We start from the raw sequence: 144179 nt of genomic DNA on the forward strand, positions 1-144179 counted from the left end.
CTTTAGCTGTCTGCACAGCAGTTCTGCTATCTTCTTGCAATTTACCCTCTGCACATCTCCAAGCCAAGAAAAGTTCATTTTAAGCAATAAAACTGTGGTGTAGTTATGCAGGTTTGATGTTTTTAAGTAGCTGGCACAAATGAACTAGCTCTAGAATGGAACTGCTCAATACTAAAATGCCAAAGTCTCTAAGGCCTTCAGGAATTTTTTTCTTTCTTTCTTTCTTTTTTTTTCTTTTAGCACATCTCAAGTTTGGCCTGAATTTCCCAGCTATGTTGATGCCAATCTAGTTTCCGAGCCATAGATCTGTTTGATTCTATTTTCTCTTGCCCTATCTATTTAGTATGTAGTTTGACTGGGATTGCAAAATGTATTTTTGTTTCAGTTGAAATGCTTAGCTTACTTGTCCATGGTGCATACCATGATGTATAACCTCAATTTCCTTTAGGCTGGTATTCATTTAACTTGGTAATGATTCTATCCTTGTCTTCATGTTAACCTCCAGCACACAGGTATGAGATGAAAACGAAGCAATTCTAAATCAGCTACTAACTAGTGAATAAAAGAACCAGTACTGAGGGCTGGAGTTGTGACTCAGTGGTAAAGCATTTGCCTAGCACGTGTGAGGCATTGAGTTCGATCCTCAGCACCACATAAAAATAAACTAATAAAGGTATTGTGTCCATCTGCAACTAAAAATAAAGAAAGAACCAGTACTGAATTCTAACCCAGATTTCCTTAGTGAGTGCAACTGGAACATTATTCGCCAAACCTAACATGACAACCTGTTCCCTATTCTCATATCATAAAGATCTTGTTGGAATTTTCTGGTAAATAAAACTCCAGTCCCATTGTTGCAGTATATTGCAGAGTCAGAACTGAGGAAACCAAGAGGGTTAGATCCTTGCCTTCAAATAAGTAGGATCCAGAGATCAAAGCCAACCATGAAGCCAACCATGAATTTGAAGTTTGGAGAAGGGAAAGGTTAGGAATCAGGAAGTCCCTGGAGGGTAAGACAAGGAAATGAAGCAGGTAGAAGCAGCTAGATTTTGTTGAAACAGGGAGTTATCATAAGTTCTTGTTGGTGTCTCAAAGTTACTGAATCACTTTGGCTTTGACTTTCTACAGCAAGTTACATTCCAAACCCCTCTAAGTAGTTTACCTGCCAATTAATCAGCTACAAAGAACAAACATGCTACTGTTCAAGGGTACAAAAACTTTTTTTTTTTTTTGCCATTACAGAGAGCTTTTAAGAAGTGACTAATTAATCTTCAGAATATCTGTCAGTTAAGTAATAGATTGAAAGAAAGTACATCCCCCAACTGGAATAAAGCCCCATTTGGAACGGAAGCTTTTTTGAGCTATAACTAGATAGCAGCTAAAGACAGAGTGCTGAGGACAACATATGGGACAAAAATCCAAATGGATGGAAGTATGAAAATAGGACAGGAAGCTAAAATAGATGTGGACTCAATTTCTTTAGTATAAATAGCATTGTCTGTAATCTCAGGTAGATGATTCAGCAGTCGCTAACGGAAATCATTTCCAGTATAGCAAATGGGCAAGGAACAGCGCCTTAGATTCCTAAACAAACAAAACAAAAACAAAAACAAATGGGTCACTGAAAAACTTGAAACGCTTAAAAGATCAGGTGGATTTCATTTTCCCATTTAGTATGATTGGCATCCAAATACCCTAAACCAATAGGAATGGCTGATAACCCACCTATATGCAGGTTTAGATTACTGAAGGAAGCCTATCTCATTAAAGACGGGTGCAAAAAAAAATATCACTGAACCATATTGATTGGCTGCAGCAAATTCATGACCACCACATGCACCAGGGCTCTTACATTCTCTCTGCCATTCATCCATTTTCTCCTCTCAGATGAATCCCTATTCCATTTACAATCAATCTCCTTTTCTCTCTTCCTCAGCTCTCAACTCCATTGTGAAGCCCTCATTCTTAATATAGCACCTGACTTTCTAACTTGAATTGGTCCAGTTTCTCATCCTCCCTCGTCCTTTTTGCCATGGAAAACACAACATCCTCACTTATTTCCAAGACCAATTCTTCTGCCTGATTCAATCTCCCCTCTCCCCTTATCTTTGGGGTCACTTTATTCCATTCATCAAACGTCCCTGACAAATATTTTAAAGACATTACCTGTTTCTGCTGCATAATGATCACTCAAAAGTGTGAGCATTCATTTGCTTACAGTTTGCAGTTTTGGCAGGGAAAGTTTCTCTCTCTCTCTCCCTCTCTCTCTCTCTCTCTCTCTCTCTCTCTCTCTCTCTCTCTCTCTCTCTCTCCCCTTCCCTTCCTCCCTCCATACAGGTAGTTTCATGTGAATAACATGGATTTCCCCCACAGCAGAAAGATGTCAGATAGTCATTCTTATATGGAAGCTAACTTTCTTCCAAAGTTCAAAAGCAGAAACTGCTAAATCTTCCTAATACCTTGCCTTGGAAACCTAAGAGCAGCACATTCTAATAGTCATAGAGCCATCTCAGATTCAAGGGAAGGGGACTTCACTATGGCATTAATACTGACACATAAAACTCATTGTGAGCTACCCACTATGACAGACTAATACTCACCTTGGCATTGTCTCCTTTCCATTAAACTAATTAAAATTTCCATTAAACTAATTAAATTTTCTTTCCAACCTATTCTTCCCAAAGAGTTATAACTGTCATTTATACTTATAACAAATTCTCAAAAACAAACCTCTACTTTTGTTTCCTCCAGGGTAACACTTCTTTTTCTCTTTGATCCACTGCAGTCTAGCCTTTAGTATTAATAGATTATTAAAACTGACTTTCTAATTGCAAAATCTACTTGTTTTTGTCCCCATTTTACTATATTTCTCTGAATCATTTGTTTCCATTGACCTTCTTGAAATCCTCTCTTCATTTGACTTCTCAGATATTGTGTGGTCTCTCTACAAACTTACTCCTTTTTAAATATCTTTCTCTAATTCTCCTTTCTCTTCCTGTGCATAAGTGTAGAGGGTGTCTGCATCTCCCCTATTTCCATGCTACCTCGTCCACCACCAGGTTATCCCAGTCCTATCCAGGTAAAATCTAGAAACCACTTCCTCTTTCTACTCCCATTGCTCTTACATTCATCCAGAGTTTCAAATGATCCCATTTGCAAGAGTCTTGCATTTGATCTCTTGCATTTGATCTCTACATTATAGTTTTCTGCCTCTTCCAATTCTGCAAACTGGTACAAGAGTTACCTTCATTGCAGAGAATATCATGCTCAAGAGTTTTTATCCCAGTTACCTATTGTCCATTACAAAAGTCCAATCTTCTCTTCTTAGTTGGCCAGGCCCTATAATGTTGGTCCCTAGCCATCTTTCCAGATCCCACATCTCATTCCTATACTCTAGCCCCACAGGACATTTCATAGTTCTTTGAAGAAGTCTTATATTTTCCTCTCTTACTGTCTCTGCTCTTCTTTCAGAAGTGTACCCTCCATCATCATTATCCTTGTGGAGAAAAAGGTGGACTCATACATTGCTGGTGGGACTTCAAATTGGTGCAGCCAATATGGAAAGCAGTATGGAGATTCCTTGGAAATCTGAGAATGGAACCACCATTTGATCCAGCTATCCCTCTCCTGGGTCTATACCCAAAGGACTTAAAAACAGCACACTACAGGGACACAGCAACTTCAATGTTTATAGCAGCACAATTCACAATAGCTAAACTGTAGAGCCAACCTAGATGCCCTTCAGTGGATGAATGGATAAAAAAAATGTGGCATATATACAATGGAATTTTACTCAGCAACAAAAGAGAATAAAATCATGGCATTTGCAGGTAAATGGATGGTGTTGGAGAAGATAATGCTAAGTGAATTTTGTCAATCCCCAAAAAACAAATGCCGAATATTTTCTCTGATATAAGGAGGCTAACTCATAGTGGGGTAGGGAGGGGGAGCATGGGAGGAATAGATGAATTCTAGATAGGGAAGAGGGGTGGGAGGGAAAAGGAGGGGGCAGAGGATTAGCAAGGACGGTGGAATGTGATAGACATCATTATCCAAAGTACATGTATGAAGACATGAATTGGGACCCAAAATACTTTATATATGTGTAATAAAAATTGTACTGCATTTCTATGTCATTTATTTTTTAAATCAATTTAAAAAAAAAGAAAAAGAAAACTTCTTCATCCTTAAGGCCAAGCTTAAAATTGATATTTTACAACACTTTGCAATTAGAATAAATCGGTCCACTTGCATTCTACCCTCAGAATTTTTTTAGACATTGCTTTTAGAGCATATCAATCATAACTTAGATTATGTTATTATTTTGGTGTAGCTCACTAGATTACAAACCCCATGAGACTAGAGCCTGAATACATCTCCACACCTACCTAGTACACTTGATAGGAGCCGAATATTGTAGAGTGTAACTGGATAAGCATTATGAAATATTACCTACTCTCAAAATTTAGCCAAATAGTTGTGTGAAATGAGAGGTTTCCTTCAATACATGTGATTTAGTTTCCAGCTGAGATCACAAAGCTTTCTTTAGAGAGAGCTGCTAAAATTCTGCCCTTTGCAAATCACTCAGAGGTACAATTAAATTTCAGAGGAAGTTTTTAAAACTCTAGAAACATCAAACAACAAAACATTGCATTTTCTCAAAGTTCCTGGATAATTGCTTTATTTTGCCATCTCGTTTTAAGTTATTACTCAAGAATTTATCACCAAATGATACTCATTAAATTTTAATCACTGGATATACATGACAGAGTGACACTATACTTCCTTTTACAAGTAGCATGCACATATAAATATTTCAATTAAGTATAAAATAGGATGCAGATAAATCTGCAGGGAGAGGTAAGGAAATGGTATTTCATGTTTTAAGAAGAAAATGCTTGATTACTCTCTGTTAACAACTACAACAAAATGACTGTATGTCTGGTAAGCAGCAATTAAGGCTCTACTTTCACAAACTGATTTATTTCTAAGACACGTAGATCAATAAATCAATTCTATTTTCATATCTCCTATAATTTATTTAACAATCATTTCTCATCCATCTTTGTCGAACAATTTTCTACCATTAGGCTGTTTAATCTACCCTTAGATTCTCTATCAAGTGGTTAATGGTCTAGAAAGAAACACTAAAGAAGTTCCTGTTTTAAAGGAATCCTAGGGTGTGTACTTCTGCACACTGAGTGATTAGGTACTAATTTGTAATTTGAAAACTAAACCTTTCATAAACAGCTCATGTATTTATTTACAATTTATGATTATATTGCATTTCAAAGATGGAGTTTGAAAATTGATTGCTGAAAAACTGGAATGAAATTTTTCCATCAAAGTCATCCTAGCCCAGTTCCCCAAAATGATCCATTTTAATTTGAAAGCTCGAGACCTGTAGCACTATAGTGCCATTATTAAGTAGATCAGGGTCAGGATCCTGGGACTGAGAAGCCTTGAAAGTCATAGGAAGAAAGAAGAAAATGGAGAAAATCCTTGTCTTCTAGTCCTTGCTGGGTAGTCTTAAGAAATATTTCAAAGCTGTAAAATTTATTGTCAACATTCTTGTACTCCCTATATTTCTCTTTCTGTCCTATCCAGTTCCATCCTGAGTCTTCCTTAAGAGTCTCTGTGGGTCCCCTGCTTGAATGGCATTCAAGGTGACTGAATCTCTGGGAGGTTGGACTGAGTGGGAAATCTCTGGAACACTGGGGACATACTCTCTGAAGGTAATTCTTGGGGGACTGCTTGTTAGTTCTCCCGAAAAGATGGTTATAAAAGCCTCTGTTTGGCCTGAGGCAGTTCTCTCTGCCCCTAGCTTAAAATGTGAGCATTACTCTTATGTGCATTCCCACCATTAGCCACTAGGTCCTCACTAGATCTGAGTCAATGGGGTCACCATGCTCTGAACCTTCAAAACTGTGCTAAATAAACCTTTTCTCTTTATAAAGTTAATTGCTGCCAGTATTTTATTCTGGTAACACAGAGTTGATGATTACAGGTGATTTGTTCATCCAGGACTTTTGTTGATTGAGAACTCTGTGGCTTAACTTGACATCATCCTATGGTCGTGATCCAAGTCAGTAAAAGCTAATAAATCACAATATCAGTATTTTTCATTTTTTCAGTTATATCAGGAACAAATGAATTCTGTACTCAGTTTACAAGTTAAAGAAAAATATTTAGAAATGAAAAAAATTTAATCTTAAAAACATAAGTATTTTTCTTTTGTGTTTTAAATAATTCTTGACAAACCATGAACAATCTTTAAACCTTAAATGTTGCTTGTGATTTCTTGATTGTGGAGTTCTTTTATACAAAAACAAAAGAGAATTTATAAGTGGGAAACATGGTAATTTAACCCAGAATCATATAAGCAAAGTTTTATTGCCTAGTTATCCATATGGCTCCTATATTTTTACAGCATTTTGCTTTGCCCAATACACTGTAAAAATAATGAATTGTCTCTGTTTCAATCTAAGGCCAACATTTCCACTTACCCCATACTCTCTCCCCTACTGAAGGAATTTTCTCCTACAGTTGTCATCCTCAACTGCATTCTTCCTGCCAATATACAATGTTTTACTCTCTCATTTAAAGTTTCCTCTTGGAGAAATGAACGATTCCAGGTTTAAGTTAGGAATTATGCAAGATGATCCAAGAACACCTTATTATACCAGATAGCAAAGAAGCTAAAAAAAAACCTACCAGCACATGTCAAAAGTATCCAAGGCCAAATTGAAGATGCTCTCACTGAGTGTAAATTGGAGCAATTTGAAGACAGTGTTATCGAAGATAGTAACTTCAAGAAATTGAAACATATTAAATATATTTAAACCCATGAACTGATTACTTGAAAAATTGTTCTTTGTTGGAGGATATAAAGAACCTATTATTTTGCAAACCGTTAAAGAGAAACAATACAACATTGTTCTCTGCCTTTCCTAAGCACACTGTAAGAGTGAGAATAAGTGAGGGGGGAAGTATTCCACCTAGTAAATAAAAAAGAAATGGTATCATCCGTAGGTCATCTTTTGTAAACTCAAGTGTATTAATGTATCTGGGCATTGAACATGAATGTCTGCTAATATCCCATAAAGAAAGGCGAGGAAATATTACAGTCTTCTTGATGTATAAACATATAACCTAAGAAATAATCTTGCAAAAAAAAAATTAAACTTAAATCTGATCAAAACTTTGGATCTGTTAGTGTTGGAGAAATAAAAAAGAAAAGCAATATGTTAAACAAAACCACAGAAGTTTAATCGGGAGCACCTCTGTTGAGTGTATCTGAATGTATCCCTCAAAATTCACGTGATAGAAACTTCATACCCAACACAACTGTGTTAGGAGGTGGGGTCTGGTAGGAAGTGTCCAGGTCATGAGGGCTCCACCTCATGAAAGGATCAATGCTGCTATAAAAAGGACTTTGGGAAAACCCTTTCTTCTGCTTTGTGAGGACAGAGATTTCCCTCTCTGGAAGGATACAAGGCTTCATGTTGGACCCAGAGACCTAGACTGCTGGTGCCTTGATCTTGGCCCTTCCGGCTTCCAGAGATGTAAAAATAAAATTTTTATAATTTACCCAGTCTCAGGTATTCTATTCCAGCAGCCCCAAACAGACAGAAGAATACCCAGACAATAGGAAACTGCAGAAAAACAACCTACATTTCGGGGGTGGGGGGGGAGATGGAGAGAAAATCTAAAGACTAGATGAAATGTAGAAGACAGCAACTTCAAGCAAAAGGGAATTGTAATGTGTGGCTATTGGTTGGAAATTCAGTCAAACAAATACAAATCTATGACATTTAAGAGATAATTAGAACTTTGAACATTCTATATATTTGACATTAAGCAATTATTATCCGTTGTTTTAAGTTGTCATGGAGTATTATGTTTCTTTGCAAAGAGTCCTTATCTTTTAGAGACACACTCTAAATATGTATAGATGGGATTTGCCCCAAAATAACACAAGAATAAATAAATACATAGCAGTACAGATTAACAAGATTGCTAATTCTTGAAGCCGCTTATAAGTATATCAGGTCTATTATAAAAGTAGTCCTTTTTAATTAGTAGTCCTAATTTTTTAAAAATTCTCTTCCCCCTGCATTCCTTCTATCTACAGCTTTCTTTGATCCCCTTTGGAGCAAAATGCCACATAAAACTGGTCTCCACCTTCCAACACTTTGTCTTTTCAATCAGATTTTTTGCTTCTTATTTCACTGAATCTGGGGTGTCACTCTGATGTCCTGTGATTGCCGTCTGTCAAACCTAACCTTCAGTCTCTTCCCTCAGCTCACTCAGTCTTTTGGCAGTATTTAGTAGCAGGTGAACTGTTGTTGGGCTTTGATGTTCTCCCTCCCTCACTCATGAGCTTCTTCTAATTTTACTGCCTCTATGGCTTTGATCTCTCAGAATACTAAGATTGATAGGAGCCTCCAGGATCCCTATCAGTGCTTCTTGCCAGGTAATCTCATGCCACGCCACAGCTTTAAACCCAAACAAATGCTGGTGACTCCCAATTTGGCATCCTCATCCCTGAGCCCCAACTTGTATGTCTAATGCCACAACAACGTCTGGCAGGCTGATAGTTTACAATTAATGAATGAACAATGAAATTCCTGTCCCACGTCTTCTCCTTAACATATTCCCGGCACCCTACCCTGGTTTTCCTGTTTCAATTTCCCCAATTACTTAGGCAAAAACATTCAAGGTCATCTTGACACTTTTTTCCCCCTCTACTGTGCATATTCAATCTGTCAGGGAGTTCTGTAAAGTCTAACTTAAATATATACTAAAACGGATGGTTCGCTAAGTATGGGTTGCCCTAATAAAACACCACAGAGTCAGTGGCTTAAATAAAAATTTATTTCTCGCTGTTCTGGAGACTAAGAAGCTCAAGCAAGGTGCATCACCTCTAGCATAAATAGTATTAGAGGCTATTGATTCAGTCTGATGAAGTGTCTCTATCTCTATTAGATGGTCACTTTCTTTCTCTGTCTTACAGGACAGAGCAAGGGAGGGAAGGAGGAAGGAAGAGAGGAGACAGAAAATGTTCTATTGTTACTTCCTATAAGGACACTAACCCTATCATATCAGAGCCCCATCCTATGTCCTCATTTAACCTTAATTACCTCCTTGTAGGTCCTATTTTTAAAATGCAGTTATATTGAGGGATAGGGTTTTAACATACAAATTTTAGAGGGACACAATTCAATTCATAGTACCTGACCATAATTTCAGGGAGTTTACATTTTTTTCCTACTGCCTAGAATTCTTTCTCCAGTCTCAAGCCTAGTTCCTTTTCAACATTCAGATCTCAGGGACAAATATCCCTTCCCCAAAGTCATTCCTTCAACACCTTGTCAAAATACCTTCATAAATCTATCTATTCCCCATTTCTCCTATCATTGCCCCCTGCTTTATTTTATTCATAACTCCTATCTATATCTGAAATATCAAATGCTTATTTGCTCATCAACTTTACTGTGTCTGTCCTCACCAGCATTCGAGGAGCAGGGGTCTTACCTGGGCACCACAGCAGCGGGCCCAGACCTGGAGCGGGGGTTCGAAGCAGTAAGACATGAATGAGTATATCATCAGGAGTCCCCCAAAGAACTCCAGATCCTTGGCAGCTAGACCCTGACTGTTTGGTCATCCCTGTGCTCGAGTCCTAGAACATTACTAGACTCAGTAGAGACTAAATAAAACTTGCTGACTAAATGAATGAATGAGGGAATGAATCCTTAAATTGCTGTTTATTAGTCTGTCTGTCCTAGCTCTAATCTCCAGCATTCTTTGGGATCTTTGCAGCTTTTCTAAAGATGCCCATTTTCCTCCTCCCTTTCTTAATTACATTATAACTTCCAGATTCTTGCATTTGCTTAATGCTTCTAAAGATGATTTAAAGAATAAATGACTAGATATTTATTTTGAAAGCATATAATAATATGTGATCTTCTAGTCATTATTGTGCCAAATTTAGCCCTGTGCTTTGAATTATTTGTTTCACTATCTCTGAGGTTGAAAGGAGTTGTAGTAGCTCAATCTTCTACAATTTTGTATTAGCTATAATAATTCATATACATATATTTTTCTTTCATATTACATTTTAAAAATACCAATAAGAAAAAAAGTAAAAATAGAGAAAGCCATTATACAAAATAAAATGATATACAGTAAATTTGAATTCCACTGTACACACAAAGTAAATTCTATTAGCACTTTGATGCTTACCTTTCTATACTCTTCTTTTTATATCTACTTACACACACACACACACACACACACACACACACACATACACACACACACACACACACACACACACCTACACATAGATGAATACACATTTTTTTTTAACACATCAGTCCCACTATTATTTTTTCTCTTAACAACATACTTTGGTCATCTTCCCAGGGCAGGTAGATCTAACTTGTCTTTTTTAAAAAGTTGTATCATATTCTGTTGTTTGAAACACAGCTTCTTTATTCATGCCTACACTGATGGGTACTGAAATTATTAATTGCTTCACTTATTTATTATTATTTCAAATTATTTGTTATTCAAAGTCCTTTGCTTACATGGACTTATAGACCCAAGCTGTTATTTTTGAAGGCTATATTCTCCACATTGAGGTGGTTCTAATAAGTGTAATGAGCATTTTCCTACTCAAATTCATGTGCCTATTTCAATTCTCACACAAAATTTATGACATCGCCCTCATCAGCTCAAAACACTTAAAATGTTATCAGACTTTCATGCCAAACCAACAGACAAAATTATCTTGCAGTTTTAATTTGCATTAATTTAATTTTTAATGAGGTAGAGAATCTTTACATGTATCCATTGGCCATTTGTACACTGATGACTTTTATATTCATGTCTTCTTCATGCATAGATAATTAAAATATCCTACTGAGATTTTTAAGAGCTTATAAGAGAATACATATTGAAACTATTTAAAATGGATAAAATGAAATGTTGAGGGGGCAGGATTAGTCTTCTGTGATGTATATAAAGCACAGACACATTTCATATGTGCATGTCTATAAACATTTATGAGGTACTTACTATGAAGAAGGTATTCCCCTAAGCCCTTGGAGGCAAAGATTAATATGACCCTGTCCCTGAACTTGGAGCTTTTCTTCCTAATTAAGCATCCTATGATGGGAAATTAAAATAGAAAGAGGTCCAGCTTAGAAGCTTCATGTAAAAAAGTATAAACTTACAAAAGCATTAGAATACAGACCTCTAAATTAGATCATCAATAGCTAAACTAAAGCAAAAGTTCTAATGAGAAAAAAAAAGTGCAGGACTGGGTTTTCACCATAATGGGTAAATTGATTACAGGTTAGGATTAAATACATAATAGATTTATATAATAAAATTGTGTTGAGATTTCAGTAGGTAAAAACAAATTTAATTTCCTTAGCAGTCAAGGACATATGCATGAAGAGTTGATGAATTTGCTTTTCTCATTTCTTAAAACCTCTGCTTGTAGATTTTTCTGACGGTTTTAAGAATAGATGGTTGTACCGGGAGACTGTCTTTGGTCTCAGATGTATTCACCTATAAAGGAGCCATAGTTTGTAATAAAATCATTCCAAATATTAAAAGAAAATAAGAGTGAGAAGCATGTGCACATTTATCTGCAAAACTGAGAAACAAAATGCTCTCATTTTAGACACCTTATCCAGCCCTGCTAAAGCAAAAATAATTCAGCTTAGGATTTATAACCCAAAACCCAGATGCTGCACAGTTGGAAAAGTGGGGCTGTCCTGGTTCTGGCACACAGTGGAAGCACTTATGAGACAATATGCCACATCCTTCCCTCAGAACTGCCCATATTATAAAAGGTCTGGACAGATCAGCCATTGAGATGGCCTTTTCTGCCCTTCCCACAGACAGTCGGGGAGGTGAAGAGAGAAAGCTGGGTGAGGATGCTCCCGGGGGGTTCCCTTCTCACTTCAGGCAGCCATGACCTTTCCATAGGGTCTCTCTCTCTCTCTCTCTCTCTCTCTCTCTCTCTCTCTCTCTCTCTCTCCAAGAAGGCCTGAACTCATAAGGACCATGTGGACTCCAGGGCCTAAATGGGATAAGTTAAGGAGACAGAAAGAAAGGACATCAGGCAACATGGAGCTGTGGAAGGATTACATGCTGTCAGCAGAGTTCCTAGTACTGAGTGGAGCTCTTTGCTCCAGACACTTCCATCCAACCACAGCTTCCCTGCCCTGTCCTCTGGCATATCCTCTCAGGTGGGAGAGAAAGCAGAGAATAAACTCTAGCCTTGGAATTTCTTTGGCATCTGGAATTAGGGTCTCAGCACTATCTCAGGGCTCTACAGCAGTTTCAAACTATTTTAGGGACTGGACTTTGTTCCAGAGTCCATTACAGATGAACATGAAGCTGTCTTATTAGCCTGAGGTAGAGATTTATGGATTCACTTTGGCTGCCTTCCCTGCTCCCAGCTTTTTGAAATACACTTTGTATATGAAAAACTATATACATGGTTAATGTATGCAATTTAGTGATTATTAATAGATACGTATATACAGGTGTGTGTGTATATGTATATATATATATATGTGTGTGTGTGTGTGTGTGTGTATAATATATGTACATATATTCATACTATCATCACAAGACTAATAAAACTATCCACCACCTATCATCCCCAAAAGTTTCCTTATGTTCCCAGTTTTGTGATTAAAACACTTCCCACGAGACACATGCTCTTAACAAATTCTTAAGTGCATAATATCTCACTGTTAACTATATGAACTATGTTTTTTTTTTTTTTACCAGATCTCTGGGATTTATTCATCTTGTATAATGTAACTTTATACCCATTAAGCAACACAATATTCCTTTCACCTCATCCTCTGGTAACCCCCATTCTATTGTATACTTCTATACATCTGACTATTTTAGATACCTTATATTGGAGGAATTGTGCAGCACAGGATCTCTGTGAACGAGTTATGTCACTTAGCACAATGTCTTCCAGCTCCAGCTATGTTGTAGTAAATGGCAGGATTTCTTTCTGCTTCAAGACTGAATAATTTTCCATGAGATGCACACACCACATTTTCTTTACCCATTCATCTCTTGATAGGCAGGTGGGGTGTTTCTGTATCTTGGCTATAGGGAATAATCCTGCAGAGAACATGGGCATGTGGATCACTTTGCGTTTTCTATTCCAGTACAAGTCCAATTCTAGCCTTAATCTAAACAGATTGAACTTTGGTATATGCTGAGCTCTTGACTCACAAAGGAACTGATTGTAATTTGGAAGACTAATAGAAAACTCCTTGTAGTGGTTGAATTGTCGCTCCCAAAAAGATATGTCAAGTTTTAGCCCCCAATATCTGTGAATGTGACCTTATTTGGAAAAAGAATCATTGCAGCTCTAATAAAAAGAAAGGCTCTAGAGATGACATCATCCTGGATTGAGGGTAGTCCCTAAACTGAAGGACCAGTGTCTTTATAAAACAGAAAGAGAGAAGACCCAAAGGCGCAGAGGGAAAGCCATGTGAAGATGGAGACAGAGTGGAGTGCTGTGTCTATAAGCCGAGGGACACCAGGGATTGCCAGCAACTGCTGGAAACTAAGAGAGAGGCATGGAAGGGTTTCTCTCAGTCTCCAGAAGGAACCAACCCTGGAATTGACTCAGCTTTAGATTTCCCTCCTCCAGAACTTCCAGAGATTAAATTTCCATTGTTTTAAGCCAATCAGTTTGTCATGCTCTGTTATGGTCGTCCTGGAAAATGAATATACCCCACAGTCCATCCCCAAAGAGTTGTGTGCTCTGTGTTGGCCGTATACATGAGAAACCTATAAAATCACCCTTTATGGCACAGTGGGATACGGAGTACACAGCGGGTTTGGACTACACTGACCTTGTTAGTTACTGCTGTCTGCACCGTTCTAAGTCCCTCTCTAGGCTTCTGTTTGTTCTGTGGAGACCAGGAAACCAGCCCGGAAATGTGAAACAGAAGGTAGGTAGAAAAAGTCAAGAACACATACATGTGGCTGCACATTAATGTCAACTGGGGAAGTTTTAAAACATTTTATTGACAAGGCCTCACCTCTGAGCAATTAAGTCAGAGTCTCTGGGGGTTGAGCCCTGATAATCTTTAAACTCCCTGAAAATCACTTCACATCCACCAAGATGACTATTTTAAAAACAAAATAAACATAAACAGAAAATAACACGTGTTGACAACGTTGAAAAATTGGAATGTTTGTGTTTTGCTGATGGGAATATAAAATGGTGCAACTCCTGGGGTAGTACTTTGAAATGTGTAGTACAGTAGTTCTTCAAAAAAAAAAAAAACAACTAAATATAGAATTAGCGTATGATCCAACAAGTTTACTTCAAGTTATATACTCCAAACAATTGAAAACAGAGAATCATGTCTTATATCAATGTTAATAGCAGCATTATTCATAACACCCAAAAGGTAGAAGCAGATCATGTCCCTCAGTGGGTGAATGGATAAATGAAACATGGTAGATCTGTGCAATGGAATATTGTCCAGCAATAATAGGAAGTGAAGTTCTGGCATATGCTACCTCATGGGTGAACCTTAAGAGTATTTTGTTAAGTCAAATAACACTAGATGCGAAAGGACAACTATTGGATGATTCCACTTATATGAAGTACCTAGAGCAGACAAGTTCATAGAGACAGAAAGTAGAAAGGTTGCCCGAGAATAAGGAAAGGAGAAGAGGGAGGTCATTGCTGAATGAATACAGAATTTCAACTGGAAAAGCTTAAAAAGTTCTGGAGTTGGGTAGTGATAGTTGCATGACAATGTGAATGTACTTAATGGCACCTAATTATACACCTGAAAATCGTCAAAATGGTAAATTTTATGTCAGGTATTATTTACCATAATAACAAAATGAACAAAATAAATATCTTTCCTAGACAATGTGTATATGCAACCAGAGTTCAAAAACAAGGATAAGCCAGAGTTCAGAAGGCTAAGCCAGGTCAGGCAAGTCATGGGAGAGATCCCCTTGTCAAATGCCAGTCAAGAAACTCAAGAAGATGCAGGACAGGGACTTATGCCTGGGACTCAGATGCTGGGAGTCAGAGGCAATTAAAGTAGTCTCTGCAAGCCTGGGTCCCAAAGTCAGAGAGGGACCAGTGGTGGCACTAATGTGGTGTGGAATCAGCGTTCCTTCCCAACGCTCTACATAGGGCAAAATTGGTTCCTACCATGGGACAAAGCTGCACTCATGAGGTCAGGCGAGATCACCGGACAGGTACTCAGGAAATGGAGAATTCAAAGGCAGTAATCACCCCAAATCTGCTTTGTTTTGTTCCCGTATCAACTCCAGATATTTTCTTTGTGTACTAAGAAACCTGTAAAGGTTCAACTCTTAACCTCTTGGGTAAACTCCCACTCTGAACATCAGTCTAAAAGAGTTGAGAGCCTGTGAGCCTTGCATAAGTCTGACAAGCAGTCTATCGATCTATTTCCAGCATAGAGTGGGTTGCAGGGAAAAGTTGAACAAGGTGCGTGGGTGAGGGGTGAGGGCGTGCATGAACAGAGGCTGATCCTGCTTCATTTCCATTTCAGAGGGAATCGGTGCTGACCTTGTTCTCAGATTTGGACATGTCCTCTCCTTGGAATCAGATACCCCTGGCACTGCTTTTGGACTCTCTTTCTCTAAATAGTGATGATAATGTTAAAACCAAATTCCAACCCTTTAATTTGAAAAGATAACAGCAATCTCATTAGCAATGAAGGATAAAACAGAGTCAGTTTTACCTATGTATATACTTAGTCTCACCTGAGCCTGTTTTTCCCCATGTAAGGGCTGTGTTCTGCCGCTCCCCTACCCTTGCCTCTACTCTGTTCCACTCTTCCTGGGAGAGGAGGTGGCTCCTTAGCACACCTCTTAAAGACAGCATATTAGTGGGGAAGCAGCATTTTACCTTACAATGCTATCTGGGCCAGCTTCCCAGCAGTGGGACCTGCATAAAAGGAAAATATTTCACCTCTCCTGTTGTAATGGAGTTATTAAGAACAACTGTAACACTTCCTTCAAACGAATAAAAGGGAAGAAAAAAGGAATGCTACATAACTCCAAGAGTTCTGTTATGGAAACAGAGGGACAGTGTGCATTTATTGTACCTTTCCTGTACCATCTGCATCACCTAGACCTTCAAAGCGACATTTGTGCATAAAAATAGGATATAATTATTCAGTCCTATGCTTAGGGGTGGAACAAGGGCAGGTCACAAAGTCTTGTCCCAGTTTGAGAACTCAGCAAATGCTGACTGAGACCCCAGTAAGGCTGCTTTCTTGTGGATTTGGCATGGAACCAGGACACAGCCTATGCAAGATGAAGGGTACGCAAGGGTGAGAGTGATCGGGGGCTCTTCTGTTCTTTGGGAAGCACTCCCCAAATTCGGAGTCCTGGCAGTTGTACAGATTGAGGAGTCCACCAGTTCAGAAGAGCACATAGATGTGTTCACTGTCCTGTATGCTTTTTAGAAAAGGAGAAGTGGGACAAAGATGCAGGGGCTCAGCAGCCTGAAGCGATCAGATGATCATCCAGATTCGCCCAATAGAAATCTGAAAAGACTGCCGAAGCCAGCTATATTATATATTAAGTCATTTTCATTTGGGATGGTATTCTAGACAGTCTCCAAGATGACCTCCAATGATCCTCACCTCCAGGTCTTTATCCTCTTGTAATACCCTCTCCCACATTAATTCAGTGCTAGCCTGTGGGACCAATAAAATGCAGCAGAAGTGACTCCTGAGGCAATAAAAAGCATCAGAGCTTACACAGTGGTCTCTTGAATGGCTCTTCAGCCAAACTTATATGACGAGGGCACTAAAGTGACCCATAGAAAGACCACTTACAGAATTGAAGACCCTGGACATAGCTACCTTTACCTTAGCAGTCATAGCAGTTGGAAGCAAATCCTCCAGCCCTAGTCAAACCCTCAGAGGAATGCAGCCCTGGCTGACAAGTGCCTACACCATCATGAGAAATTTCAATCCAGAACTACCCAGCCAAACCACCTCAAAGTCCTCACTTATAGATACCCACAAGAGAGAGCAAGTGAATTTTTAGAATTCTGAGCAAATGCGTTTTGGTGAAATTTGTTACCTAGCATTAGATAATTAATACAGATAGGCTGTGTTCTTTTTTTTTTTTCTCCCCGCTAATATGAGCTCTTCTTCTAACTGGAAATCCCTCTGCACATATTCTCTCATTGCATCTTTCTCACCTTGTAAAGCACAACACAAATATCATCTATTCAAATAATAGTTTTCTTAACACACCACTCTGACCTCTGTATCCTCTTAGCACACCACAGGTATTATAATTATTTGTCTATTAGTCACAACTGTTTCTAGATTATGTGCCTTGTATGGGCAGGCTAGGTTAGATTCTAAGTTTACAATATCATAGCACTAGCCTAAGTTCTGACACATTTAATGTATAATAATAAATATTTGTTAAATGAATGATACGAGTGATAAATGGTAACCTTGAATATACACAAGAATTACTATGTTAACTTTAATATTTGTATGTTTCATTTCAAGGTCTCTTTTCTCTTTTGCATTTATTTTTCTGTATCAAAATTGCTCTGGGGCATAAACCTCCTCTGTTATGTCTTTTGGCCTGCCTACAGCATCTAATATACTGCTGGATACTCAATGTGTGTTCAGTAAAGGTTGACTGACTAAGCACTTAATACCTTAAAACAGAAATTCAATAAATGTAGTCCCAGTGACCTGAAAGAGTAATGTTTCTCCTTGTGTGTCTAATGGATTACCAAGAAGTATCTTGGAGCCAGGATTTAAGAAACAACTGTCAATGCCAAACTCAAGGACACAACTATCGTCTGAAAGGTCCTTCCCCAGAGAAAGAAAATTCTCCAAAGATAATAAAGGACTGATAAAAAGAAACCCAGACTGCTTAAATGTAAAGGATTCCTTATGACCCCTACACTTACCCCCAAATCAGAGATATCTTTGAAGAGAGTGAATACCTGAATATCCCATCCCAGGTCAGAGACCAGTCAGAGCCTAAAAGTCAATATCAGCAATTGAGTTAAGACATAAATGAGCTATCACAGATGAAAGGGTAGATTTCTACAGATAATTCTTGTCAAGGAAGCATCACTGCGGATCCGTTGCCCAGTGCTGGCTCTACTGACCCCATGCATCTGGCTCATGTTGCTGCCTCCAGCATTCTGACCTGATCTCTTTACCTCTCACCCTTTGTTATACAAAGTCCTTAGCTCCAGTCTTGTCTGTGATTGGTTTTATTTCTCTTTTTCCTCTTTATCCATGCTGAGTCCTAACCTTAACCCATCAGCTTACAACTCCTGTTACAACTCCTGTTACAACTCCTGTCATCTGCTCAAGTATCTCTTATGAAGGTGACAATAATCCCTTCTTAGTTTTACTAACTGGGGAGTAAATGATAATGTAATCCATTTCCCCCCCCCTTTTTTTTTTGTACTGGAGATTGAACTCAGGCCTTGGGCATGCTCGGTAAGCAGTCTACCACTGAGCTATATCCCCAGTCCTTTGCAAAATTTATTTTCAGACAGGGTTTTGCTAAATTGCCTAGGCTGTCTTTAATTTGCAATCCTCCTGGTTTAGCCTCCCAAGCAGCTGGGATTACGGCATGCACCATGACGCCTGTTTCATCTAGGCTTTTATAGGAGGAATGAACTGACTTTTAAAAAGAAAGCATCCTGAGTTTTGATAATAAAATTGTGCTTTAAAGATACTTCTTTATATATCTAGTTTTTCAAAGGATCTGGAAATAATAATATTTTTCAAGTGAAAGAAAAATAAAAAGTAGAAGAAATATAATGAATATTCATGTTTTATAATATACTAACATTTACCATTTGGATTTTCAATAATTTAAAGGAGAGCGCAAACAGGTTTTTATTATTCAATGTATTTGCTACTGGATTATCCATCAGAGATGTAAATGCTCCTAATTCAATCATGTGTATCTTGTGGGTATATTAATAACTTCACCGTTGATGGCTTTTGTATTTTATGTTCAACTGTATGTTTGTTATTATGAGAACAATAAATATAATTTTATAAAGGAAAGAGACAAAATTAAATAAAGTAGAATGATATCTAAGAAGAATGGAATAAAGTAAAAATTATTAATAGAAACAGAGCTTTGGAAAATAAATTGATTTTAAAATAAACATTGTGATATAGACGGTTTCTTAAAAAAATTGTAAACCCTAAAAAGAATTAAAATGAGTCATGAATGTCTTTTGGCTCTGAAGCTCTCTTAAATTCAATAATTAAAATAGCCTGAAAAAAATCCTTGGTATTTTATTAAAAAGTTCAATAAAGAAGAGCAAATAAAGGATAATCATCACAAATTCCAAGTGGTATTTATTGAGCTTCTGTCAATTTTTTAAAAAAACATATCAAGTACATAAATAACAACAACAAGGTGTATTAAAACTCAACCCCTATGTTACTTCTACCTTCACATCCTCCTGATATTCATTTACAGTGTTTCCCACCCCACAGGACAATGTTTCTGAAGCATTCTCATGGGTCAAGAGCCATGCTGAGCACTCTAAAGCATAATCTCACTTAACATTCCAAAGAACCCTATAGCTAGGTACACAGCATGTTGCTGATGGAGAAACTGAGGCATGATGGGGAGTTGAAACAATTTGCCTTAGAACACATAGTTGGAGGTGAACTAGAATTTAAACTGAATTTATTCTCAACTCCAGAGCTTGACTTACTTATTCTACCATGTTTTTGAGAGATTGAAGTTCCAGCTTCTTCAAAAGACTTGCCAACTTCTCAGTTCTACATAGATCTTACTCTCTTTTCTGAATCAAAGCTATCGTTATTTTTATCACATTTTGATTGTATACTACCTTACATTGTGACACACATTTATATGTATAAAACTTGTTTCTCAACTGGATCCCAAACTTCATGAAGGTAAACTCATGTTTAATATGTGCCATATACTCTTAGTTTACCAAAATAATATATTAGACATATGTATGTACTCAATAAATACAAGAAGAAATAATTGAGTGTAATCTTTAAAATAGGTGCTGTTAATGAGGAATATAGCACAGATATCCTAGTGTTGTTTGTACTTTACATATGTTTTACATATGTTGCCTTATTTAATTATGGAATAACCTCTGAAATAGGCTTTATCATGTTCATTTACCATTGAAGAAATGGGATAAATGTTAAGGGTCACAGAGGTAGCTAGTGATAGTCAGAGATTTAGATCCAAATTGTCTAAAAAATCTTTGTTCTTATCATCTACTATACTGACGGATTAGGAATTTGTTAGTACAAATGATATTAGCAAAATTATTTTTGCTGTACGGCAAACAGTTGGCAAGAACTGACCAAATACAAAATATTGCTTATGTGTCATTGGTATACACTCTGTGTCTGAGTACATGCATGGAATATGAGGAAGCTGTCCGACTGACAATTGGAAACCTGCTAGGGAGTGGAGGAGAAGGACATGCGTAAAAGAGCCTCCTTCTATCTACACTACTCACTTGGGAGAAAGAAAATTGAACTGAACAAGAAAGTTATCTGTAATCCTTCTACAATTACAGTATGACATATAAGTAGTTTCTGATTTCTTATAATATTGTCAACTATTTCTATTGGAGAAGTGAAGTAGCTTTTATTTTATTTCTAGGATTTAACTTCTTGAAATGATGTAGTTCTGATATAAGGGACATTCCATAGTCCATTGTTAATGCACTACTAAAAAATAACAATTTTGAGTGTTTTCCTTTTGATCACAAATCTCTTGGGAAACATAACCAACTCTTCCTACTTCAAGTTCATAGTATATTTTAAAATATTTTGCTCTTTCCCAAGGGTGAACCTACAGTCATTCTTTGGATTCTTGTTTCTTTGTCCTTTCCTGACAGATGATTTAGTCACAAGGGTCCATCAAAACATATCACAGGCAGCAGGAGAGATGTTGTTGGGGATAAAGAAAATACCCCCATTGCAGTTTCTCATAAACTGATAACACTTCTGTCGCAAACACTGGCTTCAAAGAGGGAAGGTGCTCTGCTATCTCTATATCTTTGCCAGAGATGGCCATAATAAACTAGCTGTATCTCTATTTGCTGGGAAGCAATATTTGTGAGAGTTTACAAGAAAGCCATATCAATAGTTAATAGAGTCATCAATATCCAGGAGCAAAATTGATTTTTAGTGAATATGGAACTGGAAAAAATATTTTTCTTTGGCCTTTAAAAGTTACTTTTAACAATGTGTCCTATCGAAGCACCATTTCTTAAATGGTTAATATATTTGGCTGACAAAGCAAAGGTAGTCCTATAAATAGGATTATTAATGATGAAGAATTGGAGATACAGTAGGAGAAAAGTAAGTTGCTACAGAATGAGATATAGCTGAGCAAGGCAGAAATACGAAAGGAAGAAAGTGTTCTAACACCATAGAGGACAATTTCTCCATTCCAAGGCCGGGGGAAAACATTCAAGGCCCTGGGGAACTGACCAGAAGCATGTCTTTTATGTTCATTTTGGTGTTATTTGTAATGGCAAGGACTTGGAAACAATATAAATGATCAGCCATGAGTTCACTCTTGTGAGAGAGAACACAATGCAGCTATAAAAAATGAGTTGTTGAGGAACCTCTAATAATGTGAGAAAAATTTATGAAATATTATAAAGATATAAAACCAGCTTATAAAATTGTAGATATAGCATGATGCAAATTAGATAAAAACACACAGAGATCTTTGCATGCAAACATATAATCTAAAGATGGAGAAGATAAGCACCAAAATGTTGCCTGTACTTAGCTCCAGGTTATGAGCTTGTGGAGGGTTTTAATATGTTTCTATGTATTTTTGGATATTTCTCAAGTTTTCTATAAATTAACGTGTATTATTATTATTATTATTATTATTATTGGTGGTGGTGGTGCTGGGGATTGAACCCAGGGCCTTGTGAATGTGAGGCAAGCACTCTACCAACTGACCTACATCCCAGCCCTTAACATATATTATTTTTACTATTACAAAATAACAATAATAATTATTATTTTCTAAGAGAAGATGATGATGTAAAAAAGAACTTCTATTTTTGGCAATAAGATTGATGAAATTTTACCTTAAGGACTAAAACAAAAGCAAAACCAAGAAAACTCCTGCCTTGAAAACACACTTCCAAGTAAGTAGAGATGAACAGAGGGCTAAACAAAGTCAGAATAGAGATCCGGGTAGGTGAGCAACTGCTCCAGTGTCCTGTGGCCAAGGCGTGATGGAGCCACCTACCACCAGCCCTGACAGCTGACGGTACACATCTTTTCCCAATTTCATATTCACTGACATCACACGGATAGCTTGAAATCAACTTGGATGTATTTACAACATACAGATTGGCAAATTCTATACATCAGGATTTATTTTTCAGAAAGCCACTCCTACATTATTAAAGTTGAAGCTTAAGGAACAAATCCTAGGATCCTATAGAACAAAACATCTAATTAAAGGCACCACATAAATTTGAGCTCTAAAGAGCTATCTACTCATTATAATTCAGGAGGAGGAATGAACCCATTCCACAGATGGAATCATCAAGGAAACAAACTTAATGCTGGGTGAAAAGCAAAACATCCTTCTTGAAAATTTAACCACAAGCTGATCCTCATGTAGGTTTTAGGACCTGACATTCCAGCTACCTATGGTAACCTACCAAACTCTTTAAGCCACAATTTGAAAGTGGTCCAAGTTGACAGTGTCCCCAGGCTCCTGTCTGGTTCCAACACAAATTCTTTCTATGGAAATAAATCTACAATTCAGCCTGAAGTATTAGCACAAATATTAGTTCATACATAAAAGTACAGTCAAGAAAATAGCAGCCTGAGTAAGAAACAATAGAAAGGAAAACCAGAACTGTAAAAGTTTTCAATACTTAATCTAGGCAGAAGATAGATAAGTTAAATATATTTAAAGGAATAAAAGAGCATTGTAAATGTGAGAATGGAGTGAAAGTCTATTAAAGAATGAAGAAATAAACAGACTTGAGGGGAACATATGGAAATTCTGGTTATAAAAAATATAAAGTAATGGGAACTAAAAACTCAACAGACAAATTAAACAGAATATTAGATACAACTGAAAAGAGAATTAGAAAAATGAGAAGGCAGATGTAAGGAAAGTATTCAGAGGCAGAAAAAGGAAAGAGGTGGCAAATATGTAAGAGAAATGAAGATCCAGGAGATTTATACGTGCATCTAATGTGTGGCAAATCCAAGATCCAATATATATATATATATATATATATATATATATATATATATATATATATATATGTGTGTGTGTGTGTGTATCTAATGTGTGGCAAATCCATAAGTAAAATAAAAGCATGAGATTGTAAACATTACAAGGTGGTTACCTAGGGGATGGAATGTGACATTAGACCACATGGGACATACAGGCTTCAGAGATTGTTCATTCAGAGTTGTTCCATTTTTTTTATGCCATAAAATATATTATAATTATTCTTTGGTATATTGTTCATGTTTAATAAAAGCATTTTAAAAGTAGCTGGAAAGGAAACACTTCACAGTGTTATCTGTGACTGCATTTGAGTCATAAAATTCTGGCTATTTTTCTTTTCCCATCTTTTCTGATATCCTCAAATATCCCGTCAAGAGACTATTACATTTACAATAATAATATAATGATAAAACACTTTTTTAAAAAAGAAGGAAGCATATCTGTCTATATCATAATAAATGTCTTTGCATAAAGGGCAAACTCAAATGATCCTGTTAGCTAGGCTCTTCTCTTTTATTTACAGATAGACAAAATGTTCAAATGCTATAGGCATCAAAGTGGGAAGGCGCCTTTGGACTCTGCTTTTTCTCTAATTCCTAATCAATTAAGGAAGCCTTTTAATTACTTCTTGGGATTTATGGAGGTTCTTAAACTGAATTACCTCAGTTTCTTAATTGTATTTAATGACAAATTAATTAGAGATGTGGGACTGACAAAATTACAATCACACTGCTGAGATTTAAATCTGTTTCAGATAAAGTCAGTGGCAAAGATAACACTGATTAAATATTTTTTACTTAATGTGGATATGGGAAGAGCGGGTTAGTAGAAGGCCAGTGGGTAAGATAGCACTGACATGAATAGGTTTGCATAGAGAGAATTTGCTTGGGCTTCAAAGCATTTGGTGTGTGTGTGTGGGGGGGGGTTACTAGGGATTGAACTCAGGGGCACTCAACCAGTGACCCACATCCCCAGGCCCTATTTTGTATTTAATTTAGAGACAGGTCTCTGAGTTGATTACCGTTGCTGAGGCTGGCTTTGAACTTGCGATTCTCCTTTCTCAACCTCCTGAGCCAATGGGATTACAGGTGTGTACCACAGTGCCAGCTCAAAGCATTTTAAATAACTAATCAGTAATTAAATCATAAAGAGATGACTTTTTAAAAGTCCTAAATTTCACTTGGTATAAAATTACAATTTTCAAATTATTTAAGGGAAACAGATAAAATTAAGCAAAATTTAAATAAAATAATGGGAACTAAAAAATCAACAGATTAAACAGATTAAAAAAAAATTTAATTTTTTTATTTTACAGAACATGGTTTATTGTTGGTTCAGGAGTATGGTACATTTCACTATGTTCAAGGAAAATAGCACAAACCAGAGTGGAGGAATAAAAACCAAGTCTGACTCAAGCAATCAACTCCATTGGATAAATTATAGCTTCCATGGTGTAGGATTCCATCAGTTTTTTCCTGAACTTTTTTTTTTTTTAGAAATTTATTGGTTGCTCAAAACATTACATTGATCTTGACACATCATATATCATACATTTGTTTCAAATGGGGTATGAATTCTTATTATTCCCCCGTGTACAGATTGCAGAATGACGTTGATTATACAGCCACGTTTAAAAAATTAAAAAAAAAATTTTTTTAAATCTCATTGGATGTTGCTTCAGCTTTTCTAACAAAAAACATAAGCTATCTTGTAATGTACTTAAGATGTTTCCTATTTGAAACAGTTTAGGAAATTTTGTTTTAAGTCCAAAAATAAATTATCATTTATTTTGTTGGTTTCTAGTCATATTTATTGAGGTTTAATTTGTATACAATGAAGGGTATAAATGTTAATCATAAGTTTGATCTATTTGGACAAATGCATTCATCTGCATAAGCCAAAAACCTACCGAGATTATTTCTATCACCTCAGGTATTGTCCTTGTGCCACTGCAATGACAGCTCTCAAGTCCATAGGACAAGTGTCCTGATTTCTGATATCATTGATTTGATTAGATCTTTCTCATTTTTGGGGGGGAGGGGGTGGGTACCAGGGGTTGAACTCAGGGGCACTTGACTACTGAGCCACATTCCCACCCCTATTTTTTTGTATATATTTTTATTTTTTATTTTTTTGTTTTTTAGTTGTAGATGGACACAATATCTTTATTTTACTTATTTTTATGTGCTGCTGAGGATCAAACCCAGTGCTTCACCTGGGCTAGGCAAGTACTCTACCATTGAGCCATAACCCCAACCCTATTTTTTTTGTATTTTATTTAGAGGCAGGGTCTCAATGATTTGCTTAGTGCCTCAATTTTTGCTGAGGCTGGCTTGAACTGGCAATCCTCCTGCCTCAGCCTCCTGAGCCACTGGGATTACAGGCATGCACCTCTGTGCCCAGCTACATTAGATTTTTCTAGAATCATAATATTCACTGCTGTGTCTAGCTTTTTTCAGTAAGCATGATGTTTTAAATATATTCTATTGTGTACCACAGTTTTATTAATTTTCTTCTTGTTGATGGCCACCTGGGCTGAGTACAGATTTTCGCTATTACAAATAAAGCTGTTATGAATATTCTTGCATAGGGCTTTGATGAGCAATACGTTTTAATTTCTTTTGGATTAACTACCTAGTTATGAAATTGCTAAATCATGGAATAAATACATGTTTAGCTGCCTTTAAAACTTAGTGGGACTTCACCAAAGTAGTTGTGCTATTTTCTACTCTTGCCAAGACTGTATATTAGCTGTGGCTGACCCACTCTCAGACACCACTGTGTGGTTCATTTCTCATTTTAGCCATTCTGGGAGGTGATTTTCTCTTTTTGAACATTCTTGTGGCATCTGCCCATAAGAGTAATCTGAAACAAGTTGGAAGACATTTCTTCTTATATTTCATGGAACTGCCAGAACTTTTACATTCTGTTTAAAATGAAAGTTTCAATTTCTTTAAAAATATGAAGCTATTGCACCTTTCCATATTTTTTCTTGTTAGTTTTTATAGTTTGTGAATATTTGGAATTTGTATATTTGTTTAGCTATTGGCATAAAAATGTTTATAATATCCCTTTTTGTTTTTTAATACCTATAGAATTTGTGGTGATAGCCTATCATTCCTAATATTGGAAATATGGACTTTATCTTCTTTCTCAATCAGTTCTCAGTGAAATATTTTTCAATTTTATGAATCTTTTCAAAGAATCAGTCTTTAAAATTATTTATTTTTGGAATTAGGCAAAGTAGCAGGGTATAAAATTAGCACCCACAAATCAACTGTGTTCCTGTACATCAGTGATGAATCCACTGAAAGAGAAATAAGGAAAACTGTCCCATTCACAATAGCCTCAAAAAAAAAAATGGGGAATCAATCAAACAAAAGAGGTGAAAGACCTCCACAATGAAAACCACAGAACTCTAAAGAAAGAGACTGAAGAAGACCTTAGAAGATAGAAAGATCTCCCATGTTCTTGGAGAGGCAGAATTAATATTATCAAAATGGCTATACTACCAAAAGTGCTATACAGATTCAATGCAATTCCTATTAAGGGTCCAATGATATTTTCATAGAAATGGAAAAAGTTGTCATGAAATTCATTTGGAAAATAAGAGGTCCAGAACAGCCAAAGCAACCCACAGCAAGAAAAGTGAAGCAGGAGGCATCACAATACCAGAACTTAAATTTTACTACGGAGCTATAGTAACAAAAATGGCATGGAATTGGCACCAAAACAGACATGTAGACCAATGGTACAGAATAGAAGACACAGAGACAAACCCACATAAATACAGTTATAGCATACTAGACAAAGGTGCCAAAAACATATATTGAAGAAAAGATAGCCTCATCAACAGATGGTGCTGGGAAAACTGGAAATCCATATATTACAAAATAAAATTAGACCCCTATCTCTCACCCTGCACAAAACTTAACTTGAAGTGGATCAAGCACCTAGGCATTAGACCAGAGACCCTGTGCCTACTAGAAGAAAAAGTAGGCCCAAGTCTCCCTCATTTCAGCTTAGGAACCAAATTCTTCAACAAGACTCCTAAAGTGCAAAAAGTAAAATTAAGAACCAATAAATGGGATGGTATCAAACTAAAAAGCTTCTTTACAGAAAACAATCAAGAACATGAAGAGATCCTACAGAACAGGAGAAAATCTCTGCCACCTACACCTCAGAGCATGAATTTCCAGGATATGCTAAGAACTCAAAAAAACGTAATACCAAAAAACAAACAAACAAAAACTAGTCAATAAATGGCAAAGGAACTGAACAGGTACTTCACAGAAAAAGAAATACGATCAGTCAACAAATACATGAAAAAATGTTCAACAACTCTAGCAATTAGAGGAATGCAAATTAAAAAACTGGGATTTCATCTTACTCCAGTCAGAATAGCAATTATCAAGAATACAAACAAACTATAAATGTTGGTGAGTATGTGGGGAAAAAGGTACATTGTTAGTGGGACTGCAAATTGTTACTACCACTCTGGAAAGCAGTACAGAGATTCCTCAGAAAACTTGGAATAGAACCACCATTTAACCCAGTTATCCCACTCCTCAGCATATACTTAAAATCAGCATACTACAGTGATGCAGCCACATCAATGTTTATACAAGCTCAATTCATAATAGCTAAGCTATGGAACCAACCTAGGTGGCCTTCAGCTGATGAATGGATATAGAAAATGTGGTATATATTCATGACGGAATATTACTCAGTCATAAAGATGAATGAAATTATGGCATTTGCTAGTAAATGGATGGATTTGGAGACTATCATGCTAAGTGAAATAAGCCATTCCCCAACAGATATTCTCTCTGATGTATGGATGCTGACTCACAATAGTCTGGGGGGCGGGGGTGGGGGTGGAGGAAGGGTATTCACCAAATTGGATGGGAAGGATTTAGAGGAAGGGAGGAGATGGGAATGGCAAAGACAGTAGAATAAATCGGATATAAATTTGCTATGTTCATATATGGATATAAGACCAGTATAACTCTACTTCATGCACAACCACAAAAGTGGGAAGGTATACTTCATGTATGTATGTCAAAATATATTCTATCGTCATGTCAAACTAAAAAGAATTTAAAAAGAAAAACATTTTATTTTTGTCAGGTGTTTTTACTTGACAGAATTCTATATTACTTATTTTACATAGGTTGGGTTAATTAGCTCTGATTATTTCTCCTTATCTTCTTCTCCTTGTCCTTCTTGGTCCTGAGGATTAAATCCAGGCCTCCTACATGCTAAACTAGCTCTCAACCACTGAGCCACACCCCTACTCCTATTCTAGCTGCTTAAGTTAGAATCATAGGTCTTTTAATGTACATCTTTCCAAAGCTTTTCTGTAGTCCTCTTTCCCCATGCATTTATTAGTTCCTTTAACATCTTTACAGGGGTGTTTTAAATTCCATGCGTCCTTTACCTAACATTTCCACCATGTTTGGTTTGGTTCTTGTTCAAGTGACCATTTCTTCCTTGATGATGAGTCCCCCAGGTTTGCTTCTTTGCATTTATCACAAGTTTTATTAAATCTACCATTGTATACAAAAGAACAGAGTCACAGAATACATCTTTTTTTTTTTTTTTTTCCAGAAAAGAGTACTCTTTCTTCAGTCAGGCTGTGAAGGAGAGGGCTGAGCCAGCCTATCTGCACTGGGGTCAATGCAGCCTGGTTGGTGCTTTGTTTAGATCTGGTTCACCACAGACTTCAAAGGTTTGAGGATGGGATCAGGGCGTCCCAGGAGCACAGCTGGGGGTCACTGTCAGCATGTGTGAGGCACCTGTCCTGCAGGGGATCATCTGTGGCTCTATAAACCCTCCCACTGCTGTAAATGGGGCTGCTGCCTTGGGCCTGGGAGGTCTCAAGTGCCTGGCAGTCCCCCCCCCCTCCCCTGCTGTCCTGATTTCCCTCCATCCTTCAGCAGGCCCAGCACACCTCTGGCCACAGGGAGATCTCTGAGCTGCTCTACCCCTCCTCGAGCCATAGCAAGCTCCTCCTTCTCAGGCCCAAGGAGCTTAAGGAACCCTCCTTATGCTCCTGTCTGCCTTTGTACTTCAGCTGTGCTTTTGGGAGGGTGAATCTCTCCCTTTTCCTACCCTTTCCCCAATCTTTCCAGGGAAGACCTGTGGATAAGACTTGAAAAAAAGCAGTCTTGCCTTTGTGTTCGGGGCTTGTAGGGTTTCTGTATTAACATGCCAGGCTTGACTCAGCCTTTAAAAATGTGTTAAAAGCTGAGCCATTTTATTCTTACTTGCTTTTGTGGCAACTTCCTCCTCCTCCAGCTGTTCTACTAAGATACAGCAGCTGTGGAGCTCTTCTCTCACTTTCTGAATTTTGTTAGGTTTGTGTGTGTGTGTGTGTGTGTGTGTGTGTGTGTGTGTGTGTCCTTAGTGCCCTTCTGTTGAACCAAAACCATGAATTTGTAAGTGGTTCAGTTGTTCTTGGGAGGGTGGGAGCACTGTTTCCACGTGACTTGGTGCATCCTACCCTTTAAGTGGATGCAGAAGGACCAGTGTACATGTTTCCACAAGACAGACCCTTAAAGTCTCCTATAAGTTCTTCGGATAAGTTTATGTGACTTTCCTGTCTCTAGACAGCATTGTGATTATATTAACTTGGATTTGATCCCAGGAGTCCTCATGACTACCATAGAGATGATGTCCAGTGTAAGTGAACGTCATCTAAGCAAGGCCCTCAGCTGTGACTCCTCTGTCTCCCAGTGCCTCCCCACCACAGACTCTGCTTCTTAGGCCTCTCTAATGTTGCCTGTTCTTCAATCCATCCTGCACTGGCTGAGAAATAACTCCTAAAACACAGACCTGCTCCTGTAACTCCATGACTTTAAAGCCCTTCAATGAATTCCACAGTTCACGGTGATCTTCATGATCTTCATTATTTCTGCAACCCCTGCATTCCAGATGACAAGATGTGCAATTTTGTTTATATCCAACAACACTCTACTTTGAACTATTGAGTAGCAGAAAAGTCAATTTAGTCCATTTTGAGTGAACCATAATGAAGTCACAGTTTTAAGTCAGCTTTTTTCATTGCTGTGATTCAAAGGAGCCAATCAGAACAACTGTAGAAGAGGAAAAGTTTATTTAGGGGCTCATGGTTTCAGAGGTCTCAATCTATAGACAGCAGGCTCCATTCCTCGGGAACTGAGGTGAAGCAGGACATCATGGTGGAAGAGTGGGGCAGAGGGAAACAGCTCACATGATGATCAGAAAGCAGAGATACTCCACTCTCCATATACAAAATATAAATTCCATAGCCAAGCCCCTAATGAGCTACTTCCTTCACACACCCCACCTGCTTCTAGCTACCACTCAGATAATCCCATCAGGGATTAATTCACTGATTATGTTAGGGCTATACTCCAATTATTTCACCTCTAAACCTTCTTTCATTGTCTCACACATGAGCTTTTGGGAAACACCACATTTAAACCATAATAGTCACAGTTTTCTGGCTTCCCATTTTCTCCCCTAGATTGTCTCATTCTTGATTGTTGTGGGTCCATCTTGGAATATTCCAGTTATTACCACTCTTCTTCATGGAAAAATCATGATATCTGAGTCCCCATCTTGCCTTTGGTTGTTTCATACTGTATTTGCTGCTGTGATTTCTTCGCCCTCTCATGTGGTCCAGTACAACAAATCTGCAAGTTCTCAGGGTCATAGCCACAGGAAAAAATCTTTCGGTTCCTTTTGTCTCCTGGTTGTGTCTTGCAAGGAATCCATAAGGCTTCCTAAGATTCTATTCACTGTAGTATTCAGAAATTTCGAATGTACTTTCTATGCTACAGGGATATTAATAATTCTGAAGGACTTGTCACTTTCCCAGGAAACCCATGAAGGCAACAGGAGATAGGACTCCCGAATTCTGATAATTTCAAACATATATGGGGGTTCTACTTTGAAGTTGAGAGAAAGCTGGAGGTGATAATACTGATTCTGCCTCATTGCACCTCCTTTCAAGTATCTCTGTCTTGCTCTTGAACTGTAACTTTTGAAACTGAAAAACCAAGACTTGACGTCTTTATTCTCTTGTTCTACTGGGCCAACTCCCATTGAGGACAATGGGGTTTTCTGTCTAATGACTTCAAAGCAGACTTGGTACTCTGTGTCATGGAAAATATTGGGAGGAGGTGAAAGAGAAACATTGGTTCATATTTCAAAACATTCACCACATTAATTTATTTTTACTCTTTTCAAGTTAAAGAGCTTGCAACAGTAGGAAAAAAAAGCAAGAACAGAGATAGCATTTTATGCAATGTTGTTAGCAATTTTTTAAAGATGATGCTATTGAGACTCCATCTGTAGAGCATGTTTTCAGGTTGGTTTCCCAATTGTGGCCACATAGTTGTATTAATCATTCACCAGTCTCTCCACTGCATTTCTGATAAGTAATACACATTTGAGGAATAGTGGCCAAGAGATAGAGGTATGGTCTGTAACAGTACAGCCAACAGAGCTTATTGATTATATAGGATTCTCCTAAAAACTCAGATTATAAAACACAAGTGTCTTAGAGTTAAGACCATTATAAAAATTGATGGCAGCCCCACTATATTGTGAAAAGATGCATGCCAATTTTTCCTGGGCTTTCTTCTTTATGCTGCTGCATTTGTGGCATAAGGTAAAAATCACAACATCAGTAGGACTTGAGAGATCAAAGAGAAGATGCCCTGTTTGTCCAATTAGGAGAGTGGTCGTTAAGGCTTAATGGAGATATCACAGCCCTCCATCGTAAATTTATTCAATGTTTCTCTGGAAAGAAATGCATTGCTTTAAAACAAATCATGCAGCTGCTGAAGAACAACTTAGGCTGTTATTTTCTAAACAAAAAGAGCAACCACCATGGTTTGTGGGGGAAACTTCTTTTAATATATCTGAAGATCCTTTCTGGGGTTTTCTAAGAGGTTGGTATATAAAATAGACAAACTAACAAAAATCTGACAATAATAAAAACTAATAAAGCAGGCATTTAAAAATATTTTAACATTTGTTGACATAAATATTGAAGTTTTATTTTGTAACACTGACTACCTAGGAGATAAGACTAGAAGAACATGGAAAAGTCTCCATCATTATTAGAAACTTTTATTAGTAGGTGGTAGTATACTAGTTGTTAGGCAAAAAGTTCAGGGACCATCATTGTATTCGCTAGTTTTTGTCATGCAAACTAAACTAGTGGTTTAAAAGAGCAGACATTCCTTGATTCTAAAAGTTCTGAGAGACAGCTGGGTGATCCTTCTGGTGTGTGTTAGACAGGTCAGGGCTTGCTCACATGTCACTTGTTGGTCTAGTAGAGACTCGAATGTGTGCAGTTGGTTCAGTGTTACAGGGATCACCACAATATCATTATCCAGCAACCTAGCCTGGGCTCATTCTTTTGGTGACATCAAGAAGAAGCCAAACCCTAATGGACAAGAACTACTCAAGCTTCTATGTGCATGACAGTTAATACTGTTCCATTGACCATAGTAAGTCACATGCCCAGATTCAAGCCACTCATGGAGGTGTAACAATGTATTTCAGTTGTAAAAAGACTAGAATTCCAGCTACAGTTTAGATAAAAACTCAGATTCAGCATTGGGTATCTCTTTGGTCCCAAGGGTACAGTCACAGAGTATACCTCTTGGTGATAAGGGGCATGCATAAAGAGATTATAGAAATTTGTGACATGTTGTAATCTCCCATGTTGTATATTTTTGATTATGGTTAAAAAGAGGTAATTATTCCAGCTGTATTTGAGTTGGAAAGAGTACAGTTTATCATAGATTTTACAAACATTTTCCCCTTAGACTTGCTTCTGAATTGAAAGTATACAAATCATCAGGATTTAGAATCCAATGCATTAGGACAAATTGAAAACATTTGTGTAACTAATACCTACATATGGAAATATATTTCCAACACTCCAGTTCTCCCATTTATCCTTTCTCCCACATCCTCCTCCCCAAAGGTAACTACTATTCTGACTACATTAGTTTTAGTCAGATAGTGTGCATTCCTTTTTATATTTATGCATTTCTATTGACACTTTATAATTACACATAACACTGTGAATTTTTTTTTTGTTACATTCTTGGTCATAGTGTGGATTTCTTTAAGCCTGACTTTTTTGCTCAACATTTATGATTACTAGATTGACCCATGTTGTTAAACACAGCTGTGGTTTTATCTTAAAAAATTTCATTTCTGTGTAGTATTCTACTGCATGAATATAACACGAATCCAAATTGTTCCCAAGATGTTCCCAATTTTTGGTATTATGAATATTGCTACTCCAGACATTCTTGTACATGGCCTTTGGTGCACATTTCTGTTGAATATATGCCTAGCACTGAATTGGCAAATCATAGGAAACATGTTCAAATTTGGATGATATTGTCAAAGAGTTTTATCATATTTTATGCATACATTTTGTCTTTTCTTTGGTGTCTTGGATTTTAAGCTAATATATTCTGACTTCTGCTTTCTCCTGTCTTACCATAAAATGCACTGGAACTCCAACTGGGTTAACAGTAGTTGACCCTGCATTTAAAATTCAATAAAATCTCAAGAATCCTAAAGTATCAAATCACTTGGCCTAGAAATAAATGAAAATAATTGAACAGTTTCTCCATTAATTCATCAAAGGCTTTTTGAACACCAATAAATGACTTTAGATTTGAACCTGGGGATAGAAAGGTACCATTGAACTTCCAAGGGTAGTTGGTGATTCTTCTTCATCACTGTCTGCCCTCTCAGTGCCTCCCTCTCCTCTTATTGTTTCACCAGTATTTGCCTTCCACTCAAGTGAGCAATGTATAACAGGTTGGCAGCTATGAATGGACTATTTGTACTACTGTAGGTAGCATCTTTTATTAACTACAATCACAATTTTCCTGCTCACATTTACCTCTATGCATAACTATCCATAAAAGTTTCATTGTTTTCTTTTTTTAGATAAAAATTATATCAAGGACAGAAGCAATGTTATTCTCAAAACTTGAGTAATGGTGGTAATAGTTTCCACATTTGCCCTGTATATTAAGGAAGGATTTCTGTATGCTTGTGTGCATATGGTATTTTCAGACTACATTTATGTTATAGCAGATTTTAAAAGTTCCCAGTGTTCCTACTATTCAGTATTTCATATTGTAATGCCATCAGGATAATATATTAGTTGTTAAAGTAATAGGTTCAAGTATCTTTGTGGCTTAAAGGAGGTATGAAAGGTTCCAAAACAGCTAGTTAATCCTTTTCAGCGGCAATATTAAACCAATTTTTGTTTGAAAATTGAATTCTTGCATCTGTGTACATTTCAACATCCAATAAGAGAAGCATAGGAAAGAGAAATTTGCTGTAATTTATAAAATAGTGCTAATTTCTAGTAATACAATTAACTTTGCCTAAAATCACCTATTTGGATGTTTCATAAAGTATTAAGAGCTGCTCAAAAGTCCTTGTTGTATTTTTTCACAACCATCTTTATTGGGTCTACATTTATTTCCATTCACAGTCAAAAGGAAGGGCTGTAAGCAAGAATATTGTGTGGTGGTGTTATGGTTTGAATGTTTGGTGTCCCCCAAAAGTTTTTGTGTGAGACAATGCAAAAAGGTTCAGAGGTGAAATGATGATTGTGAGAGGTGTAACCTAATCAGTGGATTAATCCACTGAATGTATTAACTGGGTGGTAATGTGGGCTGGAGGAGGTGAGTCACTGGGGCCATGACTTTGGGGTTGTATCTTGTTCCTGATGAGCAGAGCTCTCTCTACTTCTGGTGGCTGTGTTCTGAGCCGCTTTCCTCCTCCACACCCTTCCAAAGTAATGCTCAGCCTCACTCAGGCCCAGAGCTACAGAGTCAGGCATCTCTGGACTGAGAACTCTGAAACTATAAGCCAAAATAAACTCTTCCTCCTCGAATTATTCTTGTTAAGTCTTTTGGTCAGTCACAAAAAAGCTGTTGGGAATAGTATCCTTGCCACTGAAGTGATTCCAACCTGTTCAATAAGAATCACTCTGAATTTACATGGATGCTTTTAGTGCAAGTGGTATAAATCCAAATCAAAGCAGCTTATGTAGAAAAGGGAATTCATTGGCTCCTGTAACTGGGAAGTCTAGCTTTAGAGTGATTCAATTCAGAGACCCAAAGAACGATTTTGAAACCTTCTCCTCCACCTGGCTGTGCTTTCTTTTGAACTTTCCTCACCTGCTGCAAACTAGCTTTTCCTGTAAGGCAGTGGACGGAAAACAAACATTCAGCAAACTCCCTTCCTGCTCTTTGGATCCTTAGACATAGCACGGTTACAGGCTTGAATTGAAAACTACTGGGGAAGGACTCTGAATAGCCCAACTTGGGCCACAGGATCCTTCCTGAACTAATTACAGTGCCCTGGAGATCTGGGTACTATGTATGCAGGCCAGGGAGTCCTTCAGATGGCAGATTCACTAGAATCATCTGTTTGTGGAAAGGAATGATCAATCATCAGACAAAAGAGTAAATGTTTAGTACAGTCCTCACAGGGGCTTCACATGTATTGGCCACAAAAATAGTTTTGGAGAGGGAAGATCTCTAGCTAAGCAAAACTGGGTGCTATGTAAAGAATGCAACTCACAAGGTCACCTTATTCAAACTCGGGATGCTTATTCCAGAAAACCTTATTTTTAGGAGGAAAATTGATTTCCACAGGACTCAATCCCATTTGCCCAATCTTTTAGATCTTATAATGAAATAAAATCACTGATTAAACAAAAGTTAACTCCTTTAACAACCATTTGTCACCAAAGTGCTTGATAAAAATAAATAAATAAATAAAGGTGTGTGTCAGAGTGAACCCTAATGTAGACTATGGACTTAGGTGATGATAGATCGATGAGATTCACTAATTGTAACCCACGAACCACTCTGGTGATGAATATTGATAATGGGGGACGCTTAGTAAGGGTTGGGCACAGGGGGTACATGGGGATTTTTGTACCGTCTGCTCAACTTTGCTGTGAACTGTAAACTGCTCTTAACAAAACCTATTAAAGCATTTAAGAAATAGATAAAAGACAAGGTTGTTGAATGTCCTAATTCTCTAATAGAGAATTAAAAATAAGTAAATAGCCACAGCTGGTTGTTTCCATTCCTGAGATAAGTGTTGGTTATAATAACAGAAACCAAAACCTGTATGGGACCTATTATATTAGTAGGTTAATCACACTTCCATCTGCAGAGAGCCATTCATTACAATGTCAACCAAACTGACTTCCCTAGAATGAGACAACAGAATATCTTACCAGACAAAAACAGTTGGAATATTGCTAACCGCTACTCTAACAAGAGGATTGTGTAAGTCAGCATGTTTTAGATGAAAGGAGAGTGGTAATGTGGCTCAGAACAAGCACTGCCATGGCCATCCCCTGCAAAGTACTTCCTAACTCTAGGTCCAAGGCAGAGGTAGGCAACTAGAGATGACTCAGGCCCCCATCCCCAACAAATGTGACAAAGTCTGGAGTCATTATTAGAACTGGGAGATTTGTGATCCTGGCATCTAGAAGATAGGGTCAGGACACTGTTCAACATCCTACAGTACACAGGGCAGCCCTACACATCAGAGATTCAACTGGTGCTGGGGGGCTTATCCCTCCAACATTGAGTGTGGGGAGCTTGAGGGCATGGAGAAACCCCTCTGGAGACAGTTTCAAGCTTTTATAGTGGGCATGTGCCGATTTACATATAACAGTCATGATAGGCCAGAGATATACATACATATCGTCTTACCTAAGTCCAGATACCAAGAGTCCAGAAACTGCCATGTAGTCCGACCCCACAACAACAGGGGAATAACTCCTTGTCAAAGGAGCAAGGAAATTGTGCTTGCCAGTATTCTGACAGCACATTGTCCCCAAACAGTGTTCTGTTAGGACTTGACTGCTGCACAATGAGCAAGATTCTTCCATGAGGGTCCAAATTTAGGCCCTGCAGCAAACTGGTCCAAACTGTCAATGGTGTTGAGGTTAAGAAAACCTGGTCTATAGCACAGTGCAAAGGAAAAGGCAATGTTTACGACAAAACTCCTGCTTCCCATGAATGGACAATCTATTTGGGGATAAGCATAAGATAAGTAATAAAAAGGATCTCATTGTACAATGTGTAAGTGCCAATTACAAAGCCTTTAACCTATGTGCTCTGACACAGCTTAAGTGCTATAGAAAGGAGAGCCAATGCTGTGTTCTACATCAAAGAAAACTCAGCATGAGTAGCAACATAAATGTTCTGAATCCAAAGGATTTGGACAGGCAAATGCAAAAGGATATTTTAGGTGGATTGAGATATGTAAGCAGATATTCAGTGACCATAAACAGCAAGCAGGGCTTTCGGGGTAATAAATAACCAGCTCAGCCAATGTGAAGTTTGTGTGGCAATCCAAGAAAACACTTTCTTTTGCCTGTCTAGTAGGCTAAGGTGGCCAATGGAGACCTGGCTCTGTCATCTTAGCTGGATAGAAACCAGTGTGTGGGCTCAAAACTGGGATCTTGAACCTTTTAGGTGTTCCTGTAGAATTCAGACACTAAAATGCCTGTCACACAATCATGGTCCAAGGATGACAGCTCCTAGAGCAAACATCAAGGGAAGACAGGTTGAACTTGAGCTTTGAAGAAACTAAAGTAACAGGCTGGGAATTTACTTTAATCCTATTGTCTGGGTGTCATTGAACTTCAATATAAAGGCAGTGACAGGATGGAAATAATGCTTTAATCAGAATCTAGGTAGGTGATGGGCAAGTGGTCACTAGTCTCAGCTTTTCTGAATCACTTACATGTTTTAAAAGTATATTTTTAAATTTTTTTTTCAAATTCTTCATTTCATTTCTCCCTCTAAGAATTTAGGTTCATCTGAAAACTTGGCCCCTATTTGCTCATTATTGCATCTTCGGGAATCAGAACAGTACCTGGCACACAGTAGCTATCAGCAAACTATTGTTGAACAGTGTAGCTACAAAATACAAAGTAAAAAGGGCAGAATCATAGTGGTAGCAATGAGGTGGAGAGATAGGGACAAAAGCAATGTTGGTAAGATTTGCTGATTTGGAAATAGGGAAGTTAGAGTAAAAACTTAAGTGATGGGATTTTGGTGGCACCAACTGCTAAACAGAAAAGATGCAGATCTGGAGAAAAAATGGTTTGTTTTGTGGGTACCAGAATTATAGGGAGGGAGTAGGCCAGTGAATTAAACTTCACAAAACTTTAAGAGCAATGTAGCTAAAGGGGACTGCTAAGGTTAGCAAAATTAATAAGAAGGATGAAGGGCAGAAACTGAAGAAGGACCTCTGTTTAACACAGTGACATTTCAAAATTAAGTACATAGTTTTTGAGGATGTAGGGAGGAGAGTCACACACTAGCTACTCAAAAATTACTTTATCAGTACATCATTTTGTTTGGTCTGCATAGTTCAAGCCCATTTGGAACTTAAAAATTAACATTAACAATTAAAAATCAGAAACTACATAAAAATTGTTTTTTTAATTGTCTTAAACACTAAGTGGTCAACTTAAGGTCTTTGTTTCTTCACACAGGACTGGATGGAGCTGAGCATGGGTTTCTACCTATCTTGAAATGACTTCATCTTACGGCTCAATTCAGTATCTCACTTGTGCTATCCCCCTGGCTTCTATAGATATTAGAGTTTGAAGTTCCTGGTCTAGTGGCACTTGGTCTATGTTGACAACAATGATAACAATAAAACTGGTAACAGTAATAACAGCAAAGCACTTAGTTCCACACACTGTTCTATGTATGCCACAGAGGTCTTTTACCACTAGAGGGACATACTGCTATTGTTCGACTGCAAAGACAAAAAAAACTTAAGAAAGCTGTTAAAGGGCCTGTCTAAATGTCAACAGCCAGCCAGTGAAAAAGTGAGATAAAAACTGTCAGAGCTGTTGCCAGACAGTATTTGATTTCAATGGTAATAAGTTACTCTGCATGGACCTGAGTCTTTTTCCAAAAGCAAGCATTTCTGCTTTAGCCAAAAACTTCTACTCTTTTTTGCAGTGTGTCCAGAGACACATACACCCTATGCGACTGTGTGCAGTTAAACATTTTCCTTCTTCAACCTGTGCATAGCAAATCTCTGGTGAACTCCAGTTGAATTCCTCACCACAAAGCATGGACTTCATGGTACGGAGGGCAGGTGGTAGTGGTAGAGACCTGACCTCACTTTTACAGTGTGTTTTATAAAACACTAAGATATGACTAACCTTAAGAAGAATACTTTCTAACAAGATATGAAACAAACTCAAAAGGTTTTTAAGGACATTTAGAAAGAAACACAGGGATGACTATGATTGGAAGTTGTAACACTCCAGGCTGAGGAGACACAAGAAATCAAGAGTAAGGAGGACCACCACCTGGTGGTGTTCAGCCGGGGGCCCTAGGGTGTAGCACGGAAATGTCACACACATTAAGGGAACAGAGGCTTCCTAGAGGTAACACTGGGCACTCTGAGCTGAAGAAAATTGACTGATGAGATATTCTGTAGAATATACATGGAACAGAATGAAAAATTTGGGAAAAGTGAGAATTGGATTGGAAAATAAGCAGTAGGGCTCTAAAAAATCACAAGGCATAAAAGCAGCCATGAAATTAAGGAGTTAAGTCAAATCAAGAGCAGTGTAAACAAGGCATTTAAGAATCAAAAACTCACTCATAACTATTAGAGGTCTCTGCTATTTTTTCCTGACAACACACTTGAGAAATGTGAAGTAAGTGGTATGATATAAGCAGCAGGTTGCTTGAGTTAAAAGGCTATATACATCTGGAAAAGTACTATAAGTGACAAAGAATTACTCCATCACACCTTAACTCTAGAAAACCCACTCATTTTCTGTGTAAATACTGTAATACAATTTTAAAAGAAATTATAATAAATATTATTATAGGTGGGATGAAAGAAATCACTTAATAATGCACCAGTCAATGAGCCTGAATGTCCTTCTAAGTCTTTGCTGTGTATTGGGGGCCCCAGGGTGGGGAGAAGACAACTATTTGTTCTGTGCCCATTTTGTGTTACATACTAGTATAGGCCTTTTGACTTCAATATCTCATTTAATCATCACAACCATGTAAGGTAGACAAGGTAAGAATTTTACAGATGAATTTGAAAGTGAGAGAAGGATCACACAGCTGCTAGATGCCACAGCAGATAAACACTTCTTTTAAGCTTGTATCCTTTACACCTGTTTTGCAATGATGCTGATTGGGGTTAAAAACTGGCCTTGGGAGTTAAGAATTATGAGGCTAATTAGCCTTTCTGGACCTTGGTCTCTTCTTTTGGGAGACAATGCCAATTCTCATAGGGTTGTTTATTTAAATTAGTTGATTTGTTCATTCATCCGTCCAATTAGGCCATGGAACAAGGAAGGGAAGAAATGGTGGTGGACAGAGGTGGTAAGAAAGTCAATGGATCAGAAGTTTGGATGAGGTGAAAGAATTCTTGGAATAAATAGTAGTATCAAAACAGGTGATGTGGGGGATGGAAAATTCACTTTTGTTCACTGTTTTACCTGAAGTACATAGAACAAACGTAGGCATATAGTAAAAGTTAATTTTAAGTTATATTTTTAAATCAATTCACTTCAATAGCTTTTTAAGGTCTTAATTGAGGCATGGTAGCACATTCCTGTAATCCCAATTACTTAGGAGACTGAGGCAGGAGAAAGGCAAGTTTGAGGCCAGCCTGGAAAAACCACAAAACAAAATAAGTATTAAGATCTTAAATGCTCAGAAAAAAAAAAAGTTTCTTATTTTTCACATTTAAAAGTTATAAACTAAAGTTAAAATAAAGAAAGTAAACTAAGATTTCTAGTCTAGATCAGCACTCCTTTAGGACTCAAGAACCAACAAGCTCCTTAAATCCAACTGCTTAGCTAGTTCTGTGAAATGCCTGTGATGATCTCTTCTGAGACACTCACCACCTGGCAACCATCATAGTAGAGAAACGCTATCATAGTAGAGAAACGCTAAAGAAGAAATCTTTTTCTAAGCTATTATATCCAATTAATATTTTTTTGAAGGGAGCAGGTAAGTTTATTTACATGGACTTTATTATTAACTATGCTAAATTTTAAATAACAAAAATGAAAGACATTTTGAATCCGGGGATGCCTAAAGGCTAACATTAAGATGGTGGTCCCAGGAGTCTTGAGCCCAGACATTGACTAGAATGGACCATATCTACTTTTAAAGCAGGGAAGCACAAGAAGTTCAGTTAGTAAATAGAGTTAAATACTTGTCACCAAATCTAAGATCTCAGAGGTGATATTTTATTTCAATGGTAATAAATAATATGGTCACATAATAATTAGTAAAGTTACAATGATGGGAACCTTAAAAAATCTTATAAAAAAATTGGAATTATATCATAGGCTTTTTGCATATCTCATGACCATATGTTTTTCAAAGACATATTAATCCAAATTAAATACACATTAACTCACCAATGATAGAACTTCAGGGCTGAGAAATAGAAGAGTTTTAATTTAACATATGTGGTAGTTCAGAGAGAAAGAACTGTTACCAAACAGAGAAATAATTTTACATAATATAGCCATGCATCATTTTAAAGACTAACAAATACCCTGCTTCACCAAAATACTTGAGAAAAAAATTACACATTACCTAATTTGTTTGACATAATATGAAACTTGTAATAAATCCTCTACTCTGAAAAAAAATGTGGTAACTTGTAAAAAGTTCATAACATTTCATTACTAAAGTAAAAATACTAAATTAAAATGCTTCATCTATTTTGGTCTTCAGTGAGACACAAAAAGCCACTAATAATTATAGTACATTTTTAAGTAACTAAAAACATTATTTTCAGGAAAAACTATTTTGTCAATGAAAAGAAATCACTGATTCAATAAGCATTTGATCATTTTATTCACAAAATATAAGTAAGACTTAACATCCTCCTTCTGTTGAGACTTTTCTCTCCCAATAATTTTATGTGGAGGGCCTTGAAATATATCAATTACAAAACATGTTGAAAACATTTTTAAAATTTACAAATACAAACCAGTACTTTATACAAGAGTTCTCTACAAAGTTTGTTAATCAATGTAAAAAATACTTTGAACTGAATATAAGGCATGTTCAGTTTATGTTATTCTGTAGAATCATTTTTGCCTCGTTGGAGATTTTTCTCTTCGCCGGTCCTGATTTTTCTTTGATTCTCTGGAATGTTCAGAGTATCTCCCAGATTTTTCCCATCGTCTTTCGGCACCATTCTGATACCTATCCTCATCACTTTTAGAGCCTGAATGTTTTCTATTCTTTTCCCTTGACTTTGATCTATCTTTTCTTCTAAAATTTTCACTGTCCTGATTTTGGAGTCTGTGTTTCTCATTTTCAGAAAAAGAATTTCTTCTCTCTCTTCTCTTCTTTTTTGGATCACCACGTCTATTTTCCAAATCAATGTACATGTCCTCATCTCGGTTATTCCCAACTCTACTATAATTATTTCCATCGGAAGGAATACTTCTGTCTGACATGTGTTTTGTTATGGGATCTCTCCAATTCAGATCTCTTGAATTTTGACTTCTTTGTTTTTCTGACCTTCTTTCTCTCTCAGTCCTTGTTTCCTGGTGCTTTTGTTCTGGTCTTCTTTCTTCTTGTCTCCTATCATTTGTTTGTTGGTTCCTGATTGATTTATCTGCTTCTTTACTTCTAGTCTTCCCTTGTCCCTTCTTTCTTACATCTTTAGCTGCATAGGTAAAATGAAATATAGTTACTTTTTATTTTAATCTTAGTTCATAATTTAACAATAACATTTACTGATATATCATAAGTTTCTCAGTCATATAACTGGATGCAAAGTCAAAATGAATAGAAAGTCTGATGATAAACAATAATTTATTTAAATTTATTTAAATTATGCATCATAATTTTTAAGAATATACAATATCTCACAATTAGTTACCAAAGCACTGTTTCATACTCAAGATAGTATGCAGAAACTTTAAATTCTATAGCAAATGCTGTAGAAGTTTTTAGGAAGTGACTAGAAATGGTACATTTCCACACACACATACTTAATGACAAAATGGAAATTCCAGCTGATGTGTGTTATGTTATCATATGAAATATCATGACAGGTCCCCCAGTACATAATCAAAATACAGTGATTACATTCCCTAGCAACATTATTTCCTAAAGGTGAAAGGATGTACAACTGGGCTTATTTAACAACATCAATATGTTTTTCAAATAAAACTCTTTTTTCTATTAAAACAATAGTTCTGCTTTCTGGTGCTATCAGAGAGAGGCAATAGGTCCACCTACAAAGCCTTGGTTTCTGAAACCACTCTTGAACAATTCAATTTTACTGACATAACCACAAATATAAATACAGTAAAAAAACTCACCATTTAAGCTATAAAGAAAATTCAATCACACTACCTGTCTTAATTTGGGTACATAAATCAAAAGTGCTAAGATAACTAAAATTTATTTCAAAAATTTATATACAGAAAGAAGAAAACATAGAAGAAAATTGCCTAATCTTGCTCAAAGTCTACCCAAATCTTGCTGAGCCAAATGCCTACCCCTGGCACACAGTATAATCAGTTGGTTTGCCACTAAGGACTTATTTCTCTGGTTCCTTTCAAACAACTCAGCTGATCTGCAGCTACCCCAGCAGAAGCCATCTGGCCCTGTACTAAATCAATGTCCCCTCCTGACCCTGCTCTATACCACTCCCAGGGCTTTGCTGACGCTGAAACCCAGCCATATAATGGTATGCCATCCCCTCTCCCTCTGCTATGTTTGCTTTACAATTTTCTAATATGAGGGCAGTTCATTCTGCTTTTATGCTACTAAACATGTTATTAATAAAACAAAGTTCTCTACTAGAATTATATGGTAAGGCAAATTAACATTGAACCAGCAAGCTTCCTTACTGCAGCAGTTCATGCTGTGTTGTCATCTGTTCTCAAAACGAAGACTATGAAATAAATTTTGTAGAATTAAAAGAGGGAAATGTTAAATGAACAGTGTTTGTATATTTCAATTCAAGAATAAAAGTTTCTATTAGCAAATGGAATCCTGCTCTAATAATACAAAACACTGAGAGCCCCACAATTCTGGATGTCACATATTATGTGACATACACAGTCTATGTAAAACTATAGATACTATATATACATATAGACTATGAAACGTAGTATCACATGATCTATGTGATACTATGTGAAACACTTTGAAATAAGCTAGAAAGGAGAACATAGATCAGCTTTCTGATATAAAGCTCAGGAATAAGTGCTATCTCTCTGAAATATAGCATGAAAATACACAGGCACGCGCACACACATACCAAACAAGAAATAACATGCATTTTAGATAAGCAGACAATTCCCAACCAAGACACTATAATGCAAGAAAGCAGAGCTGATCTTGAGTGAAACAAAATAGATCTTTTCAGAAAATATGAACTAGAATTAAACTTTGAAAACATTTCACTACAGCATTTTCATTTCCAAGTAGGATAAAGAAGATTGTAGAAGACCTGTGCTCCTGCTGAAAACAATTAAAAATACCAGATAAAATTTTCCTGAAGATATGCAGCAACTGTGGCACTATAACAGAAGTAACTCTTAATTCCAAAGGTGACATAATTTGAACAAAATGAAGTAACAATATTGGATTTGAATCCATAGATTAAGATAAATATGCATGAGTCCATACTAACCTAAAAATATGGTTGAATTAAAATAAAGGGGGAGGGGGTGAGTACAACTCTTTCTTACAGAACAAATCCAATTACTAAATGTAGGAAAAAAAAAAGAGAGATAAATAGAAAAAAAATCATCATTAGCTAAAACCACAGTAATAAATGTTGAGGACAAGACCCAACAATGGTTGCCAAAATTAGTAAGTGAAAGCTGAAGGAGAGATTTCCCATAGTATTAAATCACTTCCCTATAAAATATTAATTTAATAGAGAAAAATAGTTTCCATGAAGACATCTAGTGGACATCATCTCAATTCAGCAATCAAGGTTAATGTCACTAAAATAAAACACCGATATTATAAACCCCCTGACAAGGTATACAAAAAAGAACACACCATTTCTATAGTAGCCTTGCCAAAATGCCTACTCTCATTCTAATCATGAGAAAACACAAATATCTATTTTGAGGGACTACAAAATAAATGAGCAGAGGATTTCACAAGTGTCAAAGGCATTAAACACAAAAAGTCTGGGAGGTTACAGTAGAGGAGAATGCAATGAAATGGAAGTAGGATCCTGAAAGAAAAAAAAGAACGTTACTTTGCTGGTTTGTCATCAATTTATGTACATTTTTTACCTCTGATGACATTCAAATAAGATCTGAAGTTTTGGCTGGCAATATTTTTAATAATATTCCAAGGTGAATTTCCATAGTTCAGTTAATAACTAAAACTATGATAATGTCAGAAGTTAACATTAGGAGGAGTTGGATGCAGATTTCTCTGTACAGTTTTTGCATCTATCCTGTAAGTCTAAAATAATGCAAAATAAGAAGCTGAAACATTAAAAGGCATCAGGGAATCTATGAAGGAATGAGGACTAGAAACGCCAAAACTTGAGAACGCAGAAGCACAGAGAAGTAAGCTGACATTTTATAGCCACTTTCTCCCTGGAAGCATCTGCTGATGCAGGGCTGCTGCTAAGGGAAGAGACAGAAAGACAGCAGGGTCCTGGCAGCCTGACGGGACTGGAGAAAAAGGACTGGGGACAGTGACTGGCAAGACATATATATCCAGAATAAAGAAGGAACTCTGTAAATCAATAGGAAAGATAACAGTGTTTGAGCAGCCATTTAACAAAAAATATCCAGATAGTCAATAAAATCAAGTGATACTCAACTTCATTAGTTATTAAGAAAATGCCAATCAAAACTAAAACTACAATGCAATCCCATTACATACCCACCAGAATGGCTAAAATAAAAAGATGGCCAATACCTAGCTGATGAGAGTGTAATTTAAAATAATAGATCAAAAATGGCAGTATTTACTAATCAAATAAATGCACATCCTCCAAAAGTGATTCCATCTATAGGTACATACCCAAAAGAAATGTGTACAGATGCTTACAGATGCTATTCAGCTTACAATGAGGTTATGTCTTAATAAACTCACTGTAAATTGGAAATACTGTAAAATGAATTTAATATATCATAGCTTAGCCTAGTCTACCTTAAACATCTTCAGAACACTTACATTAACCCACAATTGGGCATTGCAAAAAATATTATACCACATATTGCTTCCTGAAAAAAGATCAAAATTTAAAATTGGAAGTACAGTTTCTATAGAATTCATATAGTACTGGCATCACTGTAAAGTTGAAAAATCTTAAGTTGAATCATGGTAAGTCAGGGACTCTTTGCATAAACATATGGTCATCAACGATGCATAGAATATTTGTGAGAATATTATTTGTAAATCTAATGTCCATTAAGTAAAAAGGATAAATTATAGGTTGTGACACATTCACAGAGTAGGAAACTACACAGCAATGGGAATGAATGACCTATAAATGCAATAATTTGGATAAATCTCACAAACACAAAGAAAGAAATAAACCACATGAACTTCTAGATACTGGTAATTCTTGATCTGAGTGCTTGTTATTTGGGTGGGATCTCTGAAAATTCTCACGGCACATGAGGAATGCACTAAATGTGTGATACCTGTCAATTACTAAGACAAATTTTTATTATTAAAAGTGAAAATCTACAGCCCCTATATAAAAATTATGAATGATATTTCAGTCAACACTCAAATAAACACTTGCCAAGGAAATATCTTAACTTCTATAAAAAGAACTCCAAAATACAATTTCAGCACTATAAATGCTATAATGCACTACAGACAACAGTAATAGATCATCATTTATAGTAATTAATTGTGGCTTTTAAACAAATTCTTAAACTAAATAAGCAATTATAAGATTTTATTCTCTCATAAACATCACTAGAGATACACTTGTTAGAAAAGAGCAGAATGAATTATGAATGGGCTTCAGTACCTGAGGCAGAGCTCTTACTACTGGTAGATGAAGAGTCACTCTCCTCACTAGAAGACTCTGAACTGCTCTCGCTGCTGTCAGAATCAGAGTCAGAGGAGTCAGACTCAGAAGAGGACGATGCTGAAGATGAAGAAGTCAGGGAGGATTTATTTTGCTCAACATCTGGTTTTTGTGCCACAACAACCTTTGGTGTATTTTTAAGATGTTCACGAAGTTCATCCCTAATTAGAAATATAATCTGTTAAATTATGCCTCAAAGGCAACTGTAAGATAATTTTTTAAACTGAAAATAAAATTCTGAAAATTATCCTTACGTTAAACCTCCAAGACCTATAGAAGTAAAAAAGTTGATGGCAAACCGAGTATTTCTTGGATTATCTCGTGGTAATAATCCTTCAAAGAATGGTTGTAGAGTTCTAGAACAATAAAAAAGCATTAATAAAAGAGAACAAATAAAAATAGAAAATTCTTATATAGTCATTTTTCAGCCTACATATTAAATTAGTAAATGAAATGAATAAGGTCAAGTACTAACTTACTCAACTTGATTTCTACAACTATACAGTTAAGATTAAAAACTTTTTTATATACACACTAATACAGAGACTAAATATAAACACATATAAACAAGCACATACACATATATGTGTGCATATATGTTTTAATATGAATATAGAAAATTAGAGTAACTTCTTCTGTTTTCATACATACACTATATGCATACAAAGCATCAAGCAAAACATAGAGGAAATAGGGGAAGTAGTCAACAAAGGGAGAGAGCAAGGATGAAGACTGTATATAATTGCTTTATCTATGAAGGGGAACAAACAGAAAAACATTAACAATACAATTTGATTTGGGACATATGGTTGTGAGCTCCACATTGCATGACAATCCAATGGAGTCAGGGAAAAGTGTTTCACAGAAAAAGGTGTTTCATAGAATAACGTAAAATATAAGAATGATTAAGCATCTGCCAGACAGGTCAAGCAGAGAGGGACTGGGAGCAGCAGAAACAGAGGTAAGGAAGCATGAAAGAGCCAGACATGCTTAGCAAGCTTGGCAATATTGGTGTGATCACAGTACAACTTGCTGAAGAGGAAATAAATGAGCCTGATAAAGTAGACAGGCATGAAATAAATATCTAAAGCCAAAAGAAGGAGGAACAGGTCAAAAACAGCACGAGAAACCCAGTATAGATCTTGGTGAACTGTAACTCTGGAGATGCAGGCTGGGGAGGACACAAAGACTGACAAGAATGAAAAGAAAGGCAGGATCTACATGAGCACATGGTTTAATGGGGCAGAGACGTGAAGGAGCACGAGAACTGAGAAAGACTAATGCATTTGGCAGGTAGTCACTGAGAAATTTCAAAGGACAGTCAGTAATGTGAATTAGTAGTTGATCTAACTGAAAATGAACAATGTGAATAAACAGGAAATAAGAATGTTGAGCCAGAGATTACATAATAGTCCTAGAATAAGACCCTGGTTTTATATAATAATCTGAAAATTACCTAATATTTATTTGTATATAAATATAACTATTCATTCATAACAAAATATTATTTATCATTTCAACACCCAAAACTAGGGTAAAAATGAAAACAAAAACTGTAATTCTCATCACTGAAACATTCCAGTAAACATGTAAAAATAATTTTGTATATTCCAACTAAATTAAAAGAGGCATGATTCTGTGTTCTTACCACCTGAACATTTTTAGTTGTCTTGTGCCACATACCAGCAGATGCAGAGGAGACTGATGGATAAAGAAAGCCCTGGGGTGATTAACTCATAACTGTTTTACAACCAAGGGCGAATTGTCTGCTAACGTGGGCAAACCCCTCAAGGACAATAAGACTAAAACATACTTACTCATCCTTTAATCTTGCATTAAGTTTAGGAAGGCCCATGTATTCACACAGTTCCTGGAAAAATATTTTGACAAAAATTCTACTAGATGATGTAGTAGTTTCTTCACTCAGTTTTATACATTCTAGAACCTGAAAATTAAAATAGAAATAGATGATTTTATTATCTTTACTGGTTTTTAAACCAATTTTATTGGTTTTCAAAAAGCAGGACAAAGTGACTAATAAATTTAAACCTCTCTTGAAATTATGATATTTTCATCTTCAATCGTAATTATATCCAAATATCTTCTCTTATGCTGACATGTATTATTTCTTGGCAAAGTTAAGACTACTTCTCTATACTAATTTTTAAATGTTAAGATGCTGCAGAAATAGATTTCATTTTCTTCCTTGTGTAATGTGCTTTTTATAGCAGGGAAAATATGCTGCTTGAGCTCCTAAACTTCACTCAACAAAATATGGTCTGTATGCCACTTAGAGCATAAGGCCATAGTTCTGTACAGCACATAACAATACACAATAAAAGTAAAGAGAAACAATGATGGTATATTCTGAACACTAAAACTGTAGCTTAAAAAGTGAAACTCATAAAGACATAGTTTAGGGTGGAAAAAAATGAAAGTAATCTCCAGTTTTTATGGGTTATCTGTTCCAGGAGTCCATCTGTTAGTCAACTGTTCAAAACTTGATTTCATTTTCTCAAACTGGGAAAGAAGGAAGTAAAAAATTACTATGATTAGGCAGCTGGGTTGGCTTACAAATGCCTATTAATATAACTGAGTATACTTGGTATGTAAGGTACCACAAAAATTATCCAATGTTTTAAGATCTGTGTTGCCTTATTCTATCATTATGTTATTCTATCATATGTTGCTCCTCTCTTTCAACCTGGATACAATTCCTTTCTTTTTTCTTTTTAAAATTCTTTTAGTAGCTTGGCTTTTAAAAATAATCTACCACTTTGAAATCTGTATCATTGCCATGGATATATCACTCTTCTATTATATGGTACACTTGCATAAAGCTGGAACATATCTAATTCACTTTGACTGATAAGCACCTCTCATGACTGGACCCATAGGTGGTAGCTAAATGATGGCAGTGAATGAATAATAACTGTACAAAAAAAAAAAACAGCTAATAAAGACATTCAAATTTTCAATTCGGTGCACATTTCCTCTTAAAGGATATCTTTCCTTGTTGTATGACTACAGGATCTCTCTTCTATCCCTTATCCAATGTCAAAATGTCTGCTCAAAAGAACAGATTTTGCTATCAAAATCATTTCTCTCAAGTCCTAACAAGAGGAACCATGGAAACTTACTCTCTCAGAAAAAGGAACAGTAATTCAGAGATACATGTGCTACCAACATGGGGGTATGTATTTCTCTCCTTTGTGATGTGAGTATGTGTGAATGTGTGAATGTATGTGTGCACAGAAGATGAAAATATTAATATTTTCTCCGAAAATACTGTCATCACTATTAAAAGCATCTGACTGCTATATATCAAGGATATTATTTCTTATACTTGTGTATTATTTAACTTTGCTTTAATCCTCTGTTACATTAACATAATTTTAAAGATAGCAGCCAGAGTAAAGGTATTCCATTTCATTTTAATGCATACTTCTTAATAAAATAAATATGGTCACATATTTGAGAATAAAAGGGAATTAGGCAAGAAGTATAAATATTGACCCAACAACTTACACTCCATGGAAGTGAATCAGTGTACAAAAGGTGAGCAAACATCTTAGCAACATTTCTCAATTTGTTTGTTTCCAAGCGATGGATTGTATCATACTGCTCTTTGAATATGCTTTCAAAGGATTCCATGTATTCCTTTTTAAGCATGCAAAATCGCTAATAAGTAAAAAATTGAATGTTAATACCAGCAAAACTGAATGTGAATACAATTATGAACACATTAATATTCTTAAATTTACTGAATCAAAACTAAGTATTTTGTATATCTTCAAAAAGTCTTATCACTAAATCTTTCTACATGATGTTCAAAAAAAGATATTATACACACACACACACACACACACACACACACACACACGTTTTCTACCCGGATTTACATATCCTAAAACAAAATTAGACATGTAGTTGATCTGAGACACAAACATTTATATACTGAGAATACATACTTCTACCTCTATAGGTGGTTTGGAATAAAAATTACTTTAGATCATGATTTTCTGTGCTGCGTGAACATGTTCTTGACTTCATTAACTGATTTACAATTTTGAAAAGACATTATATACTTGTCCTCTATAGAGAAATTGTTATAAAGCATGGAGAATTTCAAAAAGTTCTTGAAGGATGATATACAATGTTAAAGCACTGTGAAACTGAAATGGGAATAAATGAAGCTAAAGATAGTGGGAACCCTAAGGAAGTAAAGAACAATTTGCCTTTATCGAAGAACATTGTAACATTAGACCAGACCACAAAGCAGAACTATTAATTTACTATGTTGGTGGTCAAAATTCTGACCCTTGGTACTTCTATTAAATTCTGAGATGAGAAACAAGGCTAGAACTCACCCCAGCTAGTAAGCCAAAAAATTTTTCGTATGTTCTTTGTTGGGCACAACAATCAAGTATCATATTGCAGAGTTCTTTCTATTTAGAAAAAAAGAAAATTACATTAACCATTTGAAACACAACGAATCTATGCTCCATAATAATTTCTCAATATGATAGTTAAATAAGTTTAAAAAACTTTTACAACTTTGTAAACTTTTAAAAATTATAAGCTTAAGCAAAGACTGAGGGTGTTTTGGAATAAGCCTTTAGTCTAGCTGATAAAATCTATAGCCATTTATGCAAATTAGATTAATTATCTCAGATAAACTGCTAAAAGGAAATAGAATTTTTAAAATATAGACTCACCAACACAATATCTAACAATTTAGTTATATACCTCCAAAAGATAAAAAAAAAATTGTTAAGAAATAAATGTAGGTAATATGGATACGGCAGAACGTGATGAGTCTTTTACAGAAGCACAAATGGGTGTGACTTCAATTTTAACTTAAATGACCCTCTGGATGATACAGACATATGTATTTAAAAGAACAAAGAAAAAAATGTGCATGGCTGAAATTTTTAGCCTCAAAATAAATGCTATGCATACAGATCTATCTATAGATGGATCTTGATAAATAGGTGGAATCATTCTGTAACTGCTGGAATATACTGTCGAATCACCTATTTAGATACCTTGAAAACTTCTGTGAAAATTCTGTTGATCTAATGAATGAATAAGTCCCTGATCAGAAAATACCACATCACAAATGTTTCTACTGAAGTAATTACAGATTTTAATTAATAAATGTGGTTTATTAATTCCTGAAATAATCCTAATAAAATATGTGTTGATTGTAGCAATTTCACAGATGAAGAAACTCAGGCAACACAGTGAATGGAGACAAAATAGGGAGAAATCATTCTCTGACCACCACTATAGAACTGTCTAAACATTAGTTTTTCATAATAAAACATTTATTAGAAAGTTTAAAATATTTTTTCCAAATACAGTAACTAAAATATATATTCTCTCTTTAAATAGAAAGCAGACCTATGAAAATTTATATGCTTTCAACTAATTTTTAGTTTTTTTATATTTTCAGTTAACAATCTTGACATTTTGTCAAATTTAACTACACAGATACGACCTAAATAAAAATCGTAAATATTCTAAAAATTACGTCAATAAGAATTTATTGTATACATCTATATGTCAGAGACCCTAGGGGGAGGGTCTCAGGGTAAAGAGACACAAAGGGAACCCTGGAGAAGAAAAGAACATATGTTACAAAATTCTACTACCCTGCATGATAGTTTATAGCTAACTGTGGGCTATTTAAATGACTTGACAGTGCATAATATTTTATATAGTACTGCACTAGAAGCTCATAATCTGCCATGAAACGATTACTCCAATCCTCATTTTGAAACACAGGAGTTACTTTCAAATGCCATTATGTTGCTAAATTTTTTAAATACAATATCATTCAACAAGTTAACTCAGTTAAATGTTTATAAATGAGTTGTGAAAGGTATACTTTACCAAAATTTCACAGTTCTGAAAATTTATGAGGCTTTCCTAAATTCTTCCATGTTAACTTGATATATTACAATTTACTTTAAACTTTTCCTACCAACATTGAGTTTAACAATAATAAAGCAGTTAATCAGGTTTTAAACAATAAAACATGACAATATGCTGATAGCATTGTTAACAGTACCACTTGCAAAACAAATTATTTTCTTCCCTAGGCTAAATGCAATTATAAAAGTTTATACCCTATGGCTTATCATAATTAAATATTTTAACATTTCAATTAAATATTATAGTGATCTTAAGAGTCATTTGAAAATAAATACACTCAGATGCTTCAAAATATCAAAATATGTTGAGGTTGGTGCTAGAATAACTACTGTATGGATTAATATTAATAAAATTTATGACTTAATTATACTCCTCAAATCATGTAATAAGATCATACAGTAATTTTAGTGTCAATTATAATTTTAAAAGCTAATTTACATATTTATTTCCTTCTATGGATGGCATATCAAGTACAGTATAAATAGGGACACTTACTATATATTGTTAAACAAACTGAAGATTTTTTTTTTAACTTCAAAGGAATTCATTTTTCTCAAAATTCTATACCAAGTCATGTTAAGAATGAATCATGTTTAAAGAATTAAGACAAAGAACTTTTTATCTAAAAGTGACTTAGCTCAAATAATCAAGAAAAGCTAGAAGAGCTAGAAATTTAACAGCCTTTTAGCCCCAAACACTCACTGAAGCATCTGTACTGGGTCTACCACTTATATAAAGCAAGGTATGAAAATAAAAACCACCAAAATGGTTCATGTTCCAAGGACCTGAAATCTACACAGGCAGAGAGCAAGTGAAAATAATTTAAAACAAATTACAAGATAATCTATTCGATCTAATCTTTATTTCTGGGCATTAGGGTTCAGAGACTTTGAATAATGAAGCATACTGAGAAAAAAAGAAGAGTATCTTGGGGCTAAAAGAAGGCATCAAGTGATTTACGATTCACTTAATCCCTGATACCTTGCAGAGTATTGGACATACAGTATATGCTGAATACATTTTTGTTCAATGAATTAATGAGTGAAAAAAATAATAGATTCTTCTGTATCCATTTAGAGCAATGCAAAAGTGTGATCTTTGTAATCCCTACCACAAAAGAAGGCATTTGTTCATAAAGACATGGATCAAATTTCCTACTATATTTAAGTTACAACTTGATTTATAGGCAATCATTCAGAAATCCTACATCAGGTATGTTTTTTTCAGAGAATCATCCTATTTTTCCAATATTCCATTCAAACATCCTGTTTAATTCAATGGAGTGAATAGCATACATGAAACACCCCCAGGACTCCTGAGCTTTGAGTTATTAGAAAATTACAGAAAATGTACATTTTAAAAATAAGTATTTAGCACTGTGTTACTATTTCAATTTATAAAGTCTATTTATTGCCTTAAAGATTTTCATAACCGATATGAACGTTCTACTGAGAGAAAAAGAATGTTAACATACTGTTTGACTTTCAGGAAACTCCATTTTCAGCAGTTTGTGAGCACATTCTTCAAAATCTAAACTGGAAATAAAATGGTAATAATAGGTAAAAGCTTACAGCAATGAAGTGTACCACTCTGTCATATGGGAATACTACTATACTACAGTTTTGAATAAACTCTTTTAACTGTATTGCTATTATTTTATTTATGTATATAAAGCCAACATAGTTCTAATTCTACAAAGAATGTAGCACCAATAATATACTATGTAATATGGATGGAACCTTGAATTATGTTAAATAGGAGGTGGCCACAAATAAAAGGCCACATATAGTATGATTCTATTTATAAAAGTATTCTGAATAAGCAAATCCATAGATATAGGAAAATATTAAGGGGCTAGGCAGTAACTGCCAATGGATATAATAGATATTTGGTTTTGGAGTGAAAAAACTGTTCTGGAATTAGTGATGATGGTCGTACAACTTTGTGAATATACTAGAACAACTACAACATACTTGAAAACAAGGAATTTTATTGTATATGAATAAAATTAATTTTAAAAGGCAAAAAGAGAAAGATAAAGAATATGCATCGATATTTATTATTCTCTCAAACTAGTCAAACTCAAGCTGTAATTAGTCAGATAAAGGGTTTCTGTCATGTATGATTTTCTTCATTTTAAGGCGGAAAAAATAATAAAATACATGGCTGACAAGTTTATCTCATTTATATGATCATATTAGGCTTATCAAATGCTCCTCAGCTGCTCACAGGTAACTGACATACAATAGTGGTAAATTCTTCAGTCTTAGCAATCTTTTCTTTCAAAAACTGGGGAATAATAACTGCATATAAAGAATTAATTAACTATTCTGATTTGACAATCCAATATTGGAAGACAAACGTAAGTAATCTAAATCCAGTTACTAGATCTCAAGGAATACTTTGTAATACTTAAGGTTTTCTAAAAAAATCAGCTGTTCTATTCTACATTAAATAAATCTAAGGAAGAAAAATATCAGTAACTACATCCAAAAACTTAGATAAAACAGGTTTCACTTAACAATGAGGACTAATACAAACTAAAGGCATAAAATGTTAACATTTTTCACAAGTATTTATAATCAGCTAAAACTTCTAAGAAATATATTTTCATTCATCATTCACAAATACATACCTACATCAATAATAACAACTGAAGGTAGAAACATCTACAGGATACTATACTGATTTATATTTAGTCCATAATAAGCACATTAGAAGGATTTTGAGACAAACTGATTTAATCCTCTTGTTTCAAGAAAGAAAAACAACAAGACTTGGAGGTTTTTGCTAGACTTGCTCCTGGACACAGTCCTGGGAGTAAGACGGGAATACAGAAATACTTTATGACAATTATTCTTTCTCACTCAATAAAGATGTCACAATTAACATTTAATTTGAAAAGCAATTCTTTGATATGTACATTCTGCAGTTGGGAAAAATCATAATTAAGACAGGGGAAAATATAGATCCAGTTCCTCATGCTTACATTAAAATCCCAACACAGAAGTGGAAATGATATTCTACCATAGTACAACCCCACCTAATTTTACCAGGTATTGTATGTTTTACATTTCTCTAACTCTGTTACATAGTTTTTCATTTCTCCCTGATTTAAGTAAGGAAGAGGTAAAAGATGGTCCAGGAGGCCAGCATGACAGCTAGTGCTTAGTCAACATTTTTATAAGTTATCTTAGTTCACACCCAAACAAAGGGCTTCCACACTTATACCAAAAAAAAAAAAAAAAAGTATAAAAATAGTAAATAATCAGGCAACACTCAATAATACTTAGTATTGACAAACTTCAATAATACAGCCATACCATATTTGCAGGTAAATGAATGAAGTTAGAGAATAGCATGCAAAGCGAAGCAAGCCATTCCCAGAAAACCTAAGGCTGAATATTCTAATATATGGATGCTGATCCATTATGGGGTATTTGGGTGGGAGTGGGGAGAATGGAGGAACTTTGATTGGGCCAAGGGGAAGGAGTGAAAGGGAGGAGGCATGGGGGTAGGAAAGATGGTGGAATGAGACGAACTTCATTACCCTAGGTACATGTATGACTGTACATGTGGTGTGACTCTATCGTGTACAACCAGAGAAATGAAAAAATGTGGTACATTTATGAAAAATGAATCAAAAAGCTTTCTGTTGTCATGTATAACTGATTAGAGTAAATAAAACATTTTTAAAAAAGAATATTACAGAGCTACCAAGAAAATAAACATACTGGTTCATGTGCAAGTAAATAAAATTTCACACACACACACACACACTAATACAGCCATACCAAAACATTTTAAAAGATGTTATTATTTTCTTTTCTAGCTCTTAAAACCAGAATGACTACTCAGAAAAAAAAATTGGAATTTCTGAAAAATGTCAAAGTGATGAAAAAATTTTACTACTTTCCTCTTATCTAAAAGTATGCATGACAGTCCATTTTCTTTGTTCTTGATTTATTTTTTTGTGATTAACATGTCCTCAGTTTTCACATTATGTCCTTTTTTTTGCTCCAGGATCATATTTAGGATATCTCATTTAGTCATCATGTGTCCTTAGATTACTCCAGATCGTAACAATTTCACATATTTATCCACACATTTGTGAATGAATAAAGATAAGACATGTTTTAGACTGGTTTCCTAACTTTAAGAATGTGAACTTGGTGGATTTTTAAAAAAATGTTTTTAGCTGTAAGTGGACAACACCTTCATTTTGTTTATTTAGTTTTTTTTTTTTTCTTTATGTGGTACTGATCAAACCCAGTACTCCATGCATGCTAGGAAAGTGCTCTACCACTGAGCCACAATCCCAGCCTAACTTGGAGGATTTTTAACTATTATGGAGTAAATAAAAAAATGTGCAAATATCTGAGAATATCAAAATACTTCAATAAATTTTTAGCAGAATATTCCAACTAATCATTCCTAAAATATATATTCATACAAAAACAAAAAAAGCCCATGGATAAGAGCCTTCGAATTTGACAAAGAATCTTTATTAATTCTATTTTTACTTGTCCTTTTAAGTTTGATGGAGTAAAACTGTATGAGTTCTAAAAATAATACTGATTATTTCAAGTTAACACACTTAAAATTCATGGAATAAAAATTTAGTAACAAAAATGTCCGTATAAGTCATTATACTTACATATTTTACTTAGTAAAAGTAATGAAAGTTTGCTAACTAGGAAAGAATGCAAATAAAATTTGAAAAATAAATAAAAATGATTGCATTATTTCCTAGTTGAGAATTTGTAATATCCCTTAACTATAGAAACAAGGTTTCTTCTTGCTTCTCCAAAATCTCCCCTTTAAATTGAGAATACTTTATTCATCTGCCTACCTCATAGACTTAGTGAAATAAACTATGGTACAGAATAATATAACTTGTAGAGCAAGCCATGTTTCTGTAATATAATAAACAGTTTATGTGCTAATCATACATAGCCAAATATATATACCATATCTATCAGTTATAAGAATTAACTGCATTGTTATAGGTGATATTAATTATGAAATGTTCTATAAAACTATGAGTGAACTTTGGCAATATCATTATCTTTCTATTTCTAAAGTCAAAAAATTTCTTCCTAAAATCATCCATATTATTATTTTATTGTTTCAAAACTGAATAAGTGTTCTTATTTTAACAAAAACGTACTTGATGATTCTTACACACAAGACTGTTTTGAAGTTGCACTATTATACTTATTAAATGAATTAAATTTGCATGATATTTTAGTTCTCAGGTTGCTAAATACAATGACTTCTAGGTTTAATACAGGTTAGGTTAGTAGTGGTTGAGGAGAGGGTAAGGAAAAAAGAAGACAGAACTGAATTACTGCCTTGATATGATACAAGTTTTCAAGTTGTGTTTAAAAATGCTTGTTGACTTTTCCATTTTAAGAAACTTTTAACTTGGCAGGGACATGGTAGGACTCCCTGTGATGCTACCTTACAACTTTAATAATGTCAAATCAGACTAGAACATCATTTAAAAGCAAGAATAGGAATAATTTATTTCAATAGGAAAGAATAATTTTAAGGAGTCATAACAATAAGAATACAAGAGTACTAGAGAGATTAGTCAACAAAAATTTAAGAACTGAAATCTCCACCACAGAGTTGTGAAAACTTAGTTTTATCATATGATTTCTAAAAGTGAACTGTGTGCATATAATGCCCTCAAAGTCATGTGCCTTGCTTGATGGTTATATTGTATTCTTGACTTCTAGCCTGGTAAGCTATAACTGCAAGACTTTTAGAAAATTAAAAAACAATGGGGAAAAAGACATTAAAACACGGGCTGGGGATGTGGCTCAAGCGGTAGGCGCTCGCCTGGCATGCGTGTGGCCCAGGTTCGATCCTCAGCACCACATACCAACAAAGATGTTGTGTCCACCGAGAACTAAAAAATAAATATTAAAAATTCTCTCTCTCTCTCTCTCTCTCTCTCCTCTCTCACTCTCTCTTAAAAAAAAAAAAAAAAAAAAAAGACATTAAAACAATCCAAACTACAATCCAAACTCCTCTCAGGATAACTGCTGATAATAAGTTGCTGTATCATTTCTACTCTGCTTGTCTATTTTTTTGTTAAGATATTGCAGTTCTATATAGTTTAAACTTTTCCTCACCTAAGACTGTATCAGACTATGCCCACATTTATAATAATTCATCATTAACCTGATTTTCAATGTGGCATAAATTGTACATTTAGACTATTTATCTTTTTTTTTAAATTTGTTGTTGGACACAGTACCTTTATTTTATTTATTTATTTTTATGTGGTGCTGAGGATCGAAACCAGGGCCTTGCATGTGCTAGATAAGCACTCAACCGCTAAGCCACAACCCCAACCCCTACACTATTTATCTTAGATTGATTTTCTTCCTTTTTTTTTTTTTTTGCCCAGAAAAATTCCACATATACTTCTCTATCAACATTCATTTCTTTGGGAAATATAATAATGAGAAAGGGTCAAATGACCTGGATAGTCTACCCATCAATAAATAATGTGTATGTCTATCTCACAAAAGTTATCAAGACTGAGTATCATTGTTTTTTTTTTTAAAAAAAGGAAGCCACTTCAGCTATTTTAATGACCAATAACAGCACTTTTTCCAATAACAGCACTTCTTTGTCTCCATATTTTATAACATTTTAATCATGTTTTATTATTTAATTTGATAATTCTCCTATCCAAGTTCTTTAAATACCTATGCATTAAAGTGTTTTTTATTTTTTTCTAGCCTTTGTCATATATTAAATTCAGTATTTAGGAACTAGAACTCCTAATACTAACATAAGAGACTTACAACTAGGATCCGTACCACTATGAAGCAGATAGAAGCTGTCCTGTTTCCCAAAGCTTTAATTTTTCATTTCTCTATGTGATCCAGAGATTAAAGTTTGATGTCAACAACAACAACAAAAGATTTCTTTTAAATAATTATTCAAAGAGTTTACCTGTAACTCCTCAAAGTTAATGTAAAAAGCTACAGTGAACCTGCTGCTCACATCTGATTACTATTAGATTTCTAAAGAACACACAAATGAAAGGTCAAACTATTATTGAGACTATTTACCTTTAACAAAAAATTTCTTCTCTTCTACTTTAGTTTATAGAAAAATGATACTTTATAGTTTTTCATGTAAAAGGCAAAGAAATAGGTAAGGACAAACCAAAATAATTTCTAACCCATGTTCTGCTGTTTAATATTTGAAAATGAATCTAAAGCCAAAAAGTTTTCAGACAGACTGAAAACAGGATGACTCCTACTTATGAATCATTATTACTATTACATCATACTAAATGGAAATATACAAAACCTAGCAACAAAACAAAACTGAGAAAACATTCCTCCTACACTGTAAAATGTAAACACTGCCCACTAAATCAATAGGTTGATTTCACATACAACCTAACAGATGCACTAGCATTTAATATTCTTATTTATCTTCAAAACCAAACTCATAGTCTTCAAAGGAAATAGGTTTTGTCTTTATGACATCATTGTAGTTCTTCCTTAATATGACTTCAAAGGGTCCTCAAAACCTTCCCAAGTCTCAAATCCTATTTCCATTTACATTTATTTCTATCTGCATAGCAAATCAGTATCCCAAAGTCATCAAAACAGAGCTTCTCTGCTTAGAACCAGAATTAAAAACCAAATTAGGGAAAAGAAAAACAATAACATTAAGTACCCATTACATAATTAAATCCTGTGTTAGTTTTTAACAGAGTTGTTTTATAAATGTATTTAACTATAAGAGATGACATAGGATGGGTCCATAAACATGGGTGCTGAAATGTTCTCTAGTTTTCTGTTATCAGATTCTAAACAATCCCTAATCTCTTTCACCACCACCACCACCACCACCACCACCACCACCACCAATATTTTAATAAATTAATTAAAAAGAATAACCTGAGCAATTATCCTCTTACCTTGACTGAATAGCAAGATATATTGTACGACGAAATGAGACTAGATTAATTTCTGTTTTGTCATGGATAGTCACTTTCTGACCTGAAAGAAATTAAACATAACAATTACAAAATTAGAATAATAAATAAGAAATGAAAAGGTATCTTGATATAATATTTTTCAATACATTCACTTAGAGTCTCTTACACTTTAATAATAAAAATAATAATCCTTTCTACAGTGTAAATCAGTATTTACCTAATTAAAGGTAATAATACTTCAAGTCTGTTATCATATCATTGTTAGCATGTAGTCCAGAATCAATCGAGGAAAACTATTTTTATTTTTGAGTCACCTGTTCATTTAGATATTAGGGAAGACTGCATTCATGCTGCTATTATTTATAACTATAAATAATATTCTGATAATTTGGAAAAACTATAACTTACAGGCAAATATTAATTTTAATAAAATGCTTTGCAATCCTGACAAGCTGGATGGATCCACTATAAATATGTGCATTTGTCAAAATTGTCTGCTATTTAATACATGAAAATTTGCCTTATGCATATTTGTTGTTATCTGGACAGTCTTTCCATGTAAAACAAAGAAACTTTTAAAGTATAATGTAGTACACGGATAGTTAGATTATTTAAAGAGAATGCTGGAAAAATTAAATCTATTTTTGTAAAATATGTTATTGAAATAATTATACTGCAAGACAGAACTAAAATATATTATACTCCCTAAAAGAAAAAGATACTTTTAATATTTTCAAATAAATAATGCCTGTAAATAATGTCTGGTTTACATATAAATTCTAATAAATATTAACAGATTTAACCACAGTAAAGTTCCTACTTATTTTTCTATGAAATGATGTAATCAAAGGGAATAGGAAGAACATCATTCTGCTTCTGTACAAATATAGCTTTTGGTCTCCCCACTCTATTTTGCCAAAATGAATAGCAAATATCTAGTCATTCACATCTGTCACATTCTTGCCAGGGTTACATAAATCACATGCACTCCACATGAATATACCTTTTCTCTAGTTTCTAATATTATCGAAGACATAAAATGCAAAATTAAAATTATATTGCTAAAAACATGAATTTCCTTTTAGAGCATGATTTCTCAATCTTAGCAATGCTGGCATTTGAGGTTGTATTAATACTTTCTAGTGGAGGGCAGCCTTGTGACATAACTTATTTAACAATATTCCTAGTCTTCACCTACTAGAGGCAGTAGCATCATTGCTTTGTAGTATTATATTAGAATTAATTTAATTTTAGAGTATTCAACACTATTATTTAAATATGTTACAGCTTTACCTTCTTCATCTTCTTCTCCTTCCTCCTCTTCTTCCTCCTCCTCTTCACTACTTTCAGCATCCTGGTCTGTGTTTGAATCACTATCTCCTTCATCAAGAATTTCTATAAGACCAAATAAGTTTAAAAAAAAATTAATGAGCAAGTAATATACATATATCTCATTCTGAGACAATAATTCTAAGTTCATGGAAACCCATAGTGTTGTACCAGTTTACCGGCCAACAAAGATGATCCAAACCTGTGTCAATGTCCAAATGGTCAGAAAGCATTAGGAGTGATTTCACTAGACAGTGCCACACCAATTATTCTTCTGCTATATTAAAAAGTGGCCACAAATCAAGGAAGAGATGAAAAGAACAAAGAAAAAATACATGAAGGTTTCCAAATGAGCAGGAACCTTGAAAAATTTAGGAATGGAAGCTAGCATATGGAAGTCAAAGTATCTCATCACTAGCAAAAGGACAGTTTTTTATGAAAAAAATGAAAGCTTGATATAGAAAACAAGGTTTTAAGGTAACAATGTACTTGGGGAAAAAAAGGGAGAGGAAATAACTGTATAATTTCCTGCTCACTTTTAATAAATAAGATCTTTATTAAAATGTATATATAAAACTGAATGTTACAATCAAAGATTTTTTATGTATAAACTAAAACTGAAGTTTTAAGGCCTTTAAGATTTTATTAAGACAATCATTTTATTGCATTTGTAACTTCTTATGATACATCTCATATTTAATATTAAATGAAAATGACTTAAGAGACTAAAATCAATGTTAATAGTAAACAAATGACAAAAACTAAAATTCATATTTTGCCTAACAGTGCTATTAGTAGCCTGATCAAGATTTTACAAACCTAGACAATATTTCATATTTCTATTAAAATCAGTGAGCTTTTTAATACAATTTTGGAGCCAATTCATTTTTAGGAAAATGCTACCTCTTTTTTATTTAACTAAGCAATATAAATCAGAAACTACATATTTAATGTTAGTAGAGAACTCCATACTATGAAGAACAAATCACTTTACAAAAATGTGATGGGGTCATTCAGTTCTTATCTAAGTCTTAAGAATATTTCTAACAAATATGACTTCAAGAAATAAACTAAACTGTCTAGTTATTTATGCAACACAGCTCAGGCAGACTTTAAAAAGAAGAAACTATTTAATATTCAATAGTATGAAGACAGGCACTCCTGCTGTTTTCCCAAATGCTGAAAAACCTAAAACACAAGTACACCTGGGTCACTCTAAGGTGCTAATTACTAAAGCTGTGCTCACTTCCTGCTGTGGTCATTTTTTTTATGCCAGCTCTAGAACATTTTACAGAAGAATGAAGGTCAAATGAATTTTCTAATAGTTGACATCATCCTCTTCTCATTTCTCTACTTCAGAATTTACTTACTGAAATCACACAGGCAATGGCAATTGGATTTCATTAAATGAATAAAGCAGTGGTTTCAAAGAATAGTCTATGAATCTTTAGAGGTCTGCTGAGACCTTTCAGGTGGTCCGTGAGGTCAAAATTTTTCTCATAATAATACCAAGACATTACCTCCATTTTCACCATGCTGATACATGCAAAGATGATTCATAAGAACTGGGTTTAAAACTGCTGTAAGCTAAGAGCAAATCAAGGCACCAAACTGTACCAACAATCAATGCATTCTTTAGGGCCATACTTGCAGTAGGAAAAAAAAGGCTGTTTCACTTAAAAACTGTCTTTGACGAACAAGTAAAACATTAATTTTATTAAATCTCAGTCTTTGAGGATGTCTTTATCACTCTCTGAGCAACAAAATATTAAGTTCATATATAAACACTTCTGTTAAATCCAGATGCACAGAGGTGATGGTGATCTCAAGAATAAGAAACAGTGTGACTGAGTTGCAACATGAATTGCTACTTTCCTTTTTCCAGTTTTTCTTAAAAAAAATGGCCAACAAACTATAGTTGTTAGGTATTTGGCCATCAATTTCATAAATATAAATAAAATTACACTGTTACTTCAAGGAAAACAACTAACAATATCTGCCACCATGATAAAATTCAGAATTTCAAGAGAAAATTTTATTTCTGGAAAACCTATATCTATCCCTCTGAGCCTGGTCACTTCCCAATAACTGGACTTTCCTGCTGAGATAGGCAATAAATTAACAAGTGTGATTTCTTGATATTATATTAATTAATGTTAATTTGATTTTGATAATTTTAATCTGTTAACATTTAGAAGATGCTCATAACTCAGGAAATCAGTATCATTTTCCAAATGACCAATACAACAAGTTGCAAAATCATTTCTGGCTTAGAGACCTAGCTTACTGACATACCATACCAATGGTTTGTAATGTAACAGAAAATACACTGATACTATTTTTAGATTCCTATTAGGCTAGACACTAAATTTGGCAAAACACAAATATTCTATTCATCTCACTGAATTACTTTTATAAAATATTTCTATATATTTCTAATATAATAAATAACAATAAATATAACACACATAAACAGAAGCTCTTTAGAGTCAACGATATTTTTCAAGACTGCTAAGGGATCTTGAGATCAAAGAATTTGAGAACTGCTATAATAAATGAAAAAAACTACCTTTCCAGGTATTGGCCAACTGCCTAGACCCTAACAAAATAGAGAATTTCCAAGTTTAAAAAACAAAGAAATCATACCAGGTAAAACAGTTATAGGAAACAAACAAATAAACATACATTTGGTACCTCTACTGCAGGAAAAGAAGTTAAAAAAAAAAATGAAGGCTAAATGGGTTTATCAAGTTCTCCATGTTTAGAAACTAATAAGAGAAAAAAGGAATCTGGCCAGTGGCAGTGAAAAGCTCTCCAGAAATTAATATCTAAGCAAAGACCTGATTACTGTATCAGGTTTTTAGGATACTGCATAGAAATAGAAGGCTGTTTATACTTTTACCTTCCACTCTTAAGTAGGACTACAGCATAAGAATACAGGCAAAGAGAGAGTTCCATGTCTCTTCTTTCTTAAGAGCTTCCCTGAGAATGTTCTTCTCAAGTAAAACTCACAACTGAAGGGAAATAAACTCATAAAACTATTATATAAGTAGGCCTGGATATTAGTTTTAGGAAAATAATAATAGTAATATAGCTTATATATATTATATATATTCATAGTGTGAATACTTCTTCTGGGGCCACACAATGCTCACAAAAGCATTTCATTTATCATTCTACAAATGAGTAAGACTCATGCTTACATCAAACAAGTAACTTTTTTCAAGTCATGTGGCCAGTAATGTCAAAGAAACAAAAAAAAAAAATGCAAAATCTGTTCAGATTTAATGCTTACAATACACTAATGATGAATAACAATAATTATGAACTTATTAGGTAATAATCTCAGACTAATTTTATCAGGACATCAACCTGCTCTCAAGATGAAATAAAGTATAGCAGTTATATAATGCATACCAATTAACTGAATATCAAACTGGGGGGCACAGACTATAATTGGCAAAGAGGTTAAATAAAGACCACTGGTAATTTATGAATGTTTCTTAAGAGGGGTGAGACTTAAGGATTGAATACCTCATAAAGAGTGTAAGAAGAGACAATAAGATAAATGATTCAGAATTAAGCAATAATATGTTAACCAAATACTACAACAAAAAAGCAGTGAAGAGAACTGCTTCATAAGATCACAGATCTCACAGGATGAAGATCAGTGATCTATAAATATTCCTTTCTACCAAAATTATATAATACCTAAGTTGCTTCTACTTATCCAAAATAAATTTTTTAATAAAATTTTACATACCCTTCTTAATAGCTTTGTACTTGTCTTCATTCTCCATAAAATTAGGATCCATCTTGAAAACATCTTAAAAAAAGAAATTAAAAGTTAAATGTTTATTTTCTATATTTATATTTTTTGGGTGCCTCACTTCCCATTCCCCAACCCCCAGACTTACTAAGAACATCTTCTGGATTATAGTCATCCTCCAAAGGAAGCATATGGGTGAACTGATCATCTTCTTCAACCAAGTCAAGTCCTTCCAGGATAATAGGGTGATCCTTGAATCCATCCTTCCGTACAGCAAACATCACTTCAATCATATACTGAACTCTTTTATCAATTTCAGATTCATGCAGAATGTTTCGAAGGCGTTCAAAGATAGCTTAAGTTACACAGGAAAAAAAAAAAAAAGAGCAAAATAAGCAATAAATAGTATGATTCTGAAAAAAAAAAAATACATTGTATATACAAACCAAGAATATACACTTACCATTGATACCTCTTGGTGACACTTGTGTTAATTTGAGGCCACATTCTTTGAGAAAACCAATGGCTACTTCGACACTATCATCTGTTGGTCTTTCCAGGAGCAAAGTGAGCATCTCTAAGCATAAAACCTCATGTGCCTTAAAGAGAATGCAGAGATATAGGAGGAAAAAAAAAAAAAAAAAAAAAAAAAACGCTTTTACATATATTAGCCTACTATTAAAAATAATTTTTAAAAACCAGGATATGTTTCAACAATAATTATATTAAACACATGATGATACAATTTTTTTATCATTTTCATTTTTTACTTCTTAGGAATTTATAGATGATTGTTCTAAAATCTTAACATCAAATACAACTAAGTTAACTTTAGCAAATATTCTTTTTAGACATTCAGTACAAAAAATGCCATAGATAATCTCAAAACTCTAAGTGAAAAAACACATACTAATTTTTAATGAAATAATCTTTTCATAATCACTATAAGAAATAGGATTTTTGTTATAATACCTTTCTCTAGGATCATACTATTTATATTAATTTTTAATTCATTCTATAAATAATTGTTAAATAGTAAATAGTTCCCTAGTTACATGGATACTAATTTTACCACAAAATTAAATTAATGATTTCTGGTACACAATAAACTATAGTATTTACATGGGCCATGTTCAAAAATTAATATTTGTAAATAATGGCAGGGAGTGTATAAAAATCTACTGAATAGTTTGCTATGGAAAAAAACTAACTAGAAACACTGTTTGAAGTGCCATCCATATGCATTTATAAGACATGTTTTTTAAGATGGGGAAGGAACGAGACAAAGTCTCAAGTCAGAATATCCTTTTCACACTGTGTACAACATCAAAAATACATCCTGCTTTGTGGGGGAAGAGAAGAAGGAGGGTCAAACAGTGTTACATCAATGACAAGAATAGCTGGGAAGATGCAAAATATTTAATGTTCTAAGTATTTTACATTTTGTGGCAATGCCAAAAATTTCCAAAGTATAATACACATTCAAAAGAAGCATATCTCTGTAGTTACAGATATATAAAATTAAGTTTCCATGGTCTTCAGTAGCAAGTTATTCATGCAAAAATATAACAAGCAATTAGGTTAACATCTAAAAGATTTCAAAGAACGGAAAGACTTTCAGGTACACAAGAAATAATGTTAGAGAACTAAAATTAACTGTGGGCACTATTCACAATATCCAATGTAGGAAATCAGTATAGGTAACCATCAAATGAATGGATCAAGAAAATATGACAGACATACAAAATGGAATACTATTCAACCATTAAGAATGAAATCCTGTCATTTGTAAGAAAATGTTGATGGAAATGGAGGGCAGCATGTTAAATAAAATAAGACGGACATAGGAAGACAAATATTGCATATTTTCTCTTACATGTGGAAACTGGAAGAAAAAAAATCTGAAAGTAGAAAAGGAACTATTAGGGAACAGGAATGGAAAATGGAAGAGGGTAGAAGAAGGGGGGATAGAAATGATGTGAAACCCATTAATTTCTACAATCAATGTGTCAACAATTATAATAGAAGATTTTAAATAAAAATAAACTGAAAAGGAAAGAGCGTGACTTCAAAAATTTTCCTCTTATACACAGTAAAAATATAATATAGATCTAAAGAAAACCCTTGAATATGAACAAGAACAATTTTACCATTTTCAAGGTTAAATAGAAGCTAAATTGAAGCTATCAAGTAGCAGATGAAAATAAAATGAACAATAAAACTGAACAAAAAATACTATGAATTACATTTAAACAGATTAAAATTATTTGATCTACCATATTTTATAAATATCTGTTTATTTACAGGGACTAGAGATTTTTTAAGAATACATTTATTAGGTTCCAATGGATAGTACAGAGAGAGAAGAGAATAAAATGATTTGCATTTCAAAACATTAAAATTATTAAATCTCCTATATTTTATAAACTGATTAAAAATATATGGTTACAGATATGTAGTTGCTGCAGGTTATCAAGTTTTGTGTAGAATGTCAGATATTTATTAGGTTTTCATGAACACCAGGCACAAAGAAAGGAGAGGAGGAGATACCAACTTTACTGTTTTAGAAAATGATTAATTCTTTGAAATAACAGCAGTTATGTGTATATATGTATATGTGTGTGTGTGTGTATATATATATATATATATATATATATATATGTATGTATAGTATTAAGTGAGATCAATTTGACAAAGTAGTTAAAAGTATTGATTCATCTTTATTAAAAAATATTAAATGCATTTATTGCAGTTTAGAAATTAAAATATCATCCAAGGTATTTAATCTCAAGGACTACAATCAAAACAAAATCAGATGTATTACCTGGTATTAAGACCATGGTCTAATGCCACTAAACATGACCAAGTTTTGAAGATAATTACTTACCACATTTTGGTTAATAAGATGTGCCACGAATTTTGAAGCAGTCAGACAAAGTTGCTGAAAAGTGAAAGTAGACACAAAGTTAATCTATAAAAAACAATTTTCATTTATCTATAAAATCTGTAGTCTGTGAAGACACTCTTAAGATATTTAACACACAAGGATAACTACCATTATCAAAATGGCGATATTACCAAAAGTTCTCTATAGGTTTAATGCAATGCCAATCAAAATCCCAACGGCATTTCTTGTAGAAATAGATAAAGCAATCATGAAATTCATATGGAAAAATAAAAGACCCAGAATAGCAAAAGCAATTCTAAGCAGGAAGTGTGAATCAGGCGGTATAGCGATACCAGATTTCAAACTATATTACAGAGCAATAGTGACAAAAACGGCATGGTACTGGTACCAAAACAGGCGGGTGGTCCAATGGTATAGAATAGAGGACACAGAGACTAATCCACAAAGTTACAACTATCTTATATTTGATAAAGGGGCTAAAAGCATGCAATGGAGGAAGGATAGCATCTTCAACAAATGGTGTTGGGAAAACTGGAAATACATATGCAACAAAATGAAACTGAATCCCTTTCTCTCGCCATGCACAAAAGTTAGCTCAAAATGGATCAAAGAGCTTGATATCAAATCAGAGACTCTGCGTCTGATAGAAGAAAAAGTTGGCTCCGATCTACATATTGTGGGGTCGGGCTCCAAATTCCTTAATAGGACACCCATAGCACAAGAGTTAATAACAAGAATCAACAAATGGGACAAAACTAAAAAGTTTTTTCTCAGCAAGAGAAACAATAAGAGAGGTAAATAGAGAGCCTACATCCTGGGAACAAATTTTTACTCCTCACACTTCAGATAGAGCCCTAATATCCAGAGTATACAAAGAACTCAAAAAATTAGACAATAAGATAACAAATAACCCAATCAACAAATGGGCCAAGAACCTGAACAGACACTTCTCAGAGGAGGACATACAATCAATCAACAAGTACATGAAAAAATGCTCACCATCTCTAGCAGTCAGAGAAATGCAAATCAAAACCACCCTAAGATACCATCTCACTCCAGTAAGATTGGCAGCCACTATGAAGTCAAACAACAACAAGTGCTGGCGAGGATGTGGAGAAAAGGGTACTCTTGTACATTGCTGGTGGGACTGCAAATTGGTGCGGCCAATTTGGAAAGCAGTTTGGAGATTCCTGGGAAAGCTGGGAATGGAACCACCATTTGACCCAGCTATTGCCCTTCTCGGACTATTCCCTGAAGACCTTAAAAGAGCATGCTTCAGGGATACTGCCACATCTATGTTCATAGCAGCACAATTCACAATAGCTAGACTGTGGAACCAACCCAGATGCCCTTCAATAGATGAATGGATAAAAAAAAATGTGGCATTTATACACCATGGAATATTACGCAGCACTAAAAAATGACAAAATCATGGAATTTGCAGGGAAATGGATGGCACTAGAGCAGATTATGCTTAGTAAAGCTAGCCAATCCCTAAAATACAAATACCAAATGTCTTCTTTGATATAATGAGAGCAACTATGAACAGCAGGGAGGAAGAGCAGGAAGAAAAGATTAACATTAAACAGAGACATGAGATGGGAGGGAAAGGGAGAGAAAAGGGAAATTGCATGGAAATGAAGGGAGACCCTCATTGCTATACAAAATTACATATAAGAGGTTGTGAGGGGAATGGGAAAATAAACAAGGAGAGAAATGAATTACAGTAGATGGGGTAGAGAGAGAAGATGTGAGGGAAGGGGAGGGGATAGTAGGGGATAGGAAAGGTAGCAGAATACAACAATTACTAATAGGGCATTATATAAAATTGTGGATGTGTAACCGACGTGATTCTGCAATCTGCATTTGGGGTAAAACTGGGAGTTCATAACCCACTTCAATCTAATGTATGAAATATGATATGTCAAGAGCTTTGTAATGTTGTGAACAACCAATAAAAAAAAATAAAAAAATTTTAAAAAAAAGGATAATTTTTATGTGAAAGTAATATATGTGAAACACTGCCATTACTGGCAAGTTACAAGTCAGGAATTATAGCCATCATTTTTGTGACTCATAATTAGTGGTCAGAAACATTTAATAGAACCAAAAAAGTTCTCATGAAATATTGTCTTTAAAAAGCACTCCTGGGGGCTGGGGATGTGGCTCAAGCGGTAGCGCGCCCGTCTAGCATGCACGCGGCCCGGGTTCGATCCTCAGCACCACATACCAACAAAGATGTTGTGTCTGCCGAAAACTAAGAAATAAAATGTTAAAATTCTCTCTCTCTCTCTCTCTCTCCTCACTCTCTCTTTTAAAAAAAAAAAAATAAATAAAAAGCACTCCTATAATCAGCATTGTTTATTTTTGATCCTGGTTTATTAGACTCTCTATGTGACAGTCTATTTACAAGCCATCCATACATACCTTATCATTTCTTCTATAGCCTTTTCGAAAATTAAGAATTAACCTCTTGAGGATTAATTCTCCAATTTGTGGAAATTTTGAGTTGATTATTGCCACCAATGCTGCATAAACATGGGTGAAGATTGGAGAAGCACTCTGGGCTTGCAAAACAGATCTGGACAGGAGTCCTCTGTTTAAAAAAAAATAAAAATGAGTAATGAAAAAAAATCAATTAATTAGGAAACAAATACTTAACATTCAGTAATATTATTCCTTTGTAAATAATCCTAAAAGCTTAATCAGGACTACTTTCTCACCACTTTACCTAGAAAATGAGTATGTCTTATTAATAAATATAAATGCCTTTGAAAAAACAGAACTTGAATTTGTACTTTTGTAAAACAGAGAGATTTTACTGCAACTTCTCTCAAAACTTTCTAAATGTAATACTTCTTTTCCTGAATTTGTTACAAATAAAAAATCATCAACTTGAGAATTTTAAAGTTCAAAAAAAATAATTTAACATTTTTAAAAACATGATTTAAAAAATGACCTGTGTAAAAAGTACAAAGTTGATGTATATAAAGTTTCCAATATGGGTCCATATTTATGCAAAGTAATATTGTGATTAAAAACAAATTTGAGTTGTTTAGAATTTTAAGTCTAATTTATTGGAGTAAAAATGAAGATTTGGAATACTGCTATCAAAGAAAAAGACACAATAAAAGCACTGCAAGATTAATTTGAAAACAATGACAGTACAATAAAAACTCACTGAAATGAAATTCCCTGAAATTGTCATGGTATTATGTGCATCTGAGGAGGAACAGAAAAGATGCAAAGTGGGTAACTGAAGTTATTTTTGGTACTATAAAGACAAATAATTATGGGATTGCCAAAGGCTAGGGGAATAAATGTCTTACTTGTTAGCAGGTTTATATATCAGAACTGAATCATTAAAACAGAAAATAAAAGAACCCAGCTTACAATCTAGAAAGACCTTAAGCAATCCATGAACTTCTTTAAGTCTACTTATTTTCTAAGATGGGAAGAGCTCCACCAAAATCTGTTAGAATAAACTTAGTATAAAGTTGAAGGATACAAAACCAACACACAAAACTTAGCATTTCTATATGTTAACAATGAATTACCCTAAAGAATTTTAAGAAAATAATCCTAATTTTAAGGACTACCAAAAAAAGGGGGAAGTGGGCTGGGGTTGTGGCTCAGCGGTAGAACGCTTGCCTCGCACGTGTGAGGAACTGGGTTCAATCCTCAGCACCACATAAAAATAAATAAGCAAAAAAAGGGGGAAAAAAAAAAACCCACACACAAGTTAGGAATAAATTTAACCAAGGAAGTGAAAGATCTTTACTGAACCTATGTTATCACTATCAAAAGAAACTGAAGATATAAATAAATGGAAAGACAGTCCATGTTCATGGATTGAAAGAATGAATGGTATAAAGTGCTTCCACTTTCCAAAGCAACTTATAAATTTAATGCAATCCCTATCAAAATTCCAATGACTTTTTTTTTTGTGGGTGTGTGGGGTGCTGGGGATTGAACTCAGGGCTTTGTGCATGCAAGCACTCTACCAACTGAGTTATATCCCCAGTCTCCTCTCAATGACTTACTTTTTTTCCCACAGAAATAGAAAATACAAACCTGACCATTCATATGGAACCACAAAAGACCTCAAGTACCCAAAGAAATCTTTAGCAAAACAACAAAGAGACATCACTACCCAATAATAAAATTTACTACAAAGCTATAGTAATCAAAATAGCATGGTACTGAAATAAACAGAACAGAGACCAACAGAGAACAGAACAGTGAGCTCAGAACAATACACATTTACAGTCAAAGAATTTTTGACAAAAGGTGGTAAAATGCATAATAGGGAAAAGATAGTCTCTTTAGTAGATAGAGCTGGTAAAACTAGATATTTAAATGCAGAAGTATAAAAACAGACCCAAACCTTATAACATATTAAAGAAAAATCAACTCAAAATGGCTTAAAGACTTATATAAGACCAAAAATACTCCTGAGGGAAAGCTCCATGGCACTGCTCTGGGTGATGATTTTTCTTAATAAGACCCCCAAAGCACAGGTAACAAAAGCAAAAATAGATCAATAAAACTGCATCAATCTAAAAAAGCTTCTGCATAGCAAAGAAAATAATCAATAAAGTCAAGAGACAACCTAGAAGATGGGGGGAAATATCTGTAAACCATCAACTCATCAGGGGCTAATATCCAAAATAAATAAGGAACTCAAATCAATCATAAAAAAGCACAGAACTCGTTTTTAAAAATGGACAAAGGACCTGAATAGACATTCTCAAGAGAAAACATACACATGGCCAAAAGATAAATGAGATGTTTAACATTACCAATCGTCAGGGAAATGCAAATTAAGAATATAATGAGATATCACCTGACATCTGTTGGAATGGCTGTTCTAAGAAAGACAAAAGATAAGTGTTGCCAAAGCCTTCAGAAGAGGGAACTCTTGTAAATTGTTATTGGGAATGTAAAATAGTCTAGCCAGAAAAAAGTATGGAGGTTCTCCCAAAAAATGAAAAATGGAACTACCATATGATTTGACATTCCCCACTACAAAGAATACGTAAACATTATGTCAAAGATATATCTGCATTCCCACATTCATGGTAGCATTATTTACAATAGCCAAGATGTCTATGATGAATAGACAGGAAAAGATGGTGTGTATACATATATACACATACATATGTGTACATCATACACATACACACTCACACATAATGAAATACTACTCAGTCTTAAGAAAGAAGACAATCCTATCATTTTAACAACATGAATCAATCAAGAGGACATTAATAAAAAGAGACAGAAGTCAGGCACAGAAGGACAAATACGATGTGAACTCACTTATATGTGGAATCTAAAAAAGTGGCACTCATAGAAATAGAATAAAATGGTGGTTTCCAGAGACTGGAGGTAGAAAGATCAAGGAGATGAACATATACAAAATTTTGGTCAGACAGAAGGAATAAATTCAAGAAAACTACTATATATTAAAGTGACTATAGTTAATAATAATGTATAATTGCAAATTACTAAGAGTAGATTTTACATGTTCTCACTACAAAAAAAGGTAACTAAGGTGGGCTGGGTATATAGCTCAGCTGGTAGAATGCTTGCCTCTCCTGCACAAGACCCTCGGTTCAATCCCTAGCCCTATGAAAGAAAAAAAAAAGGAACTAATGCATATGTTAAATACGCTGATGTAGCCATTTCACAATATATACATTAAAACATTGTCGTTTGTGACAAATACAATTTCTACCTGTTGACTAAAAAAAAAAGAAAAAAAAAGAAATTAAACTGGCTTGAGGTAGTATGTTGTAATATTCATTATTCTCAGGAGTTTAAATTATTGAAGACATTCAGTAAACAAACATTTGTGCAGAAATCATGTAATACAAAAGTTTCTCAAAAAAGAAAAAATTCCATAAGACCTTTAACAGTGGGGTATAAGTAATTTTTTAGTAGCTTATATTTTTATAAGAGCTGTACTTTTTTTTTTTTTTTTTTGGTACTGAGATTGAACCCAGGGGTGCTTAACCACTGAACCACATCCCCAGTCCTTTTTATTTTACTTTTTTTAATTTTGAGGCAGGATCTCACTAAATTGCTGAGGCTGGCCTTGAACTTGCAATCCTCCACCCTCAGCTTCTTGAGCCCCTGGGATTAAAGGTATGAACCACTGTGCTCAGTAAGAACTATATTTTAATTAAATATTTTCAACTACTATTAAAATGAATCAGCATAATACACCGATAATTATGGGACATAACAGATATTATGTTCCTTTGAAAAAATTACTATGAAATACTACAAATAAAATAATTAACTTACCTTCCTCTAACTATATTTTCCTGAAGAAGCTCTTGAATAATAATACTTATATTAGAAATGTTGACTTTATTGATAAGACCATTGATTGACTTCTTTAGGGCCTCCCAGCTCATCCTTTGGTATGCTAAGCTAAAAAGAATTTCAATAAAAATTAAAACTTTGTCAACAATTACAATAGCAACAGGCTATTAAGTAGTTTTTCATTAACACTGTTTTCACAAAATGAGTTTTAAGTATAGTAAAAAATATATTCATAGGATTAAACAGATTATATTAAATCATATTTGATTTACTGTATATATAATACCAAACTACAAACCATTTCCCTTCAGTATATGGTAAGATTATGTAAAAATATGTAAGGATATTTTGTTCTTATGTCCATGTTCACTAAAAAAACCCAATTTTTTAGTGAAATTCAATGCCTGCTTATTTTGTATTATATTGCTTCACTTAAACTTGTCTTTTGTGGAAACCTTTTAAAATAAATGCAATTTGAAACCACAATAAAAATAACCCAAATAGAGGCCACAGAAAGGAAATTTTATTATGACTCTACCCATAAAAGTATCAGAGAGATAACAAAATTAAATGTTTTAATTAAAAAAAAAATGGTAATAATTACAGAAAAAGGGAAAGTCACATGGAACACTGTTCTAAGGATTTTAAAGACTACATCTGCTGAGGCAGTAGTCCTACAGCTATATACACCAGCTAAATGATAGATAGCTACAGACTTTCAATTATTTAGCCCCAAAGGTTTCATTAGGTTAAACTAAAATTTATAATATCTTAACTTTTAAAACTTTAAAATTCTACAGATTTTATAACTATTATCTGGAATTTGATTCCAGCTGCAGAAAGTCTTAACCTTTTTCCTTCCAGACTGTTCTCTGGAAGTCTGATGAAGACAGAGGCGTCTAGAAATATAGAATTACAAAGAATATTGAAATATAGTCTTTAAAACATAGAAAATTTAAGTTTGATATAGTAATCTATGAGCTCCCTAACACATTCAATAATAAGAAGTGACAGTAGGCCAAATAACAACTTTTGTCATAGCCCAAAACCATATTAAAGATATCTGCAACAGACTGTTAAGGTTATAGTCTGTGGCCTATATTCCTAACAGAAAGAAACATTAAATTTTAGTGAGATTAGTAATAAAAATTCAACTTTTTTCCATTCACATTCATGGATTGATTGCCTATCCATTGACCTTTTGAAATTCTACATGAAAAATCCGCTTGAAGTAGTATACCAAAGAGGGTAAAAAATGGTGCCTGATGAGCAAGAATATTTAATCAGTGACTGTTTAAATTATCAGTAGATGGTAAGGCTAGAAGACAGACTGACTTGCAGTTCATCTAATTTTTGTTTCTAAGTTCTCTACATCTACCCTCTACTGCCTGCTCCCCAAGTGTAATACTTCCCCTGTCCCACAACTCCAACCCTTTTGTATGCCCTATTTCTAGAGAAATGAGACCTGTGGCTCAACAACTAGCTGAATCAACAAGATACTCCTGGTATCTAATTACAACCTCTCCCATTAAACCAATCAAAAAATTATATCAAGTATTATTATATTTCCTAAGTAGGAAGCCTTCAATTCACCCAATTATTTACTGAAACAAAAGACTAAGACTTCAGACTTCTCTTCAGATATGTAATTCTCATTGTCCCCTTTTCAGCCCTGAATAGACTTCAACTGTAAAAGTACTTTCAAGGAATCTTCTTAAAGTTGCATATAGTGCTGATTCTCCCCTTCGTACTGTACTTATAGGGAAGCAAGACTTAGATGAACAATGATGTTTCTAGTCTTTCACAATGAGGATAAAAAGCATTGGAGTGAACTAGAGAAAGTGAATACTTTTCATTAATACTGCCCCTTCTGCCTTCTGCAAGAGAATGCCTAGATAATCATTAAGCTCCCATTAATAAGCCATCCCCAAATTCCTCCTCAATAGTCCAAATACGACAACCACACCTGAAATATGGCACACAAAGAGGAATTTGTTGGTTTGAATTTTATGTCATTTAATACTCCTTTCTAGTTCTTAAGGTTTTAATTTATTTCACAATCTTCATGGGTTTATTTTATGTGACATTTCTATTTTAAGCTAATTGAAATACTTTATATTTTATTTATCTAAGCCTCTCAAGTATTTTGCAAGTTGTCATTAAGACACACATGAAAAGGTATAGGGACATTCCTTGTTGGTTCACCTTGAATCTGTTTTTCTTAAAAGTGTGGCTACATTTTAACCTAATTTTTTTACTAACTTCCTGGCAACTGAGTTATGACTTCATTACGGGACCATACTTTTCCAATTACCATCTCATTCCACTGGAGAAAAAGTCTTGAAAACTTAGCTGTATTTTCCTAAAACACTTTTCACCATTTCAATTACTGTGAAAAGGGAGGGGTATTTCTGTATAAATGTTCACATATGAATTTTGTTTGTTTACCTTTGAGTAACAGAAAAAATAGTCTATTATAGTCTAAATAAAAGCAAGAAAAGGAGAAAACTGTCATCTTCATAGATTTATAGAGGGATTGGAAAACTATATCCCTAAGCCAAAAGCTGTCCACTTCTTTTTGTAAATAAAGTTTTATTGGAACATGTCTACACTCATTTGTTTACATATTACCTATGACAGTTTTCAAATTATAATGATGTTAAATAGCTACAATACAGACAGAATGACACACAACCTAAAATATTTGTCCTGTGGTGTTTTATAGGTTTGCTGACTCCTGGTTTAATACAACTCAAAAGATTCATTTTAGATCAAACTATCAGTGGTATTCTTGATTATATATAAAAAAATGTACACAACCACAGTTTTAAAAAATATTAAAATAAAAGATGAATAACTTTTTCTCAAAATTTTAAATTAATTAATTAAAAAATAATAAAGTTATGAATTAATATCCAGGTAAATTATACATAATGTTCTTGTTCAGCGTGTGGAGTAAAGAAGAAAAAAGGTCTCTAATTTGAGATCTCTATTGTTGTGGACCAATGCAAAGTCTCAATAACCAAGGTCAACTAGATCATGGTTGATTTTTTGACATATCACTGCCTGGGCAGACCTAGTATCTCAACATACCTGTTCTTATCTGTAATCTGTTCTTGCATCATCCTGAGCTTCGCAGGAGGAATATATGCTCCACCAGTGCGAGTAAGAAGAGGGTCCAATTCATCCTTCTTCTTCTTTGCAGTAGGTTCATCCTGGGAAGAACTCTGGATTACTGATGGTTCTGGGCTTCTTCTCCCAGGAGATGGGGATTTTCGGGACCTTTTCCGATCCATATCTCTTTCTCTCTCTCTGCGTTTTTCTCGATCCCTGCTTCTGTTTAAAAAAAATAATATATATATATATTATATTTTATATATTTTCTATATATAAAAGTGGTTTAGGATGGTGAATTATGCTTCACAGAGAAAATGTAACTTATATTAGGGCTTCAAAGGCATCACAGTATTTAGACTGGGAGTATGTGGGGAAGGAGGACAGAAAGAAGGAGAATGACATCTGCAACTGGTAGAAGAGAGAATAACAACTGAATAACTGAGCATGAATATTAAAGATAGAATGGGAAGACCAATAAACAATAAAGAATCATCATGATAATAGTTTGAAAGATGAGTTTGAGTCAGATTATGAAACCTTAAAGACAACCAAGTTTTTTATATTGGAGATGAAGAGGAATCATGAAAAGCTTCCGAGTGAGAGTGTGACATGAAAAAAAGACAACAAACTGGCGTATGGTATATATGATAAGCTGGATAAAGAAAACTCAGTTTTATTTTCAATAATGGTAAATTTAAGTGTAAGATTGCTAAAAAAAAAAGTAATACTTGAAATTGCTCCTTGATAGAATTCATATTTTTATTAGAAACTTCAAAAGCATCTGATTGTTTGAGGCAATGTGGGGAAAAAATAATTTTTCTAGCCAAAATTATGCTTCCCTTTAATGTAAGTAATTATTCTTTCTTAACATTTAAAAAACAATCAGATTGCTATTTTCTCTGAAACCATCAAGAACTCACAAAACAGTCTTGACTTTTTATTATTTCCCCCCAGAGATGAATTAGTACACTTAGCTGTTTTTTTAATAAATTGTCTTAGAAACTCAGATAATTTTGTTCCTGCTTTACACAATAAGCTATACATACATAAATAAAAGTGAGTTTCATATCATCACAGCATCACTGAAAGACTTTAGATAAATCAAGAGGATATGTTTGAGATGATTTGTTCTGAAATAATTTCAATTTACATGGAGAGAGAAAAGCAATCACCTATCCAGGCTGCTATGAAGGAAGAGTTCTGAGTGACTGCCAATAAGGACAGAGACAGTATACACTAAAGCTGAGTCAAAAGGGGAGAAAAGTGGTTTCAAATATAAATCCCAATTAGACACAAATATAGATGCTCCAAATTCTATCCATTGATTTGCAACTGAGTTGCTTCTTACTGTAAATAGTTCTTCTGAGAAACACCACTTCATATGGCTAGCTATCACACCCTTACAATTATTGTGTTTGTTCTTTTATAGTGCAGAAGGAATAGAATATTCTTAGTCTAAATAGAAATACCTGTAATCTTCAAATGTTTCTGGTGTGTTAGCCCTCATACTTTAGCCTGCTTGTTTCACAATGTGACTGTGGGTCACATGAGACTTTATGTTCATACATTGGACCACACATAAGGAGTTACACTACGGAAGTACACTCAAATGTTGCAAAAAGACATGGGCTCTAGAGTCAGAAATGAGTTCCAGTCCTAGTGTCTATATCTATGAGATAGGTAACTGCAACTGTGGTTGTTACTTAATTACTTCAAATCCAATTCCTTATTTGTAATTTTTAGAAAAAAATAGTATTAACTTTGTTTTTTTTTTTTTTTTTTTTTTTTTTTAGAGGAGAGAGAGAGAGAGAATTTTTAATATTTATTTTTTAGTTCTCGGAGGACACAACATCTTTGTTGGTATGTGGTGCTGAGGATCGAACCCGGGCCGCACGCATGCCAGGCGAGCGCGCTACCACTTGAGCCACATCCCCAGCCCAAAAATAGTATTAACTTTGTATGAGTTTTGACAATATGAGAAAGTATGCAAAATCCTTAGCTTAACAATTATGTTGGAGTGGTTGTTTTTATTGTCATTAACGTAATAGCTGATAGGCCTGGCTTTTGGAGGCTAATTTAATCTGACATTTTAAGATTGGGTATAAATTAGAATGTATTGAGAAGGATATTTTGGCTGCAGATATTCAATAATGTACTTAGCTCCAAATTGCAGAAGAATTTGATCAAAATTCTAGTGGTGAGTTGGTTAGTCCTGGTGGTTATGGAATGGATAGTAAGAGATAGATCACAAAGGGCACAGACCTTAGTGAACAAAAAACACAGCAGAAAAGTTTTTGAAACTGGAGAACTAACAAGGCAAACAGAAAAACCAGGACAGCTGGTTTTATGAAAATGATAACAAAGGTCTATAAAAGGCACATATAGTGATATGAAAATAGTTGTTGGAGAAAAACATGGAATATGAGGACAGTTCTTAATACTAAAATAATAATAAAATTTATCAACTATCACTTTTTACATTAGGAAATCTGAATTGTTCCACTTTTTTTTTTTCCCCACTGTTTTTAGTGGTGCTAAGGATCAAATCCAGTACCTCACACACCCAGTGCTTTACCACTGAGCCACATCCCCATTCCACTACTTTCTATATGCTACTCAAAGTGCAAATGGTTCACTGCTTATCACTACTCAAATAGATATGCTAAAAAAACATTTCTAAAGTTATCATTTTCTGAGTATTTACTACGTTCAGACATGGTAGTAGGTGACAAATTATTTTTAAACCTAAAACACCAGAAAAGTCATGTCATCACATTAATTTTATACAAGAGGAATCTGAGGATCAGAAGGAAGTTGGTAAGAAACTAACAAATTTGCATAACTAGAGTTAAGATCTGAATATGTATGACTATGAAATCTATACGTAACACTGCCTCATTAAATAGAATAAGACGCAGACATCCCAAAGTCAATTTCAAATGACTAAATTGTCTACATTACCACTTCTCTCATAAGCATGGATATGTGTAAATTAAACTGAGTAGTATATTTGAGTACCTACAAAGTGACTTCTGTTTCAAGAAGTTGAGAATATTCCCACCTTCTGCAGAGTTTCAGTTAAGCTTTTTTCCTTATACTGAGCATCCCCAGTACCTGCTGACTTTCTTTGTGGCACCTATTACTTCTAATTGAGGATTTCTTTTCCCAGACGCATTAAGTAACTTTTTTTTCTATATTATGTTTTCTCTTGAGCAAATACAAAGAATTTTTACTTATGTTTTTAAAGTGAATTCTCAAATGCTGACTCCTGTCAAATATTCATTATAAAAATTCTTACTAATTTCTCTGAGAGAAAAAGAATTAAAACAAAAATTAACAACACAGATTATAATAGTCTGCTTAGTTTTGAATGTAACATGAATGGTACATAGGTTTATCTCTTAAATACCACCCCTAGAAGATTCCAGACACTCTCATTCCAATGTTTTATGCACTGGAGAAGAGTTTACCTGTCCTCCATTTAGTTTCCTCATCTATCTCTTAACCACATAAATCTTGTAGGTCCTGTTGCTAGATGAACATACAGGTAGGTAGCCAAGTTCTCCAAAACTCAAGTAAAAATCATATACATTTAGAAAAAAAAAATCTACAAATTAGTAACTTCATTCTCAATATTCCTAAGCCATGGGCACGAAAGAAAATTTAGATCACTGTCATAACATAAATGTATTTGATTTAGTAAAAAGACTCCCTAAAACAATCCTTCTTGCTGTACAATATAATGAATAAAACTTAGGCCTTATGTCAGATATAGGGTTTGCCACTATTATTTCTGAAATACAAACTGCTACTCTCTAGGCCTCAATTTCATTAGCTATAAAGCAAACATAACAGTTCTTACTTTCTTTTTTTTTTATAAAGAGAGAGGGGGGGACAGAGAGAGAGAGAGAGAGAATTTTAACATTTTTATTTTATTTTTTCTTAGTTCTCGGCGGACACAACATCTTTGTTGGTATGTGGTGCTGCTGAGGATCGAACCGGGCCACACGCATGCTAGGCGAGCGCGCTACCGCTTGAGCCACATCCCCAACCCACAGTTCTTACTTTCCAACTGACTATAGTAAGGAGTTAATTTACATGAAGTCCTTATTAGAAAGCCCAGCACATAAAGACATCCAATTAATGCTAGTTGCTATTATTATTGTTTTTATCATAAAATAAATAAAATTAAACCAATTTTTCTATAGTTAAAATTCCCAATACTAACCGTGATTCCATGCCACCATCATAAGAATGTCCTCTTCTTGAATGCTCATAGTCTGACCTGCTATAATCAAAGTAATCTCTATCCCGAGGAGACCTTTCTTGTTCTGCATATCTAACACATAAAATAAGAAAGCCAAAGTTGTAAGTTGAAAACAATTACCTTATAAATATTTAGGAGAGTAGCTAAACCACCTTTATGATTGCACATATTCTCAAACTGGTTTTAAGTAACAATTTATTTTGCTAACACCCATTCAGTCAGAATTACAAACTTTCAGCTTGTATATAACAAAATGCCTGGAATTCACTTAACCAAACCTGTTCATCTTGTTTCACATTGTCCTGAGAGAAATTTATGGGGAAATCAATTATAATTGTCAGGAAAAAGACTATCCAAATAATTTCTTTTACTTACCTGGTTCATTTATCAAAGCACTGAACAAATGAGACCAATGTCATTGGTTGGGTCTCCATAAGGCTCAACTCTACTGCAAAAGACTATATTTTATTCTTGAAATTGCGTAACTAGATAATAGTGAGAAAGGTTGGAAATTATTAGCAAACAAGGGTTCATTGCCTTAGATCCATTATGTGAGTCTTTAAAGTCAATTAAATCAGAGAATTTTATGAGAAGTTATATACATTATAAATATGGATATTAACATAATTCATATTTTATATACACATCTACAATTAAGGTATGCATACATGTATATTGTTTGTGTTCGTGTGTGTAGAGACAGAAATAAATATCTATGTATAAGGATGTGTGAATGAGTATATATGTGAGTATAGAATATGTGATAGGTGGAAGACAGTGAGTAGTCCACAAACCAGGGAAATAAACTTGGTGTTTATAATGCAAACTTTTTGAAAGATTTAGCAAAGTAGAATAAGAATAAAGTTTATAGAGAGTAAGGATGCTTTTCCTTCCAGAAATGTTTTCCTTTAATTTTTTTGTACTGGGAATTGAACCCAGGGGCACATTACCACTGAGCTACATTCCCAGGCCTTTTTATGCTTTTGTACTTTGGGACAGGGTCTCTTTATATTGTTGAGACTTGCCACAAACTTGTGATCTTCCTGCCTCAGCTTCCCAAGTTGCTGGGATTATAGGCATGGACCACTGCATCTGACCAGAAATTCTTTTTAATAGTTACAGCTTACTAAGATAAATAATATAGTCACAATATGAATACATGGTGAACATATGGTAACATTTCTGGATTGTTAAATCTTAATTATAATAAGATGATATGATGTATATAAAGACATTTTGTAAACTATACAGAGCTATGTAAAATAGAAATGACAGCAGTAAACACCAAAACCAGTGTTTCAACATCCACCCTAAAATTAGGAAGCTAAGCTCTAAATTACTGCACAAACTTATTATAAAAAAATTAAATTACACTTAGAACATATAAAGCTTTTTTACCTGTCTTCTGGAGAAGAGGTCCTCTGATATGAATTATAGTTTTCCCTTCTGTCATGACCAGAAGAATGCTTTCAAAGGGAAAAGAAAGGAGTAGCAAACATTTTCTTAAAAATTTATGTTAAAAAATATATAAATAATGAAATACATGTCTCAGAAAATTCCAAGTACTTTGGCTCACATTTGTGGTTATATTCAAGTCTTATAATACTGCTTTTACCCCAATCTTCCCTATATGAAAAACACAAATAGTAAAGATTACTGTAGATGGGTAAAATAAAGAGCTAGGAGAAACAAACTCTAACTCTATATTTATAAAAATTCTTTTATTTTCAACAAACATTATTTGAGCATCCGAATGTATAGTGCCATGTCAGACTCTAAAGAATTTAAAACAATAACAACTCAATCTAAAGAAAAACATCCTATGCCAAATCCTCTGAAAAAGAACTAACATACAAATAAATAACTTCATGTAACTTAGGACTGACAGGACAAGTGATATGAGACAGATATAAATCAATTCAATTTCAACACATATCCTAATTAAAAAATCCAAATACAACTAGCCAACATTGGTATTGACAAGCTTTTTTAAAAAATTCAAATAATTCTTTTTTAGTAGTGCTGGGGATTGAACCTAGGCCCTTGTGCATGTGAGGTAAGCACTCTACCAACTGAGCTATATCCCAGCCCCTCAAATAATTTTAATAAATCTTAACTTGAAGAAAAAAAGTATTTGTTAAACAATTGATCTTGAAATCTAAAAACAGAACATATCAAACAATGAGTTGTGTAAACTTACATGCTTGCCTCTTTAATGAGAAAAAGATAAATTTCAAAATAGAAACTTGTTCTGAATGGAAATGCAAACAAGCTCTAACTTCCTCTGATTCTGTGATTATCAAGTTAACAGCAGTATGAATCTAATATTATCACAAGTAAATGGCCGATCTCATAAACTATTGAATTTTTGAATAATGTACGCTAACTAGACTAATCTATGAAGAAACATGAAATAATAATTTAAAGTAGCCATAGTTTTGCTATTATTTTACACTAAATGCAAGCATCTTAAGATCTAATTATGATGCATGGTGATCAATAATAATAACATTATTGAATACACACACACACCCCTAACAAAGTTTTTAATTTACTTATTACCACAATAAAGTAGAACTGTTTAATGACATAGGTTTTTATAAAACTTTACATCAAGATCCTAAGCCAAGGGCTGTCAGTAGTAGGGCACATGCTTAGCATGCATGAGGCCTTGTGTACAAGCCCCAACACCCAATATAGGGGAAAAAAATCCTAAGCCAAATATAGAGCAAAAAATCCATCCCATTCAGGGGTAACATAAGACATAGCCCTTCCTGTGTAGATATTCTAAAGGAGCTTGTGATCTATAAGATTTCCACAAGTAAATATATTCTTTAGATATTCCAGAAAAATTAAATATATTCTTTAGATATTCCAGAAAAAGAGAGAGAATAATTAAACTGCATTATCTAGTTTTTCTTTTACACAGCCAGACAATTATTTTGACTACATTAGAGAGAAGGCCTCAATTCTGTGGTAATGATTTTTAACACATCTCTGCAACATCTATTGTGAATAAGGGGGAAGAACCAAAAACACTGAAAGAGAAGGATTTCTTCAACGTGATCAAGTAAAAAGGCACAGACAGTAAGTACTGTAACAAGAGACCTTGAGTAGAAAATAATCACTGGGGCACATAGCACTGAGTAATTACAGTAGGACTTGAATTCAGCTTTGATGAATGAATAGGATTTCACTAAGTTAAAAATCATAATATAATTATTATGATTTTTAACTTAGTGAAATAATCCAAATATTAAGAATCTGAATTTCCCTACTTCCCTTATAAGATTAGCTTATAAGTTAGAATAATAGTTAATGAAAACAGTCAAAATTACCTTTAAAATTCTGCAAATTATTCATTAAGGAAAACAAATATGATGACACTATGCAGTCACTCATGGTCTCTAGCAATGTAGAGAGCAGTGTGAAGAGGCAAGTGGAATAAGAGCCTAAGTCCAGTGGCTGTGAGCATCCAACAGGCTCAGGAAAGAGGTTTCCAAAAGCAAAGGAAGTCAGTTAGCCCCATGCCAGTGGTGATATGAAAGCACAGGCTGGATGTCTACATACCATGGAGGCTAAAGGTTGTTCTCTTAATACATAACAGGATGGAAAAGATGGCAGCATAAGCACTTTCCACGTACCAGACCTTGTCCCTACTTCCTGCTGCCAAGTAGCTTGTAGTTTGCTGGTTCTCTTTAAAGAAGTAAGTTTAGGGTACAGAGTTAGTAGAGGAGAGGAAGGGAGGAGTATTGATTTTTTATGAAAATATACCCTCCCTTTACTGACTCTGAGCCTAAGAAGTGTTACAATTGAAAAGAGGAGGAGGTTGACTAGTTTGCTTTCCTGCCAAGACCACTCACAGGCAGGAGAGTTTTGAAAGCACATGGAGTTACTCTCCCTGGTACTGTTCTGCAACTCTTTCTACAACTCTTCCCAACCCAGAGAAGTTCCAGCCACAATAGACTCTTTGCTTTTATACTTGCTGTTCTCTCTTCCTGACACACTCTTCCCTCAGGTATCTGCATGGTCAACCCTCTTTTGTCTTCTACATGCCTCTGCTCAAATGGCTACCTTTCTTTTCAATGGGCCTCTACACTAACCTGCCTATTATAAGCTATAATTTCTTAATGCCACAAATATCCATACCCTAGCTTATTTCTTTTCTCCATAGCAAAAATCAAGTACTTAAAACTCTAACATACTATATAACTTATCTATGTATTAAGTTTATGGTTTATTTTCTGTATCCTCACACTAGAAATATAAACTCCATGAGAACAAGGATTTGTTTTGTTCACTACTTTGCTCAATAGCTTAAAAAGTGTCACTGCAACATTATAAGAATTCAATATACATGTGTTGAACAAATATAGCATATTTGTTCAACAAATGAAATATGAAATATGCAGCAAGAAGCTCACATTATGCAAAGATATACAGGGACCTACACCACTGAAGGAAGGAAATACCTGCCTTCCATGTCACACTCATTCAGGGAAACAAATTCCTTAAGAATGATGGTGGAATCTCCTGTCATTTGGTACATATTTTCTTTTGCATGTGCTCACACATTATTTGTAGACACACTGATGTATGCACACACATGCACACACACAAACACACAAAGAAAACATTTCATATATTCTTTCGCACATAGTTACTATTGTCTGGCCAAGTAGCTACCTTTAAAATTGTGTGGAGTTTGAAGCATGTATAATATCACTCCACTATCTAATTCTAATGCCCCAGTTATATAAATGCATTGTTGTTTAAAGGATAGGTAACTAACTATAAGTTTGCATCTTCTATCAAGAGTTTCAAACACTTACTTTTATCTGTGCCACACTGCTTTTCATTTTCTATTGCCAACTAGTCTGATCAAAGAATCGTTCCTCAAGTTGGTCCAAGTAATAAGTACACAATAGTTTGGATTGCTGGACAGTTTACTTTTTCTGTCTGCAAACATCACCTATAAAATAAAGCAAAGAAAGCTTTGTTAATAATGATAAATTGTGTATAAAATAATGATATATTCTTTCCACATATTAGACTTTTGAACACCTAATTTTTCTTAATCAATAAGAACAGATATAATCAATAATAACAAATTTAAATCCCTAAATAGTTCCACAAAACACATACTAGCACATACTACTGAAAAAGATGTCACAAACAAAAGAGCACATAGGCTTTATTATAAAGACAGAACAAATTAATTTAAAAATAGTATAACTTTATTAAAAATGCTCTCAGTGAGGAATACCTATATGATGTAATAGTACCGTAGTATTATAAAAAATGCACTGAGGAAACAGTCATAGAAAAACAACATAAAGGGAGTATAAAATAGCCAATGTTTCTACATAAACTAAGAATGAAGTAACTGATGCTCAGGCAATGATAATCATTCAGAAATAAACTGACTCCATAAGATATATAAGGTACTAAACTAAAATAATTGCCTCAACGTGATCTATTAATACTTCAGATAAATATGCACATTTGAGAACTAAATATTTGGCTCCAAATAAACCTACTCATCATTAAATGCTAAAATGTCTTTCTATAAAATAAATTTTAGCAATTTCTACAAAATGCTATGTTATATTCGCATAAAACTGCCATTTAAGCATTTTATTGGAATTACAAACTCAAATGATTTATGGTGTGAGGTAAGGAAAGTATAAAAATAAAATTAAGTAGAATTAATACATATACAGAATACAGAGAAAGGACTGTGTTCAATACCAAAGTAACTGAATAACTAGGAAAAAGATTTTTAATTTGAGGACTAGAAAAGCTATTATCTGGTCTATTTTCTTCTTTTTAAAGATTGGAACACTAAAAGTCAGACAAGTCATTTCAACATTCTAAATGATAACATCAGTTAGTGGTGGACCTATAAGTAGAAACCCAGGCTAATGACACCTAGTTACACATTCTTTTCACACATATGAATAATTTTGACACTGTAAGTAAAAAACAGCTACTATCACTTATGGGGATGTACACAAATCATTAAGTCAAATGGTCAGCATGGAATCCAGGTTAATAAAAGCAATATATATATATAATTCTTTACAAACTTATTAATCTATGAAATATCATTGAAATCTAAAAGCATATTACTACTTATGGATCTACAGCTATAGTTCAACAGATTAACGTGCCTAACTGTACGTAATGAGTTCATATGAAGCCTCTTTCTTTTGACTAGTTACTACGGCAATTGTGGGCAAAGCTTAGTCTTATTTTTTGGCTGGCAAGATGTCCCAAATCTTTGTATTTTTCTTCAAGGAATGACTATAATCTTAAATCTTAACAACCACATCAGCCACCGGTCTATCTAGTACCTTATTATGCCCATAACCATGACATTATTGTTTGAACTCAGTTTCAGAGTAACTTTTCCTACTAGAGTCTATACCTCAGGTAGACAACTGAAAAAAAAAAAAATCTCAGAATAAGTTACATTAAACGTGTTATAAAATCAAATTTGATGGTAGTAGTATGGAGAGGAGAAATATGCTCCCCTTCCTTAAATAGCCTATTTAATATAATGCAAGAATTACAATCTTAATAAACCTGTGTTAACAAATCAGATTATAAAAATAAGGGCTGAGGATGTAGCTCAGTAGTAGACTGCTTGCCTAGCATGCATGAGGCCTTGAGTTCAAGACAGAAAGTTTCAACGGGGAAAAAGGAATGTAGAGACTAAGAAAATTCAGACAAATAATAATTACACTATGTGGTGGGCTGGGGACGTAGTCAATGGTAGAGCACTTGCCGCATGTGTGAGGTCCCGAGTTCATGTCCAACAATACAAATAACAGTAATAATAACAAAACACTATTTTCTTATAAGAATCTAAATAATAAAGGTGTTTTGATTTCCAAGACCACTGTAGCTTATTTGGCATGTTTTGTGCAAATTTTTAAAAAGGGTACCTGTACTTTCAACTTAAAAATGGCTATGTAGTTCCTACTAGTGCCAAACCTTTCAAAGATAACAACTATAAACTCTTCACAAAATACACTACAATCTGAAGGCACTACAGAGAATAAACAAAAACAGACTAATTGTGGAAAGGAGTAGATGCCTAGGAGAAAGGAACATGAGGAAGTTATCTTCCATGTTATGACTGTAAACTTGAGTGCAAGCTGCAGTCTGTACCAAGCATGGCAGCCAAAAACTAATAGAAAAACTGCAGTCATTCTCATTTGAAGAACAGTCTGAGGTAATCACAATTGTTGGAAAGCAAGGAGGAATCAGAGGGGAGACAGCCAGAAAAGGGAAGCCTCCAGTGGCATGGTATAAACTCTCCCCAAATCTCTATCTGCCTCTGAACCAAAACATGAAGAAGGCAGATTACTTCTGAACCAGCTCAGGACACTAGAATTTGAAATTTAGTTCAACCAAGTCAACTGCTTAAAAAGTCACCACTTCTCAGAATGTAACAGAATTCAAAGTCTCTATAAGTAACAGTATCCAGGATATTATTAAAAACAACTTATTAAAGAAAGTAGCTCAGTTTCAAAAGACAATCAGAGGAAACCAATGCTGAAATGATACAGATACTGGGGTTAGTATAGAAGGTTCTAAAAGCAGGGTTTTGAAAACATATGGAAAGATACAATAGGGGGAAAAACTGCCTGGGGGAATTTCAGCAAAGAAAAATAAATGAACCAAATAAACTCAAGAATTGAAAGATATATGAAATATAAAATTTACTGGATATGCTTAGAATAGATGAATGAAAATAACAAAAAGTCAGGGGAGTTGAAGATAAATTGACCGAAAATACTCAATCTAAAGAACAGAGAGAAAATATTTATAGAAATGTGGGACAATATTGAAAGGATCCTCATATGTGTAAATAAAAAGTCCAAGAAGCAAAAGAGAGAAAGAATAAGGAAATTTATTTTGAGAAACAGCAGGCAAATTTTCCCCAAATTTGTTGGACAAACCTAAATTTACAGATTGTAAAAGCTCAGAGAACGTAGGATAGGATAAATATAAAGAAAGCTACAATCACACACATATTCATCAACATAAATCAAAATATAGATGAAGCATCAGAAAGCAATCAGAAACTTTCATATTTTGGAGCTTTGCAGGTTTCAGATTTTCAGATTAGGGATGGTAGAACAGTAAAATGCAAATATTCTATGCAAATATTAAAAACCAAAAAAAATATCCAACTTTAAAACACTTCTGATCTCAAGCATTTCAGAAAAAGGATCCTCAATCTGGAGTCAAACTGTTGAGGATCAAAGATAATGAGAAAATCCTGAGTAGTAAGAGAAAAAAAAAATCAACACATCACATATAATTCAAATTATAGTCATTACTTAATATTGTAAAAATGGTGTGCTCAGTCACCATGTTAAAAACCAACATGAATTACAGCTAACTTGTTATATAAAATACGAATGAACAAATCTTTCCAGTTAACAAAAGCTACTTCTCTCTCACCTTGGGTAGACACAACTCTGCAGGGACAATGCTTATCTTGGCTGGATTTTAGGCTCCACTTGCCTCAACAAGATGACTCTGTGCCATACATAAGTAGTATGACTCCCTTCAAAAGTCCTGTTTTTATGGCTTTAAAGGTATAGATAGAGCCATAAACTAGAAACTTAACTAAATTCTGCCCAAAAGCAAAGGATTTTTTTCTATCTGTATCAGTACAATCACTGGGTCATTTCTATATTCTTAATACCTTTATTATGCATTAATACATAATTCATGCAACCACAAAAAATATTTACTGCACCTCTAGTATTTGCCAAGAACCTTTGTAGGTGATGGGTGATAACAAAGAATAATCCTAACAAATTCTCCTGCTTATATCATGCTATATTATAGGTGTCAAAAGCAAATTCACAATAAGTGAAACACCTAAAACCTCAAGTAAAGTGGCGGGTTGTACTTTTTTCAACATGTCAGTTTCAGATCATTACTTAATATTCCAAAACTGGTCTGCTAAGTCACTATGTTAAAACACAATTTGAATGATGAAACTTACACGATAGGGGAATTACTTGTACGTGTATTGGAGCCCATCTAATATACTAAATCAGAAGACAGGGGATGGGAGAAGAGAAGGCTCAGGCCTACTTGTTTTATGAAAACATTCCCAAGATAATTCCAATATCCAACTCATCCCCAAGTCTCTTCAGCTCTACAATTCTGAATCAAAAGCACACAGTTTCTCAATTTTCTTAGGCCATGAACCACTTAGGTATAACACAGGGCCCCCACAGTCTAACTCCTTTATAGTAAGAAACTTAGTCATAAGCTAACTGGAAAGAAACACCCAAGTTTCAAATGTATTATCTTTACCAATTCACTGGTAAGAAGTCTGCAGATATATGTAAAAGAATATGTGTATCAGTGGGACTGGGATTGTGGCTCAGAGGTAGAGCGCTCGCCTCTAGCAGGGCAGGACCGGGGCTCGATCCTCAGCACCACATAAAAATAAAGGCATTGTGTTGTGTCCATCTATATCTAATAAATAAATAAATATTAAAAAATAAGAATGTGTGTATCAGTGATTTTTATAATTGAGAAATCACGCTGTAATTTATGATCACTTTTATAATCTTATTCAGTCCTCATAATTACCTTGATTGGTGGTTTTAGCCTTATTTTTCAATGGCAGAACTAAGTTACTGAGAGTTGAAACAATCTATCCAAGTAAACCATGTCTAGTAAATGATAGAGCTAAAATTCAAACCTAGGTTTATCAGATGCTTAAATCATTTAATATTGTATCTTAAAGGATCCCAAATAATAAATTGATGTCAAATTGATAAATTATAAAATGCAAACAGGTACAGTCTGTACTACCCAGAAAACTTCCTTATCCTAAATGTATCCATTCCTTTCAGATAACAAAGACTGTAGTGCTAATATAATGAAGCACTACTTTTGGAACATGCATAATAATTTTAAGGATTCCTTTACTTAATTAGCACACTGTGACCGAGTACAGTATAAGTGAATAAATCACTTTACTCTATCGTGGAAGATTAAGTATTTTCTTTTACTTTCCCTCTGGGTTATGAAACCCATTTTCTCTTCCCAATTTTCTATGTATTTTATTTCAAATTGCCTTACTTATTTAAATTTAATGAGTTTTCTTTCTGATCAGTGTTGTGTTTTTTTTCCCCTTTCTACTATCCAACCTTCAGCAGCAAATAATTTCTGGCAATCAAGTATAATCTGTTACATGTCCATGCCTCAAAATGTTAAGAGTAAAATCGATAATATTATAAAAGTAGACTCTTACTTCAGTTGTAACAAAAAATGCATATAGTACTATAACTGTCCAGATTTATACAGAATATGCCTGTAGGGAAATTCTGGAAGCTCAACATGTGCATGCTTGATATTTAGACTAATTGGAAATTCCTGCAATGAGAGTAATTTATCTAGATTTTATAGTTCTCCCTGCTCTTCTTAGCATCACTGTGGATTTTATGATGAATTATTAAATTTCTCCCCTTATCACAAGTAAGCAAATCAGCAAACTATTCCTGCTTCCCTGAGCAAGTAGGGTATTTTGCAACAGGAGATGTAGCACTCCTGGGAGCACTAGTTTTAACACGATGAAGATTTTCTATCAGCTTCAGCAAGCATCAGAAGGCAAAATATTTAATAACATTTCTAAGAAATACGTCAAGACTGCTAACTAGAAGCTATGAAATTGTAAATTCTGCAATTTTGTAAAAAATTTAGAACATGAGAAAACAAACGGATGGCTAGAAGACACTACTTTCTAGCTTATTACAAAAACAGAACACTTCTACCTCCTGTTACTTGGGGTCTTCCATTCATGTCAGAAAAACTCACTGAAATGTAATATGATAAAACTGCTAAAGAAAACAGGAATTGGGGCTGGGGATGTGGCTCAAGTGGTAGCACGCTCGCCTGGCAAGTGTGCGGCCCGGGTTCGATCCTCAGCACCATATACAAAGATGTTGTGCCCGCCGAAAACTAAAAAAAATAAATATTAAAAAACTCTCTCTTTAAAAAAAAAAAAAAGAAAGAAAGAAAGAAAGAAAGAAAGAAAAGGGGAATCAACAAAGTGAATTTCCTTTAGTTTAGTCTATTCATTCTAAAGACTGACAGAGGCTTGGTGAATTTCAAACATCACTGTGTTAAAAACCAAAACAAAACAACAAAAAAACTCTTGGTTACCCAATGGGGAAAATGATATGTAACAATATTCAAAATTTAAAAATTGCTTAAATTGGTTCTAAATGCCAAAATGTAATGAAGGGAAAATGACAGGACTCTCTGGAAAATCCCCCAACAGAAGCCAAGCCTACATCATTTCCAAATATTGTTTTTCCTTCTCAGGGAACAAAAAGGAATAACTAATTGGCCATAGTTCTTAAGCAAAATATGACAAGATTGCTATGTAATTTCTATATCTGTACTGAAAGAAAATTCCTTTGTTTTGGAAAATGTATCTTGCTCTTTTTTGTAGGTTATATACTAATGAGAAATTTGACCATGATATGCCACATAAAAAAAAAAGTGATGTGAAATTTGATTTCAGTGTAGACTCACAATTTCAAGAGAGAAAAAAAGGTCAACACTCCTATTGCCTTTTCAGAAGAGTCACCAGGTACAGGTTGATAATCCTTTATCTGTAATTCTGAAATATGAAAAACTCTGAAAATATTTAGCAGCAAAACCTGATATGGGTTGGGGTTGTAGCTCAGTGGTAGAGCACTTGCCTAGCATGTGTGAGGCACTGGGTTCAATTCTCAGCACCACATAAAAATGAAATGTTTAAAAAAAATAAATTAAAAAACCTGACACGCTAGGCTAGGGATATAGTTCAGTGGTAGACTGCTTGCCTAGCATGTGTGAGGCCCTGGGTTTGATCCTCAGCACCACACAAAACAAAAAAACAACAACAACAAAACAACAACACAACCCTGACACACATCAACTTGAGACTTAACCCCTAAACCCTTGAAACAATGCAGGAATATAAACGTGTTTGATTAAAGGATACTGACTGGGAGCCCAAAAGGGAATACTCAATAAATATTACATGCACTTGTATTTCTTTTCTAAATTCTGAACAATTCTGAGATTTGAAACAGTTTTGATTCCAAGAATTACAAATAAAGAACTGTAGACCTATATAATGACCTCCTGGTTGGTAAATCCAGAGGCAACTTTCCTCTTAACAGACACTGTTCTAGTATTTGATATTGCTATTCCCCCTTTTCTTGAAGCTCTCACTTCTTGACCTACACATTACCTTCATTTGGTTTTCGTCCTCTCTTCTTGGTCCATCCCTTTGGTATTTTTGTGTTTTGTTCATTGCTATATTCTCAACACTCGGGGCTCTCAACACATATGTTAGGTTAACAAATGAAGAGCCTCGACTTTTTCTTTCTCCATATTCTCCCTGGAAGACCATCTGTATCTCATAGCTTCAACTCACATGTGAGAACAACTTTTCACTCCAGCTCAACAGTCTCTATAAGGATCCAAATCCTATGTCATAGAAAGCTTAGAAATAAATTTGCTCCTGATTTTACTGCATTCTTTCTGTATACGAGAGCTTAGAAGAAGGCTCCATTCAGGGAAGACAGCATAATGAGACTATAACAGTGTTGTCTTAAAAACATATTGGTTTTGACCTCCCTAAAAATTTTTCTCACCAGGTCTTTATCTGTAGGTTGTAATAACTTATATCCCTGTGTATGTTATTAACTGGTATTCCATCGTATAGAGTAAAAAGATTTTTAAAAATATCTATAAAGCTGCTCACAGGAAACCCAGTCTTTTATAAAAGTTCATTCCATTTCTAAATATTTGATACTACTCCATATTTTCCAAATGTCCTATGTAAAACAGAAATTGTCTTCATGGCTTCAACAATGTTTCTGCATATATTATTTCATAACAAAAACTGTTCCTCAGTACCAGTCCAGCTCCTAAATAAAATAAATCCTAAAGAACACCCTTCCTGCTACTATACTCTCAATCATTTGCACTGACATGCTCCTAAGACTTCCTCCTCTTTGCCTTACTTTCCCCCTACATCCTTTGGTTAACAGCTCAGCAGCCTGGCAACGGTTTTACCTTTACTGATAAACCTCAGCATCTCATTCACTGAGAAAAATGGTGTCAGTATGGTTTTTCTTGGCCTAATGATTAAGCTAAATATATACCTATTTTCATGACAAGAAGACAAAACAAAACATTAAATTTCAAACCTGTATCACAACTCTCACCACTCTACTTAGTGAATGCTTTGTGGTAAAGAAAGAGCTCTAATGATTCTAATCACCCACTGAATGCTTCCTTCTTCATGCTAGTTTGTGCAAAGAGTCTCTTTGTGAAATAACATGTGAAAACTTGTATTAAAAAACAGGACCAGAAAACAATGAAGCTGGAGCCATAAATGATATTTATATTATGTTGTGGCTCAGAAAAGTACTTCCAGAGGAAACAAGGAAACACAAAGCTAACAGAAAGAAGTATGGTCAAGGTTTTTTAGTAACGGAAGTGCCTACGTATACTGTGGTGATACATATGTTAACAGCACACTGGTAAACGTTCCTATCCTCAGGTGGAGTAGGAAATGTTAAGTGGTATAGCTATGCTGTAAACACTGCACTTCCAGAAGAGGAAGTACAACCAGTGGGTCTGGAACATGAAGAAAGAAGCAGGTCTAAGGCTGATTTCTGAAGGATAAGTAGGAATTATTCACATGGAAAGGAGGAAGAGGTCATTCAGGAAATAAAATCAGTATGTGTAAAGACAGACAATAAAGAGTTTAGGCAATTCAACGTTGTTAACAGTAGAGCACAGGGCACATGTAGAGAACTGAACAAATGAGATGGAACATGAAACTGAGGTGTGAAAGGCTTTGTGTGAACTCACTGAATCCTTGATGTTCTTAGCTATTGCTGCACACCCAGAAGCTAGGAGAGTACCTGACACTTAATAGATTCCAATTTTAAAGCTAAATTTTAAAAAAGGAATGTGCCTTTTTGATGATTATTCCCCATTTCTTCCTACACAGAAAACTCTATAATGCTATTTTGATAATTTTCTTATCAAGGAATATGCTGGCAGTCTAATTTCAACTATTAACTCCTTTTGGAACCACCAAGTTTTGTCGTAACTGCTTCAAAGCAGCACTATCAGATGACATCTTCTATTTGTCTTCACTCATGTTAACCTGGAGAGCAGCTTGAATAAATTTCCTTATTGAGCTAGATGAAAAAAATACCAATTCCATTGCAAGCATTGCAAAAGGAATTGTGACCCTAAAGGAGTTCTTTCAACCTCACAAGAACATATCTAAGTAATAGCAATGCCTTATGCCTTCATCTGACCTTCATCCTACCTTGTCTCCTCCCCACCCACCAAGTCTGTTCCTCAGTTTGCCTAATTAACTATATGGGTTGAATACATTCTGCCAACTCTCACAGAACAGCTTTGAAAACAACCTTTCTGATTATCGGAGAGCCATTTAGTAAACCATAATCAGGATTAAAAAAAAACTTGAAGGACTGAGCTCTATAGAGAAATTTATGAAGTAGCCTCTTAGCTCACAGTACTACATCTTACTGCAGAAGCTCTTGACACCAGATCTAGAATGAAGCTGTCTAATAAACTAATTCAGGTAAGGACTCACAGGGTACATTTCAGGTGGAAGTACTGTACTGTCTAGCTCAATCCATTCATGAGTTAGGCTCAAAGACAGGTTAAACCTGAGCTGACATTGACTGGCTCAAGTGCACACATTCTATCTTCCATTAACTAATCCATTCTTTAATCACAGAAGCCTTTAGTGTGTACCCAGGGCAGCCCATATTGCCTTTCTGCTATCTGTTCACTTGGAAAGACTTATTAGCCTGGCTACAAAGAGAGAATGTTTAATTCAATCCATTCCCTTCTCTCTCTCTCTTTTTTTTTTTTGTACTGGGGACTGAATCCAGGGGTACTGTACCACTGAGCTATATTTCCAGTCCCTTTTTCATTTTGAGACAGGGACTCACTAAGGCTATAACTTACAATCCTACTGCCTCAGATTCCTGAGTTGCTAGGATTATATGTATGTGCCACCATACCTGGTGACAATCCATTCCTCTCTTCATATACTATTTTTGAAGACAATGCTTTGAAAGTTTGCACTCTGTTGTGAACATTTAAATGTCTCTTCCACTGTCCAACTGGGAAATGTATATACTGAGAAAAAAGCATAAGTCTGGGGGATTGGTGAAATTCGTATGCCAGAAGCCTTATTGTTCCATTACCCTCTCATGCTAGGAGTTCCAGATTTAAAAAGAAAAGTAGGGAAAAATGAAAGGGAAACCCTCAAAGTTATCAATTGGGATTAGCTGTAATACTAATAACCATTTCTTTCTATTAGCTCTAGGCCAGCCATAAACAAATCATGGGTATTCTAGGTAGTACAAAATTAGTCTACATTAGTACATGATAAACAAAAAATACAAATTCAAATTAGGACATAGTATTACAAATACACAAAGTGTCACTATGTCCTCTTTTGGTAGTTTCAGATGGAACTAACTGTAGGTCACTTGGCTACATACAATTATTAGGGAGAAGAGCCAGCCTCTAAAGACTCTGGCAGAACTGACAGAGCTAAGAAAGCTGGTTTGGAAAAAATAGTTAAGTAGTCTAGGAAATGTCAGAACTCCAAAAATGATTGCAGCTAAATTCTCCAAAGTGGGGAATGATGTGGTAGCAAAATAGGGAAAAACCAGCTGGCCATTGATCAAATACTTCAAATCAAGGAGGGCAGAAACTCAGATTGGGGAGTGGAAAGGACATAGCATAGCACTAGGGAATGGGCTAGAGTAGTGCTTTTCAAATTAACTGGCATGACAACCACTTGGATGGTTTGGTAAGAGAAGTTTTATGAGCCCACATTCCCCAGGTTCTGATTCAATAGGACTGGCATAAAGTCCAATAGCTTACATTGCTCATAAATTCCCAGGGGATACTGATAGTGTTGGTTTAGGAGAGCACATTTTGGAACTCTGAAGAAAGGATATTAGATCAAGCTTCTTAGCTTCTCAAATATGACCAAGAACAGTCTTGAAGCCCCAGCCAAATGAGTTGGAAAAGATTCCATGAGGGTGCCAAGGACACTTAAAAGTAAAAGGGCAACATTCAGAACCAAAAAATAAGAACTTTTGCACAAAGAATGCATCAAATGTACTGCAACAGTAAAAACAATTATCACTAATGCTTTATACAGGCCTTTTGCCTTATGCATATCATTTTTCATCAAACTTAAAACCACCCACTGGGATAGGCCCTTATTATTTTTTTTTTCCACATCAGGAAGGCAAGACTAGAATGTTGGGTAACTTGCTCCAAGTGTTAGAGCGAATATGTGCTACACCAAGACTGAAATCTTGGTTTGGTGGCCCATCAAAAGTGGGTTTCCTCTTCCTACATGTGCTGCCTGTAGCAATGTAACTCCTGGTCAAAACCATACTTTCAGTGCCAATTCTAAATGTGCCTTTTCATAATAGGATGATAACTATGTTGTTAACTCCTGCATTCACAGGAAATCCTAAAACAAGGTAAATTTAAATACAGATAAAACAGACTAAGGAAGAGGCAGATTAACTGATATGAAGACCATGTTTACCTGCTATTTCTAGTCTACAGACATGCAAGGGAAACTCTTACTCCACCTTTTTAAAATTGTTGGTTTGGGTTTTTGTTTTTAGACATGGAACCACAGGGCCTCATGCATGCTACAATGAGCTACATCCAAGACCCTCTTACTGAAATGTAAATCACCTAATTCTTCTAAAATTTAGCCTTTTCTCAAATCTTCCCTTTTTCACTTACCTCAGAAAACTGTGAGGATTAAGTGATGAAGGGATTACTACAGTTAGACTCAGTGAAAATAACTATGGTGTTGCCATTAAAAAAGCATATTGTAGATCCAGCTCAGTGGAGAGGTGGAGACTGCGACCCAAGTTTAGGAGTTACCGCATTATTGCGGTACCGCTACGGAGGGACAAGGGTCCACAGACGAACACCATACAATGAAAACCAGCGTCCCCTCTGAAGGATCAGTATTTACCCGGCAAGACAGCGAGAAAGAAACATCTAGTGAAATTAAACAAACAAACAAACAAACCAACAAACACCTACAGGGATATTCCGTTGGAAAAAGGCAAGAGCGAAGCTTCCACAAGGTTAATTAACCACAGTTCACTGATCCCACCCCCTTGGTCCCGGGACCCAGGCACTAGGAAAGGGCCCTGGTGAGCCTTTCGGCTCGAGAGGCTCCGGTGATCCGCGTCTGAAACACGTTGCACACCATGGAGGAAGCAACCACCGCTGGTGCTGGATTTCAGCAACAAAGACGCTGCGAAAGGAAACCCAGAAACCTCACTAGCAAGCAGGGTCCGAACGCGCAGGCGGAAAGCCAGTTCACGGCCGCCCATTCCCCTCCCTCTCTGGACTCCCCGGCCCAACCGGCTCTCACATCCCGACCTCGTGGGCCCACAGGGCTAGAGTGGCCCAGTGCCATCCAAGGTCGTACCGCCGCCGGCACCCCTCGTAAGCCCTTCACTAGCCACCCCACCCAGCCATCCGCCACCCCCACTCTGGGTCGCAGCTCGCGGCCAGTCTACGGAGTTCCATAATTACCTAAAGCTCCACCGCGCCGCCATTACACCGGATGTACATCACTTCCCCTTCCCACAGACTGGCAGCAGGAGGAAGGCGGACCGTAACACAAACCTGACGCAGTAGGCTATGGGACATCAACCCATTAAATTAAGTTTGATAACATGGAGTAATACCAGATTCAAAGCAGTTGATCCGGCCACACGCCTTCCGTATCAACTCGGCGACAAAAGAAAAGTTGATAGGAACTACAAAGCCCAGCATCCACCGGCTGCGCGGGCGGAAATGACGAGTGCAATTGTGGTTTGGGCGTGAGAAGGCCTCAGGGCACGGTGGGAATTGTAGTTTTTAAACCTACGCGGGAAAAAAGCACATGCAGGTTGCCCATTCTGGACTTGATAAATGGTGCTGACTTTAATCCGAAACTGCTTTTATAACATTACAAAAAAAAAAAAAAAAAAGTCCTTTGTGGTCACATTTCCGTGAAAATAATTTCTTCCAGTCTTGGGGATCAAACCCATGACCTCACACAAGCTTGGCAAGCACTCTACCACTAAGATGAACCTTAGCCCTTTCTGAAAATATGCACAGAAAATATAAACCTGTTTTTAAACTTTTTGCAATAGTTCGTCCAAAATATTACCAAATGTTTAGTACTTATTACGTTCCAAGATTTTAAGACTAAGTAAATGAAAGCCGGACTACAAATAAAATGAAATAACGAGAAGCTAATTCCGTAGCCTATGATTCTTCTGTTTTAAGTGACGGTGCCAAATGTTAAGACATTGTGAGGATAAGGAGGTGATTATCTAGCAGAGTTGGAAATAGCTGTCTGTAAAGAGTTCAACCATAGGGTATCAATCAAACTGTTTCCTTAAACTGTACCGTCGTGGGATTTTTTTCTTCTTTTTTGCTTAAAACAAAGCTATCTTTGTGTTCCCCAACCGTTTATAAACCGGGTCTGGCTTCTTTATTAAAACTCCTCTGTTACAATTTAAGGTTCTCGTGCTTTCAGCCCTTTCTGAAAGAAGATAATGATTAAAAATAAAAACTGAACCTAGACTACTTGTGCTTGAATCATGTGCCCTTTGATTTATCCACTATTGATGTTGGACAAATTTCTTCACGTTCTTTGCCTGTTAAATAAGAATAATAGTAATAGCCACTTATTCCACAGTTTTAAGTATTGAATTAGTTGATACACATGGTACATGTAAGATGATCACTAGTATATAATAGTTATTATTTTCATATTCAAGATATTTGGCTATTGTTAAAGGTCCATTTTAGCAATTTAAAATATTTGAGTGAATACGTTCCAGTTTGTTGTGAGGGGGTAAAATTGCAAGGGGGAGAAATAAAGATTGTCCATGAGCTTCTGACCCTTTCAATGCTTTATTCACTCGAATTACTCAATACAATTTCACTCTATAGGTTCTTGATCAAGAAAATGACAGTTCTTAATGCTAGGCATTGCGATAGAAATAATCAATTCACAGCAAACAATTCTAGATTAGTCAATTCACAGCAAACAATTCTAGATTAATTCTAAGCACTGCAAAACACACTTAATCATGACAGGCTAATGACAGACATTCCCTCTGCATGCTAAATTCAAAAGTCTTAAGCTTTAGGCTTTATGTCTAGTAGATGCACACTCACTCAGACTGCAGTGACCAGACCCAGAACCAAGGCAGGCTTTTCCTGGCGTGGAGTGAACAACTGATTGAGGAGAGGTTCATAGGGAGAGGTTGTGACTCTCACCAAGGTCCAGATGAGGCGGTAGAGTTTGAGAGTGGTGAGGATCACACAGAGGATCAGAAACGATGACAAGTGATGGGATGTTAGGTCCTCATCAGGTTCTCCAGCTCAAGTGCATCCTTGTTTTGGCTGGCTGAATCCCTGTCCATTAGCTCTATTATTTATACTAAATTTGGGGGCTTTTGACCCCCCCTTTCAATCCTTATCAGTACCACCAGATTTCTCCATGACATCATTTAGCCTGGGGTCAGAAACATCTGGCCTGGTGGTTTCCACCCTGATCTTCTCACCTTTCCCTCTCATCAGGCGGGAAACAGCCTGCCAGGGGCTTCACTGTTTTTCAGGGTGAGGGGAAATAACTTGTTTGAGGCCATACTGGCGTGCTCTGTGGGAGTGCCTGGTGAGACTGCAGGTTTCAAACTGGAGTTTTTAAAATGGAGTTGCTTAGGCTCAGGCCTAAGGCCATCCTCACAAAGTTGTATCAATACAGTTCACAGAAGATGAATCTGGCAAACATTTGTATCCATACCTGGAAAAAAGAAAACAACAACAACAAAACACATACACAATACTACCTATACAATTATCAGTGGAAAAAGGAAAGTTAGGGTTGAGCCTCCAGGAGCTGAATGGAGCTGAAAAATACTAGACTGTGTTAAACCATGGAAAGTGAAATTGTAGCCAGGAGGAGAGTACTATATGTATATTCACATACCTCTAACCCTCTTATACCTTTTCTCCAGTCTTCTAATTTCTTTTCAGTCCTTCGAGCAGCTATCCAGGATGTTTATCATGGCCTTTAAGTCTATTTATACTCTGATCTCAGGCCTCTTCTCCTTCCACACAAAGTGGATGACCAAATGTACTGCCCAAAGCTCTGTCCATTGGATGATTTTCCCTCTCCACTGTCTTCTAGCATGTTCCTTAGTGAGTCTGCAATACAGCTGCTGTCCAGTTTCAGCTTTCATCTGTATACTTAGCCAACCCATCCATAAATTAAGATGACTTTTGTTCTTCCTTCAGCTTATTGTTCATGACCACATTCCCTAACCTTTATACTCATCAGTGTAAGCTGAGGGAGGGGCCTTGGTACAGCTGTATTGGTAATGTCAAAGTCTGTACTGTCAGCTTCTGTAGATTGATGTGGTCTTCTTTGTTCTTCATTGCCGGTGCAATATTTTTGTCTTATAATAAATTACAGCTAGGCCTCACCCCAAGAAAATATGCCATGGTGAGTCCAATAAGGCACATTTAATTTTTATTTTTCAATTCAATGTATTTTTAACTGATATGTAAAACATAAAAATTATACATATTAATGAGATACCTTGTGATATTTTGATACATGTATACACTGTGTAATATTTAAATTAGGTTAAATACATTTCTTGCCTCAAACATTCATCATTTTTTTTATGGTTAAAACATTCAAAATTCTTTCTTCTAGCTTTTTGAAATGTATAATACACCATTGTTTATCATAGTCACCCTGTGGTACAATAGCACACCAAAACTTATTTTTTTTGACAAATTTTATTGTTTATTTTTAGTTACACATGACAGTAGAATCCATTTTGATATAATTATACAAGCATAGAATATATCTTATTCTAATTAGGACTCCAGTCTTGTGGATGCACACAATGGTGAGATTCACTGTGGTACATTTACATATGTACATAGGAAAGTTATGTCAGATTCATTCCACTGTCTTTCCTTCCACTGTCCCCGCTCTCTTCCCTTCATTCTCATTTGTCTAATCAACTGAACTTCTATTTTTTTTTAATCTCCACCCCCTTATTGTGGACTAGCTTCCATATATCAGCTTCCATTTTGACTAAAGGTCAAAAAATAGAACATTTTGACCTTTGGTGTTTTGGGATTGGCTTATTTCATGCAGCATAAATAAGGTCCATAAGTATAAGATCCATCCATTTACTGGCAAATGTCATAAAATCATTCTTTTTTATGGGTGAGTAAAACTCCATTGTCTATATACAACACATTTTCTTTATTCATTCATTTGTCGAAGGGCACCTAGGTTAGCTCCCTAGGTTAGCTATTGTGAATTGTGCTGCTATAATATTGCATCACTTTAATAGTGCTGACTTTAAATCTTTTGGATATATACTGAGGAGTGAAATAACTGGGTCAAGTGGTGGTTCCATTCCTAGTTTGTTGAGGAATCTCCATAATGCATTCCAGAGTGATTGCAGTTTGTAGTCCCACCAGCAATGTACGAGTGTAGCCTTTTGTCCACATCCTCACCAACATTTATTGTTACTTATATTCTTGGTAATTGCCATTCTGACTGGACTGAAATGAAATCTCAGTGTAGTCTTCTTTTAAAAATATATATATTTTTAGTTGTTTATGGGCCTTTATTTTATTTATTTATTTTTATGTGGTACTGAGGATCAAACCTAGTGCCTCACACATGCTAGGTGAGTGCTCTGCAATTGAGCCAACTCCAGCCCTCAGTGTAGTTTTAATTTGCATTTCTCTAAGTGCCAGAGATGTTGAACATTTTTTTTCATATATTTCTTCTTTTTCATATATTTTTTCTTTTGAGAAGTGTCTGTTTAGTTCCTTTACCCATTTATTGATTGGGTCATTCATTTTCTTCGTGGGTGTGTGAAGTTTTTTTGAGTTCTTTATATATCCTGGAAATTAATGCTCTATCTGATGTGCCGGTGGCAAAGATTTTCTTCCATTCTGTAGGCTCTCTCTTTATATTCTTGATTGTTTCATTTGCTGTGAAGAGCTTTTTAGTTTGATGCCATCCCATTTATTGATTTTTTATTTTACTACTTGTGCTTTAGGTGTCTTATTAAGGAAGTCAGTTCCAGAGTCAACATATTGGAATGTTGGGCATACATTTTCTTCTAGTATGTACAGGGTTTCTGGTCTAATTCCTTTATCTTTGATCCACTTTGAGTTGAGTTTTGGCACACTGGAATTTCATACTACTAATTGACTGTAACTTAGTCCCTATTGATCAATTTGTTCCTATCCGTCCTCCCTCTACTTCTGCAGCCTCTGGTAATCACCTCCTACTCTTAACTTCTATGTGAAATCACCTTTTTTAGATTTCTCATAAGAGTGGCATTATGTCTTTCTGTGTCTGGCTTATTTTAGTTGACATAATGACCTATAGTTCCATCGGTGTTGAGTAGCCTTCTTTTTATGGCTGAATAATATTCTGTTGTGTATATGTCCCACATTTTTTACTGATTCATCAGTTGAGAGACACTTAAAATGTTTTCATTTTTTGGCTCTTGTGAATAGTCCTGCAGTAAACCTGGGAGTACAGACATCTGTTCCACATACTGATTTAATTTCCCTTGGATATATACCTGGTGGTTGAATTGCTGGATCATAAGATTGTTCTACTTTTAATGTGTTGAGGAACCTCCATGCTATTTTCCATAATGGCTGCACTAATGTACATTCCCATCAAAAGTATTCAGGGATTTCCTTTTCTCACATCCTCACCAGCACCAATAATTTTTAGTCTTTTTGATAATAACCTTCTTACTATTGTGCGGTGAACTCTCATTGTGTTTTAATTTGCACTTCCCTGATGATGAGTGAGGATGAGGTTTTTTTTTCCTCATATTCTTGCTGGCCATTCATATATCTTCTTTTGAGAAGTGTCTATTGAGGCCTTTTGCCTATTTTTAATTGGGGTTTTTCTTTGTTTTGGTTTTGATGGGTTTTTACTTAGTGTTATTGTGTCTTTGGAGTTCCTTATATATTCTGGATATCTACTCTTGTCACAGTTTGCAAATATTTCCTCCCAACCTGTAGGTCTCTCATTGTTGATTGTTTTCCTTTGCTGTGCAGAAGGCATTTAGTTTGATGTAACCCTGCTTGTCTGTTTTTGCTTTTGTTTTGTGGGCTTTGGGAGTGTTGCTCAAAAATTCCTTGCCTATTGCAATGTCTTGAAGCATTTCTCTTATGTTTTTTCTATTAGTGTCACAATTTTGCATTTTACATTGTCTTTAATCTAATTTCAGTTAATTTTTGTCACTTGTGAGAGAGGTCTAGTTTTTTGCAAGGGGACATCTAATTTTCCTAGGACTAACTTACTGAGAAGATTGTACTTTCTCAAATGTGTGTCCTTTGGTCCTTTGTAAAAAAAAAAAAAAAATCATTTGGCTGTAGATGTGTCGGTTTACTTCTAGACTCGGTATTGCCCATTGGTCTATCAAATATACTATGCTACTTTCATCACTACAGCTTTGTAGTGTATTTTGAAATCAGGTAATATGTCTATGGCCATACCACCCTGAATGCTTCTGATCTTGTCTGAAATCAGGTAACATAGTACTTCTTGCTTTCTTCTTTTTGCTCAAGATGGTTTTGGCTATTTGGTGGGTTTTCTTTTCTTTCTTTCTTTCTTTCTTTCTTTTTTTTTTGTGTGTGTGTGTATGTGTATGGTTTCGTACAAATTTTAGGTTTGTGTTTTCTAATTCTGTTAAGAATGTTATTGGTATTTTGGTAGGGTTTGCCTTGAACCTGTAGATCACCTTGTGTAGTAGGGCATTTTAATAATATTGATTCTGCAAACCTATGAACATAGGATGTCTTTCTAATTTTTATATCATCTTCAATTTTTTCTTCAGTGTTTTATAACTTTCATTACAGAGACCTTGAGACCTTTCACCTCTTCAGTTAAATTTATTCCTAGGTATTTTCTTGTAATTATTGTAAATGGGATTGCTTTCTTGGTTTCAAGTGCAGATAATTCACTATTGGTGTCTTTAAAAAAGTTACTGATATTTTTAAAGAGAGAGAGTGAGAGAGAGAGAGGGGGAGAGAGAGAGAGAGAGAGAGAGAGAGAGAGAGAGAGAGAGAGAATTTTTAATATTTATTTATTTATTTTAGTTTTTGGCGGACACAACATCTTTGTTCGTATGTGGTGCTGAGGATTGAACCTGGGCCGCACGCATGCCAGGCGAGCACGCTACCGCTTGAGCCACATCCTCAACCCAAGTTACTGATTTTTATATAATAGTTCTGTATTCTGCAACTTTACTGAGTTTGTATATTAATACTTTTAGTTTTTTGTAGAGTCTTTGGAGTTTCCTGAGTATAAGATCATGTCACCTTTAGACAATGACAACTTGATTTCCTGTTTTCCAATTTTGTTTCCCTTTATTTCTTTCTCTTGCCTGATTTCTCTGCCTTGGACTTCTGGTGCAATATTAAATGATAGTGGTGAAAGTGGGAATCATTGTCTTGTTTCAGATATTAGAGAAAAAGCTTTCATCTTTTTTCTACTCTGTGTTATGTTAGTTGTTGCTTCTTATATGTAGCCTTTATTATGTTGAGATTAATTTTTTCTATACCAAATAGAGGTTTGTTCCAAACCTGCAGTTTGTGTGTTATATATAATGAATCATAAGAACACCTTGAAAAGTTTGTCTGTCCTCACAAGCTTCTCCCTGGAGCTGGGATAGGTACAGATAACATTGACACAATCAGTGACTTATGGGTCAGGCATTGCAGGCTTCTGTATGACTCTGGGCAGAATCATCTTGAATGGACCAGTTTCAGGCTCCTGTGCCATGCCTGTGCCCACCAATGTCACCAAACTGCTTCATGCCCTGAGCGCTCAGTCTGCCACGAAGATTACCACACTGGGGGAAGACCAAGGATCACAAGCTACTTTCTGCTGAACTGGACTCATGGCCTAAGAGAGCTGCAACCAGTCACAGGTGGTGTTGGCCAGAATAGAAGTCTGATAGACTGAGGCTGTATGCCTTCCTTTGGCACCAATGCTATTCCAGAGGCTCCACCTCTGGGCAGGCCCGGAAATAGGAGCCATTAGGATCCATCCAGTGTTAGGTTTCACCAGCCCAGCATTAAATTCTAGAGCAAAGTCCTGTTCTTACTGCCCTGTCCTATTCTCAGTGGTTGAGATCTTACTCCATACTTCACTTCCCAAGGTTGGCATAATATTGGGGAAGGCAGTCTCTTGGTCACTCAGTCTGATGCCAAACTGGCTCATGTGTAAATCTCACAGCTGCAAAGATCTGTATACTCTCAGGGGTGCACTGAGGCCCATACTGTAGCTGGTGGTGATGCAGGATGAAACACAAATCTGTCCTACCAGGGCTTCTGTCTCTGCCTGGTGCTGGGCAAGTCTAGAGGTTCTGTGAACATTGCTCTAAAAAGTACTGTGCCTTCCAAGGTTGGGGAACAACTGGTGGATACAATCTCTTGGCCTCAAAAATTGATGCTAAGCTGTATTACACCTGAGTCATAGTGACAAGGACCTGTTTATCTCCGTGTGCATTTGAGTGTGTGCCCTAGACCCACTATTAAGGTTGGCCATATTGTAGACCAAACTTGAGTCTGGGCTATAGTGGTGCAGGTCTCTGTGTGCTGTTGGGGCAGGTCTAAAGGCTCTGTCTGTGGGCTCTGGTGTGGGAATAGGTCCTTTGGCTTCTATCTGGTTTGAGATTTCACTGCATTGGGCATGGCACTGAGCTCTGGGATAGAATCCTATACTGGTTTTATTCCCTGCTCCCTATAGAGTGGAATCTTGCTCTTCCCTCTGTTACCTGAAGTTGGAAGAGTGGAGCTGTGTCTTTGCTGTCCCGCTACTGCAGTTCCAGGAGCTCAGTCTGCTGGTTTGGGCCTTGAGGTAGCAATCACTGTGGAAGATCTGTTGGTGGGTTTCAGGTGTAAGACCTGGACTTAATTTCCTCTTCTTTCTCATGTGGGAGTCATCTCTTCCCATTCTGCACTGCTTGGAGTAAGAATGACCAAGCCACCTCCTTCCTTCCTGCCTTCTTCAATGCACCTTTTCATGTTTTTTAATACTAAAAGCAGGCAGAATGGTCTCTCATCTGATTTTCTTAGCTCTGATGAAGGTAGTTTGATTATGGGAAGATGATTGCTAGAAGATCTCACTCAGCTGCTATCTTGCTCTGCTTTTTAAAGCACATTTTATTTTATGTCACTTAGTGTTCTATGGTCAGACACTCCTTCTTTATAAGTAGCAAACTTTCCTCCTTACCCTGTGTGTGTGTGTGTGTGTGTGTGTGTGTGTGTGTGTGTTGCTGAGGATTGAACGCAAATTTGCTCATCAAACAAAGAGCTATTTTTCAAATGACCTGCAACCCTGCTCCAGACCCTCCAAGCACCTGACCTATTATTCTTCCACTGAGATTTCCATGAATCCCATGCTACATCTTTTTCTACTGTTGACATTTACAACAGGATAGGATCTAGTCTTTTCTGGTTTCTATATGAAGTGTCTCCCAAAAGCTCATGGGTGAGACAAGCAAGAATGTCTGAATGATAACTATAGGTAGGCAGGGTATGACTGAAGGAAGCAGGTCACTGGGGGATTATCTTTGAGGTTTGTATTTTGTCCCTGGTGAGCAGAGCTGACTTTCTCTCTGCTTCCTGGGTCCCATGTCCTGAGCTGCTTCCTCTACCACACCCTTCCACCATGATGTTCTGCCTTACCTCAGGCCCAGAACTTGGAGTCAGCTAATCATAGACTAAACTTCTGAAACCATGAGCCAAAATAAGCTTTTTGACTTCTAATTGTTCTTGTCACGTGTTTTGGTCACAGTGATGTGAAAACTGACTAAAACATAGCCCAAGTGTCTAGGCAGATTATATTATAGCTCAGGCATATTTCAGATTCCTTCCTGTGCCAGGATGTAGCTGTGCCAGCTGGTAGCTCTTTTTGTCACCTGGTTTATGGGCCAGATTAAAAAAAAATATTCCTCGGTGTGGATTATGGTGCCTATAAAATCCAACACAGCCTGTAAGCACTGTGCTGTGCTTTCTCCTTTTTTATAGGGGATGCAGGATGTAGCAACGTGTCTTTTACTTTTAAGGGGACATCTTAGCCTTGTCCTGAATACTGTCCCTTAGGATCTTTAAGCCAGATTCAGTGGTGCACATGTATAATTCCAGCAACTTGGGAGACTGGGGCAGGAGGATTGCAAGTTTGAGGCCAGCCTTGGCAGCTTAGTAAAACCCTGTCCCAAAATAAAAAATAAAAAGGACTGGCATGTGGCTCAATGGTAAAATGTTCCTGGGTTCAGACCTCAGCATCAACACTAAAAACAAATAAGCAACAACATACACACTTTTATGAAAAGACAAGTCCTTGGTGATTCTGAGGGGTCATATCTCACTCCTTGAAATTCAACCCTCCTGCTTACTAGCCACCTTTTGCTCAGTCTTTCTGTTCTGAATGATAATGTCATTGATGTAATCAATATAGTAATCTATAGGCTTTCCGGATGATGCAGATCTCTTTAGATTCTATTATACGACAGAGTAAAAGAGTTAACATCCATGTGGCAAAAGTTTCATTGTATTCTTTCTTTTTTTTTTATTGTTGGTCGTTCAAAACATTACATAGTTCTTAATACATCATCTTTCTTGATAGAAAAAAATACATTCTCCAAATCAGTGGATGCATAACTTGTGCCTGAGGCAGTATTGTCCTGTTTTAGCAATGATGCTATGTTTTATATGACAACAAATGGGGATGTTACTTGGTTGTGCTTGTGGTAATCTACAATTATTATAATTCACCTGGTTTCTGCAGAGGTAAAATAGTCTAAGTAGAGATGCTACTTATAAAGGGTGTAACCTCTACATCTTTGCATTTCTATGGATATCGTAAATCTCTATCATCTCTTTGATGTTTGATATTATTTTAGATTTAATCTCTTGGCTAAGGGAGGTAGTTTTAAAGACTTATTCTTAGTCTTCCCCATTATGATAGCTCTTAATCCAACTGTCAAAGTCAATGTATGAAAATTACTCCAACTGTGAAGTGTGTCAATTCTAGTTATACACTTGAGTATTGGGTAAATTATCATAGGGTTGGTCTTTGAATACAGTGGACCTATTGCGTACCAAACTCTGGCCATAACTCCATGGGCTCCATATGCCTTTTTCCAACAGGAGAGCTAAGATGTTGCTTCAGACCTTCAGGTACCAATATCTGCTCTGACCCTGAATGTAATAATTCCCAGGATCAATGGGTACTTTCCCTTCTCTAGTGTACAATCATTCGAGTAAATGGAAGTGAATTTCTTTGAAAAGAAACCAGAGGAATCATTACAGCATACACTTGATGTGTTGTTGCAGGATGTTTCTTTCTGAGACCCAACGAAGTCTCAATCCATGGCTTTAAAACTGGCACAGGTCCAGAAACTGAAGAAGAGATTGCAACTTTTATTGGGGTCACATTCTCAGCTCCTGCTCATCCATCCTTCATTGAATGCTCTTATATTTTGCTCTTAGTGATACCATGTTCCATTAAACCATCTTCACAACTCCCTCTTGGCTGCTGCTCTGACTTTGCTGGTCACTGTAATTGTGATCCCTAGCTTTGGGATGACATGTTGCCTCGACCTTTCTTGTCTCAGGGCCCAAAATCCATTAATAACAATGGTTGCTAATGATCCAGTTTCTTTGACAACCTATCTCTGAACTGTGGGGAAGAGCTAGCACTGGGTGTCTTGGTGATGTTGATACCCCACTTATCAGCACCTTCCCAGTGGTCATAGGGAATGATGAGTCCTCTGTCCTTTTATGGAAAATAATTTTCTGGAAGGTTTTCTGCTCTCCAATCCACTCAGCATGTCCACTTTCCTAGGATTTTTGCTTTCTTTCCCCCATGGTCAGCTATGGCAATTTATGCATTTCAATTTTCCTCATGGGCCATCATTTTCTCAGGTGTTTAGAGTCCCCTAGATGCCAATTTTTCCTCCCTTTGGGATTGTTTACAAGATGCTTAATTCTGTATTCCAAGAGAGTACCCCAAAGTCAACAAACTGTCCCTTATCTACTATCATGTTCCAGTGTTCTCTGCCAGTGAAGTTTTAGCATTTGAGCTACTATGGTGGGTCAGGGACTAGTCATGCTCTTTAAATCATGGAGGACAGGCTCTTTGCCATTCAGGCAATGAAAAGTCCAATCTGAGAATCTCAAATTACAGTGTTTTTTTTTTTTTTTGGATAATTCCTGGTGCCATGTGAGTTGGGTCCTCTGAGAAGCAGGCACTGACATAAAAGTTTTTTTAGGGATGAACATCTGTGAAAGGCAAGGCAAGTTGGGACATGATACAAGTTTGATAATATCTCTTTAAGTGCAACTGAGAGGTTCAGAGCAAGATTGCCTATTGGAAGAGTCTTGTAGGACCTTATACCACAGTCTTGCTTGGGCATTGGCAAGGGCCACCTTAAGAAAGGCAGGACTTGTATCCTAAGGAAAACCTGAAGGAGTAAACAGCTACAGGTCAAATTCTGAACATCCAAAATTTGTGTTTCTATATTTAACCCAATAGGTACTAGCAGTAGGGACATGCTAAAAATAACTAGGTTTGTTTAGTATGCTCCATATTTCTTACTTAGCTCAACACTATTAGGAAGAATGGTCAATCAGAAGAGATGTTCAGCCTTGCCTAGATTAAGTCAATACAAAAATTTCAGAGATTGTAGATTTTAAGGGAAAGCCCTGGAGATTTGTCACTGTCCTCACTGGCCTAAGGTCTTCCTTAATGGGAAGCACTGGTCTAACCCTTATGAAATAGCTAATAGAGAATTTTACACTCTTTCATTGTGATATTATTGGTGCTATAATAAATTGGCCACTGCCATTCAACCTCATTATCAAATAGATTTCTACTTCCCTCTTTTTTTTTGAATGAAAACTCTAGTTTAGACAATAAGCTAGTCTTTATGTCTTCGTGAAAGACAATCTCAGAGCCCTGTTTAAAAAAATTAAAAAAAACATTACTAGGTACTCTGAACTAAGAAGAGTAAGAAGAGACTCTGGGTACATTCTTCCATGATAAGTTTGCTTAGAAAATTCCAGGCTGTACCAGTAGACTAAGTTAGGATTTCCAACAGAAGTAGAACTTTCATCAAATCCAACTGCTTGATCCATGCTCCTGTGGAAGGAGAATTAATTACATTGGACTTAATAAACTATTGAGGGAAATTATAATGTGATTATGTTTTACTGTTCTTTTTTTTTTTTTTTTTTTGCAGATAAACAAGACCACCCTTTCTTTTTCTTTGAAAACTATTTCAAAATCTAAGTTTAGTAGGCTATGCCTTTGGGATCTACTTCTAAATTATATTTTAGGATTAAGTAACAACTATTTTTACCAATTTTCTTACTTTCATATCTATATAAATTTTCCATAAAACCCAAAAGAATATATATTTTTTCCTTTTTTAACCAAGATATAATTGGGCAAATCAATTTTATAATAAACTTTTATATAAAGTGTCACATTTGGAAAGATTTCTCACTGAAGCAAGTACCAACAAGGGTTGACTTTATATGTGAAAAGCAGCTCATGAATGACACTAGCTGTTAACATTAACTGTGAAGGTCAGCCAGCTGAGTAATGACCACTGCTTTGGAGACCAAAGGACCTAGATACATTAATCTGATGTAAGGATCCTCACTAATCCTTTTTCCTATAAAGCCCAGATACCAGTGTGGAGAGGATGTGGGGAGGGATGAGCTAGACATAGTCGACAGTCTCCTTAAATACCTGAGTGTTACTTAGGACTTTCGTTTGCTGGTGACAACAGCACGGACCCAGAAGGGTTGTTTGGAATTGTATAAGTGTGTTAAAGTTGTCCCGATGCCAGATGGTGGCTTCTGGCATTTTGTAGGGGAAGGAGGTAGGGACAGGGAGTAGGCAAAGAACTGTCCCACCCAGAATGCCCCTTGATTATCATGAGAAATATGAAAATGTGTAGTTTATATTATACCATAATTTTGGTTTAGGGGTGTAGATTAATAGTATGTTTTTTTTTTATTTTGCACAACCTGATGAGTGGGGCTTTTGAGGAAGATAAGTTTAAAGCAAATGAAAAATTACCTTTGCTTCCCATCTGCAATTTCTAATGTGATTAGTCCAATTACACCTGTCTTTTAAAAGTCCAGTTAATCCAAATATAAGATAATCATGGTCATATTTTTAAAATCTAAGAGCATAGATTCCCAGAAGGAACAAATGATATTCTTTAATCGATTTTCATAAGGTACGTTTTTTTGCTGGGTGCCTAAATCTCAGATGATCATGTTAGTCACACTGAAAAGCTAAAGATTTGACTCACTGTTGGTGACTCAATTCCTATCACGTGTTGAATGTTTTAACAAGTCCCTAGTGCTTATGTAACCCACATGCAATAACTTAAAAGTGCTCTTGGAACTATTTCTGACAGATCCTACAAAAACACTTTAATTGGGGTAGCCAACAGCTTTTAACTGCCTCAGGGGATGTTTTGATATGGAAGGTGGGTGGAAACAAAAACAACCCACTAGAGAGGGTTCTTTTGCACCCCTCCAAGCCCACCCCCCACCTGTGTTTTTCTTTCTGAGGCTTTTTCCAGAAAGCTCTTATTTGCAGACAAATGTTAATGTTTCCAGAAAGTAAACAGTGCCAGCTTCTGTAAGTGACAGGAGAGGCAGGAGAAAACACTTTATGGGACAGAGAAAGTAGAGATGAAGAGGAAAATGGAGGCTGAATGGAGAAGAGCAAATGGAGCAAAAATCAGTAAAAAAAAAAAAAAAAAAGAGAAAAAGAAATAAATGAAATGACACAGGAGTTGACAGCTTGAAGTCATAAATCCATCTGGAATAATCAGCAATGATCCTGTGTTTCAGGCAAGTGGACAGGAATCTTCTTTAGCAATTGAGAAAAAGTTGATATGATACATGCTCGGTGCCAGAATCCCACCACTACCCCAGCCACTGGGAAGCAGCAGGGAACGGGCAGAACATTTGGCCTCTGAGAAGGAAGCTTAAAGGATCCTTAAATACCTGAAGTATCCTGATGTTAGCTAATCAAGTTATTTTTATATTGTTCTAAGTAGAGCATGGTGGTTAAAGGATGGTTTCCGGGGCCAGATTGAGTTTAAATGTATCAGCTAAATTAGTTATTTGTTTCCACATAGCACATTGAAATATTTATGATCTCAGTTTCTGTGGGTCAGGAATCTAGGTACAGCTGAGCTGGGTCCTCTGGCTCTTGGTCTTTCACAGGTCGCCATCAGTGTATCCATTAGGGCTTTGGTCGTGACAGGCCTTGATAGGAGAATTGCTTCTGATATGGGGTGAATGTTTACATCTCCCTAAAATCCATCTGCTGAAATCCTATCCCACAATAAGTAATGGTGTTAGAAGGTGGGGCATTTGGGGGGATGACTAGGTCATAGGGAATAGCCCTCAAGAGTGCGACTAGAGCCTGTGTAAAAGAGGTCCAAGGAAGCTTGTTTGCCCTGGCCTTGAGGACACAGCTGGAAGTTGCCATCTATGAGGAATGGGCCCTCAGTAGACATCAAATCTGCCAGCACTTTGATCTTGAACTACCCAGCCTTCAGAACTGTGAGAAACAAATGTTTATTGTTTTTCTCTTGCTTCACGTTTTTTTTTTCACTTAGAAGCCACCCAGTTTGTGGTATTTTTGTTTTGGCAGACCAAAGAGACTAAGATAGCTTCCAGGCTCACTCGTGTGGTCACAGGCAGGCCTCCGGTCCTCACTGGCTGTTGCCCAGAGACATGAGCTCTTTGCTACTGATGTAGACCTCTCCCTCAGCTCAAAACAGCAGCGGCGGGCTTCCCTCAGAGTGACCTAGTGGGAAAGGATGGGAGAGGGCACAGCATCATCTCGAAAGTGACATTGATCTCTTTTCTAATATTCCCCTTGTTAGAATTATTGACATATGGTAAAAGGAAAGGCCTCCCCCCGCCCTCTGAAGGTTCACTGAAATGAACTGATATTAGGCAGATTGGTAGGAGAAAATGGCATACTAGTTTGTTCACATTCACAGGGGGAAAAAAATCACAGCCTGAGAATCATACATACACTGAGATAGAATCTGAGGGCCAGATGGATGAGGCTTAAATAACTTCCCAGCTGCAGAAAGGAGCTAAAGCTTGGATAGAGAGGGGATTGGAGTACTGTGTAGGTGTTGGGGTGTTGATAAGCCATGGGAGGGGTGAGAGAAGCAGTACTTGGTGGAACAAAGGTCACCTTGGTCTACAGCCTCTTAGGTAAACTCTTAGAAGAATGGATGAAAAGTCTTTCCAGGGGAAGTACCCTGGGCGGAGACTTACAGTTTCTTCTTTCTCTGGTTTATCTTTCCTGGTTATTTGATAAAGTTCTGAGAGAGGAGGTTTAAGATAATTGCTTTTCTTTGTTTAAAACATTTTAAAACATTTTTTATCATATTTTACATTATTATTATTATTTTGTTTGCCTTAGCTTTGGAAGAATCTTTCCTCAGTTATATAAGAGGATTTCAGAGAGAGTCCTTCCCTATGATTGAGGGGAAGAAAAAGATAAAGTTAGATGGACCCTGATTTTAAAGCAGCTTTTAAGGCCTCTCAGCATGTCTAGGTGCCAATCTTTGGTCGTAGTTGCTGAACCCCAATATTAAATCAAAATGAAAGGATGCTGTTGTTTTGGCCTGAACTCCTTCACTAGGCTCCAACAAACCTAGTGAAAAATCAGAATGGAAGACTAGTCATGTTGCTCAGTGGTAGGGTACTTACCTAGTACCTACCAAGGGCCTGGGTTTAATCCACAGGGTCACAAAGGGGGAGGGGGAGGGACGAGAGAAAGGAAGGAAGGAAGATCAAAACGGAGTCACTCATGCTGAGATTCCATGCCAACAAACCCAAACTGAATTGTTAATTGGCCTTAAGAAGAGAGAGTCAAATGTCCCAAAAAGGCCGATTTCAAGGTAACCTCAAGTATCCTGATGTTAGCTAATCAAGTTATTTTTCTATTGTTCTGTCTCTATGTTCCAGCCTTCCAAGGAAAGTACCTTTGAAATGACCAATCTGCTTTTTGTCCTTTAGTTCTGCTTTCTTCACCTCTTTTCAATTATGATTCCAACCTCTCCATTCAGCTCATTAAAGCACTCATCTACTTTATGAAATGAGGTGTTGCTACGTTTTAAAATCGCAAGTAAAGCCAATTAAGATCTTTAAACTTATTGTAATTTTCTCTTGACAGAACCAAGTCACTAGGGTCAACCTATTGCTCAGTGGGAGGGAATGATGAATCCAAGGGTGTGAATACCAGGAGGTCATCTCAGAGAATGCTTCATCACCACAGCGGGGTACACACATTCTCTAAAATGAGGGTAAATAATAGCACTTACAAAGTTAAACAATAAAAAAAATAGTAGAGTTAAGGTAATATATCTAAAATTCTGAGTATGGTCCGTACATAGGACATTTATACGTATTTGACATTTTTTCCTCTTGGGGACTTTCTTTTCCTTTGACGCAATCGGTTTCCTTTGCTTATTTCCTAGAAGAGAGATAGGACAGAACGAGAAACTGAGGGCCTACTGGTTTTATCTGATTTACCTGATTCAGTTTCCAAAAAATCTTAAATGTTTATGGAACTAGGAATTCTGGGGTGGAGACCAAATATTTAGAGAAAACAGCAGGTAAGAACAAGCCCCAGGAAGAAGAGTTGGGTGAATGCTGAATGTTTGTTCAATTCAGGTATATTATACGAATCTTTGTTTCTCATTTCTTTTGAAAACAATATGGTGAAAATTATGGGCATTTCAGTAAGCAATCCAATGAAGGAAAATGGCTTGACTTTATCAAATAGGAAGGTCTCCACAATCTCATTTGATCCCTGCTGCATGTGTTCTGTAATCCTTAGATTAAGTCAGAATGAAAGTGCCCTGAAAAAGCAATAATGGGGATTTTGCTACCTGGTTTAGACTTAGACTGAATTAAAATTTAATATCACTTGATAGTATTTTAAAAGTCATGTATCTGTAGTCAGCAAATTAGTTAATACTATATTAAAATATGACAAATAGTCTGTCAATCAGACTGGCTCTAGGAAAAAGCTTTTAGCTTTTATTTTTATTTTTTTTCTTGAGATGCCCTAATATATTGATATCGATATTGGGACATTTTGGGATAAGGAAACACATTTCTTACATTAATGTTTTTGATCAGCAAAGGGGAATTATTACCAGGCATAGGGCACAGAGGCATTGTGAGGAAATTGATCTCCCCTCTAAATTTTTTATCTAGCTGGGAGCTTTCCTGAAGTGAAGGACCTGAGTTGACATTGTATTCTTTTATTAGCTTTCCTTCTGATTTTTAAAAATCTGCATAGAAGAGGAACTTGTTCCACAATCCTGTCCTGAGAGACAGGATATCAGAGTGGTTGAGGTTAGTGGCCTGAGGCAAAGCTGTCAGAATTTATACCCTAGCCCTGCTAGCTCCTGTTTGATCTTGATTAAGTTTCTTAGCATCTCTGTACCTCAGTTTTCCTACTTATAAAGCAGGAATAATAATATTACTTAGATTACATGGTTATTATGAGAATCAAATGAGATACTTGGTGAAAATTTTTAAAACTATTAGTGCAAAAGTGACTGGACTAGTGAACGTAAGTGTGTTGTTTTTACACTTATGGTTGTTATAGTTTGAATGAGATATCCTCCAGAAAGCTCACGTGGCAATGCAGAAAGGTTCAGAATTGAAATCATTAGGTTATGAGAGCTGTGATCTCATCAGTGGTTTAATTTATTTGATAGATTAATAATTTGAATGAACTGCAGGTTGGTAATGTGGGCAGGTGGGGCATGCCTGGAAGAAGTAGGTCAGGGGACATGCCCTTGGGGATTATATTTTATTCCTGGAAACTTGCTTGCTCTCTGCTTTCTAGCCACGATGAACTGAGCAACTTTCCTGTGCTCTGTCCTCTGCCATTATGTCCTGCCTCACCTTGGGCCCGGAGCAATGGAGTTGGCCAGCTATGGACTGAACCTTTGATACTATCAGCCCAAAATAAACTTTTCCTCTTCTAAGTTGATCTTGTCAAGTATTTTGGTCACAGCAATGAAAAGCTGATGAACACACTGGGTGTTGCTAATTTTTCTCCACAAAATGACTGCTCAGGCTTTTCTGCTCTTTACCTAGTGCCATGTTATTAATCCTTCATGTAGTTACAGTTTTCTTCCCACATATGCCTCAAAGAGCCTTCCTAACACATAATTGTCCCAAAGCACAGCTGTAGCATTTTATAACACTTTACTGAAACATATAGGAAGCAATATATGCATGCATAAGTAGGTATGAGGCTATAATTCAGAAATGGAAAATCTACAAAGCATTAGGTGCCCTTCCTTCTAGAATCTTTTGTGTGTGTGTGTGTGTGTGTGTGTGTGTGTGTGTGTGTGTTCTTCCAGGAGACTCCCCAGAAAGCCATCTCTATCTTGTTCTCTGCTTCGATGTCAGGGTTTGGGGTTTGGTTTATTTTTCCATCAACCTTACCCTTTGGTCTAGGATCTCCCCAAACCAGCCAACTTCATAATCTCTTCAAAGATAACATTTGTTCACTAGGGAAAAAAACACAAGAGATTCTTTTCCTCTTTTTTCAAGCATCTCCATTCTTATTTTCCCCTTTGCTTTTCCTAATCTAATGGCCCATAAAAAATGCATTTAAACTGAAGAGTTGTCTTTCCTCCAAAATAAAATTTTTTCCATCCTTAGAACATAGGTTAAAATTTTCAGTCTGATTTTGTCTCTGCCAAACTCCACCCAACAAACTTTTTTTTTATAGACTCTGTCATAATTTCTGAATTAGTGTTTCTACCTCCCATGGTGTTATTCATTTCCAAGATAATGAATCAAAATCCATATCTCAGTAATGTCTATCCTCTATCAAGTCCAGGTCTCTTTTCATATGGTATAGCTTGTCTGATATCTGAAGCTTATCAGTTATCATTGCCTCTTTAAACTAGTCTGTGCTCTTGATTAAACATCTTCTCTTTCTTTATTATACGGAATAGATGAGGAAAACCTCTCTTCAGTTCCACCGACTCCTGGACTGTAGGTGAGTTAGAGTTTGTTGTTTGAGTTGAAGTATAACATCGACTGAACATTTTACTGGTTCTCCATTTATTTTTCCATGGGTGGGTGCTTCCATTCTAGAAAGAGAAACATGATGCTGAGGTTACCTTGGGGAATTCCACTAGGGATAATTGAACTGTGGTGCAGTATCCCTGGTTGGACTGGCAAAATGAACTGGGTTCAAAGGAGCTAGCTATATCAATAACTAAGAAAATGGCAAAGAAACCATGCAGCACACAACATAAGTTTCTAAGACAGGATGGGTTCCATGACCCAAGGGTCAGCTCCAGTGCTGGGAAGGAGCAAGAGAGCGAGCATGCCTGAAACCTTCTATTTATTGGGGGGGGGGGGAGACATTTGAGAAAGTTCCACCCAAATAAGGCAAGGGATAGGGTTTCAGGGGGTTGCCCAGATGGGGCTCGAAGCAGGCTCTGCTACTAAGTGAGGGTAAAGACCACTTGCTTTGCACAGCTTTCACATGTGTGCCAGACCAATACCCCACCGCTTAAGGCAGGAGGAGCAAGCTCCGCCCAGCGGCAACAGGGGGCTCCCCACAGTGCAGTGCCCAGCTGTGTAGAATCATGTATCACCATTGCAACTAAGCTCTTAGTTGAACAGAGCTGAGAAGTCAAAGTTGGCCTGCTGAGATGGTAACCTCTTTAGTCTCATGGGTTGTAATCTCTTGTCTCAGATAGAAGTTTGGTGGTTGCACCTCAACACATGGAGAAAGCAGCTTTCCTTCTATAACTTGTTATCCAGCTGGGGCAGCATTTGAGCCTGTGGAATATCCGAATCTCCTGGAATAAGATGAAAAGCAATGAGCAAAAGGTAGTTTTGGCAGTTGAGAAAAAAAGAACAATTTCTATAGATTCGTGCTGTCAGGCTTGACAAATAAAAATATAGGCATCCAGCTACATTTTAATTTCATATAAATAATAAAAATGTTTTTATAATGTTTAGTATAAATATATTCCATGCAATATTTGTAACATGTTGATACTGAAAATTATTCACTGTACCTGAGATTGTAATTTAACTGAGTGTATTTAATCTGGCATCTCTACTTTACTGGGAGCTGGGAAATTCACTCCAAACTAGGTAAACTAGGTTTACCCATTAATATCTTAAGGGTGTTTAAAGAGGATCTCTTCCATATGGCTAGAAGCTGAAAGGTATGAGGGGAATAATTGTATCAGTTTTGATACCCCATTCCTGGTTTACCTATAGCATGGTGAGTGTGGTAGTTGGAATCTGGCAGTTTGTATATTGTAGCTTTTTGCAAATGATCAAGAATACATAGAAAGATAGATTTTATACTTTTAAAATAAGTGATCAAAGTCACAATGACCTGATGATTTCTATAATAACTCTGTTCTTCATACCCATCAAAGACCATATATAAAATGTATGACCGTGTGTTTGGGGTGATAGTTTGAGACTGGGGAAAATACCAGATCCAAATAGAGAAAAGTGCTTGGAACTGAACTGGAGGGAAAACTAGTTAAGCTCAGAGAAACATGCAAACGTGGGGATTGGAAGTTGTCATTTTCCCACTGGTTGCTTAATATGAAAAACCAGTTTCCCGAGGAGGAGCAAAAGGAAATAGATATGCAAAAAGAAATAGAGACAAAGTAGCACATGTGAAAAAGAGAATAAAACAGAGAAAGACAGACAGAAGCTTAGTTGTTGATGACTTCCTAGTTTTAATTTGATATGAGCTTCCATGTTCCTTATAATAAGTTCCCCTTTTGTATTAGGTAGGGTATAAGCTAAGCAATTGTAACAAAAAGATCTAAAACATGCATTGGCTTAACTCAGATAGTTTACTTCTTTTTCATGTAACAAACCGACTGATCCAGGCTGGTGGGGTGACTATACATCGCCAGATCATTAAGGGGTCTGGATCTTCTGTGTTGTTCTTTTCTCCTGAGTGATCCATGACCCTCCCTTCCTCAGTTTTGATGATTCACTAGAATGACTCACAGAACTCAGGAAAGTGCTGTACTATTTCTTTCTTATTATAAGGGTTACAACTCTGGAACAGTCAAATAGAAGAGAGGCAGAAGCACTTCAATGTGTTCACCAACCCGGAAGTTCTCTGCACTCCATTTGCTTGGGGGTATTTATCCAGTCTTCCCTATGTAGCCATCATTGGTTAAATCATTGGCCATTGATGATTACTTTCATCTCCTCTCCTCGGAGGTTGGGGGATGATGTTGAAAGTTCCAAACTTCTAATCCAGGTCTGCGTGATCCAGCCAGATCCTGAATCTATCTGGTGTCCTACTGCCAGGTGTCTCATTAGCACACAGGGCACACTCTTCACTCCAGAGATTGCAGAGGAGCTCTGTTCTGGGAGCAGGGGACAAAAACCAGATATCTTTCTACCATACCACAAGAAGATAAAGAGAAAAACCCAAGAAGTACAGCCTAGAAAAAGTGAGTTGGCTACAAAGAGCACAAAGTATAGCTGACTCTTCTCTGTGAGACTAAATGCAAAGAGACAGTGAAGTGACATCTTAGGACTCTCAAGAAGAAATGTTAGGATTCTGCAAGTTCCTATCAGTTCAACTTGTTTTATTATTAAATGACAACAAAAAGGCACTGATAGACATTCATCAATTGAGGAAATGTATCATTCATTTGTGTATCTGTCTTTGAAAGTGTTTTGGGAAAGTTTCAGGCTTACTGAAAAAGATATCAAAATTAAAATGATCTGAAAAGACTTGTGGGTCTTTCCTATTCAGTTTACCACTTAAAAATTGGGTGGCTTCATAGTACCAGGTAGATCCTGTTAGCTAAGAGAGAAGCTTCTAAACATTTTTTCACTCACCCAGTAGCAAAAAACACCATTCTTAGTACTGCACTTCAATTCCTATCATAAGGAATCTTAAACAATATCACTGTATTAGTTTGGGTCCTTCAGATTCAAATTATTAGATAAGGATGTGGTTTCTGTGATCTTTGGAAGCAGAGTGAGAGCTGGGAAATAAAGGAAATTCAGTAATGGTGTTAATGATCAGGTTGTTACTGTGGACTATAGTAGCAGGAGACCCTTTACCAAACTGTATACAACAAAATGTAATACAAATCACAAATTTAATTTTAAACTTTCTAGTAAATAAAGTTAAAAATTAAGTTACAAGGAACCCTGGGACTTTGGATGGGAATTCTAGGACAAAGATACTATTTTTTTTTTTTTTGATCATGTCATAGGAATGTGAAATCTGAAATTGCTGCAGCCATTCTTGCAATGGGGATCCAACTGAGAATACAGGCCCATGAAGGAGGGAACAGTTGAACAAACAAGAGACCCAATGTATTATTGACCTTACAGTGTCTAGATTAACCCTAACCTGAAGCTTACTGTTGAACTATTCAGCAGAATTTCTAAACCAAGGTTTGTATCATTCACTACAGAAGGAAATGTGGGAGCATCCTTGGTTGTGAGGGATTATGAGCTACTACCATCAGCAGTTAGCCTCCTAAGACCAAGAATGGTAAACATTTTTTAATATAAAGAGTAGTTATGAATAAGAAAAAATTGTTCTAGCCAAAATGCTAATAGAATGCTCTTCATTAAGAAATACTTAATTTTTTAGATTTGGATTGGGATTTTCAATTATTTTGGACTGAAGATATTCTACCTTGAAGGTATACTGATGGGTAGAAATGGATAGTGTGTTTATTCCCAGCATCTTTTGTGATGGTTGGGGCTTATTTGCATATTGTCTCTGAATAGAATTCTTTGTTGTAGTTCTGCTGTGTCTAGAGTGAACCTTAGTTCCGATCTCAGCATTCTATAATAAACTAGTTCAGCAAGGATTGGAGGATATGAATCAATATATAAAAATCAATATTATTTCTACATATTAATAATGAACACACCAAAAATAAAAATAAGAAAACAATTACATTCCCAAAAAAGCATCAAAAAAGAATAAAATATTTAGGAATAAATTAAACAAAAGAAGTGCTAAACTTAAGCTTTGAAATCTATGATATATAGTTAAAAGAAATTAAATATATAAATAAATAGGAAAACATCAATGATGATAAATAGGAAAACTTAATATTACTCTAATGGCATTATTAACCAATTTGATCAATACAATCCCTGTGAAAATTCCAGATGATTTCTTTAGAAATTGACAAGGTGATTCTAAAATTCATAAAAAATCTTGAGAAAGAAAAACCAAGTAGTAACATTCACACTTTGCATTTTGAAAACTTTCTACCAAGTGATGGTAATCAATATTGTAGGGAACTGGCAAACACATAGACACAGAGAGAAGTGGAATAGAATTGAGGGACCCCAAATAAAATTATGTGTAAAGTCAAATGGTTTTCAACAAAGTTACCAAGATCATTTAATGTAGAGTATTCTCAGTAGATAGTGCTGGGGGTATTGATTAGCTACATGTGAAGCTAGATCCTTCCCTTCATATACAAAAAGTAACTCAAAATGGATCAAAGATCTAAATATGAGAGCTAACAGTATAAAACTGTTAGAAGAAACTAAAGGGTAAATCTCATGTCCTTGAATTTGGCAAATGATTCTTGGCTGTGACATCAAATGCACAAGCAACAAAAGGAAAAATAAAGTGGACTTCATCAAAAATAGAAACTTTTGTGCTTCAAAGACTGTCATTGAGAAAGTGAAAAGACAACCCACAGTAAAGGGAAAATATTTGCAAGTGAGATACCTATTAAAGGAGTTGGGTATCAAATATGCAAAGAACTTTTACAACTCAAAAAAGAAACTAACCACCTAACTTAGTAATAGGCAAAAGATCCGAATAGACATTTTTTTCCAAGGAAGGGTACAAATGTTCAATAAGCACTCGAAACCTGCACAACCACATTAGTCATCAGGGAAATGCAAATCAAAACCACTATGAGATATCAATTTACATTAGCTGAAAGATTAGAATTAAAAGCCAAATATAACAAGTGTTGTCAAGGATGTGGAGAAATCATACTATTATACATTGCTGGTAAGAATGTAAAATTGTACAGCCACCTTAGAAAGAATCTAGCATTTCTTCAAACATAGAGTTACCACATGACACAGCGATTACATTTTTTGTTCATACCCACCCACCCTCCCCACCTCCCAAAATATAAAAACATGAATTCAAATAGTTCTTTACAGGCATATTTAGCAGCACAATTCACAATAACTAAAAGGTAGAAATAACCCAAGTGTCTATCAACTCATGAATGGAAAAATAAAATGTCATATATTCATAGAGTGGAACATTATTCAACCATTGTAAGTAATGAGTCACTGATACATTCTACAATGTGGATGATTTTTAAACACGTTTAACTAAATGATAGAAGTCAGTAATGAAGACCACATGTCATATTATGCTATTCATGTAAAATATCTGAAGTGAGAAAATCTATAGAGATCAGTGGTTGTATAGGGCTGGAGATGGGGTGGAGAGTAGGAGGGAAAATAGGTAAAGCAGGGCTGAGGATGTGGCTCAAGCGGTAGCGCGCTCGCCTGGCATGTGTGTGGCCCAGGTTCAATCCTCAGCACCACATACAAAACAAAACAAAAAAAAGATGTTGTGTCTGCTGAAAAAAAATAAATATTAAAAAATATTCTCTCTCACTCTCTCTCTCACTCTCTCTTAAAAAAAATAATAGCTAAAGCACATAGGGTTTCCTTCCGAGTTGATTAAAAGATTTCTAACACTGTTTTGATGGTCACGTATATCTTTGAATGCACTAGAAACCATTGAATTGTACACTTAAAATGAGTTGTGTGGTGTGTGATTGATATCTCAACAAAGCTGTTTTATAAAAAGCACCGCTCTATTTTAAAAAAACAAAAGTTATTGGCTCTAAACACAAAACAAAATAATTAAATATCTACAAAAGGAATGTTATGTTTGTTTCATTAATCATAAAATTTAATATTAATAACAATTTCATTACCCTGGAGAGAAATTCATAGGTTAGATCGTTTCATTTCAAGATAATTCCCTAGTAAGCACAATAATTCTTTAGAAACTGGAGCCAACCATAAATTAAATAATTTCAAAAACAAAACTATAAAAAGCATTTTCATTCTGTTCACTGCAAAGATATTTTACTTAATGAGGCATGTGGGTATATTTAAGAGAGTTTGATATAATGTGAAACAGGATTTCTAAAAGCAAGTGTTGGGAGTTAGCTGTGTTTTGTAATGTTTCTGCATTTCTGGTCTTTCCCCACCGGTACATGTCCAGACATTCTGCTTGACAGTAAAAACAACAACAACAACAACAACAACAACAACAAAAAACCTCTTACTGATTTCAACATTATTCCTCTTGACTTATAATTTGATTTCTAGGGCTCTCAGTTCCAGCTTTCTCCTCCAGGTTTTGATCAGTAATTCTTTATTTGGAATCAGTCACACTCCGAGGTTTGTACTTTCATATAAGAAGGAAAAAGAATGAACTGATAAACCAATGAGAAATCAGCTCATTTTCATGTAGATGTCCTTATTAAGAGAACCTGTCTTTGTGTCAGGAAAGAAGAGTTAAAGGACGAATCTATGGATGCCTGAGCAATTAGAGAGGATATAAAATTATTAAGGCCAAATTATAGCTTTTTTAGTATTTTTAATTTGGCCCATCATTAAGATAGAAAGCTAGGACAGATTTTGGAGACAGAAGGTTCTAGGTTTAGATTCCTCATCTTTTATTTACTGGTTATATAATTTGAACAAATTGCCTAAGTTTTTGAATCTCAGTTCTAAAATTCATAAAATATGACAAAAGTTATACATATAATATAATAAAGAAAAACAAAAATATGCCTAACAATAGTAGATAATCAAAAAACTTGTGTACCTTAATATTCTAAAATCCATATGATAACATTATTAATGATACCATTGGGCCATTCAATAAATGCAGCTTAGTTCCTAGTAACTAAGCACACTTACTCTGTTCTGAATACCAGGGGTGGACTACACAGTAATAGTAGACTACATGTGTACCCTCTCCTTCCTGCTTTATAACCCTTTACAACATCCAATGAATTATTCTAGTATAGATCCCTGTGCAAATTGAGAAGAATAGACTCAAGAGAAGGGCAGTCACTGGAATTATAATTGATGATAAATAGGCAACAATTTTGCTAGTAGTAATGTCTCTAGTAATTTTTTCCTCTCTGGTGCAGCACTGAATCAACAGACTGCCTTGTGTCACAGGAATGCTGTAAAGAATTAAAGATCTTATGGAAACTCATAATCTGATTATAGGTACCCAATGCCTATTGGATGAATAAATAAACAAAGCAGAAAAGAAATAAAGTAGGAAACAAATAAGACCAAGTTAACTTTAGGTGTGGAACAAAGAAAACACAGTTTGAGTGAGATCAAGACCCATGTTAGTAGAATAGTTGAGAGAAGACTTCTGAATGTTTACATAATGCCAATGTGGTTTTGTTTCTCAACTTGCTTTTCTTTCTGTTCCTTATTTTACAGTCAAGTATCAACTGTATGAAGCTAACTTGTACTCATAAATGCTAACACCTAGAGAGGAAATTTCTGTTATAGTGTAGAGATACCTACCCTGTGCCCTCCCAAAGATAAGCTTACAGGAGCTGGAATCTGGGAGAATAGGGGTTTGATTTAGTCAAGTCAGTTAAGTCAGTTTCTAAAGTAATCTGGAAATAGACCATGTGGAAGAGGAATGGGCTTTCTTGTTTACATTTTTATTTTTTCTTCTGTCATTAAGGATCATATTCTTCCTATTAGAGGAAGAAGGAATTAGATAAAGTTTTGAAGGTGTTTTTTAAAATATTTTTTTATTTGTTCCAATTAGTTATACATGATAGTAGAATGCATTTTGACACATCAAAATGGAGTATAATTTCTCACTTGTCTGGTTGTACACGATGTAGAGTTACACAGGTCATGTTATCATATATGCATATATAGAATAATAATGTTCGATTTATTCTATTATGATTCCTTCCCACATTCCCTCTCCCCTCCTTTCACCCTCCTCTGTCTAGTCCAAAATACCTCTATTTCCTATCCGCTTATTGTAAATTAGAACCCACATATCAGAGGAAACATTCAGCTTTTGGTTCTTTGGGATTGGCTTATTTCACTTAGCATAATATTCTCCAGTTCCATTCATTTACCTGTAAATGCCATAATTTCATTCTTCTTTAAGGCTGAGAAATATTCCATTGTGTATGTATATCACATTTTCTTTATCCACTCATCTGTTAAAGAGCACCTAGGCTGGTTCCATAGTTTATCTATTGTAAGTTGAGCTGCTAAAAACATTGATGTGGCTGTGTCACTATAGTATGCTAATTTGAAATCCTTTGGGTATAAACTGAGGAGTGAGATGACTGGGTAAATGATGGTTCCATTTCAAGTTTTCTGAGGAATCTCCATATTGCTTTCCAGAGTGGTTGTACCAATTTGCAGTCCCACCAGCAATGTATGAGTGTACCTTTTTCCCCACATCCTTGTCAACATTTGTTGCTGCTTGTATTCTTGATAATTGCTATTCTGACTGGAGTGAGATAAAATCTCAGAGTAGTTTTGATTTGCATTTCTCTAATTGCTAGCGATAATGAACATCTTTTCTTATATTTGTTGATCAATTGTATTTCTTCTTCTGTGAAGTGTCTGTTCAGTTCCTTTGCCCATTTATTGATTGGGCTATTTACTTTTTTGGTGTTAAAGTTTTTGAGTTCTTTATACATCCTGGAGATTAATGCTCTATCTGATGTACACATAGGCTCTGTAGGCTCTCTCTTCACATTATTGATTGTTTCTTTTGCTGTGAAAGATTTTTAGTTTGATTCCATCCCATTTATTGATTCTTGATTTTACTTCTTGTGCTTTAGGAATCTTGTTGAGGAAGTCAGGTCCGCAGCTGACATGGTAGGGATTTGGTTCTACTTCTTCTTCTTTTAGGTGCAGGGTCTCTGTTCTAGTGCCTAAGTCTTTGATTCAGTTTGAGTTGAGTTTTGTACAGGGTGAGAGATAGGGATTTTTGCTACATATGGATTTCCTGTTTCCCAGCACAATTTGCTGATGAGGCTCTTTTCTCCAATGTATGTTTTTGGCAACTTAGAGAAAGCATTTGACAAAATGCAGCACCTCTTCACATTCAAAACACTAGAAAACCTAGGGCTAGTAGGAACATACTTCAACATTGTAAAAGCTATCTATGCTAAACTCAAGGCCTACATCATTCTTAATGAAGAAAAATTGAAAGCATTCCCTCTAAGTACTGGGACAAGACAGGGATGCCCTTTTTCACCACTTTTATTCAACATAGTCCTTGAAACTCTAGCCAGAGCAATTAGAAGAAAGAAATTAAAGGGATACAAATAGGAAAAGATGAACTCAAACTATCACTATCTGCTGATGACAAGATTCGATGTTTAGAAGATGCAAAAAATTTCACCAGAAACGTTCTAGAACTCATAAATGAATTCAGTAAGGTAGCAGCACATAAAATTAACACCAAATAAACCGATTGTGTTCATCAGTGAAGAATCAACTGAAATAGAAATTAGGAAAACTATCCCACTTACAACAGCCTCAAAAGAAAATAAAATCCTTGGGAATCAATCTAACAAAACAGTTGAAAGACCTCGACAATGAAAACTATATAATATAAAGAAAGAAACTGAAGAAGACCTTAGAAAATGGAAAGATCTGCCTTGTTCTTGGATAGGCAGAATTAAAATTGTCAAGATAGAAATACTACCAAAAGCATTATGCAGATTTAATGCAATTCCAATTAATCCCAATGATACTCTTTATAGAATTAAAAAAAGCAATCATGAAATTCATTTGGAACAATAAGAGACTCAAAATAGTCAAAGCAATCCTTACCAAGAAAAATGAAGCAGGAAGCATCACAACACAAGACCTTAAATTATACTATAGAGCCATAGTAACAAAAACTGTATGGTATTGGCACCAAAACAGATATGTAGACCAGTGGAACAGAATAGAAGACACAGTGACAGACCCACATAAATACAGATAACTCATACTAGACAAAGGTGAAGGATTTGTGAAATGATTTGTGGCATATGCTCAACTAATATATCAGAATATATTCAGAATATATCAGAGTGGATCTTGAAAAATCACTTGATAAATTTTTAAATTCTTACACTGGGACTCAAAATACTTAATAATAATAAAAAAGTCATTGTAACCCTTTTTAAATGTACAATTCTGTAGTATTGAATATAATCATATTGTTATTCACCAGAACTCTTTCATCTTCAAACCTGAAGCCACATGTATTAAATAATGGCTGTTTCTCTTTTCCTCACATCAGCCATTGGTAACCAGTGTTCTACTGTTTTATGAATTTTACTAGTTTAGATTTTCATATAAGTAGAATCATCCAATATTTGTCTTTTTTGTGACTGCCTTATTTCCCAAATATAATGTTCTCATAGTTCATCCATGCTGTAGCACACAGCAGTATTTTCTTTCTGAGGGTAAATAATATTCTACTGTATCTATATATCATATTTTGTGTATCCATTCATCTGCCAATGGACATTTGGGTTGCTTCTACCTCTCGAGAATTGTGATCAATGCTCCTGTGAGCATGGGTGTACAGATATCTCTATGAGACCTTGCCTTCAAGTCTTTTTAATATACTCTAAGAAGTGAAATTGCTAGATCACATGATAGTTCTATTTTAACTTTTTGTGGAAACCCCATACTGTTTTCTATACTAGTTGCACCATTTTAAAATTTCACCAGAGATGCCTGAGGGTTCCAGTTTCTCAACATCCTCTTTAACATTTGTAATTTTTTGTGCTTTTTTTTTTTTTAATAGTGACTAATAGGTGTGGTGTTACATCTCGTTATGGTTTTGATTTGTATTTCCCTTGTGATTAGTGAAGTTGAACATTTTCCATATGTTTGCTGGTCATTTGGATATATTTGGAGAAATGCCTTTTCAAGTCCTTTGCTCAATTTTTCACCAGGTTGATTTTCTTTTTGTCATAAAATTGCAGGAGTTTTTAAAAAGTATTTTATATTTTCACTCCTTGACAGAATATGTGACTTGCAAATATTTTCTTCCTATAGGTTACCTTTTCACTTTGTTGATTGTGAACTTTGATGCACAAAAGTTCTTTAAGTTTGGTATATAGTCTATATACTCCATATCTGCATGTTCTATATCCATGGATTCATCCAACTACACATTAAAAACATTTGAAAAAAAATGTGTCTGTACTAAACGTACTAGACTTTTTCCCATTGTCATTTCCTCTAAACAATAAAGGATAAAAAATATTTACATAGCTTTTATATTGTAGTAGATTTTATAAATGATCTAGAGATAGTTAGGGAAGATGCCCATAGAGTATAAGAAAATTCTCTGACAATTTAATTTAATTTTTTGGTGCTGGGGATTGAACCCAGGGTGCTACACCACTAAGCTTTTTATTTTGAAGTAGGTTTTACTAAGTGGCCAAGGGTCTTGCTGAATTTCTGACGCTGCCCTTGAACTTGTGATCTTCTCCTATGGAACCAATCTCTCATGGATCCATGTATAACATCAAACAACTGTCATCCCATTTGTCTGTTTTTGCTTTTGTTGTCTGTAATTTTGGTGCCAGGGCCAAAAAATCATTGTCAAGTCCAAAGTCATGAAGCTTTCCCCTATATTTTCTTTTAGAACTCTTATAGTTAAGGCTTTTACATTTAGCTCTTTAATCCATTTTAGTTAATTGGTTTTTGTTGGTGTAACAGAAGGATCCACATTCCTTCTTTTGCCTGCAGATGTCTAGTTTCCCCCAACACCATGTGTTGATGAGCCTACCTATTCCTCACTGAGTGGTCTTGGCACGCTTGTTGAAAATCATTAGCTTGTATATATTACAAGGGATTATTTCTGTTCTCTTTATTCTATTTTGTTGGTCTATTTGTTTTTATACCAGTATCACAATTTTGATTACTGTGACTTTGTAATATCACAAAGATTTCGAAAACAGGAAGTGTGAGTCCTCCAAAAATTTTCCCCCCCAAATGTTGTTTTGACTATTCATGTTCCTTTAATAATCTAAATGAAGTACAGGATGATTTTTTTTTTTCATTGAAATTTTAGTATAGATTGAGTTGAATCTGTAGATTGCTTTAATAGTATGAACATTTTTTTTTTTTTTTTTGTAGTGGGGATTGAACTCAGGGCCACTCGATCACTGAGCCACATCCCCAGCCCTATTTTGTATTTTATTTAGAGACAGGGTCTCACTGAGTTGCTTAGAGCCTCATTTAAAAAAATATCTTTACTATATTTATTTGGTTTTTATGTGGTGCTGAGAATCAAACCCAGTGCCTTGCACGTGCTAAGCGAGCACTCTACAACTGAGTCACAACCCCAGCCCCAGCGCCTCGCTTTTGCTTAGGCTGGCTTTGAACTTGCGATCCTCCTGTCTCAGCCTCCTGAGCCACTGGGAGTACAGGCATGCGCCACCTCTTTGTGTTTTCTTTAATATGTTTTAATGATGTGTTTAGTTTTCAAAGTTTTGAGTCTTTCATCTCCTTGTAACACTTATTTCTAAATATTTTTATTTTGAAATAATTTTCTTAATTTTGGGGAGTTGTTCATTGTTACATCAAATAGAATATTTTCCATTAGCTGCCCTTCTCCTTGTGAGGATTCCCCCTTCTTTGCTAGGTTTACGTGATTTGAGGCAGAGTGAGATGTGATTTGAAGCACAGTGAGATGCCCAGGGAGGTGCTCCTCTGCTGTGCACCCACTTCACTGCCAGCAACCTCCCTATACCTAGCCATGGTGACTTCAATATTTCATAAGATGAAAACAACCCTGACTCACAAAATATTTAGGAACCACTCATTTGGTGACAAAATTAATATAAAACCCAATGTTAGTGAATATAAACAAAATGAACCTCACTTCATTTTACTTTATTACTTTGGGGATGTCAATTTCTCGAACAGGGTATTATCTTAATTCTCCATTCTGTAGTTTAACATCTTACCATCACCCCTTGTCACCCAAGAATCTCTTTGCTTCTATCTGCAGAGAAGGATAAGAAGATGATTACATGTCTTAGAGGGTATACAATTCTAATTCCTAAGGAGACTGTCATTATCTGAGAGATCCAGACATGTGTGGCATGGTGGAGAGGATACTGAATCAGCAGAGACAATGTGATGTGGGAAGGATTAAGTGTACTACATAGATAGCCCTTCACAGAGAAGAGGGACAACTCATAGGGACAATTCCCAGTATCCCCAAAGGAAACTCAAGGATGCCATCTTTACTGGAGGAAATTCAGTTAGTCGTGTGGTGTGGCTACAACAACCTCTTGTGGGAACATTTCTAAGAGATAGGTGAGTGGGAGGACTCATGGGAAGCCTGAGACAAACTGTGCTGCAATCATAAGCTTGATGTCAGGGAATGACCATCAGTTTCTGGGAAGAAAAATTGCCTAAGGCTTAGGAAGGAAGAAGGATCTCAGCCAAGAGTTCTAGCCAGTAAATAGGCAAGCTGGTGTGCAAAACCAGGAAACCAAGGCAGAGGTCACCTCATATGGAATTTGTGGATACAGTTAGGAATTGGGGAAATGTGCTGCTATGGTTTGAATACAGTTTGGTGTCCCACAAATATAATGAAACTTCCATCAAAATGCAAAAGGAACATATTTGAAAAGCTTCCGGACCGCTGAACACGTGGAGGTGCTGGAGGATAGTGTGCTCAAAGAGGCCATGGAAACCCTACATTCTTCCACCTCTCAATCCCTCATCCTATACATTTTTTTTTTCATCTGGCTGTTCATATTTATTCTTTCTAATACCCTTTACAATAAACACAAATATAAGTGCATCTTATAATATAAGTGAGTTCTGTGAGCCACTTTAGAAAATTAATTAAATCCAAAGAGGAGGTTGTGGGAACCCCCAATTTATATAGCCACACAGTCAGAAAAATAGGTAACAACCAACTATTTGCAATTGGCCCCTGAGACTAAGCCCTTTACCTGTGGGATTTGATGCTACCTCTAGGTAGATGGTGTCAAAATTGAGTTCAACTATAGAATACTCAGTTGCTGTCTGCTAGGAAACTGGTTGTTTGGTGGGAGTAAACTCACACACATTTTGGTGACTGGAATATTATATTCTGTGGTGAGAAGCAGAAAAAATACTTTGGGTTTTGTTACCCTTTACATTAATCTTAGGGGGAAGACACCTAGTTTTCCACTATCATGTAAGACGTTCGTTATATATTTTTCATAGATGCCCTTTATCAAGTCAAGGAAGTCACCTTCCATTCCATGTTTGCTAATTGTCTTTTCACAAAACAACCTTGAATTTTGTCAAATGATCTTCTATATTTGCTGAGACATTCCTGATATTCAAAAAATTCTGCTGATGCAATGTTTTACATTAATTGGTCTTCAAATATTAAACCAATTTTTATTCCTGAGGTGGATTCTACTAGGTTATGATATATAATTTTGTTAGTTATTAGGTTCAGCTTTTGAATATTTTGAAGATATTTGCATCTGTATTCATAAGAGCTATTGGCCTATGGTGTTTTTCTTCTTATACTATCTTTGCGTGACTTTGGAATCAGGTAATATTGGCCTTGTAAAATGAGTTGGAATGTATTCTATCTTTTTCTATGTTTTTAGAAAAGTTTATGAGAAATTAGTAGTAATTTTTCTGTGTTTAATAGAATTCACCAATGAAACTATCTGAGCCTTGGCTTTCTTTTATGTGAGGTTTTTGATACTAATTCATTCTCTTCACTTGTTATAAGTCCATTCAGACTATTTCTTTTTGATTTGGTTCCACTGGTTTATGTCTTTTTAGGAATTTTCCCTTTTCATCGCTTTTTTGGTACACGTAGCATAAATGTCATTTTTGTCATCTTAGTACTCCACCATAATGCATTTTGTTTCTGTGGTAGTAATGTCTGTCTCCTCTTTCATTTATGATTCTAGTAATATAAGTTCTCCTTTTTTCTTGATTAATTTATCCAAAAATTTTTCAGTTTTGTTTATATTTACTAAAAACCTGATTTTTGGTATCATTAATTGTCTTTATCATTTTTTGCCCTAAGTCTTTTTTATTTCCTTCCTCTGCTGGCTCCACATTTACTTTTTACTCTCTTTCCAGGGGTTTAAGAAAATGTTAGGGTTTTGCTTTGAGATATTCTTTCTCTTTTTAAAAAATTTCTTCTTTCTTAATATAGGCTTTGCAGGTAAACCTTTCTATACCAACACTGCTTTAGCTACATGCCATAGTTTTGGTATGTTGCGTTCATTTTCATTCATCTCAAAGTATTTTCTGGTTTCCCTTTCTTTTCTTTATTGAATCATTGGTTATTTAGAACCATGCTGTTTAATTTTCATACATTTGTGATTTTTCCCTTTTTTCTGTTACTGATATCTTCTGTCATTACAGTTTGATTGGAGATTATCTCTGTATTATATTTGCCCTTTGACGATTTTTGAGTTTAGTTTTGCAGAAGAAAGTCCCATGTGTACTTGAGAAGAATGCATATTCTGTTATTGCTGGATGGAGTATTGTATAGATACCTGTTAGGTCCAGTGGGTACACTAGTTCTAATATTCTGTTTTCCTGTTAATCTGTGTAGTTGTTCTGTTCATTTTGCAAGTTCGAGTACTGAAGTCTTCAACTATTGCTATTGAATTGTCTGCTGTTTCTTTATATCTGTCAGTTAATAACTCTTTCACATTCTCAATGTTTTTAGATCCTCACATAGCACTGGTCATGGTCACTGTGTTTGTGCTGCCTAATGGGAAAATGGCAAAAGATAAAAGCTTTCCTTCTGAGCAGGTCTCTGTGTTGCAAAGTACATGAACTTATTCTGTAAATCTTATTGCTCCCAAAACCTCTGGGCTTCTGGTGATCTCATTTCCCATGATCAAATGGTAGCCCAGAATTTTGGTTGCAAGGAGAAGAGAAAGAAAACTTTTATTTTCCCAGCTTACCAAAACTAAAAACAGGAAGATATTCTGTTTGTAAATGGAAGTAAAAAGAGATATTTACTGCTTAGATATAGTGTGTTGAAGCAACAAAAAGAGAAAGAATAAGAGACAGTTATGAAATAATGTAATTTATTATTAGAGAGGATAATTGGGTAATTCATTAAAAATGCTTATTTGCTGTTATGGAACTTATGGACCCTCTTGTCATTATTGCTATACTTAGATTCTCAAGAAATCTAATAATAAAAATTCCTCTAGTCAATTCCTTTGCAGAATTTCTATCTTGAATATTTTTTAATGTTACTTTCCCAGATGAGGTAAACACAAACACCTCATTTACAACAAGCCCTTAAAGTTTCCTTAAGAGTCAGGTGTGAACCTACCAATATCTTGTCCCTTCAGCTGACTATATAGTCAGAGGTGCTTTGAAGGAAAATCACCAAAGTTTACCAAAGGAGAAGAAAATTACAGGATGTAACATCAGACTCTTATAATCCTTTAATTTAACCCCTAAAACATTCCATCTGTTTGTGTTGGGGAAAGGAGTGAGTTCAGGGCATTATTTTGTGGTGGCATTTCTATGCTCATCACATCGTGCCTTGACACATTACAAACCCTTTGCTTTAGAAGGAGGAACACTGCTAAAGATTGTTTGCTCACTAACTTGGAAAATGGTCTTATGACGAAGTATTGTGAATATTATACATTTGCTTTTAATATATTAGTGTGGGGCTGGGGTTGTGGCTCAGTGGTAGAGCACTTGCCTAGCATGCATGAAGCACTGGGTTCAATCCTCAGCACCACATAAAAATAAATAAATAAAAACTATATTAGTGTTTAATAGTAGAATCACTGAGGAATGGACTTTAGCTTCACAATAAGTCATTTTAAGCTAAGAAAAAGAGAATCTAAGAATAGTAGACCATATGACAAGTTAAGCTTTTGATTAGAAGTCAGTGCAAATTAAGTAATGAAGCTGTGTTCAGGGTGGGCCAGTCGGAGGAAGACACCACATAGGAGCACCCATCCCAAGAGACAGTGAGGAGATTTGAGTGCTGGGAGTCTTTATGGGGAGACAAGACATGAAGTAAATGATGTTATGAGAAGCCAAAGAAAACTTTCACTTCTTCATAAATTTGCCTACAGCCAGCTCTGCCCTGTTGACATCAAACTGGCCATCACCAATTTCTGGATCTCAAGACATAGAAGTCAAAATGTTATATTAGCTAATTAATTTTTAAATAACACCATTTACTACTTTGGGACAATTTCTCAGATTGCATCATCCATAAAAACAAGTAACAGGGGAAATTTATCACTCTTAATGATCCAAATGAGCACTCATGTACTCCCCATGTGGCTTCCCTGGGTTACTCAGAATAAGTCCTTGGGGATAGAGGGATTCTATGCAAGATTCACTTTTAAGTTGCTTCTAGGACTATCTGGTTGGAAAAACACTTGTTAGAAAATTAGAATTGTTAGAAACTTTTAGTATCTTGACTGAAGTAATCACAGGACAGGTGATATGGATCATAAGAGGTAAAATAATACCCAAATGCTCTGTTCCTGAAGCTCTGAATTTTCCTAAAACAGTTTGTCCCACATCTTGACGAACAAAGAATTGAAGACCAGGCTTCTGGGTATTGCTCTCAGAGTCCAAGCCTTCATCAAGACTGATGGAGTTAAAGATTTCCCCAGGAAGCATATGTGGAACCTTACAGGTGTTGGAAGGGAACAGCTAGGAGTGAAGAAAGAGGGGCCTAGATCTTGCTTGACTTCATTCATTGCTTGAACCTTTTATATAGCAAGTTAAAGCCAAGTCTTTGTCATAATCACTGAATTTTGTTTGAGTCACTTGGAATAGTGCTAAGAGAACCAAGAATAAGAACAGGGAATTTTCACCACTGCAACCACTGCAGTGCTTAGTTCCTATTCGCCAAATCAGAGACTTGGAGGATTAGACCTAAATTACTAGATTTAGATCGGGATATAGATTTAGGACTGAGCTCTCTTCCGTTTCCCATTCCAACCATCATTTCTCCCCATCATCTCTCCTTGATTCCTCTTGATATCATTTTTTTCCAGGGGTGGTAAAACCAAAAGTAACAACAACAAACCGTGTAAAATGAAAGCAAAAAATCAAAACCCAAACCAAACAAACAGAAACTTGATCCCTCTGGCTTAATATATAATCTCTTTGTTTCTCCTTGTAAAGGTTCAATGGAGGAAAGAATTTTGATTCCCTTTAAAAATCATACCTTCTTCCCTCCTTCAGCCCTTTCTTCCCTACTAGCCTTTCCCCACAATGATATAATACTGGAGGATGCCATTTCAACATAAATCCATTAGACGTCTTTTCTTTCTTAGACTTGGAGAGGGATGGGTGGAGGATTCTGCAAGGTCAGTATCTCTATTGTCATAGAAACTGTGGGAAAGGGAAAATTGTTTCAAAAATTAAAACAGTAACTTGGACATGATATGTTTTTGCCCAGTAAACCATTTTCCTATTATTTAAAGATGAGAAAATTGAGTCCTAATGAGATTTAAAGGTTTGCCTGAGACCTCAAAATGGTATAACTCAGGATTCTGACTGGAGTAGTTTTCTTTTCACTCTTCCTTGACTACTACTTAACATTTTATTATTTTTGTGTTGTATTTATTTTTTTCAAAGTCTATGGCCAAGGAAATTTCCTCATCATCATGTATGAAGTTAGTCTGATTCAAGTCAGAGGAATGAAGTCTTGGGAAAAATTCCCAATATAAAAAGGAGAGAAAGAAAAAGAAGGAGAGGAAAAAAAAAGAAAAAATGTAGATAAGTACTATATATCAAAGACATTTATAATAGATTCGACCTAATTGTTTTATTAAATATAGATTAACTTTAAATGTCTCTAGGGATTTACTGAAAGGAATGTGGTGTCTGTTATTGGATTAACAAAGAGCCTTGATAAAAAGATAGCATGTCTTTTTGTATTCCATTTGCTTTGATCTTATCTTGGTTTTGCAAATATGATACTTAAATGAGAAACTTTTAGTAAATGGTTTGCAAAGAGTAGATTATAACAAATGATGATGTTGAAAAAATATGCCCTGTTGAGAATTTGGGAAGTCTGCAAGTGTGTATTTTTTCTCTCTTCATTCCTACAATCCACTCCCTTCCCTAATCAGAAATTGCTTTTCAGAGAGGCAGAACCAACATGTATTTCCACCGATTGTACATTTGTGTGTCAATTTCTTTGCTTTTGTTTTGACCAACACTTGGTACTATTTGTCTAATCTTGCCACTTTAATTTGGCAAAATAAAATCTCAATTTATTATGTAGTTTCCTAATTAATAATGAGGTTGAGTAGACCTTATAATAGCAATAATTGACACTTCGGAATTCATATTCCATGGCAATTAGTTGCTAAATCCCTTTTGTGAATTGCCTCCTTTACTCTGACAGTATCCCTATGAGGTGCTATGTATTCATCCTCATATTACAGATGAAAATGAGGCTTAGAGAGATCAGTGACCTGTTGAGGTCAGCTGGGACAGATAGTCTGAGCTTGAAGTTAGATCAGCTTAGTCCAGAGCTCCGTGATCTTAAGAACCATGATTTGTGCTTTTTTGGTGTGTTTCCTGTCCCTTTGACTTTGTTCTTCTGTAACTTACATAGCAACTTGATGACATTTTATTCCCTAAGAGTGAAGGTTTTTGATTGTGTTTCCAATGCTTTTTAGACTTGTAGTACATCAAATGACCAACTTGTAGTGGAGCAACATGAAATGACCTTAATAATTTTTAGAAATGCTCAGGCTTATGAAATTATTATGTAGTAGACAATAAAGAACTATTTCATACGTTTTATGTTTTGATGGTGGAAAAAATTTTTGGTCTTCTTTCTAAATGTTCCTTAATAATAATTTAAATAATGTTTATGATATACTTAAAATGTTTATTTAGTAGTTGGACCTACTTAAGATATTCTTAAATACTTTAAAAAACCCATAATTTTATTTTTTCAAGATGTGGTTGCTGAGAATATTTTAATCTTTGAGAATATTACATAATTTTAATTGGCAGAATATATTTGTACCAAGTTAAAAATTACTAGGAGAGGTTTCCAAGGAAAATTGTCCGTCTGAGATGTTGACTTCCCTTTTCCTGTTGACATAGTAAAGGTCATTGGTTCCAGTTAATATGGTCTGGTTTGTTTTATAGAAATGAATGCTACAGTCCAATCCCTGCCCTCTTTTTATTCTTACTTCCTTAGATTGATATGGTAACAAAATTTTTGCCTTTCAATCATTACACTGTTTTTAAAAGAAATACAGAAAAAAAATTTCTACTTAACTTTAGTGACATAGAACAGCCAGAATAAACACACATATGTGCCTTGCCTTGTGTTTGAAGGCAAATGAACTTTTCAAATGTTATTCTTAGTTATTTGAGTCTAGAATTTTATGGCAACCAACTATGCTATAAAGGCAGAAAACAAGAGGAAACTATTGCTAAAGGAGGGTCTAAATTTGAGTATTATTGAAGATGCTTAGTTAACATCACTGCAGTGGTGTTTATTCACCATGAATATGGGTGAGAGACCATGACATATTTGTGTGGCTGACACTGGCAACACGGACTTTGGCCTGAATGGTTGATGAATCTCCTATTCATCAGAGGGACTGCACAGACGTGGTCCCCCCTGCTCAGGCTTCAACTTTTCTTCTTTCTCCAGCCTAGAATATTGTCTCCCCTGTGCCTTTTTTTCTCTTTTGCTTGTTCAAAACTGCCTCATCCATCACTCGTTCTCTGACACTACAAGGCTTAAAAAATAAATGCATATACAAATATGTATGTGTGTGTTTGTGTATATATATATATATATATATATATATATCATCACATATATGGATATATATAAAATACAACTTGTGGTAGATAATTTTCTTGGAAATTGATACCCTCTACAGGCATCCTGTGTAATTTGAAAGCAAATGTTATATATATATATATATATATATGTATGTGTGTGTGTATATATATATATATATATATATATGAAAAAATATATAAAATATATATTAAAATATATATTTATATACATAAATTTATATATATATTTATATATATAAATTAAGAAGAGAATAGAGTAGCACAAATTCTGACATACATCCTCACATGTTGTTGACCTTTGTGATTTTTTTTCTTTTTTTTTTTTTTTGAAAAGCTAGTAGTTTATATAGATAGATATATAGATATATAGATATTGATATATATTGTTTACATAGTCCACAAGTTAAATGCAGGTATCCATAAGAAGAGCATTAACAATAAAAATACAATCTGTGTGTAGCCAAGTACAGAGACTTAAAATGGTAAAACAGCAAAAAGGATCTCACAAAAGTACAAATATACAGTACAAATTGATTTATTTAAAACAGTTACAAAAAAGCACAACAAAATAGAGATTATCCTTAGAATTATTAATGCTTTGTTAAAGATCAGGTAGGATTAGAGGGTAAGAAATGGTATTGGGCTGGGGGAGCACCTGACTAGTTCTAAGGCTTTAGATACAATGCAGTTGATTACATATTAATTCAGCCATTACATACTGGGGATAGTAGTTGGGGGATCAGTAATTTATCTACAGGGAACTCCTACACAAATCAGATCCATCCAGACCTCCCCAGTGCCGTTCTTATCTATTCCTTAGGACCCTAAAGCCACCAGAATGACAAAATTCCCATCCTTTCTCCACCCCATTCCCTATCCATGTATTCTTCCCTCCCCTAAGGTGCTGTGCAAGCTGAGAGCAGACTGCTCTCTGTAGCTGGAACATATACTGTTTTGGCTACAGGGATCCTGGGTGACAAGGAAGTTTGTAGGGACAATCTTGTTTTAATACTTAAAGTTAGCCATGAGTACAGTCAGTCTCTTCCCCAACACAATCTAGATTATTTTGAATGCAAGTATGAAGCAAGTGAGGGATCAACCCTGCCTTCAGCAATATCAGCAGCTCACTAACCCTCACAGCTTGTAACTACATGCAAACTCCCTGTTTGGGGGTGGGTGTAAAACCACTGTCATCAGCTCTCTTGCTCTCTCTCTCTCTGAAGAACCTAAGTCCCCATGACAGTCAAAGACAGAATAAATGCTTGCAAGTTTGACAACAGGTAAAGGCACATGGGCTGCTGCCACATACACTGCAGACAGGAACCCAATTTGGGGCCATCTTTACTGCTGAGTATTTGCAGTGGAATGGCTTTGGGATTACACAGACTTTGAATTTGGAATCTACTAGGGGAGGATCTACGCTTAATAGAACTAATAAAACTTTAGTGTGAAAAGTGCATTTATTACTACTGTTCCTGCTGGGGAGGTTCAGCAGGGCAAACTGCACCACCTTTCCTCCTTCTGCCCCAGGCACTGTGCATAGTCTGCAGGTAAGGAGAATGCAGCTGACTCTAGCATCAAGGGCCAGGCTTCTGGTCCAAAGATGGATCCTAGAGTTGAAAGAGCAACAGATAGCTGCAAAGATCCAGACGCTGATTTTATTATTGCATAATGTGGGAGACCTTTCCTACCCCAGGGAAGCTGAAGTATGAAGGGTTCCCAGCAAAGGGCTAATAGGCTCCTGATCAACATCCAATCTAGTAGGGTTCAGTTCTTCAACTGTAGTGTACACTTTTTCCCATCTGGAAAAGTATTGTAACTTCAGTGTGGTTTAGTAAACTTAGCCCTAGGAGGTCAAGACATCTCCCTAAAACTTGGCCTCTGTCCTACTTACTTTTCTTCTAAGACTGTGGCCTAATCTCCCATGGCCAATTCAGTTAATCCGGTTATCTTTACTCCAATGGACCTTTGTGATTTTTTTTCATCCAGCAAAAATAGCTGAAAAAAAACTTGGTTGAAAGTTTTAATTTATTCATTTGTGTTTTGGTAGAAGGAAAATAATAATATATGTTACTTAAGGTTTCAAAGAAATACCATTTTTCTTAATAAATTATTAATATTTTAATATAATAAAATAGAAAAGTATTTCTTTATGGAATTTAAAACCTTAACCTCATTCTTACAGTACCTTATTTTCCTTTTACTGATGGCTAACTAGCTCCCAACACACAATGGTAAATTATTTAGCCTTAAAATAGAAGGAAGTTCTACCATCTTCGACAACGTGGAACAACCTAGAGGACAGTATACTAAATAAAATAAGCCAGACACAGAAAGGTAAATATTACATGATCTCATTTCTATATGGAATACAAAGGAGTGAAACGTACAGAAAAAGAATAGAATGGTGGTCGCTAAGGGGTGGGGAGTGGTTGGGAAATTAGGGTGATTTTACTCAAAGGATACAAAGTTTGAGTTATAAGATAAATAACTTCCAGAGACCTCAAGTATGGCATGGGACTACAGTTAATGATAATGTATGTATACTTGAAATCTGCTAAGAGATTATCTTAAATCTTACCCCATAAAAAAGGGATATGAGGTGATGGACATGTTAATTAGCTTGATTGTCCTAATCAATTTACATATATACATATATTAAGCTATTTCATTTTATATACATGTTAAATGTATATAGTTTTCACTTATCAATTTTACTCCAGCTGGGGAAAATACATTTTATTATTTGAGCTGTGAGTTGTTGTGCCTGTGAATGATAACCATTAGAAATCAGTAATAACTGAGACTAATCTTCAATTGTGAGTTGACAGGA

General features: G+C 35.4%; 1 protein-coding gene across 2 annotated transcripts; it reads right to left on the reverse strand.

Annotated features, from left to right (window-relative positions):
- Nucleotides 1-41889: 41889 nt before the first annotated feature.
- On the reverse strand, nt 41890-101041 carry Cwc22 (CWC22 spliceosome associated protein). 2 transcript variants are annotated; one of them, XM_026392037.2, is made up of 20 exons: nt 100978-101041; nt 87964-88103; nt 84530-84597; nt 83093-83203; nt 78841-79083; nt 75727-75855; nt 71842-72010; nt 69394-69447; nt 66970-67105; nt 66655-66861; nt 66501-66563; nt 62702-62803; nt 61388-61469; nt 54905-54965; nt 51861-51938; nt 51019-51171; nt 49308-49435; nt 47745-47846; nt 47431-47651; nt 41890-43119 (listed from the first exon to the last, which is right to left on the reverse strand). In XM_026392037.2, exons 2-20 carry the CDS (start codon nt 87988-87990, stop codon nt 42533-42535), a joined length of 2721 nt encoding a protein of 906 aa, XP_026247822.1. In that variant the 5' UTR covers nt 87991-88103; nt 100978-101041; the 3' UTR covers nt 41890-42532. The 2 variants fall into 2 exon arrangements, with proteins under 2 accessions (XP_026247822.1, XP_026247821.1); XM_026392036.2 differs by lacking the exon at nt 100978-101041 and adding an exon at nt 100823-100890.
- Between the last annotated feature and the right edge of the window lie 43138 nt (nt 101042-144179).

The sequence above is a fragment of the Urocitellus parryii genome, chromosome 1 (assembly GCF_045843805.1).
Source record: "Urocitellus parryii isolate mUroPar1 chromosome 1, mUroPar1.hap1, whole genome shotgun sequence".
Classification (NCBI taxonomy): Eukaryota; Metazoa; Chordata; class Mammalia; order Rodentia; family Sciuridae; genus Urocitellus; species Urocitellus parryii.

What these genes read in the sequence shown, in the direction of transcription:
- Cwc22 (XM_026392037.2), bottom strand. Translation starts at nt 87,990, where the DNA reads ATGAAAAGCAGTGTGGCACAGATAAAA. An exon ending in GATGGTGGCATGGAATCACG is followed by an intron (nt 79,084 to 83,092) that starts GTTAGTATTGGG and finishes TTTTTTAAACAG; the next exon opens with AAGCAGGGATCGAGAAAAAC. An exon ending in ATAGGTCTTGGAGGTTTAAC is followed by an intron (nt 47,652 to 47,744) that starts GTAAGGATAATT and finishes ATTTCTAATTAG; the next exon opens with GGATGAACTTCGTGAACATC.